This window comes from Triticum urartu, chromosome 6 (genome assembly GCF_003073215.2).
Source record: "Triticum urartu cultivar G1812 chromosome 6, Tu2.1, whole genome shotgun sequence".
Taxonomy (NCBI): Eukaryota; Viridiplantae; Streptophyta; class Magnoliopsida; order Poales; family Poaceae; genus Triticum; species Triticum urartu.
In genome coordinates this window covers 507,418,240-507,562,418 of record NC_053027.1, presented here as the reverse complement: position 1 = coordinate 507,562,418, position 144,179 = coordinate 507,418,240, and the positions used below count along the sequence as shown (strand labels likewise).

The 144,179-nt window shown below is 45.4% G+C and overlaps 1 protein-coding gene across 1 annotated transcript; it reads left to right on the top strand.

Moving 5' to 3' along the window:
• Window positions 1-59,557: 59,557 nt before the first annotated feature.
• On the top strand, window positions 59,558-60,771 carry LOC125514642 (photosynthetic NDH subunit of subcomplex B 4, chloroplastic). Its single transcript, XM_048679982.1, has 4 exons — window positions 59,558-59,897; window positions 60,017-60,072; window positions 60,173-60,244; window positions 60,385-60,771. The coding sequence occupies exons 1-4, from the start codon at window positions 59,642-59,644 to the stop codon at window positions 60,517-60,519; spliced, it is 519 nt and encodes a 172-aa protein (XP_048535939.1). The 5' UTR covers window positions 59,558-59,641; the 3' UTR covers window positions 60,520-60,771.
• Window positions 60,772-144,179: the final 83,408 nt, after the last annotated feature.

Sequence of the window (144,179 nt, the reverse complement as noted above, 5' to 3'; positions counted from 1 at the left end):
ACAAAACAAATAAATCCTCGCAACCAACGCAAATAGGGGTTGTCAATCCCTGTAGGGCCACTTACAAGAGTGAGATCTGATAGATATGATAAGATAATTTTTTTTGATATTTTTATGATAAAGATGCAAAGTAAAATAAAGGCAAAGTAAATGGCAAAGTATATAACTAAGTACTAGGAGATTGATATGATAAAGATAGACCCGGGGCCATAGGTTTCACTAGTGTCTTCTCTCGAGAGCATAAGTATTCTACGGTGGGAGAACAAATTACTGTTGAGCAATTGACAGAATTGAGCATAGTTATGAGAATATCTATGTATGATCATGTATATAGGCATCACGTCCAAGACAAGTAGACCAACTCCTGCCTGCATCTATTACTATTACTCCACTCATCGACCGCTATCCAGCATGCATCTAGAGTATTAAGTTAAAAATAAAGTAACGCCTTAAGCAAGATGACATGATGTAGAGGGATAGACTCATGCAATATGAAGAAAACCCCATCTTGTTATCCTCGATGGAAACAATACAATACGTGCCTTGCTGCCCTTACTGTCACCGGGAAAGGACACAGCAAGATTGAACCCAAAGCTAAGCACTTCTCCCATTGCAAGAAAGATCAATCTAGTAGGCCAAACCAAACTGATAATTCAAAGAGACTTGCAAAGATAACCAATCATACTTAAAAGAATTAAGAGAAGATTCAAATATTGTTCATAGATAGACTTGATCATAAACCCACAATTCATCGGTCTCAACAAACACACCGCAAAAAGAAGATTACATCGAATAGATCTCCACAAGAGAGGGGGAGAACATTGTATTGAGATCCAAAAAGGGAGAAGAAGCCATCTAGCTACTAACTATGGACCCATAGGTCTGAAGTAAACTACTCACACTTCATCGGAAGGGCTATGGTGTTGATGTAGAAGCCCTCCGTGATCGATGCCCCCTCCGGCGGAGGTCTGGAACAGGCCCCAAGATGGGATCTCATGGATACAGAAAGTTACGGCGGTGGAATTAGGGTTTTGGCTCCGTATCTGATCGTTTGGGGGTACGTGGATATATATAGGAGGAATTAGTACATCGATGGAGCAACAGGGGGCCCACGAGGGTGGAGGGCGTGCCTGGGGGGGTAGGCGCGCCCCCTACCTCGTGGCCTCCTGTTACATGTCTTGACGTAGGGTCCAAGACTCCTAAGATGTATTCGATGAGAAAATCACGTTCCCGAAGGTTTCATTCTGTTTGGACTCCGTTTGATATTCCTTTTCTTCGAAACCCTAAAACAGGCAAAAAAACATCAATTCTGGGTTGGGCCTCCGGTTAATAGGTTAGTCCCAAAAATAATATAAAAGTGGATAATAAAGCCCAATAATGTCCAAAACAGTAGATAATATAGCATGGAGCAATCAAAAATTATAGATACGTTGGAGACGTATCTGCGGCAGAGGCACAGCGGGCCCTGGTGGAGGAGGACCAGCAGCACGGCCAGCTGGCCGACGACAAGGGCCAGCTCCAGGCTGAGGTGGACCGCCTGCGGGAGCAGGTTGCCACGACTGAGGGGGCTCGTCAAGACGAGGCCCGTCACCGCGAGGCGGCCGAGGACAAGGGCACCGAGCTGAAGGCGGCCCTTGCCAAGGCGGCCGATCTGGAGAAGGCGCTCAAGGAGCACGATCACGCCATCGACCGGGAGCGGCGCGGTACATTGCCTGACGCGTAGCACCTGGAAGAGTCCTTCTCCAGTAAGTGTTTTTTTCTTGTTGTTCGCCGGGTCGAGATCCGGCCTTTCTTCCTTGTTGTTCTTTTTCTAACTTGCTTCTTCTTTTGCGGCAGGGGCCTTCCCGAAGACACAGCGGCTGGCGGAGGAAGCCGTCCTCCATCAGCGCGACCCGGCCGGCGTGGTTGGGTCCGGGACGGATCCGCGGGTGGCCTGGACCTTCCCGGAGATCATCGTCGCCGCCGAGGCCCACCTGGAGGCCCTAGGGACGCAGCTGAGGCCGCTGTCCCAGGCCGGCACTACGATGATGGCGGCCCTATGGCCGAGCAGCTTCTCGCGCCTAGCGCGTTGGGTGGAGATGGGGCCGGACCATCTTGGCGAGTGGCGCGTTTCCGCCGCTCACGCTGATGCTGAGATGGCGCTCTGGTTCGCACTGTCCTGGCATCCGGACCTGCAGCTGGATGCATCGATGGGCCAGCGGGCCGGTTTGGTGCAGCACTTGCAGGACCAAGCCGGCCGGATCGCCTCCCGGGCCAGCTACATCGCCGAGTTCGCCTTCCATGACGAGTTCCATCCGGAGCGGACGGAAGACGGCAGGGCCATGGACGACGACGACTACGGCTTGCTCCTCCACGATCCAGAGGGGAGCTCGGAGGAGACGGGCGTCTACCGCGACGCGGGTGCTGAGGAGGACACCGGCGCCACGACAGACCCGGAGGCCGCCATGGGAGAGCCGTCGACGTCGCGACGCGGCGCTGGAGATACCTGAGACACTTTGTAGAATTTGTTAAATAGCAGGTCCACCCACCGACTGAGGTTTTTTAGGGTGTAATGAACTCGGGCCGTGGGCCTTTATTTAAATATTTGTGTGGATGTCGTGGGTGCTTTTGCTTTTTGCCTTCCGTTTTTGGACCGATTTCATGCGTTTTTCCTTTCTCAAACCTCCCCCCCTCGATTCAGACGGCCGAGGCTCCGGTCCATGACAAGGAGCTTGGTTCTTTGAGACGAGCACGTAGGAATTGGGTCCCTCGAAACGTTTGGGCGCGAGCGAAACACCCACTGGGCTGGCTGGCGGCAATCCGGCGAAGCCGGTTGGCGTGGAGCCAGTCGTGCGGCTGTTCATTTGATGAATGGTGGGCCGGGTTGATCGACCCGGCAGCCTTTGACTTAGTGTATGAAGCGTAAAGGAGCTTTGGCCCATTGTGCTTGCCTACCGACAGCCAAAGCTGGATCTGTGGCTTTAGGGCGAAGTGGGGGACCGCGGCATCCTAACTTTATCAGGAATCACCAAGTAAGGCGGCTAGGTGGCGACCGAGCCGGCCAGCCCCCGAGCCCCCGGGTCGAGCTAGTCGGACCGGTGGTCGGGTTCAGTGGTATAGTGATGCAAGGAGACAGGAACACAATAAATTGGTCGGCAAAAGGCAGCCCCCGAGTCTTGTTCGGGAACCCCGTAGTTTCACGCGTTTACAAAAGGCGGTGATACATACGCTCATGCGGCTAACTGTAAAACAGGCGGAGGAGTTCCGCGTTCCACGGCCGAGTCGTTTCTTCACCGGCGGTGTCCTTCTTGCGCTTCCTTGACTTGCGCGCGTCGATAAGGTATTAGGCGTTGCGGTCGCGCAAGGCCTTGCTCACGATGAATGGGCCCTCCCATGGAGGGGACAACTTGTGCCGTCCTGCCTGCTCTTGGACGAGTCAGAGGACGAGGTCGCCCTCGTGGAACATGAGGGGCTTGATCTTCTTGCTGTGGTAGTGCGTCAGGCCTTGCTGATAGATGGCCAAGCGACTGAGCGCCAGGAGGCGTGCTTCATCGAGCAGGGCGACGCCGTCTTCGTGGGCTTCTCTGACTTCGGCTTCGGTGTACATCGCGACGCGCAGCGAGTCGAAATCGACATTGGTCGGGATGACAGCCTCGGCTCCTGTGACGCCCTCGATCCAATCGTACACTAATCATACACGCAAATGTGTACGATCAAGATCAAGGACTCACGGGAAGATATCACAACACAACTCTAGACACAAATGAAAATAATACAAGCTTTATATTACAAGCCAGGGGCCTCGAGGGCTCGAATACATAAGCTCGAAAACACAAGAGTCAGCGGAAGCAACAATATCTGAGTACAGACATGAGTTAAACAAGTTTGCCTTAAGAAGGCTAGCACAAAAGCAACATCGATCGAAAAGGCAAGGCCTCCTGCCTGGGAGCCTCCTAACTACTCCAAATCGCCAGCGGCCGTCACGTATTAGTTGGCACCCTCGGGGTAGTAGTAATCATCAGTGGTGTCGTCTGGCTCCTGGAATCCGTCATCTGGTCGCAACAATCGGGTATGGGGGAAAAGAAGTAGCAAAGCAACCGTGAGTACTCATCCAAAGTACTCGCAAGACTTACATCAGATCTAAACTAAGTATGCATCTGTATCAAACAAATGGGTTGTATCTATGGACTAAACTGCAAAATGCCAGAATAGAGAGAAGGCCTAGTCCTATCAAAGACTAGCATCTTCTGGAAACCACCATCTTGCAGCAACAGGAGGGAGTAGAGTAGCATAAAGTAAAGTAGTAGAAGTGTTATCAACCTCGGCCAGAGATCCTTTCTCGACTCCCTGCGAGAAAGCAATCCCAGAGCCATACTATCCAGTTATCATCTCATAACCAAGTCTCATCTCCATGTCTCATCTCAAGTATCCAGTTCTAGTTGTATCGATCGGGATACAACTCCAAGTGTCCGTTACCGTAGGACATACTATCGATAGATGTTTTCTTCCCTGCAGGGGTGCACCAACTTACCCACCACGCTCGATTAACTCCGGCCGGACACACTTTCCTGGGTCATGCCCGACCTCGGCCAAACAATACGCCGCAATCCGACCTAGGCTTAATAGAGAGGCCAGCATGCCGGACTAAACATATGCCCCCAGGGGTCATGGGCCATCTCCCCGGGAACTCCTGCACGTTGCGTGGGCGGCCGGTGAGCAGACCTAGCTACCTCCTTCAAAAAGGTAGGTGCTTACCAGTCCAACCCGGCGCGCGCCGCTCAGCCGCTGACATCTATTAAGCTTCGGCTGATGTATACGACGTAGAACGCCCATACAATGCCCACGTGATGGTTAGTGCTATCAGGCCAGAGGCCCCTCGGATTAAATATCCAAACCGTAGTGGATTAGGAGCATGCAATAACGAGCAGAGACTCACGATCGATGTGACCCCGCCGCCCCGTCTCGAGTACTTGCGGCAAGGGCTAAGAATGTCTGGCCACGCCTCGTAAGTATCTCGCGGGCACCTTCCAGGTCAACCCGACTCCATATCACTCACAATTAAGCTCGCGCGGGTACCCCTCAGGGCCGACCTGTCTTTAGTAGCATGGCTCAGTGCAAAGTCATAGTAACCATAGTAACTGTGTGTCTAACACCAAGGGGAAAACCCGAGGAATCACCCCCGGTGAATTCCACTCGATGTTGTCATCAAGGTGAACGTAAGAGGATCCACCCTCGAGGTTCACATTTAATGGTTTGCATGACAGAGCCCTATCGGAAGTGGTTAAGGAGGAAATCACCCTCGATAACCTCGACCGTATAGCTACACTACGAAGATCTCATCAGGAGTGATGTAAGAGGTTCCACCCTCGGCAATCGATGGTAAGTCTGCAGAGTCGTACAACTAGGGGGGTGATGTGAAGTGTCGGGCATGGACGTCGATCATGTTGATCGAGTCATCAAACATAAAGCGGGGCAACTGGGACAAGGTGGGGTCACTGATGGATCACTAACCAACCTATACTAAGCAGTTTAGGATAAGCAAGTAAGGTATGAAAGCAGGTAACAAAAACAGGCTATGCATCAGAGTAGGATCATATAGAAAGTAGTAGCAGTTCTACTGCAAGCATGAGAGGGAAAGAAATGGGTGATATCGGAATGCTCAAGGGGGGGTTGCTTGCCTGGTCACTCAGACAACAAGGAGGGGTCGTCGGTGATGTAGTCGATCACAGCGGCATCATCGGTCTCGGGGTCTACCGGAGAGAAGAGGGGGAAGAAATAGTAAATACAGAGCAAACAGATACAGGACAAGCAATAAGCAGTACTAGGGGGTGTTCTAACGCAGTACTACGTGATATAGGTGAAGGGGGAAATTTAACCGGGAATGTTTTCCCGGTTCCGGACCTGTGTTAGACAGATGACCGGAGGGGGAATTGTTCCATGTTCATATAGTTAGAGGCATCTGACCGGTAAGCAGATCGCGTATTCGGATTCGCCTCATCGTTCTGAGCAACTTTCATGTACAAAGTATTTTCATTCGAGCTACGAATTATTTTATATGAATTTACGAAGTTTTATTAATTTCCTAAAATTACTAGATTTAATTTAATTTGAATTATCCAAACAGTGCAAACCCTTTTACACACAACAGCAGCTAGCCTTAGAGTATGACAGGTGGGGCCAGGTCAACTGTTGACTGAGGAGTCAACAGTTGACTGGTCAAAGGTGAACAGTTCTGCGGGGCCTACATGTCATAGAGCCAGGTTTTAACTAGAGTTAAATTAAAACTTTTATATTACCCAGGGGGCCACATGTCATTGACACCGTTTTAGTAAACTTATTTAGCCATGTTTTATTAGCAGGAGGACCCACATGTAAGCGCTGGATTAGTAAAAGGTTAAGTTAAATGAGTTAATTAGGCCAACTAATCTAGTTGGGTTGGCCCACTAGCAGAGACACAACCGGCCTCCCAGTCAGGGCACACACGAACGCACAAGGCGTCGATGGCCAGAGGTCTTCTCGGGGCCATGGTAGGGCGGAGCCCGGCTCGGCGCAGCCGGCCAGCAGGGCCACGGTGGAGGAGTGGGGCGGCGGGCGCGCGCCGGAAACAGCGACGAGCAGCGGCGGCAAGGCAGCGCACAACAGCCGGCGGGAGCAGCGTAGCAGGGGGGCATGGTTAGGCGGCGACGGCCATGAAACCGGCGACGAGGGAAAGAGAGGAGGGCGGACGGGGCTCACAGGGGGGGTCACGTGCGAGCTCGAGGGGTGGTGCTAGGGCGGTCCGGCGAGGAGGGCTCCGCACGGCAGCGGGGTCGGGCGGTGAGGCGACGGCGGCGACGGCGGGCGGTGGCGTCATCGGGGCGCCACGGCCAGGCTGGAAGTGGTGGCGCAAGGGTGCGCGCGAGGGGCTGCGGGGTGAGGACGGCAGTGAGCGCGGGTGTGGTCGTCGGGGCGTCATTGGGGAGGAGGTCAATGACGGGGAGGCGTTTGGCGGGGAGGCGGTCCGGCGAGGGAGGGGGGTTCCGAGCGGCGGCGGGGCAGTCCGGTGCGTGGCGGCGTCACCAGGTCAGGGCAGCGCCGACGACGGGTGGTGTTGGGGCGCCGGCGTCGGGTGGTGGCGACGGTGGAGCCGCTCCCCTCCCGATCCACACAGGATCGAGCATAGGAGAGTCGGGGGAGAGGGGGGTCGGCGATGAGGGGAAATGGACGGGGCATCGTCATCGCAGCGTCGGAGAGGCAGGGACCCGATCCAGATCGGGATCGTGGGAGGAGTGGAGCGGGGATCGGGAGGAGTGGGGGGTAGGCACGGTAGGGCCCTAGGGTTCGGTGGAGTGGGGATAGATGTAGGAGGGATGGGCCGGCCTGGCGGTCCAGCTGGGCCGAGGCCAAGTGAGAGGGGAGGTCAGGGCCTATCCTTTCTCTCTTTGCCTTTTTCTTTTTTTAAACCCCTTTTTTTGTCTTCTTATAAATTGTAAAACTAAAAGAGTTTTGATATAAAAGAGACTTGTCAACTAAAACAAGCACATTAATTCTAAGAGTCACAAAAAGTTTAAGGCCGAAAGTAGTTGTCCAACTATTTTTAGAAATTTAAGAGGCCAATTTTAAATGCTACTGGATCACTAAATAATTTCCAGGGGCACTCTCGAAAACCAAAAGAGGTTGGTTCCAACATGACAAATATCACAGGATTATTTGCCACACTTTGAACATTTTAGTTTTCATGTTTGGCAAATTGGAATTTTTGACTTTAAATTTCGAGTTTGAATTTGAATCGGTTTTGAATAAAGTGAGATTAGCAACAGTAACAGTGATGACTTGGCATCATTAGTAGGGGATTACTGGAGCTTGATTAACCAGGCGTTACAAATCTCCTCCACTACAAGAAATCTCGTCCCGAGATTTAAGAGCTGGAGTAAGGGGGAAGCTATAAGGACGAATGTCTGAAAGGATGAGCATCCGATAGTTTCTCAAGGAAGGAGATTTTAGAAACACCAAGAAATGTATCGAGAGTGCTATAAGGAGGTTCAACAAGTTTCAACCAGGGGGGCATCCAGCAGATGCCTAAAACAAGTGATGATGGAGGGAAGGGTTCAGAGCAAAGAAGAATAATGTTGCCTCTGATACCGAAATGAAACATGGTGAGGAAAGTTAGTTCGTGTATTACATACGAAGCCGAGTGCCAAGAATATTTTGGAATCAAGGTTGTACAGAAGAGTCGTTCCGATCATGTGGAACTGTGGGTTAGGGGCCCACCATGTGGGTGAAGGGGTAGAAAGGGGGCATGGCATCTTGCATGGTCATGATAGTAGGGCATGTCAGAGAAAAATTTGTCAGTTATGTTGGCAACAACGTTGGTACCAAGGGCGAGGGACGAAGAGAACCATTTTCCTGCTCGTTGAAACGAGGCGGACCAATAGGCAAAGTTCTCGTCCATCGGTGGTTACCGGGATGTCATCAACTATAGTAACAGGGTCACTCTGACAGAGTTGTAAACCGAGGTGTTTCCATAAACAGGGAATTATTTCTACTTATAACATATATAGATCACAAGAAAGGTTAAGCAAACCAATGGAAAGGAAAAATATGTTTATACACAAGGATTTAGGAGTGTGTCTTTTCCCAAGGAAAAGTAGAGCATGATATACATGTTAGATCAACAAGTACATCACCATTTGGATAAGGGGCAAGGGAATTCATGATGTTATCCATACAACGGCGTTTGGATAATAGAGCAAGAAACATTTAGCATTGCGCCTCCAATGTTCTTAATGATGTTCGGAGTAACACAGTCATGCTTCGGGATAGCATCGATATGGTCAGTAGGTAAAGGTCAGATTTCAAAAACACAAGGATCCAACAGGAACTGCTAGAACATCTCATGCAATTCTATCAGGAAAAGATGAGGATATGGCCGATGGGTTCAGCAGCAATCCATTGACATGTCAAAAAGATGCATTTCCAAAATTTGTATGAACAAATTTGTGTTGGGGAGAAGACAAGAATGTTGTTGATGATAACATAAATCATTGAGGGGCAAGGATGGTATTGTTCATCACGAATTCAATTGATATACTGAAAGAGCTCAGAATGTTGGTGATGAGCACCACACAATTGTCTTGATCAGCGATGTCATCAAGTCAAAGGAATGATGAAACGAAAGGTTATTGGTACCATGGGTACGACACAAACTTTGGTTCATGCTTGTTGTTCCAGGTGGAATGACAAAATGAGGAAGATCGACGTAAGCTTCGCTCATCATCGAAAATTGTGCTCCGGGAAGAAGGGCCAGGTAGCACAGTTAAAATTTAGCACGGTAATGACATAGCCGGCCAGGCTAGGAATGACTTGAAGGATTATTAAACTCGTAAGCAATGAAAATTACTTAGAGTTATTGAATCAGAGTGCGGAATTGATTCACTTATCGGTGTTCTCGGTTGACAAACAACCCAGAACCCATGAAGTGAGAAAGACAGGGTAAGGTAGTACTCCATCGAAAGTTCATAAGATGTAGTGCAATGGCATGATATCCTTGAGATACCGGAGGGTAATAATCGAAGGAAGATCAAAATAGAGGTTGCGGAGATGTATTGATCTGCAGAAGGCAAGTACCTTAACTTGTCCGAGAAATGGGATCAAAGGTGAACACTCATGGTCAGAACCACAGTTGCAAAGGATCAAATCCCAGATATAAGATGATCTTATACCATGGGGATAATTAATTTTAAGAGAAGCTTCCATGATAAGATCTACATCGTGCCCATGGGTGTGAACAAAAAGTTCAAGGTCGACTCCCACTTCCTCAATGCATATCATTTCATTTACTTCTCGCTTTCGATGAAGTTGTAGTATTCAAAAGTTATCTGGCTAAACACCAGAAGAGTAAGACTCGTTAAAAAAACTCTCGGGTTCAAACAGATTATGGGAGGCATAGGTTCAACTCATAGGGGCATCTTAGGAACCTATTCCACGAACTTCCGAAGTAAGCAACACAAGATCGAAAGCAGAGCATGGTTGACAAAAGGAGAGGATAAAATTACCAAAGGCATTATGTATCTGGGAAAGAACTTCACGAGGTTCTTTTAATATGAAGGACACTGTCGGATGATAATCCAATAATGGATCTGGCGATCCACAACGGAGCTGATGTGAGTATCGATATTCAATCAGAAGAAGAAATAATGCAGAGGTATCGGATTTTGGGAATATCTGATAATTCCAAAGCTTGAACGCAAGGGAATTAAGATTTCGAATTCGGGGGATCAGGAGCAGATGCTCTAATCAAAAGATTAGCAAGTTGAAAGGACATAAACTGACAATCATTCAAGGTTTGATTTGCCAAGAACCAGCTCATGCCCGAAGTGGAGTCTGATCCAGAAGGATAAATAATTACCAGGGAATAACTAAGGAATGTGTGCATTCAAGCACATGCCGAATCAATAGGATATGAATGACAAACTCAAGGGAGTTTAATGAATATTGTTAGACATATGGAATTAACCATAATGCAATACGATAAGGAAGAAAAGGAGCAATAGGCTACTGAGGATTATCGGAAGATCGAATAGTAGTCGAAGAATTTTGTGAGACATAAGATCAACTGGGGGTGAATGAATCCCCGATAAGTGTGAGGAATTTTTCGTAGGGGTATTCAGGCGGAAAAAGAGCTGCAAGGCAGCAGGCGCAAAGGATTCTCGAAAAATCGCAAAGTATTTCAGGGTATCTTGTAGTAACAAGAGCAATTGGAAATGAAGGTATGGACGGCAAGTGTATGTAGCTATCCATGGGAATTTATCGGTGGTAGGGAATTGCAACGGCGAAGGTCACAAGGGTCTCGGGAAAAACATCGAAGAGTATCTTTGGAGTCTTCTGGTGCACCAAGCGATCATCTGGAATGAAGGGCTCTCCGGGAGGAAATGGTTACGAGAACCTAATGTTAGAGTTAATAAAATCATTTAACCCAAATAGAAGAGAGATTAGAATCCCAGAGTATAGGCGAGGAGTAAAAGATCCTAATACCACCCAATTGGCGGCATGGGCCCGTAAGCCACACAGCCAAGTTAGTAAAACAGTTTTCGGACGACTAGACTCAACTTCGGCCAAGGAGTTGGAAAGGGGGCTTCCTACAGGCAGTCGGCTCTGATACCAACTTGTGACGCCCTCGATTCAATCGTACACTAATCATAGACGCAAATGTGTACGATCAAGATCAAGGACTCACGGGAAGATATCACAACACAACTCTAGACACAAATGAAAATAATACAAGCTTTATATTACAAGCCGGCGGCCTCGAGGGCTCGAATACATAAGCTCGAAAACACAAGAGTCAGTGGAAGCAACAATATCTGAGTACAGACATGAGTTAAACAAGTTTTCCTTAAGAAGGCTAGCACAAAAGCAACATCGATCGAAAAGGCAAGGCCTCCTGCCTGGGAGCCTCCTAACTACTCCAAATCGTTAGCGGCCGTCACGTAGTAGTTGGTGTTGGAAATATGCCCTAGAGGCAATAATAAATTGGTTATTATTATATTTCCTTGTTCATGATAATCGTTTATTATCCATGCTAGAATTGTATTTATAGGAAACTCAGATACATGTGTGGATACATAGACAACAACATGTCCCTAGTAAGCCTCTAGTTGACTAGCTCGTTGATCAATAGATGGTTACGGTTTCCTGACCATGGACATTGGATGTCGTTGATAACGGGATCACATCATTAGGAGAATGATGTGATGGAAAAGACCCAATCCTAAGCCTAGCACAAGATCGTGTAGTTCGTATGCTAAAGCTTTTCTAATGTCAAGTATCATTTCCTTAGACCATGAGATTGTGCAACTCTCGGATACTGTAGGAGTGCTTTGGGTGTGCCAAACGTCACAACGTAACTGGGTGGCTATAAAGGTACACTATGGGTATCTCCGAAAGTGTCTGTTGGGTTGGCACGAATCGAGACTGGGATTTGTCACTCCGTGTAACAGAGAGGTATCTCTAGGCCCACTCGGTAGGACATCATCATAATGTGCACAATGTGATCAAGGAGTTGATCACGGGATGATGTGTTACGGAACGAGTAAAGAGACTTGCCGGTAACGAGATTGAACAAGGTATCGGGATACCGATGATCGAATCTCAGGCAAGTATCGTACCGATAGACAAAGGGAATTGTATACGGGATTGATTGAATCCTTGACATCGTGGTTCATCCGATGAGATCATCGTGGAGCATGTGGGAGCCAACAAGGTGGGCTGGGGCGCCTCCCCACCAAGGCCCATGTGCCTAGGGAGAAGAGGGGGCAAACCCTAAGGGCAGATGGGCCCTAAGGCCCATGCCTGGTGCGCCTCCCTCTCCCCCCACTTGGCCGCCACCCCAGATGGGGATTGGGGCTGCCGACACCCCTAGGGTGGAAACCCTAGGTGGGGGCGCAGCCCTCCCTCTCCCCCTATATATAGTGGAGGCAAAGGGGCAGCCCAACACACGAGGTTCTTCCCCTGTTGGCGCAGCCCTACCCCTCTCCCTCCTCGTCTCTCGTAGTGCTTGGCGAAGCCCTGCTGGAGTCCCGCGCTCCTCCACCACAACCACGCCGTCGTGCTACTGCTGGACGGAGTCTTCCCAACCTCTCTTTCTCCCCTTGTTGGATCAAGGTGTGGGAGATGTCACCGGGATGCACGTGTGTTGAACGCGGAGGCGCCGTTGTTCGGCGCTTAGATCGGAATCAACCGCGATCTGAATCGCTGCGAGTACGACTCCTTCATCCGTGTTCTTGCAACGCTTCCGCTTAGCGATCTACAAGGGTATGTAGATGCACTCTCCTTCCCCTTGTTGCTAGATTACTCCATAGATTGATCTTGGTGATGCGTAGAAAATTTTAAATTTCTGCTATGATCCCCAACAGTTGGCACCCTCGGGGTAGTAGTAATCATCAGTGGTGTCGTCTGGCTCCTGGAATCCATCATCTGGTCGCAACAATCGGGTATGGGGGAGAAGAAGTAGCAAAGCAACCGTGAGTACTCATCCAAAGTACTCGCAAGACTTACATCAGATCTAAACTAAGTATGCATTTGTATCAAACGAATGGGTTGTATCTGTGGACTAAACTGCAGAATGCCAGAATAGAGAGAAGGCCTAGTCCTATCGAAGACTAGCATCTTCTGGAAACCACCATCTTGCGGCAACAGGAGGGAGTAGAGTAGCATTAAGTAAAGTAGTAGAAGTGTTATCAACCTCGGCTAGAGATCCTTTCTCGACTCCTTGCAAGAAAGCAATCCCAGAGCAAAGTCATAGTAACCATAGTAACTGTGTCTCTAACACCAAGGGGAAAACCCGAGGAATCACCCCCGGTGAATTCCACTCGATGTTGTCATCAAGGTGAACGTAAGAGGATCCACCCTCGAGGTTCACATTTGATGGGTTGCACGACAGAGCCCTATTGGAAGTGGTTAAGGAGGAAATCACCCTCGATAACCTCAACTGTATAGCTACACTATGGAGATCTCATCAGGAGTGATGTAAGAGGTTCCACCCTCGGCACTCGATGGTAAGTCTGCAGAGTCAGACAACCAGGGGGGTGATGTGAAGTGTCGAGGCCTGGACGTCGATCATGTTGATTGAGTCATCAAACATAAAGCGGGGCAACTGGGACAAGGTGGGGTCACTGATGGATCACTAACCAACCTATACTAAACAGTTTAGGATAAGCAGGTAAGGTATGAAAGCAGGTAACAAAAACAGGCTATGCATCAGAGTAGGATCATACAGAAAGCAGTAGCAGTTCTACTTCAAGCATGAGAGGGAAAGAAATGGGTGATATCGTAATGCTCAAGGGGGGTTTGCTTGCCTGGTTGCTCAGACAAGAAGGAGGTGTCATCGGTGATGTAGTCAATCACAGCGGCATCGTCGGTCTCGGGGTCTACCGAAGAGAAGAGGGGGAAGAAACAGTAAATACAGAGCAAATAGATACAGGACAAGCAATAAGCAGTACTAGGGGGTGTTCTAATGCAGTACTACGTGATATAGGTGAAGGGGGAAATTTAACCGGGAATGTTTTCCCGATTCCGGACCTGTGTCAGACAGATGACCGGAGGGGGAATTGTTCCATGTTCAGATAGTTAGAGGCATCTGACAGGTAAACAGATCGCGTATTCGGATTCGCCTCGTCGTTCTGAGCAACTTTCATGTACAAAGTATTTTCATCCGAGCTACAGATTATTTTATATGAATTTACGAAGTTTTATTAATTCCCTAAAATTACTGGATTTAATTTAATTTGAATTATCCAAAACAGTGCAAACCCTTTTACACACAACAGCAGCTAGCCTTAGAGTATGACAGGTGGGGCCAGGTCAACTGTTGACTGAGGAGTCAGCAGTTGACTAGTCAAAGGTGAACAGTTCTGTGCGGCCTACATGTCATAGAGCCAGGTTTTAACTAGAGTTAAATTAAACCTTTTATATTACCCAGGGGGCCACATGTCATTGACACCGTTTTAGTAAACTTATTTAGCCACGTTTTATTAGCAGGTGGACCCACATGTAAGTGCTGGATTAGTAAAAGGTTAAGTTAAATGAGTTAATTAGGCCAACTAATCTAGTTGGGTTGGCCCACTAGCAGAGGCACAACCGGCCTCCCAGGCAGGGCACACACGAATGCACAAGGCGTCGGCGGCCAGAGGTCTGCTTGGGGCCATGGCAGGGCGGAGCCCGGCTCAGCGCAGCCGGCCAGCAGGGCCGCGGTGGAGGAGTGGGGCGGCCATGAAACCGGCAATGAGGGAAAGAGAGGAGGGCGGACGGGGCTCACAGGGGGGGTCACGTGCAAGCTCGAGGGGTGGTGCTAGGGCGGTCCGCCGAGGAGGGCTCCGCGCGGCAGCGGGGTCGGGCGGTGAGGCGACGGCGGCGACGTCGGGCGGTGGCGTCGTCGGGTCGCCGCGGCGAGGCTGGAGGTGGTGGCGCAAGGGCGCGCGCGAGGGCCTGCGGGTTGAGGACGGCGGTGAGCACGGGCGTGGTTGTCGGGGCGTCGTTGGGGAGGCGTTTGGCGGGGAGGCGGTCCGGCGAGGGAGGGGGGTTCCGAGCGGCGGCGGGGCAGTACGGTGAGTGGCGGCATCGCCAGGTCAGGGCAGCGCCGACAACGGGTGGTGTTGCGGCGTCGGCGTCGGGTGGTGTTGGGGCGCCGGCGTCGGGTGGTGGCGACGGCGGAGTCGCTCCCCTCCTGATCCACACAGGATCGAGCAAAGGAGAATCAGGGGAGAGGGGGTAGGCGATGAGGGGAAACGGACGGGCATCGTCGTCGCAGCGTCGGGGGGGCAGGGTCCCGATCCAGATCGGGATCGTGGGAGGAGTGGAGCGGGGGATCGGGAGGAGTGGGGGGTAGGCGTGGTAGGGCCCTAGGGTTCGGTGGAGTGGGGATAGATGTAGGAGGGATGGGCCGGCCTGGCGGTCCAGCTGGGCCGAGGCCAAGTGAGAGGGGGGGTCAGGACTTTTCCTTTCTCTCTTTGCCTTTTTCTTTTTTTAAACCCCTTTTTTGTCTTCTTATAAATTATAAAACTAAAAGAGTTTTGATAGAAAAGAGACTTGTCAACTAAAACAAGCACATTAATTCTAAGAGTCACAAAAAGTTTAAGGCCAAAAGTAGTTGTCCAACTATTTTTAGAAATTTAAGAGGCCAATTTTAAATGCTGCTGGATCACTAAATAATTTCCAGGGGCACTCTCGAAAACCAAAAGAGGTTGGTTCCAACATGACAAATATCATGGGATTATTTGCCACACTTTGAACATTTTAGTTTTCATGTTTGGCAAATTGGAATTTTTGACTTTAAATTTCGAGTTTGAATTTGAATCGGTTTTGAATCAAAGTGAGATTAGCAATAGTAACAGTGATGACTTGGCATCATTAGTAGGGGATTACTGGAGCTTGATTAACTGGGTGTTATAGCTCCGTAGACGAGGTAGAACGGGGTGAACCCGGTCGACCGATCGGCGTGGTGCGTAGACTCCAGAGAACGGCTCGCAACTTGTCGAGCCAGCTACCGGGTGAGCGGATAAGTGGCTCGACGAGTCGCGGCTTGATGCCGGACAGGATGAGTCCATTGGCCCGCTCGACCTGCCCGTTGGACTGCGGATGTGCAACGGAGGCCAGGTCGAGGCGGATGCCGGAGACGGAGCAGTATTGCTCGAGCGCGCCCTTGGCGAAGTTCGTGCCGTTGTCGATGATGATGTTGTTTGGCATGCCGTAGTGCACCGCTATGTCTTTGATGAACCAGACGGCTGTTGGCCCATCTAGTTTCTTGATTGGTCTTGCCCCGATCCACTTGGTAAATTTGTCCACTGCCATCAGCAAGTGCGTCATGCCGCCTCGAGCGGTTTTGAAGGGTCCCACCATGTCGAGTCCCCAGAACGTGAAGGGTCGGGCGATCGGTATGGTGCGGAGTGCTGACGCCGGCTGGTGGCTACGTTTGCTGAAGAGCTGGAATCCCTCGCACCTGAGGACGAGCAACTCGACATCTTCGAGGGCCGTGAGCCAGTAGAAACCGTGACAGAACGCCTTGGACACCAGGGATTGTGATGCGGCATGGTGCCCGCACTCGCCCTGATGTATGTCGCGGAGGATGTCGATGCCTCGTTCCTGCTCGACGCAGCACTAGAACACGCCGGTGGAGCTGCACTTGACGAGCTCGTTGTTGATGATGCTGTAGGCGGACGCCCGACGCTGCCCTTGCCGAGCTTCGGTCTCGTCCATGGGGAGAACCCCGTTCTCCAAAAATTCTGATATTGGGAGGGTCCAAGATGGAGCAGTAACCACGGCGAAGACGACCACCAGGGTGGGTTCCGAGTCGGCAGCCCCCGAGCCGGGTTGAGCAGTCCCCAGGTCGGGTATGGCGACGGCCGGGTTTGGGACGATGGTGGCCTGGTTGAGCTAGGCAGCCCCTGGGCCGGGTTCAGCAGTCCCCGGGCTGGGCTGAGCAGTCCCCGGGCCGGGTTGAGCAGTCTCCGGGCCGGGTTGAGGTGCGGTCGGGTTGTCTAGAACGTAGATAGACTCGGAGTCCAGTGATGGCTTGACGGACGGCTTGCGCAGGTGCTCGAGGGAGACGCCGGATGGGATGGATTGTCGTGACGAGGCGATCTTGGCGATCGTGTCGGCTGCTTTGTTCTCCACGCGCGGGACGTGGAGGAACTCGCAGCCCTCGAAGGATCCGGACAGCTTCTGGACGAGGAACCGGTAGCTTGCCATGTTGGAGTCGCGGGCGTCCCATTCGCCGGAACACTGTTGAACCACCAGGTCCAAGTCACTGTAGCACAGGATGCGCCGGATGCCGAGTTCCTTGGCAAGCCGAAGGCCGTGCACAAGGGCTTCGTACTCGGCGACATTGTTGGAGGCGGCGAAGTGAATCTGGAGCGTGTAGTGGAGCCGGTCGCCCTTCGGGGATGACAGTACGATGCCGGCCCCTAAGCCGACTCACATCTTGGACCCATCGAAGTGCATGCGCCAATGCATCGAGTCAGGAGGCGGTGGCAAGTACTGGGTCTTGGTCCAGTCGACGAGGAAGTCGGCCAGGGCCTGAGACTTGATCGAGGTGCGAGGTTCGTAGAGGATGGTGTGGCCGGCTAGCTGGATTGCCCACTTGGCAACCCGGCCAGAGGCGTCCCGGCACCTAATGATTTCTCCTATAGGCGCCGTGCTGACCACGGTGATAATGTGCTCTTGGAAATATTGCTTCAGCTTCTTGGCGGTGAGGTACACGCCGTAACACATCTTCTGGTAGTGCGGGTAGTTCTGCTTGGAGTTGGAGAGCACTTCGCTCAGGTAGTAGACTGGGCGCTGGACGGCTTGGATCTTGCCCTTCTCCGATTGCTCGACCTCCAGCACTGTGCTGACCGCCCGTGGTGTCACGGCTATGTAGAGCAATAGCGGGTCCTTGTCGGTCGGCGCGGCCAGGACTGGTGCGGTGGAGAGCATACGCTTGAGGTCTTGGAAGGCCTCGTCTACCATGCCGTTCCATTCGAACGGGCTCGTCTTCTTCAATAGCTGGTACAAGGGCAGCGCCCTCTCGCCCAGCCGGCTTAGGAACCGGCTGACCGAGGCCAAGCACCCGGTGAACTTCTAGACATCGCGCAGCTCAACCGGCTTGCGCATGCACTCGATGGCCTTGATCTTCTCCGGGTTCGCCTCAATGCCGCGTTCCGAGACGAGGAAGCCGAGTAGCTTTCCGGCTGGAACGCCGAAGACGCATTTTTCCAGGTTAAGCTTGACCTTGTATTCGCGGAGGTTGGCAAATATTTCCTTCAAATCGTCGAGGACCGTGAGGTGTTGCTTGGTCTTCACCACGATGTCGTCCACGTACACATGGATATTGCGTCCGAGTTGCGGCAGCAGGCATTTTTGCATGCAGCGCTGGAAGGTGGCGCCGGCGTTCTTCAAGCCGAACGACATGGTGACGTAGCAATATGCCCCAAAGGGCGTGATGAAGGACGTCTTCAGGGCGTCGGCCGGGTCTAGCTTGATCCGATGGTAGCCGGAGTAAGCGTCCAGGAAGGACAGGAGCTCACACCCTGCGGTCGAGTCGATGACTTGGTCGATCCGCGGGAGGGCGAACGGATCCTTGGGACAGGCCTTGTTGAGGCTGGTGTAGTCGATACACATGCGCCAGGTCTTGTTCTTCTTCAGGATGAGGACTGTGTTGGCCAGCCACTCGGGGTGAAATACTTCCATTATGAAGCCGGCCGCCAGAAGCTTGGCGACATCTTCACCAATGGTTCTTCGCTTCTCTTCAGAAAATCATCGTAGAGGTTGACCACGGGCTTGGCATCCTTGCGGACATGAAGTTTGTGCTCGGCGTACTTCCTCGGGATACCCGGCATGTCCTTGGGGGTCCATGCGAAGATATCCCGATTCTCACGGAGGAAGTCGACGAGCTCGCCTTCCTATTTGCTATCGAGGCGGGCGCCTACGACAACGTACTTGCTGCATCTGGGGTCTTCTGGGTTGAGCTTCACTTTCTTGATCTCCTTGGAGGGCTTGAAGGCGGCCTTGTCGGCCGGGTCCGAGGTCGGGATCGACGCGGTGGAGGCCTCGCCTGCCAGGGCGACGATCCGGTCGAGCTGGCACCGCTCCTTGGCAATGACCAGCGACTCGGCCAACTTGGCGCCGTCTCGGGCACACTCCAGGGACTTGCGGTAATCGCCGGTGATGGTGATGAGGCCCTTGGGACCCGGCATCTTCATATTCAGGTACGCGTAGTGGGGAACTGCCATGAATTTGGCGAGCGTGGGCCGGCCCAGCAACGCGTGATACACGCTGGACAGGTCCACCACTTCGAACTAGATCGGTTCGTGCCGGAAGTGGCTGCTGTCACCGAACAGGACGTCTAGCCGGACCCGGCCAATGGGGGAGCAGGAGAGGCCGGGCATGATGCCGTGAAAGATCGTCCGGGTCGGCTCAAGGTCCTCGGCCTTGAGGCCGAGCTTGGTCATCGTGTCGTGGTAGAGGATGTTAATGCTGCTACCGCCGTCGATGAGGACTCGGGAGAACTTGCATGTGCGCCGCGCGACGATGGTGGGGTTGAGGACGAGGGCGTAACCACCCGGACTTGGCATGACTGCCGGGAGATCCTCCCGGGTCCAGGTGATCGGGCGATCCGACCAATGCATGAACTCTGGCTTGGCCGGGACGACGGTGTTCACCTCCTGCCGAAGGAGGCATTCGCTGCGCTTGTCATCGCCGAGGCTGGTGAAGACGACGTAGGTCGCGTTCTGGTCCGGGTAGGCGTCGTCGCGCATCGCGCCGCCAGCTGGAGGCGGCGGTGGAGGAGGTGGCGACTGTCCAGCGCCCGGAGCCGGAGCCGGAGCCGGAGGGGGCGGGGCGTCGCCCCTCATGATGCGCTTGGTGATGGCGCACTACCGAAGTGTGTGTGTGGAGGGTCTTGCGCCGCTATGGTGCTTGCAGGAGGCATCGAGCATCTGCTCGAAGCTCATGGCGGGTTGCCATGCCGCCTTGCCGGTTTGCCGACGCTTCGCCGCCGGGTCCGCCGCGGGCTTGGTGGCCTCGATGAGCCGGTTGTCGCGAGTGGCGCTGGCTGGTCGGCCTTGCGCTTGTTGATCTGGTGATGCTGTTGTCGGCTGCTTTCGCCGACCGGTTTCGGAGGGAGAACCGGCTTAGCCTTGCCGGCTTCATCCAGCGCCACCTGGATCTTCATGGCGGAGTCGGCGTTGGCGTACTTGTCCGCCGTCACCATGAGCGCGGGCATGGTGGTCGGCTCGGAGCGTAAGAGCTTGTGCTTGAGGAGGGTGCCGTCTCGGCACCCATTGACGAAGTACTGGGTCGCCTGGACTTCATGGACGCCCTCACAGCTGTTTCAGAGCTCGGTCCAGTGTGCGAGGTACTCGCGGCCGGTCTCTGTAGGCCCTTGCACGCACATGGCGAGCTGGCTAGGGCGGCCGGGTCGCTTGTAGGTCCCCGAGAAGTTGCGGATGAAGGCTTCCTCTAAGTCCACCCACGTGTTGATGCTGCCCGTCGGCAGGCTGTTCAACCATGTGTCGGCCGACCCTTGGAGCATGAGCGGTGCGTAGCGCATGGCGAGACGACGATTGGCACCGATGATGCCAATGGTCGTGGTGTAATCGGTGAGCCAGTCTTCTGGCTTCACTGTCCCGTTGTACTTGGGGGTGTCGCGGGGGAGCATGAATCCTTTGGGAAAAGGCTCCTCCCGGATGCGGGGTCCGAAGCACGCCGGCCCGATAGCGCCGCTCTCCTCCATCTCCAGGGAGTGAGCGAGCCGATTGAGGCGGTGGTGAGCGTCGGCGTCATCGATGGTGCGCGGGCCGAGTCGACTTGAGGCCGGGCCACGGGGGCCGGGTCGGTTGGAGCCGGACGCCGGCCGTGCTGGCGGGGTCCATGCTGGATCTCTAGGACGGGCTTGTCGCCCAATCCATCAGCGGCTGTAGCGGCCGGGTCGCGCCGAGTCCGGGTTCGGCCAGAGTGCGCCTCGCCGGGTGGCGAGGAAGCGGTGTGCAGAAGTTCGCCGGACCCGCCAAGGCGGGCGGAGCAGGATCCCGTCGGCTTGGCGAGCTGGTTGAGGCGGTCCTGTTGGGCGTTGGCGGCGTGGAGGAGTTCGCGCATCCGCCCGATGCACTCTTTCAGCTCCTCACCCGCGAGCTGGTCCAGGCCGGCTGCGGCTGCCTGGGCAGCACGCATGTTCTTCACTGGGGTCTCGTAGACGATTGGGACGGCGCCGGCGGGCGTGAATCCGTAGGCGGCATTGTGCTCCAGTTGAGCGGCGTCCAGGCGACGCTGAGTGGCGGCAAGCGTCTCGGACAGGTCCAGCATCTGCTGGCGCCTTTCCTCGAGCTGGGTTCGGGCCTCGGCGACGTTGGTGGCGTCGACGTCGGTGCTGATGGGGATGCGGAGGCTCCGCATTGCAGCGCGCAACGGATCAGACGGCTCGATCCGTCCCGCCGCGGCCCTGGCTTCGGCAGCCTTCCTCGTCTCGCTCGACGAGGAGGAGACGCCTCCGCCGGTGGCGAAGACCTCCACATGAACCTCCGCTGCCCCGACGGGGACACCGTCGCCGAGGGAGAGGGGAGAGTCGGAGTAGCTGGGCACCTCGCTGGGGTACTCGTCGGTCACAAACGCATCGGAGATGCTCAGCGCAGCGAAGGAGGCGGTGAGCGCGCCGATGACGTCGTCCGCCAGCGCGACGGACTCATTGGTGTAGGAAAAGAGCCCCGTCTGAAGCATGATCCCGGCCAGCTCATCAAGCTTCCCCACGGTGGGCGCCAACTGTCGTGGTGGGCGCACGGCAGATGCCAAGGGATGGCTAAAGAGAGGAGGAGGCTCGAGGGAGCTACTGGGTTCCAAAGGCGAGGTTGGCATGAGCGGGCGCGGGACGCCGGACATACCCAGGTTCGGGGCTCTCCGGAGAGATAATACCCCTAGTCCTGCCGAGTGTTGTTGGATGATCGATAGTACAATGTCGCTCCTGGAGCTGTATGGAAGAGGAAGGAAACTGGCCAAGGCTTAGGCAGTTCCCTCTCCTTGGGTGTTACTAACTTGGCGAGTGTGATGGAACGAGTTCTCTGGTGTGTCTATCTCTCCTCCCCCTCTCTTTGCATGACGACTCCTGGGGGGTTTTATAGGTCAACCCCCCAGGGGTACAATGGTAATGTTACAAGTTGGTGGGTCCATGGTGTCTGCGTCTGGGGACCCGGGCTGGGTCCCGCTGAGGGCTTGTGGTTCGTCGGGTTCCCCTAGGTGCGGGCCCCGTGTGCCTAGGGGGAATGTGCGCCATCTTGTCGATCGTCAGGGCGCGGCCGAGTCGAGTCGTGTACAGTGCTCTCCGTCAAGTCGCCGCTTGTTGTTGTCAGCGGCGGGGGCGGGTGCACTGTAGCCACGCCGGCCTTGGTCAGCGGGTAGGTGAGGAGCACTGTTGCTACGTACCCGCTGACCAGAGGCATGGGCTGGGTACTGTCGCCTCGGTCATCATTGATTGAAGCCTTGTCCCATTGCACGGCCTGGATGGGATGGGTGCTGACCGGCGGCTGGATTGCGTTGCACGCCACGGGTGGTGATGTCTTGTTGAGGAAGCTTTGGTCGTGCCGGGTTCGGCTGTCTTGCGCTAGTTGTTGAGGCCGAGTCGATGTGTCTTGCTGGGTCGGCTAGTCTGGCCGTCTTGTGGGGCTTGGCCGGGTCGAGCGACCGGGCCAAGCGCGTGCCGGTATTGAGGGGTAGTGCTGACCCCGTTGTTTTTGAAGAAGATCCAGGTTCCGTTGCCTGCCCGGGGTCCATCCCCCGACAACATCGTACTGATGTGGATGGATTTATTAATAGATCTGCTGTAGGGGAAACGAGGAAAGTTTCCGATGCAAGAATTACTAGTATATATTTTTCCTGTTTCACGTTACTTTGCGATATTTGCTAGTAGATGCTTAATTGGTCGCGGGAACAGTGGAAAGCTTAGTGCTCCAGATCTTGTCATTTTGCGCCATGCTTTGTTTCGTGATACAACTTTCAGCTTAGGCGCTATTGTTGCTAAAGGATTAAGTCTGAACCGTACAAAGGGCCCCATCTTCGGAGGCATCTTTGCTTCATGCCTTGCTAAACACTTTGAGATACCTATTAGGCATTGCTACCTCTTTTAGCACTGCGTTGGTTTTCCCCGAAGAGGAAGGGATGATGCAGCAAAGTAGCGTAAGTATTTCCCTCAGTTTTTGACAACCAAGGTATCAATCCAGTAGGAGGCTATGCGCGAGTCCCTCGCACCTGCACAAAACAAATAAATCCTCGCAACCAACGCAAATAGGGGTTGTCAATCCCTATAGGGCCACTTACGAGAGTGAGATCTGATAGATATGATAAGATAATATTTTTGGTATTTTTATGATAAAGATGCAAATTAAAATAAAGGCAAAGTAAATGGCAAAGTAAATAACTAAGTAATAGGATATTGATATGATAAAGATAAACCCGGGGGGCATAGGTTTCACTAGTGGCTTCTCTCAAGAGCATAAGTATTGTACGGTGGGTGAACAAATTACTGTTGAGCAATTGACAGAATTGAGCATAGTAATGAGAATATCTAGGTATGATCATGTATATAGGCATCACGTCCGAGACAAGTAGACCGACTCCTGCCTGCATCTACTACTATTACTCCACTCATCGACCGCTATCCAGCATGCATCTAGAGTATTAAGTTAAAAACAGAGTAACGCCTTAAGCAAGATGACATGATGTAGAGGGATAGACTCATGCAATATGAAGAAAACCCCATCTTGTTATCCTCGATGGCAACAATACAATATGTGCTTTGCTGCCCTTACTGTCATCGGGAAAGGACACCGCAAGATTGAACCCAAAGCTAAGCACTTCTCCCATTGCAAGAAAGATCAATCTAGTAGGCCAAACCAAACTGATAATTCGAAGAGACTTGCAAAGATAACCAATCATACATAAAAGAATTTAGAGAAGATTTAAATATTATACATAGATAGACTTAATCATAAACCCACAATTCATCGGTCTCAACAAACACACCGCAACAAGAAGATTACATCGAATAGATCTCCACAAGAGAGGGGGAGAACATTGTATTGAGATCCAAAAAGAGAGAAGAAGCCATCTAGCTACTAACTATGGACCTGGTCTGAAGTACACTACTCACACTTCATCGGAGAGGCTATGGTGTTGATGTAGAAGCCCTCCGTGATCGATGCCCCCTCCGGCAGAGCTCCGGAATAGGCCCCAAGATGGGATCCCGTGGATACAGAAAGTTACGGTGGTGGAATTAGGGTTTTGGCTCCGTATCTGATCGTTTGGGGGTACGTGGGTATATATAGGAGGAAGAATTACGTCGGTGGAGCAACAGGGGGCCCACGAGGGTGGAGGACGCGCCCCCTACCTCGTGGCCTCCTGTTAGCTAGCTTGACGTAGGGTCCAAATCTCCTGAGTTGTATTCGATGAGAAAATCACGTTCTCGAAGGTTTCATTCCGTTTGGACTCCGTTTGATATTCCTTTTCTTCGAAACCCTAAAACAGGCAAAAACAGCAATTCTGGGCTGGGCCTCCGGTTAATAGGTTAGTCCCAAAAATAATATAAAAGTGGATAATAAAGCCCGATAATGTCCAAAACAGTAGATAATATAGCATGGAGCAATCAAAAATTATAGATACGTTGGAGACGTATCAAGCATCCCCAAGCTTAATTCCTGCTCGTCCTCGAGTAGGTAAATGATAAAAACAGAATTTTTGAGACGGAGTGCTACTTGGCATACTTTTAATGTAATTCTTCTTAATTGTGGTATGAATATTCAGATCCAAAAGATTCAAGACAAAAGTTTATGTTGACATAGAAAATAATAATACTTCAAGCATACTAACAAAGCAATTATGGCTTCTCAAAATAACATGGCTAAAGAAAGTTATCCCTACAAAATCATATAGTATGGCTATGCTCTATCTTCACCACACAAAATATTTAAATCATGCACAACCCCGATGACAAGCCAAGCAATTGTTTCATACTTTTGACATTCTCAAAACTTTTTCAATCTTCACGCAATACATGAGCATGATCCATGGATATAGCACTATAGGTGGAATAGAGTGGTGGTTGTGGAGAAGACAAAAAGGGGAAGATAGTCTCACATCAACTAGGCGTATCAACGGGCTATGGAGATGCCCATCAATAGATATCAATGTGAGTGAGTAGGGATTGCCATGCAACGGATGCACTAGAGCTATAAGTATATGAAAGCTAAAAAAAGAAACTGATACGTCTCCATCGTATCTACTTTTCCAAACACTTTTGCCCTTGTTTTGGACTCTAATTTGTATGATTTGAATGGAACTAACCCGGACTGACGTTGTTTTCAGCAGAATTACCATGATGTTGTTTTATGTGCAGAAAACAAATATTCTCGGAATGACATGAAACTCAACGGGAGGTCTTAGAAAAAACAATAAAAAATCCTCGCCAAATATGAAGACCAGGGGGCCCACACCCTTTCCACGAGGGTGGGGGGCGCCCCCCCTCCCGCGCGCCTAGGGCGCGCCCCCTACCTCGTGGGCCGCCTGTTGACCCTCCGACGCCAACTCCAACTCTATATATTTGCTTTCGGAGAGAAAAAAATCAGAGAGAAGAAATCATCGCGTTTTACGATACGGAGCCAACGCCAAGCCCTAAAACCTCTCGGGAGGGCTGATCTGGAGTCCGTTCGGGTCTCCGGAGAGGGGGGTTCGTCGCCGTCGTCATCATCAACCATCCTCCATCACCAATTTCATGATGCTCACCGCCGTGCGTGCGTAATTGCATCATAGGCTTGCTGGACGGTGATGGGTTGGATGAGATTTATCATGTAATCGAGTTAGTTTTGTTAGGGTTTGATCCCTAGTATCCATTATGTTCTAAGATCGATGTTGCTATGACTTTGCTATGCTTAATGCTTGTCACTAGGGCCCGAGTGCCATGATTTCAGATCTGAACCTATTATGTTTTCATGAATATATGTGAGTTCTTGATCCTATCTTGCAAGTCTATAGTCACCTATTATGTGTTATGATCCGGCAACCCCGAAGTGACAATAATCGGGACCACTCCTGCTGATGACCATAGTTTGAGGAGTTCATGTATTCACTATGTGCTAATGCTTTGTTCCAGTTCTCTATTAAAAGGAGGCCTTAATATCCCTAAGTTTCCAATAGGACCCCGCTACCATGGGAGGGTAGGACAAAAGATGTCATGCAAGTTCTTTTCCATAAGCACGTATGACTATATACGAAATACATGCCTACATTACATTGATGAATTGGAGCTAGTTGTGTGTCACCCTATGTTATGACTGTTACATGATGAACCGCATCCGGCATAATTATCCATCGCTGATCCGGTGCCTACGAGTTTTCCATATACTGGTTTACGCTTATTTACTTTCCCGTTGCTACTGTTACAATCACTACAAAATACCAAAAACATTACTTTTGATGTCTTTACTTTTGTTGGCGCTTCCACCACTATCATATTACTTTGCTACTAAACACTTTGATGCAGATACAAAGTTTCCAGGTGTGGTTGAATTGACAACTCAGCTGCTAATACTTGAGAATATTCTTTGGCTCCCCTTGTGTCGAATCAATAAATTTGGGTTGAATACTCTACCCTCGAAAGCTGTTGCGATCCCCTATACTTGTGGGTTATCAAGACCTTTTTCTGGCGGCGTTGTCGGGGAGCATAGCTCTATTCTTTGAGTCACTTGGGATTTATATCTGCTGGACACTATGAAGAACTTGAGAGATCCAAAAACCAAGATCTATCCCTCAACTACGAGGGGAGGTAAGGAACTGCCATCTAGCTCTGCACTTGATTCACCTTCTGTTATGAGTAAGTTTGCGACACCTACACCTACACCTGCTTCTCCTATTCGTTCTGATATGCCGCATGTTATTGATGATGCCACTTCTGCTATGCATGATACTTATGATGAAACTGCTTCTATGCGTGATACTACTGTGCCCCTTAGTGAATTTCTTGATGAACAAATTGCTAGGGCTAGGGAAAGAGAAATTATTGAATCTGAATACGATGATGATAGTGATGATGAAAATATGCCTGTTATTCCTAAAGGTTATCTTTTTGATAAAGATGCTTCTCTAGCTATTTTAGCTTGCAGAGATAGATATGAGCTTAAGAGGTTATTAATTAAATGGAACAAAGAATCACTTAGAGATAGAATGATACCTGACCCTGCTTTTGCTACTTCACCTATATGTGTTCCTGATAAAGATTATGAATTCTCTGTTGATCCTGATATAATTACTTTGGTTGAATCTGATCCATTTTATGGCTATGAATCTAAAACTGTTGTGGCACATCTTACTAAATTAAATCCTAAGTATAATTTGCCACGCACCGCGGAGATTCGGGCGTGTGAATGGCCTTCTGAAGATTTCTTGAGAGGAGCCGGTATCTATGAAGATTTTCATGAATTGGCTCACAATGCTGGCCTCACCGCTTTCCTCCACAACCAATGCGATCAGTATCTCTTACTCACAAATACCTTTGTGCAAAACTTCTATTTTCATCCTAGGAACTCACCACCTACGGTGGAATTTCATTTATATGATGAGCCTAAGGAGATGTCACTTTATGATTTTTGTCAGATTTGTTTAGTCCCTTTTGAGGGTAAGACAGAAGAACCACATCATGATGATGTGGTTGGGTTTATTGATAATATCACGGTAGGAGAAACCAGGAAGGTTTCCGATGCTCGAATCACTAGCATACATTTTCCTGTTTTGCGTTACTTTGCATTATTTTCTAGTCGTTGTTTAATTGGACGCGGAAATTCTGGAAACCTTAGTATCCCTGATTTAATTATTCTGCTCCAAGGTTTATATAGTGATAACACTTTTAGTTTGGGCGGTATTATTGCTAGACGGTTAAATATGAACCGTACTAAGGGCCCCATCTTTGGAGGCATCTATGCCACACGCCTAGCCGCACATTTTAACATACCTATTAGGCATGCTGAGAAGGAAGAAAAAGTGCTACCCCATGTTTATCTAGATTGTAAAAGTATGGTGGCACATGATTTTATTGTTAAGAATAGGGCAGGGGAGCTTAGATATCAACTGTTCTTTAATAAACATCATCCTGAGACTATTACCTTGCCTGCTCCTTCTTTGTTTGATTTGACTGCAGGCACGTACCTTGTTCCGTTGGCAGCTATTCACGCCTACCGGAACCCTGCACCAGCTGAGGAGCCAGAGCCAGAACCACAATTTGATCCTTCACGATAGTCTAACTATCAGTGGGATCCGGAGATGATTGCCAGCCAGTGGCAATCGGAGCCTTCTTCTTCATCACAGTACGACCGCAACAACTATTATTATGGATATCCGCCAGGCCAGCCGTGGCCATAGACCAATTTAGGCCAAAAGCCTAAGCTTGGGGGAGTACGTATTTCTCACCGACATTATATTTATGTTCACACACACTCATTGCTAGATGTCGGTGCTCATACTTTTTCATTGTAATATCCATGCTATTTTATTTTCCTTTTCCTGCTTTCTTCTTGTGTGTTTAATAAACCTTAAGAAAAACCAAAAAATTAGTAGTAGTTTACTTTTATGCTGTAGTAGTAATAATCAAAAAGAAAACCCAAAAATATTTCCCGTTCTTCTTTTGCTTGTTGGGAGCTTTCCCATGTAAATAGTTTTATTTCTTTTCTTTTCTTTGGGGGTCAGTAGGAGAAGACCATAATTAAATTGTTGAAGTGGCTCTTATATGCATTATTGTTAAATTAACCCAAGAGTCCGTATTGCCCTGTCTTCTCCTGTTTATTGAATGCTCGCAGATTCCAGCTTAGTCCAATGCACGAGCACTCTTATTATTATTCACACCATTCAGTCGTGCAAGTGAAAGGCGATTATGATGATATATGATGAACTGACTGAGAGGAGAAAAGCTGGTATGAACTCAACCTCTTTTGTTTTTGTAAATATGATGAGTCCCGCATTCTTGATTCGGCTTATTATGAATAAACATGTTTGTAGTGACAATTAGAGATCAGAGTTGCTTGTGCCATGCTTGATTAGCTATGAGTTATAATGATTTACCTTGTGTGCCAACATGCTATTGAGATGGTTATGATGTGGTATGATGGGGTGGTATCCTCCTTTGAATGATTTAAGTGACTTGACTTGGCACATGTTCACGCATGTAGTTGAAACAAATCAACATAGCCTTCACAATATTTATGTTCATGGTGGATTATATCCTACTCATGCTTGCATCCAATATTTATTAATTTTAATGCATGTACATGGCTGTTGTCGCTCTCTAGTTGGTCGCTTCCCAGTCTTTTGCTAGCCTTCACCTGTACTAAGCGGGAATACTGCTTGTGCATCCAATCCCTTAAACCCCAAAGTTATTCCAGATGTGTCCACTATACCTTCCTATATGCGGTATCTACCTGCCGTTCCAAGTAAATTTGTATGTGCCAAACTCTAAACCTTCAAATAAACATTCTTTTTTGTATGCTTGAATAGCTCATGTATCAACAAAGGCTGTCCTTATCTTCCGTGTTAGGCGGGTTATTCTCAAGAGGAGTGGACTCCTCTCCTCACTCACGAGAAAATGGCTGGTCACCGGGATGCCCAGTCCCATGCTTTATGCAAACTAAATCAAAATTAATTGCAAACAAAACTCCCCCTGGGACCTGATGTATGTTGGAGGCACTCGTTGTTTCGAGCAAGCCATGGATTGATGCGTGTTGGTGGAGGGGGAGTATAAACTTTACCATTCTGTTTGGGAACCTCCTATAATGTGTTTAGCATGGAAGATATCGCCATCTCTTAGTTGTTACGTTGACAATGAAAGTATACCGCTCAAAATACAATTTATCTCTATTTCAAAATCGAGCTCTGGCACCTCTACAAATCCATGCTTCCCTCTGCGAAGGGCCTATCCATCTACTTTTATGTTGAGTCATCACCCTCTTATTAAGAAGCACTAGCTGGAGAGCACAGCTGTCATTTGCATTCATCACTATTAATTTATGTTGGGTATGACTATGATTGGATCTCTTTTACCATGAATTACAATGTCTAGTCAGTCCTTGATCTTTAAAGGTGCTCTGCATTTATGTTTTGCGGTCTCAGAAAGGGCTAGCGAGATACCATCTTGTTATATCATATTATGATTGTTTTGAGAAAGTGTTGTCATCCGAGATTTATTATTATGACTTGCTAGTTGATTATGCTATTGATACGAGAAATTATGAGACCTGAGAGTTATTGCAAATGTGGTTAGTTATGATTTATGCTGAAAACTTGAATGCTAGCTTGACATAGTTACAACAACAAGAGCAAACAGAGTTTGTAAAAGTTTTTCTTTCTTTCTTTCAGTTTGTCAACTGAATTGCTTGAGGACAAGCAAGGGTTTAAGCTTGGGGGAGTTGATACGTCTCTGTCGTATCTACTTTTCCAAACACTTTTGCCCTTGTTTTGGACTCTAATTTGTATGATTTGAATGGAACTAACCCGGACTGACGCTGTTTTCAGCAGAATTACCATGATGTTGTTTTATGTGCAGAAAAAAAATATTCTCGGAATGACCTGAAACTCCACGGGAGGTCTTAGAAAAAACAATAAAAAATCCTCGCCAAATATGAAGACCAGGGGGCCCACATCCTTTCCACGAGGGTGGGGGGGCGCCCCCCGCCCCCCCCTCCCCTAGGGCGCGCCCCTCTACCTCGTGGGCCCCCTGTTGACCCTCCAACGCCAACTCCAACTCTATATATTTGCTTTCGGAGAGAAAAAATCAGAGAGAAGAAATCATCGCGTTTTACGATACGGAGCCACTGCCAAGCCCTAAAACCTCTCGGGAGGGCTGATCTGGAGTCCGTTCGGGTCTCCGGAGAGGGGGGTTCGTCGCCGTCGTCATCATCAACCATCCTCCATCACCAATTTCATGATGCTCACCGCCGTGCATGAGTAATTGCATCGTAGGCTTGCTGGATGGTGATGGGTTGGATGAGATTTATCATGTAATCGAGTTAGTTTTGTTAGGGTTTGATCCCTAGTATCCATTATGTTCTAAGATTGATGTTGCTATGACTTTGCTATGCTTAGTGCTTATCACTAGGGCCCGAGTGCCATGATTTCAGATCTGAACCTATTATGTGCATAGTTTGAGGAGTTCATGTATTCACTATGTGCTAATGCTTTGTTCCAGTTCTCTATTAAAAGGAGGCCTTAATATCCCTAAGTTTCCAATAGGACCCCGCTGCCACGGGAGGGTAGGACAAAAGATGTCATGCAAGTTCTTTTCCATAAGCACGTATGACTATATACGGAATACATGCCTACATTACATTGATGAATTGGAGCTAGTTATGTGTCACCCTATGTTATGACTATTACATGATGAACCGCATCCGGCATAATTATCCAACGCTGATCCGATGCCTATGAGCTTTCCATATACTGGTTTACGCTTATTTACTTTCCCGCTGCTACTGTTACAATCACTACAAAATACCGAAAACATTACTTTTGATGTCTTTACTTTTGTTTCCGCTTCCACCACTATCATATTACTTTGCTACTAAACACTTTGTTGCAGATACTAAGTTTCCAGGTGTGGTTGAATTGACAACTCAGCTGCTAATACTTGAGAATATTCTTTGGCTCCCCTTGTGTTGAATCAATAAATTTGGGTTGAATACTCTACCCTCGAAAGCTGTTGCGATCCCCTATACTTGTGGGTTATCAGAAACTAAGTGGGTGTGCATCCAACTTGCTTGCTCATGAAGACCTAGGGCAATTTTAGGAAGCCCATCATTGGAATATACAAGCCAAGTTCTATAATGAAAAATTCCCACTAGTATACGAAAGTGATAACATGAGAGACTCTCTAGTATGAAGATCATGGTGCTATTTTGAAGCACAAGTGTGGTAAAAGGATAGTAACATTGTCCCTTCTCTCTTTTTCTCTCATCATTTTTTTCTTTGGGCCTTTTTTATGGCCTCTTTTCTTTCTCCTTTTTTTATTTTTTTTCGTCCGGAGTCTCATCCCGACTTGTGGGGGAATCATAGTCTCCATCATCCTTTCCTCACTGGGACAATGTTCTAATAATGATGATCATCACACTTTTATTTTTCTTACAACTCAACAATTACAACTCGATACTTAGAACAAAATATGACTCTATATGAATGCCTCCGGCGGTGTACCGGGATATGCAATGACTCATGAGTGACATGTATGAAAGAATTATGAATGATGGCTTTGCCACAAATACGATGTCAACTACATGATCATGCTAAGCAATATGACAATGATGGAGTTTGTCATAAACGGAATGGTGGAAAGTTGCATGGCAATATATCTCGGAATGGCTATGGAAATGCCATAATACGTAGGTATGGTGGCTGTTTTGAGGAAAGTATATGGTGGGTGTATGATACCGGCGAAAGGTGTGCGGTATTAGAGAGGCTAGCAAGGGTGGAAGGGTGAGAGTGTGTATAATCCATGGACTCAACATTAGTCATAAAGAACTCATATACTTATTGCAAAAATCTACAAGTTATCAAAGCAAAGTATTACGCGCATGCTCCTAGGGGGATAGATTGGTAGGAAAAGACCATCGCTCGTCCCCGACCGCCACTCATAAGGAAGACAATCAATAAATAAATCATGCTCCGACTTCATCACATAACGGTTCACCATACGTGCATGCTACGGGAATCACAAGCTTCAACACAAGTATTTCTCAAATTCACAACTACTCAACTAGCATGACTTTAATATCACCATCTCCATATCTCAAAACAATTATCAAGTATCAAACTTATCATAGTATTCAACACACTCATAAGAAAGTTTTATTATTAATCTTGCATACCAAGCATATTAGGATTTTACGCAAATTACCATGCTATTAAGACTCTTAAAATAATCTAAGTGAAGCATGAGAGATCAATAGTTTCTATAAAACAAATCCACCACCGTGCTCTGAAAGATATAAGTGAAGCACTAGAGCAAAATTATATAACTCAAAAGATATAAGTGAAGCACATAGAGTATTCTAACAAATTGCAAATCATGTATGGCTCTCTCAAAAGGTGTGTACAGCAAGGATGATTGTGATAAACTAATAAGCAAAGACTCAAATCATACAAGATGCTCCAAGTAAAACACATATCATGTGGTAAATAAAAATATAGCTCCAAGTAAAGTTACCGATAGAAGTAGACGAAAGAGGGGATGCCTTCCGGGGCATCCCCAAGCTTTGGATTTTAGGTTTCCTTAGATTATATTGGGGGTGCCATGGGCATCCCCAAGCTTAGGCTCTTGCCACTCCTTGTTCCATAATCCATCAAATCTTTATCCAAAACTTGAAAACTTCACAGCACAAAACTTAAAGTAGAAAATCTCGTGAGCTCCGTTAGCGAAAGAAAACAAAAGACCACTTCAAGGTACTGTAATGAACTCATTATTTATTTATATGGGTGTTATACCTACTGTATTCCAACTTCTCTATGGTTTATAAACTAATTTACTAGCCATAGATTCATCAAAATAAGCAAACAACACACGCAAAACAGAATCTGTCAAAAACAGAATAGTCTGTAGTAATCTGTAGCTAGCGCAAGATCTGGAACCCCAAAAATTCTCAAATGCATTCTGGACGTGAGGAATTTATCTATTAATCATCTGAAAAAAGAATTAACTAAATATCACTTTCCAAATAAAAATGACAGCAGTTCTTGTGAGCGCTAAAGTTTCTGTTTTTACAGCAAGTTCAACAAGACTTTCCCCAAGTCTTCCCAACGGTTCTACTTGGAACAAACACTAATTAAACACAAAAAACAACAAAAACAGAGGCTAGATAATTTATTTATTACTAAGCAGGAGGAAAAGGCAAGGAATAAAAATAAAATTGGGTTGCCTCCCAACAAGCGCTATCGTTTAACGTCCCTAGCTAGGCATAACAAGCAAGAATAGATCTAGGTATTGCCATCTTTGGTATTAGGAAAGAAAAGAGCAAACTTGCTATATATAGAATTAATCCTTCTATTTTGATAAAACACATGGGTATTAATGGTAGAAGAAAGATTAAGCATGTTACGGAAGTTTGTATCTAGGCTAGCCTTCATCTCTTTAATAGATTCATTTTGGTAAGAGAGCAAAAGAGATGTATATTCAACTTTCTCGTTCATGGGGTGCCCAAATATAGTTTTTATTTTTTCATAAGTGTCTACGACATCCCCTTCAACGAAACCTTCTTCAAATATAGAATCTAAGACATGCTTAAAAGAAGAAGGAAGGGCAATATAAAAGCTTTTTAGGTAAACTTCAATTTGATATTGAGGAACATAGCTAGCCCTGATCCTTAATAGTCTATACCAAGCATCTTTCAAAGATTCATCAAGTAAATAATGAAAAATTCCAGAATCTTCTTCATCAAAATTATTAAGACTCTCATTGATAACTCCGGTAGGTTTTTCCATAGTATCCTTATTTACAAGTTTAGCGAGGATAGAGGGGTTGTCCAAAGTACTAAAACTCTAGAGAGAACCCCCAACCCTTTTTGATTCAGACATAGCGGGAGAAAGGCAAGCAGAAAGAGAGGGAGGATAGAGAGAGAGGGTGAATAAAACCGCAAGGGTGAATTGGGGGGAGAGGAAAACGAGAGGCAAATGGCAAATAATGTAATGCGGGAGATAAGGGTATGTGATGGGTACTTGGTATGTTGACTTTTGCATAGACCTCCCCGGCAACAGCGCCAGAAATCCATCTTGCTACCTCTTTTAGCACTACGTTGGTTTTCCCCGAAGAGGAAGGGATGATGCAGCAAAGTAGCATAAGTATTTCCCTCAGTTTTTGGGAACCAAGGTATCAATCTAGTAGGAGGATACGCGTGAGTCCCTCACACCTGCACAAAACAAATAAATCCTCACAACCAACGCAAATAGGGGTTGTCAATCCCTATAGGGCCACTTACAAGAGTGAGATCTGATAGATATGATACGATAATATTTTGGTATTTTGATGATAAAGATGCAAAGTAAAATAAAGGCAAAGTAAATGGCAAAGTAAATAACTAAGTAGTAGGAGATTGATATGATAAAGATAGACCCGGGGCCATAGGTTTCACAAGTGGCTTCTCTCAAGAGCATAAGTATTCTACGGTGGGTGAACAAATTATTGTTGAGCAATTGACATAATTGAGCATAGTTATGAGAATATCTAGGTATGATCATGTATATAGGCATCACGTCCGAGACAAGTAGACCGACTCCTGCCTGCATCTACTACTATTACTCCACTCATCGACCGCTATCCAGCATGCATCTAGAGTATTAAGTTAAAAACAGAGTAACGCCTTAAGCAAGATGACATGATGTAGAGGGATAGACTCATGCAATATGAAGAAAACCCCATCTTGTTATCCTCGATGGCAACAATACAATACGTGCCTTGCTGGCCTTACTGTCACTGGGAAAGGACACTGCAAGATTGAACCCAAAGCTAAGCACTTCTCCCATTGCAAGAAATATCAATCTAGTAGGCCAAACCAAACTGATAATTCGAAGAGACTTGCAAAGATAACCAATCATACATAAAAGAATTCAGAGAAGATTCAAATATTACTCATAGATAGACTTGATCATACCGCAAAAAGAAGATTACATCGAATAGATCTCCACAAGAGAGGGGGAGAACATTGTATTGAGATCCAAAAAGAGTGAAGAAGCCATCTAGCTACTAACTATGGACCCGTATGTCTGAAGTACACTACTCACACTTCATCGGAGAGGCTATGGTGTGGATGTAGAATCCCTCCGTGATCGATGCCCCCTCCGGCGGAGCTCCGAAACAGGCCCCAAGATGGGATCTCGTGGATACAGAAAGTTACGGTGGTGGAATTAGGGTTTTGGCTGTGTATCTGATCGTTTGGGGTACGTGGGTATATATAGGAGGAAGAAGTACGTCGGTGGAGCAACAGGGGGCCCACGAGGGTGGAGGGAGCGCCTGGGGGGGGACAGGCACGCCCCCCTACCTCGTGGCCTCCTGTTAGCTGGCTTGACGTAGGGTCCAAGTCTCCTGAATTGTATTTGGTGAGAAAATCATGTTCTCGAAGGTTTCATTCTGTTTGGAATCCGTTTGATATTCCTTTTCTTCGAAACCCTAAAATAGGCAAAAGAACAGCAATTCTGGGCTGGGCCTCCGGTTAATAGGTTAGTCCAAAAAATAATATAAAAGTGGATAATAAAGCCCAATAATGTCCAAAATAGTAGATAATATAGCATGGAGCAATCAAAAATTATAGATACGTTGGAGACGTATCAGGCATTATGAGAAAGAGGAAAAGTTGCTGCCCCCTATTTTTCTAGATTATAAGAGTATGGTAGCACATGAATTTATTGTTAAAAATAAGAAGATGCTTAAGTATAATTTGATATTTGATAAAACTCACTGTGACACTATTACCTTGCCTGCACCCTCTTTGTTTAACATACTTTCAGGCTCGTACCTCATCTTACCCGAGGCCTTTTATGCATACTGGAGGCTGACACAAGTCCGAGAGCCTGAGCCTGAGCCACCACTTGATCATTATCGATAGTTTGTTTATCAGTGGGATCCGGAGGAGATCGCCAACCAGTGGCACCCTGAGGACCCTCCTCAGTACACTGGAGAGAGTAGCTTCGATCCGTGGGCATAGACCAACTTAGGCCAAAAGCCTAAGCTTGGGGGAGTACGTATTCCTCACCGACATTACATCCATGTTCACACACTCATTCTAGTTGTCGGTGCTCATACTTATTCATTGTACTATCCATGCTAGTTTATTTTCTTTTCTAAGCCTTCTTCTTGTGTGTTTGAAAAACCTTAAGAAAAACAAAAAAATAGTTTTAGCTTTTAGCTAGTTTACTTTCCATGCCTGTAGTAGTAATTAAAATAAACCCCAAAAAGATTTCTCATTCTTTTTTTGCTTGTTGGGAGCTTTCCCATGTAAATAGTTTTTTTACCTTTCTTATTCTTTAGGGGCGAGAGGAGAAGACCATGATGAAAATGTTGAGTGGCTCTCATATGCATTATTGATGATTTAACCAAGAGCCCATATTACCTTGTCTTCTCCCATGTATAAAATGCTTGCAGATTCCATCTTAGTCCAATGCACGTGCACTAATATTATTATCCACACCGTTCGGTCGTGCGAGTGAAAGGAAATAATGACGATATATGATGGACTAAATGAGATGAGAGAAGCTGGTATGAACTCGACCTATCTTGTTTTTGTAAATATAATTAGTTCATCGTTCCTAATTCAACCTATTATGAATGAAACATGTTTGCAATGACAATTAGAGATTATAGTTGCCCATGCCATGCTTAATTAGCTAGGAGTTTATAATGGTTTACCTTGCATGCCAACATGCTATTAAAATGGTTGTGATGTGGTATGATAGGGTGGTATCCTCCTTTGAATGATTCGAGTGGCTTGACTTGGCACATGTTCACGCATGTAGTTGAAACAAAATCAACATAGCCTCCACGATATTTATGTTCACAGCGATTTATATCCTACTCATGCTTTCACTCATTGTTGATTAATCTTAATGCATGTTCATGACTGTTGTCGCTCTCTAGTTGGTCTCTTCCCAGTCTCTTTCTAGCCTTCACTTGTACTAAGCGGGAATACTGCTTGTGCATCCACTTCCATAAACCCCAAAGTTATTCCATGTGAGTCCATCATACCTTCCTATATGTTGTATTTACCTGCCGTTCCAAGTAAATTTTTATGTGCCAAACTCTAAACCTTTAAATGAAATTCCGTTTTGTATGCTCGAATAGCTCATATATCAACTAGGTCTGTCTATATCTTCCATGCTAGGTGGGATATTCTTACGATGAGTGGACTCCGCTCATCATTCATGAGAAAATGGCCGGTAACCGGGATGCCCAGTTCCATCCTCAAATCAAATCAAAATAATTGCAAACAAAACTCCCCCAGGATTGTTGTTACTTGGACGGCACCCGTTGTTTCGGACAAGCCATGGATTGATGTTTGTTGGTGGTGGGGGAGTATAAACTTTACCATTCTGTTTGGGAACCGCCTATAATGTGTGTAGCATGGAAGATACCGAGATATCTTGGTTGTTATGTTGACAATGAAAGTATGCCACTCAAAATACTATTTATCTCTGTTTCAATACTCGAGCTCTGGCACCTCTGCAAATCCCTACTTCCCACTGCGAAGGGCCTATCTATTTACTTTTATGTTGAGTCATCATCCTCTTATTAAAAAGCACCAGTTGGAGAGCACCGCTATCATTCGCACGCATTGCTATTAATTTACATTGAGTATGACTGGGAATGAATCTCTTTTACCATGAATTACAATGTCTAGTCAGTCCTTGATCTTCAGGGGTGCTCTGCATTTATGTTTTGCGGTCCCAGAAAGGGCTAGCGAGATACCATCTTGTTATATCATGTTATGATTGTTTTGAGGAAGTGTTTTCATCAGAGATTTATTATCATTGCTCGCTAGTTGATTATGCCATTGATATGAGTAAACATGAGACCTAAATGTTATTATGAATATGGTTAGTTCATAATCTTTGCTGAAAACTTGAATGCTGGTTTTACATATTTGCAACAACAAGATCAAACTGAGTTTGTAAAAGTTTTTCTTTATCACTTTCAGTTTGTCAACTGAATTGCTTGAGGACAAGCAAAGGTTTAAGCTTGGGGAGTTGATACGTCTCCAATGTATCTAATTTTCCAAACACTTATGCCCTTGTTTTGGACTCTAACTTGTATGATTTGAATGGAAATAACCCGGACTAACGCTGTTTTCAGCAGAACTGCCATGGTGTTATTTTTGTGCATAAATAAAAGTTCTCGAAATGACCTAAAAATCCACGGAGACACGTTTTGGAATTAATGAAAAATACTGATGAAAGAATCAGCATCAGGGTGCCCACACCATGTCCACGTGGGTGCGTGCCCCTGCCTTGTGGGCCCCCTCGGACTCCACCGACCTCAACCCCAACTCCATATATTCACTTTTGGGGACAAAAAACCAGAGAGAAGGATTCATCATGTTTTACGATACGGAGCCACCGCCAAGCCCTAATCTTCCTCGGGAGGGCCGATCTGGAGTCCGTTCGGGGCTCTAGAGAGGGGAATCCGTCGCCATCGTCATCATCAACCATCCCCCATCACCAATTTCATGATGCTCACCGCCGTGCGTGAGTAATCTCATCGTAGGCTTGCTGGACGGTGATGGGTTGGATGAGATTTACCATGTAATGGAGTTAGTTTTGTTAGGGTTTGATCCCTAGTATCCATTATGTTCTAAGATTGATGTTGCTATGACTTTGCTATGCTTAATGCTTGTCACTAGGGCCCGAGTGCCATGATTTCAGATCTGAACCTATTATGTTTTCATGAATATATGTGAGTTCTTGATCCTATCTTGCAAGTCAATAGTCACCTACTGTGTGCTATGATCCGGCAACCCCGAAGTGACAAAAAATCGGGACCACTCCCGATGATGACCGTAGTTTGAGGAGTTCATGTATTCACTAAGTGTTAATGCTTTGGTCCGGTACTCTATTAAAAGGAGGCCTTAATATCCCTTAGTTTCCTATAGGACCCCACTGCCACGGTAGGGTAGGACAAAAGATGCCATGCAAGTTCTTTTCCATAAGCACGTATGACTATATTCGGAATACATGCCTACATTACATTGATGAACTGGAGCTAGTTCTGTGTCACCCTATGTTATAACTGTTGCATGAGGAATCACATCCGACATAATTATCCATCATTGATCCATTGCCTATGAGCTTTTTACATATTGATCTTTGCTTAGTTACTTTTCCGTTGCCACTGTTACGATTGCTACAAAAACTACTACTGTTACTTCTGCCACCGTTACCGTTACTTCCATACTACTTAGCTACTAAATACTTAGCTGCAGATATTAAGTCTTTCAGGTGTGGTTGAATTAACAACTCAACTACTAATACTTGAGAATATTCTTTTGTCTCCCCTTGTGTCGAATCAATGAATTTGGGTTGAATACTCTACCCTCGAAAACTGTTGTGATCCCCTATACTTGTGGGTTATCAATAGACCACTCATCAAGGGTGCATGGCCATAAAAGATATTACTCATATAAATAGAACAACCGTTATTCTTTGATTTAAATGAATAACCGTCTCGCATCAAACAAGATCCAGATATAATGTTCATGCTCAACGCTGGCATCAAATAACAATTATTCAGGTCTAAAACTAATCCCGACGGTAGATGTAGAGGTAGTGTGCCGACGGCGATCACATCAACCTTGGAACCCTTTCCGACGCGCATCTTCACCTTGTCCTTAGCCAATCTTCGTTTAATCTGTAGCCCCTGTTTCGAGTTGCAAATATGGGCAACATAACCAGTATCAAATACCCAGGCGCTACTAGAGCATTAGTAAGGTACACACCAATAACATGTATATCAAATATACCTTTCACTTTGCCATCCTTCTTATCCGCCAAATACTTGGGGCAATTTCGCTTCCAATGACTAGTCCCTTTGCAGTAGAAGCACTCAGTTTTAGGCTTAGGTCCAGACTTGGGTTTCTTCCCTTGAGCAGCAACTTGCTTGCTATTCTTCTTGAAGTTCCCCTTCTTCCCTTTGCCTTTTTTCTTGAAACTAGCGGCCTTGTTAACCATCAACACTTGATGCTCCGTCTTGGTTTCTACCTCCACAGCCTTTAGCATCGCGAAGAGCTCGGGAATTGTCTTTTCCATCCCTTGCATATTATAGTTCATCATGAAGCCTTTATAGCTTGGTGGCAGTGATTGAAGAACTCTATCAATGACACTATCATCAGGAAGATTAACTCCCGGCTGAGTCAAGTGCTTATGGTACCCAGACATTGTGAGTATGTGTTCACTGACAGAACTATTGTCCTCCATCTTGCAGCTATAGAACTTGTTGGAGACTTCATATCTCTCAACTCGGGCATTTGCTTGAAATATTAACTTCCACTCCTGGAAATCTCATATGCTCCATGACGTTCAAAACGTCTTTGAAGTCCCGATTCTAAGCAGTAAAGCATGGCACACTGAACTATCGAGTAGTCATCAGCTTTGCTCTGCCAGACATTCATAACGTCCGGAGTTTCTCCTGCAGCAGGTCTTGCACCTAGCGGTGCTTCCAGGATGCAATTCTTCTATGCAGCAATGAGGATAATCCTCAAGTTACGGACCCAGTCCGTGTAGTTTCTACCATCTTTCAACCTATCTTTCTCTAGGAACGCATTAAAATTCAAGGGAACGGTAGCACGGGCCATTGATCTACAACAACATAGATAAGCAAAAACTATCAGGTACTAAGCTCATGATAAATTAAAGTTCAATTAATCATATTACTTAAGAACTCCCACTTAGATAGACATCCCTCTAGTCATCTAAATGATCATGTGATCCATATCAACTAAACCATGTCCGATCATCACGTGAGATGTGTCGGTTCAATACCCGGTATATCTCGTAGTAGGGGTCCTAAGCTAGGCATCTTGGAGCGATGGTAACATGGGCACAGCGGTATTTTACCCAGGTTTGGGCCCTCTTAATGGAGGTAAAACCCTACCTCCTGCTTTTGATTGTATTCATATGGAGTGTAGTATAGAGTACATGTATCTACCACGATATTGCTCTAATGAATATTAGATTCTCTATTGACTAGCCTGGCCTCGGTTTATATATGCATCGTAGGCCTAGGGTTTAGGGGAGTCCTTATCTTGTGCACTAAGTCTTGTGGAATCCTCCTTGTATGCGGCATGGGCTGCCCGAAGTGGCCCATAAGTGAACCGCCATGGGGGTCCTCGTCCCAATCCAGCTGGTCAGGAGACGATGTGGTGAGTACCCCCTAGTCTAGGACACCGTCAGTAGCCCCCTGAACCGGTCTTCAAGTTGGGGATGCTCCTTGATTCTTTTGAACTATTCTTCATCTTCGGTCGTCGATCTTGAAAACTGGTTCAACAAATCTTCTCATCTTCGATCTTGAGGATCGCCGAAGTGAATCCGAAGAGTTTACACGTCGGGTATCCGAGGAGCCCCTTTAAGTTTTCGGCCTTTAGCAATGCCTTGTTATTTTTTACGCCACACCTCGGGTTTGAAGTTGTTCCCGTGCGGCGATGTCCTCTTGCGTCTGAGCCCCAAGGCCGGACTGCACCCGAGGTATCTTTTGCAGCCGAACACCAACGCCGGACCGCTTCCGAGCTCCAACGCCGGAATGTATCCGAGCTCCAATGCCGGACTGTATACGAAGTGTCATAGATTACCTCGTGTTTAAAAAAGTTTGAAGGAGGTTACCCGAGCTTGACGCTGAAAAAGTTCTCTATGGGGCCAGCCGCTCGTAGCCGAGTTTTATGCCGGACTACTTCCGACGTGATGTACCACCTCGGGCTTGGGCTGATTGTTTGCGGATTTTATTTCCAATTGATGCAATTTATTTACTGACGAGATATATAGCCACTAGCCCTCAAGGTGTGTGTCGGCCTAAAATCCGAGATGCACATTAGAAGAGATAGTGATCGGCAGACGGGCCCTTGAGAGAGGGTTTTGAAAAGTCACCGTAATATATTAGCTTGATGTCGGGTAAGTCCTAGATGGTACCTATTTTTGTTCGAAGACGCGTTTGCCCATAGTTCGGTCAAGCCAAACACTGAGCACTTTAAATTTTCTATATTGAATAGGCAATGCAGTAGCCCCCGAGACACTGGTCGGGTGGCAACACCATATCAGGGGATCAATGTGCCCCTTTAATATTAGTAAATGATAAGCCCGAAGCCCAGTAGCCCCCGAGCCTTGATGTGGGCACGGGTGGCCTAATTAAGGATCGATATTCGGAGTAAAATCACAAATTTTGTGTAATGATTCAACGTATCCAAGTACTCTACATTATTAATGCTCAGATCCTCATTGTACAAAACTTTGATGACCGACCATTGGCTTCAACCTCCTCGGCCAGTAGCCGGGGAGTGTTTGTCCTACTTTATAAAGCCTTTATAAGGGCAACGATTTATGACAAACAAAGGTACACAGAGAGATATGTTATATTACTTTCTAACATTAGAAACATCTTCCGAAGAAAATAGTCTCGCTATCGGTTCCTTTCTTTAGGTTGTCATGTTGATCATGATCATGAAACCTCACCTCCGATCAATGTGGGAGGAAACTATCGAGGATTTAGTGTGGGGGAAGTTCCTGTACTCTATGGTCTTAATGAACCAAAATTTTCACTTACATCGTTGCCGACCAATTATATTCTTAAGATAGGTTGCTTTCGGCTTCACCCAGTCTGAGGTACTAATCCGGATGACCCGGTAGTAACAATCACAAAGGTGCTCCCTTTACCCCCTAGCCGAACAATCAAGAACGTAGGGAGCCAGGCAACCCAGCTTGGCCAAAATCTTAAGTCAAATTTGATGCACATTTATGGCTTTATAACGATAATTACGGAAGGCGGCGCTTGTATACTGAATACAAACACTAAGCATATATGTTTATTTTGACTCTGTTGCGATCGTTTATCAGTTGAAAGTGGTCCTTCATCGGCTTCTACCCCTTTGTAGATACTACGCAGGGTGTGTCTGCTGTAACAAAACAATCCTTAGCCAACGTCTCGATGCCCGGAGGCGATTGTGTTAGCGAAAACAAGGCAATCAGATATGCGGGCTTTATAACTTTCACTTAGTCAGAGGAGCTTTAAACTGGGGAAGCTAGCTACGAGCCCCCGGTTAGTGTTCCTCACCGACCGAAGTCTAGACATTAACACTTTGGCCAATGTTACGAAAGGCCCATCGTTTAACACGGAGTAATCGGTATCGGTCTATAGTTTTACACCATCATCGGATCGCTGACCAGTTTATGCCCATTGTGACGGTCAGTTTTCGGCTTTCTCCACTAAGGTGCTTAACCATTCGAGCTGGAAGCACAATCACAGTGGTTCTCCCTTTGCACACCTAGCCGAACAAAGCGAAATGTAGGAGGCAAGCACATGAGCCGGTCAACCCAATTATTGACCAAAGACACAATTCGAAACCGATGTATATAGCAATATCCGAGAATGTTTTTGCCGAATCTCTAAAGGTGTCCGGCGTTGCACTGCGAGACTTATGCTGGAAACATACAAATAGTTTAAAAGTGCCATAGGCTTGGAAAACCAAAAACTTTAGTAAAAACTTTATGCCCAAACTAAATCAAGTCATTTGGTGCCAATCCGAAAATTGGTATTATGTTTGTGCTTCTGTCGTGCATTAATATGACACATCCGATCTCAAGACTTCAAGCGGGTCAGCCTACGACTGCAGCCTCCTATCCCGAAGGTGGAGTACTGCTTGTTAGGCCAGCTTAGAGAACTAAACTCGAGCGACATTAGAGAGAAAACAGGCTATCCGGCTATTGACCACACACTCGAGTCGAGAAAGGAGTGGTAGAAAAAGACTTTGCAACAACTAGGAAGAAAACAATTATTATAGGATGGAAAATACAAATTTAAGAGCCCCCAATTAACTTGGGTAAAGGAAGTGTTTTTAACAAATAACATTTTTAACAAGCTAAGTTTTTTGTTTAACATAAATATAAAGTTTGGTCGAACCAAACGAGAATTGAAAAAAACTGGGCATGGAAGCGACTTAGCTGGTTAATGAGCTCGGTGTCGATGCGCAGCCCGAGCTTACGCCGGGACGAGGTCCCAGCCCCCAAGCCGGTCCCGAGGTGGCAGAAAAAAGAGTTCGGCATTCCGAAGTGGTGACATAGCACGGCCAATGTGGCGAGGTGGAACCCCCAGTCCGACCGAGGCGACGGAGCAGGCCGGTTGTATGACACCGAAGTCCGCGGCGTGGTTTAATGAAGTGATGACGAAGCCACCGGTCCAGCCGAGGTGGCGTGGTACGTCGGTACGACGAGGTGACAGCGTTGCCCAACCAGGATCATTTACCTGTGCATAGAAAATAGTGCAAGCCGAAGATAATAGTAATAAATTAAGAAAAATCGCTGCATAATTAATAATTTATGCAAAGCGAGTAATAAAAGAAATATGGCATGTGTGCTAAACACTCGATGAGGTAGAGCTCTCTCAGTGATGCCAAAATCCCCGAGGCAGCTGAACATGTCGGTATGGCAATTCAACCAGATCACGCGAGCCGATTTATGCCAATTGGGACGACGACGTCGGCTTGCCGAAGTGACCGCGTGACGCAGTTGAAGTCGATTACCTACACGTGTAAAATAGTGCAGTACAAAATAATAATAATATAAATATATCAAAAATACTCGCAAAATTAATTTATGCAAATTAATTTTTAAAGAGATGTGGCCTGGCGTCGAAGCCAATGCCGATGCGGGGCGTCGGCATGGCAAAGCCTGAATTCGCAGGGCGGTCCTAGTTCCCGATGTGGCGTTCGCCGAACTGCGGATGGGAAATTGACCGAACCATCATCCAACCATCATTAATGCGGCTAGCATTTGACAGTCCTGTGTACAGAGGATGAAACAAATCAGAGTAATATTCCTCGGGAAAAATAAGCCCATGCAAGCAAAAAAATTAGTAGGAATAATAGCACCTAGTTTATTTGTTGTAGCAATCCAAAGAGACACACACGGGCGTTCATGGATTTGCATCTAGTAATAGTACTAGTGACAACGCTAGCTTGATGTTGTGTGCGCGTGCTCGGTCGAGACGCGGCGAAGCGAAGCCCCCGGTCCAGCTAACATGACGAACCTGGTCGGCTGGTGACGCCGAAGTCTCCGGAGTAGGTTGATGAAGAGATGGCGAAGCTCCTGGTCCAGCCGGGGTGACAGAGCAGGTCGGTAAGGTGATGTTGCAGCCGTTGTGCCAACTGAGGTGTTGAAGCGGTTTGGTGTGGGAGACATCGGTTTAAAGAAGCTACGGCTCGGCCATGCCGACGCTGGTCATAACTTGTGAAGCGGTCAATGCCGGATTGATGAAGTGATCGAGCGGCGATGTCGGCATGCCTGACCCGTGCAACCCGTTGGACGATGGTGTTGGTGATGATTTAGCATTCGCGATGCCGAACTCTTGTTCGTCTTGCCGAGCTGATGATCCGATAAGGTTAGGTTCGGCTCAATGAAGCGATGATCTATCTAGCGTAGGTCGACAGACGTGGAGCAAGGGCTGGTTTGACACCGGCCCGACAGTGACGGTTACCTCCGAAAAGGAAAATTTGTGAGCATGTGTTCGAAAACAAAACACAATACCCTAAAAAGAGATTCTTCCAAAAAGGTTGTCCAATATCCCGTTCATGAAAAAAGATAAACTCTGGTCGGATTCGTATTCGCGTAGAAAATAGATATGAAAAGTGATGCACTAATCGGAAGGTTTACGGAGTTTGAACGGTCGGATCGAGCTGAAATTTTTAGAGGTGGTAGATATGGAAATTCCTCAGAAGATGAACGGTTGGATCTTCCAAATAACCTTAGAGCTAGGCTCTGGAAACCACGCTCTAAACTTGTCCAGATTCCCGTCCAGACTCGACAGGCCTCCGGTATATCATAGATCGCCAGAGATTCCTTCATTGGAAGGCAACGGAATTTTACAGGGTTGTTGTATACTCAATTACGCATAATTCCACCAAAGGGTTCGTCAAATCGACTCCCGAAGAAACACTGGCAGTGAAAACAAGTATGTTGTACAGAAAAAAAACTGTGCGATCGCCCGAGGGCACTGTTGACGATGAGCCCCCAGGCTCCATGGACGACTTTTCCATAGTCTTGGTTGAGATTTCAGCTGATGATGACGAAAATATCTGTCTAATCTTGATGATCTGACGTGGAGCGCGGTCCTCAGTCTAGCCGAGGTGACTAGTCGAGCCGACGACAAAGATGCCGACATCGACCATAAAGCTCGGATCCAATGCGTAGATCGCGTCGGAGACGATCTGAATTCCCATCGCACTGTGGTGACTGCCAGCAGGCTCTCAATGAAAACACCAATGTCGGTTCTATATCTGACATATCTCGTAGTATGGGTCCTAAGCTAGGCGTCTTGGAGCGATGGTAACATGGACACGGGATTTTACCCATGTTCGGGCCCTATTGATGGAGGTAAAACTCTACGTCCTGCTTTTGCTTGTATTCATATGAGGTGTAGTATAGAGTACATGTATCTACCACGAGATTGTTCTAATGAATATTAGATTGTCTATTGACTAGCCTAGCCTCGGTTTATATATGCACCATAGGCCTAGTGTTGAGAGGAGTCCTTGTCTTGTACGCCAAGTTTTGTGGAATCCTCCTTGTATGCGGCATGGGCTACCCGAAGTGGCCCATAAGTGAACCGCCATGGGGGTCCTCGGCCCGATCCAACTGGTCGGGAGACGATGTGGTGAGTACCCCCTAGTCTAGGATACCATCAAGATGGAGTAGCTTTCAATGGTGAACATCACTATGTTGATCATATCTACTATATGATTCACGTTCGACCTTTCGGTCTCAGTGTTCCGAGACCATATCTGCATATGCTAGCCTCGTCAAGATTAACCCAAGTATTCTGCACGTGCAAAAATGGCTTGCACCCATTGTATGTGAACGTAGAGTTTATCACATCCGATCATCATGTGGTGTCTCGGCACGAGGAACTGTAGCAACGGTGCCTACTCTGGGAGAACACTTATACATTGAAATTTAGTGAGGGATCATCTTATAATGCTACTGCCGTACTAAGCAAAATAAGATGCATAAAAGATAAACATCACATGCAATCAAAATATGTGACATGATATTTCCATTATCATGTTGCGCCTTTGATCTCCATCTCCAAAGCACCGTCATGATCTCCATCGTCACCGACTTGACACCTTGATCCCCATCGTAGCATCATTGTTGTCTCGCCAACTATTGTGTCTACGACTATCGCTACCACTTAGAGATGAAGTAAAGCAATTACATGGTGATTGCATTTCATACAATAAAGCGACAACCATAAGGCTCCTGCCAGTTGCCAATAACTTTTACAAAACATGACCATCTCATACAACAATTTATATCTCATCATGTCTTGACCATATCACATCACAACATGCCTTGAAAAAACAAGTTAGGCATCCTCTACTTTGTTGTTGAAAGTTTTACGTGGCTGCTACGGGCTTCTAGCAAGAACCGTTCTTACCTACGCATCAAAACCACAACGATTTTTTCGTCAAGTGTGTTGTTTTAACCTTCACCAAGGACCGCTCGTAGTCAAACTCAATTCAACTAAAGTTGGAGAAACATACACCCACCAGCCACCTGTGTGCAAAGCACGTCGGTAGAACCAGTCTCATGAACGCGGTCATGTAATGTCGGTCTGGTCCGCTTCATCCAACAATACCGTCGAATCAAAGTAAGACGTTGGTGGTAAGCAGTGTTGGGGAACGTAGCAATAATTCAAAATTTTCCTACGTGTCACCAAGATCAATCTATGGAGTCATCTAGCAATGAGGGAGGAGTGGATCTACATACCCTTGTAGATCGCGCACGGAAGCGTTCAAGAGAACGGGGTTGATGGAGTCGTACTCGTCGTGATCCAAATCACCGATGATCCTAGCACCGAACGGACGGCACCTCCGCGTTCAACACACGTATGGAGCAGCAACGTCTCCTCCTTCTTGAGCCAGCAAGGGGGAAGGAGAGGTTGATGGAGATCCAGCAGCACGACGGCGTGGTGGTGGAAGTAGCGGGATTCCAACAGGGCTTCGCCAAGCGCTGCGGGAGGAGGGAGATGTGTCATGGGAGGGAGAGGGAGGCGCCAGGGCTTAGGTTCTGTTTCCCTCCTTTCCCCCACTATATATAGGGCCAAGGGAGAGGGGGGGCGCAGCCTTGGCCCTTCCTCCAAGGAAGGGTGCGGCCAGGGAGGAGTCCATCCTCCCCAAGGCACCTAGGAGGTGCCTTCCCCTTTTAGGACTCTTCCTTTCCCTTATCTCTTGGAGCATGGGCCTCTTGGGGCGGGTGCCCTTGGCCCATATAGGCCAAGGGCGCACACCCCTACAGCCCATGTGGCCCCCCGGGGCAGGTGGACCCCCTTGGTGGACCCCCGGACCCCTTTCGGCACTCCCGGTACAATACCGATAATGCGCGAAACTTTTCCGGCGACCAAAACAAGACTTCCCATATATAAATCTTTACCTCCGGACCATTCCGGAACTCCTCGTGACGTCCGGGATATCATCCGGGACTCCGAACAACTTTCGGGTTACCGCATACTAATATCTCTATAACCCTAGCGTCACCGAACCTTAAGTGTGTAGACCCTACGGGTTCGGGAAACATGTAGACATGACCGAGACGACTCTCCGGCCAATAACCAACAGCGGGATCTGGATACCCATGTTGGCTCCCACATGGTCCTCGATGATCTCATCGGATGAACCACGATGTCGAGGATTCAATCAATCCCGCATATAATTCCCTTTGTCTATCGGTATGTTACTTGCCCGAGATTCGATCGTCGGTATCCCAATACCTTGTTCAATCTCGTTACCGGCAAGTCTCTTTACTCATTCCGTAACACATCATCCCGTGATCAACTCCTTGATCACATTGTGCACATTATGGTGATGTCCTACCGAGTGGGCCCAGAGATACCTCTCCGTCACACGGAGTGACAAATCCCAGTCTCGATTCGTGCCAACCCAACAGACACTTTCGGAGATACCCGTAGTGCACCTTTATAGTCACCCAGTTATGTTGTGACGTTTGGCACACCCAAAGTATTCCTACGGTATCCGGGAGTTGCACAATTTCATGGTCTAAGGAAATGATACTTGACATTAGAAAAGCTTTAGCATACGAACTACACGATCTTGTGCTAGGCTTAGGATTGGGTCTTGTCCATCACATCATTCTCCCAATGATGTGATCCCGTTATAAACTACATCTAATGTCCATGGTCAGGAAACCATAACCATCCATTGATCAACGAGCTAGTCGACTAGAGGCTTACTAGGGACATGGTGTTGTCTATGTATCCACACATGTATCTGAGTTTCCTATCAATACAATTCTAGCATGGGTAATAAACGATTATCATGAACAAGGAAATATAATAATAACCAATTTATTATTGCCTCTAGGGAATATTTCCAACAAGCAGTATGACTATTATCGCCCATAACTCTTTGTGTTCTACTTGTGCATATCATCTACGCATAGACCTGGCTCGGATGCCACTGTTGGGGAACGTAGCATGCAATTTCAAAAAAATTCCTACGATCACGCACGATCTATCTAGGAGATGCATAGCAACAAGAGGGGGAGAGTGTGTCCACGTACCCTCATAGACCGAAAGCGGAAGCATTATGTTAACGCGGTTGATGTAGTCGAACGTCTTCATGATCTAATCAATCCAAGCACCGAACGTACGGCACTTCCGTGTTCAGCACACGTTCATCTCGATGACGTCCCTCGAACTCTTGATCTAGTAGAGGGTCAAAGGAGTGTTCCGTCAGCATGACGGTGTGGTGATGGTGATGGTGATGTGATCCATGCAGGGCTTCGCCTAAGCACTACGGCGCTATGACCGGAGGAGTAAACTGTGGAGGGGGGCACCACACACGGCTAAGAGAATTCTTGGTGTACCTTTGGGATGCCCTCCGCCCCTGTATATAAAGGGGGGAGGAGGAGGCTGATGGCCAGGAGGGGCGCGCCAAGGGGGGGAGTCCTACTTGGACTCCCAGTCCAAGTAGGATTCGCCCCCCCCCCTTTCCTTTCTCTACCAGAGGAAAAAGGAAGGAGAGGGAAAGGGGGCCGCCACCCCCTCCCCCTATTCCAATTCGGACTGCCATGGGGAGGCGGCCACCCCTCGCAGCCCTCCTCTCTCTCCACTAAGGCCCATTATTTCCCTACAGGGGGGAGGGGGTTTCGGCAACCCCTCGGTACTCCGGTAAAATATTCGAATCACTCGGAACCATTCTGATGTCCGAATATAACCTTCCAATATATGAATATTTACCTCTCGACCATTTCGAGACTCCTTGTCATGCCCGTGATCTCATCCGAGACTCCGAACAAGTTCCGGTCACCAAAACACATGACTCATAATACAAATCATCATCAAACGTTAAGCGTGCGGACCCTACAGGTTCGAGAACTATGTAGACATGAACGAGACACATCTCCGGTCAATAACCAATAGCGAAACATGTATGCTTAGATTGGTTCCTAGATATTCTACGAAGATCTTTCTCGGTCGAACCGCATAACAACATACGTCATTCCCTTTGTCATCGGTATGTTACTAGCCCGAGATTCAATCGTCAGTATCATCATACCTAGTTCAATCTCATTACTGGCAAGTCTCTTTACTCGTTCCATAATGCATCATCCCGCAACTAACTCATTAGTCACATTGCTTGCAAGGCTTATAGTGATGTGCATTACCGAGAGGGCCCAGAGATACCTTTCCAATACCCGGAGTGACAAACCCTAATCTCGATCTATGCCAACTCAACAAACACCTTCGGATACACCTGTAGAGCATCTTTATAATTACCCAGTTATGTTGTGATGTTTGATAGCACACAAGGTGTTCCTCCGATATTCTGGAGTTGCATAATCTCATAGTCAGAGGAATATGTATAACTCATGAAGAAAACAATAGCAATAAAACTAAATGATCATAATGTTAAGCTAACGGATGGGTCTTGTCCATCACATCATTCTCTAATGATGTGACCCCGCTCATCAAATGACAACACATGTCTATGGTCAGGAAACTTAACCATCTTTGATTAACGAGCTAGTCAAGTAGAGGCATACTAGGGACACTCTGTTTGTCTATGTATTCACACATGTACTAAGTTTCCGGTTAATACAATTCTAGCATGAATAATAAACATTTATCATGATATAAGAAAATATAAATAACAACTTCATTATTTCCTCTAGGGCATATTTCCTTTAGAATGTGTATCTATTGCATGTGATTCTTTGTGGTGGTGATAGATTTTCTTTGGTAGGGTATCTATATTTTGGGGGGGGGGGGGCATTTTGGGCGTGACGTAATGATGCATGATTTCAGCGCAAAGTGCTCAAGTCCCCTATGAAGTTATAGTTAACTCCTACTTATTTAGTAGCCTAATGAATGCGACTACTATAATAGGAGGTTAAGATGGGTAATTGCATAGGAGCACCCAGCTACTCCATCCCTTGAATCTGACCCGACGCTGTGTCTAGGGATCCATGCTTGGGTTGTATACTTCATTTGTATTCACGATGTTTATTTAATTCCAATTATTTTTTAATTCTACAATAAATGCACACTAACATGTGCAACCTCCAACATCTAACAACCGATCAGGATGCACACTAGTGTGTGGAAGACTTTCTGCTTCAGATTTTAAATCCCACATCAATTGTACTTAAGTTTCAGTTACTAAGACGAATATGTTCATATATTCAACCTACTTAGTTCAAAGATTCAAAATTTTAACCCAAGTTCCCAACCTAAACCCAAACTTGAAATCTGCATATAATCATAAATATACTTTAGGATGTAGAAAATTCAAACTACTTAGTTCATAGCTTCCATTTTTCCCCATAGAAGTTCCAAACTTTAAACTGCATGCGACATACATGTTCATATTACAAGCAAAAAATGACTGAAGTTCCTAACTTAAATTAGAACTTAAAATATGCATACAAGCAAAATGGAATACGCAATTTCTCCGCTAATCCAGAATCCTAATGGCAACACCAAATGCCCATATTATTTAAAGTTAGAGACCTTGGCCTCACCAATGCAATTCATAATCACGAAGTAAACATAATTAAGAAAGTGGATGCCATAAAATCCTCTTAAAATAGATGAAAAGGCTCAAGAAATGTGTTCAAAGGAGTAACTTCTTTCCACTCAATATCTTGGACCAAAACTTCAACGGGACTGTGTTCCAAGGAGTAACTTCCACACAATAAATGTGTTCAGTGGAGTTTTTAGCTGATTCGACAGAGTTATTACAAACGTGTATCGCAAACGTGTCTTCTCAGGTGTATTGCAAACGTGTCTTATCAGGTGTATTGCAAACGTGTCTTCTCATGATTATCAATTTGATCCATTAATGCTATGGTCTAGACACAATAACATAAGGGCTTCATTTGGTGGGTGGAGCACGGAGGTGCTACAAATCCGTGTCTGTTAAGATGATGCTAAAGTTTATTAATTTCATTCAAACTACGCTATGCATATGACAGTATCACATCCAATTTGTGTATGATGGTACAATGAAATGTGACGATACTGGATCAATTTCTAATCAGCACTCCTTATCCTGAGTCATATAGGAACCAGACAGTTTTAATCATGAAGCACTGCTTCTGTTTCATGGATATAGGCAAGTGAAATATGTTCTCGGCTATTCATACTAAACTTTTTTAGTTCATTATACCTCAACCTATCATTAAATATATGTTGCTTTATTGATACATCCTTCGATATAATATATGGATGTTACTCCAGGTATCACTAGTAGAAAACGGAGCTTTATTACCGATTCGTAAGGGCCTTTAGTGCTAGTTCTGCAACCGGCACTAAAGGGTGGAGACTAAAGCCCCCCCTTTAGAACCGGTTCAGCACGAACCGCCACTAAAGGCCCACCACGTGGCGTGAGCTCGCGCCGTGGTATGGGGGACCTTTAGTACCGGTTGGTGTTACCAACCGGTACTAAAGGTATTTTTTTGAAATTTTTGGAAAAAAATGATTTTTTTTTATTTTTGATTTTCTGAATTATTTGATGATTTAGTCTCTAATCACCCCTCTTAACTGCTCAAGTGTGGATCTCTCATTCCAAATCTTCTAACTTCCCAGCCGGTCACCCATCCTCTCACTCCCCCAGCCTGAGCACGCTTAACTTCGGAGTTCTATTCCCCCTACTTTCCAAGTCTGCACTTGTTGTTTTTCTAACAAATGTAAGCTGTCAATCCTATTAACCCTCAGCAGTTTAGCTTGAGCATTAGGTCACACGTTTCACCGTTTGAGTTTGAAACTATTATACTAAAAAACAGTAATTATTTAGTAACACTAATATTTCTTGAATAAGTTTGACCATAGTTTGACCGCAGTTTGACCAGATTTGACCAAAATTCGAAAAATTGAAATAATTATTTAGTAACACTAATATTCTCGAATAATTATGTAGTAACATTAATACTTCTTGAATAAGTAGCTTGACCATAGTTTGACCAGATTTAACCAAAAATAAAAAAACTGAAATTTGAGCATATCTTTTTTCCTTTTGGTATTTGAGGATTCTAAAAAATTGCAAATAGGCCGTAGGCCATCAAAATGATATGCAGATTTCGTGCTAAATATTTTGATATATTATACGTTTTTTTTCGACATCGTATGCAAAAGTTATAGCCGTTTTACTTTTTCATAACACTTTTTGCAAAACATGTCCAAATTTAAGTTTTTAAATTTTCCTAACTAGTAGATGTAGTAATATAACTACATCTCAAAGAATTTTAATTTTTGAATTTTTTATCATTTTCTTTTGTTTTTTTCAAAACTGAAATGGCGATACACGGGGGGGGGGGGGGGGGGGGGGGGGGGGGGGTAGAGTTTGAAAATTTCCCTATAATCCCGGTTTGTGTCTCGAACCAGGACTATAGGTCAGACCCCTTTAGTCCTGGTTTGTGGCATGAACCGGTACTAAAGGTTAGCCCTTTAGTACCAGTTTGTGCCACGAACCGGGACTAAAGGTGATCATGGGGCCCCGGCCTGACGCCACCCTGCCATCACCCCTTTAGTACCGATTCGTGGAACGAACCGGTACTAAAGGTTCAACACGAACCGACATTAATGCATAGCCGTTCGAACCGGCACTAATTGTACCATTAGTACCGGGCCAAAATTGAATCGGGACTAATGTGTCCCACATTAGGTCGTTTTTCTACTAGTGTATAAGCAGAAGCATTTATAATGCAAGGTAAACATGCTAATATATATGTTATGGTGAAAAAACTCATACATTTCTAATATTTGTCACTACAATAAATTTCTAGTGCTAAAGTGACACTATGTTTTGTTGTATAAAAGTTTGTTACTCTGGTTTGTTCAGTAAAATCTTTTCTATAATGGATTTCACCATAGATCTAACCAAACTAAGATCACATTACTCGACCAATTAATATATGCCCATTTATTATGCCATCGTGCGTTTGTATGCATCATTATTCAAAATATCCTTAAATAGCTATGACGCTTAGTGAAGTTTTTTAGAGATTACAAATTTAGCAAATAGCCAGGCATATGTTTTTGCATCACAAAATGACCAAGTGCACATGTTGCTAAATAGATAACTCTAGAGTGCATGTAGGGTCCACTATCCCAGTTTTGCTTGTTAGTGTGCTTGTTTCTTGGTCAAAATTTCCCTTCTCGTTCTTGCAGGTAAGTGGTCAGGCATTGGCACATTGATGTTCAGTAGGTTGTGACATGCATGCGTGTTTGTAATACAAAGTTTATGAATTGCATTGTTGTCTATTTGATTTTCACATTATTTTTCCCTACAAAACTTTGTAGCCATTACAAATACACATTCAATTTAGGCTCTCTCCAACTTGCTTGAAACAATTCCTATCCTTATTTTATATTCATGTACTAATTTCAAAAACCACATATAATGAATATATAACCTTTTCTCTTTTTGATACAAATGTATTGTGGCCCAGAATAGATAAGGTGCCCTAGTTGACAACAAGGAAGGTGTTATCTTTTGTTCAATGTGGCAATGAGGAGTCTTTGAGCACTAGAAGTCACATAATCAGACTTTGTGCTCTGTGTTGTAGTGTTTCTGATACCATGCTTTGCTGGGGTGGCCTATCCTAAACCTAGACTTGAGCAACACATCTCAACGACCTGACCAGAAATTTGTGGGTTCAAGCTAGCTTGTCAAAGCTTGGACATTTTCAAGCTCCTACTGAAATTTGACGGGTTCCCATAAGTGCATCGAGCTCGTTTTTTGACTTTCATTCCTTGTTACGCTCTCGAGGACTTTATATTTTATCAAAGTAATGAAAGTTGTGAGAAAACTAATTCGGAAGAAATAAAGGCCCTAGAATGGTCAACACTAAACTTCAAGATGGGCCGATTTAAGCCCAAGAAGCCCAAGCCTCTTGAACTAGGCCCAGTGTTTCTACCAAACATCTGTCCATAGATTGTTTGAAAATATGTTGGAGGAAAAATGGGAGCTCCTCTGTAGCGCTTATGTCACTGGTTGGCACACTAGCGATAACAACACGCTCATTTTTGGGGCGGCCAAGTTTATTGCTCATGCTCGACTGCTTCGTTTGCTATTGTATGCTGGCCCACCTCTTTTTTTCTCGTTCTTCTGAAAAAACACCTCCTCATTTAAAAGAAACAAGCTATCGAATTTTTAATATATTTAAAATTTTCTATGAAATATAAAATTCTTCACAAATTTGAAAAAAATTAAAAAAACTATGATTTTTAAAAATCATGAATTTGTAAAAGTTCAAAAATTGTTTTAAAAAACAAAATTTGGTATATTTTGTTAATTTTAAAAAAACACGACTTTGAAAAAAATCATGAATTTTTAAAAGTTCATAGATTTGAAACTTGTTCGTGATTTTCAAAATTGTTCATGAGTTTTAGAAAAAACACAGATTTATACAAGTTGTTTGCATTTTTCAAAAAGGTTCACGAATTTGATTTTTTATGAAATTTAAAATGAAAAAATAAAGATAAGAAAAAACAAACAAAAAACCAACGAGTAGCTTCACAAAGCCACAAAAAGTTATAGCATATATGGGCCGGTCCCTTACCTAAATATCGTATGATGGGGTGTGCGGTAACTAGCGAGTTAAGAGTTAAATAGGATCTGGGAGGAACACATAGATGGTCGCCCAAAGCACTACAAATCAAATCCACCAAAAAAATGTTCCACCCTACAAGCAGGCTCCCGTCAGCTCGTTGCCTACTGTATATATTATCGGTGTAGCGAGGACAACAACTGATTAGAGGCTTTTAAAAATAACTTGGGAAAATATATTAGTGGGTGTATGGCCTTATGGCAAAAGTCTCCATACATGAATGAACTTAACACTTCAATGTTTATTTGAAAAGGTTATGTCGCCTCAATGAAGCATGACTTAGTCCTATGTTATCCTCGGTGGCGTCTCCAAGTTCCTTCCCTCAATGTGGGTTCGAGTGAAATGCCTCTCCTTGGACTTGACCCTGTAGCTTCCCGAACATGCCTTGGAGCTCTAGTTTCCTACTATTGAGTTTACTCAAGTGAGAGTGAAGTTTGAACATGCTCATGTGGAAGGGGGCTTTTACAAGTTAGGGGCTATCTGGTGGAGCATATGTGATCAAATCCCCTACAAAATTAAACTTAACTGCTACTTCTTTTGCCAACTAATGAATTCAGCTAGTTGGATAGGAGGTTAAGATGATGCTCCAGTTTGGGATTTGCCGGGTTATGAAGAAGCTGGGCTGAATGTTAGCAAGTTAAAAATGGTCTCTCATATTTATACTAAACTTTTTTAGTCCATTATAACTCAGCTGACAAATTTATGTTGGGTTTATTGATACATCCCTCGATATACTATATAATATTATATTATATTTCTGATATAAGTAGAAATATTAATAGTGACACTATGTTTTTTGTAAAAGAATGTTGTGTTGCAAATTTTCCATGCATTTCTAATATTTTTCATTACAATAAATTTCTACTCCTATAGTGACACTATGTTTTGTTGTAAAAGAATGTTACTCTTGGTTATTGAAGATTTTTTCTATGGAGTATTTTACCATACGTCTAAGAAACAAAGATAATTTTACTCCAGAAATTAAGGTATGCCCCTTTAATATGCTATAGTGTGTACATATGCATCATTCCGGATAATATCCTTAAATAACTATAGCACTTGGTATAATGTTTTAAGGTTTACAAATCTAGCAAATAACCCTACAGAGGTTTGCGGATCAAAAAGCTATCAAGTCATATGTAACAAAATAGATAACTCTAAAGTGTATTAAGATCCCCTCTCCCACTCTCGGTTGTTGGTGCTGCTTGTTTCTTAGTGAAATTTTCCTTTCTTATTCTTGCGGGGTGAATTGTTAGCCATTACCACATTCACGCTATGTAGTTTAACATGTATTTGGAATGCAAAGTTCTATAAATTTTATTGTTGTCCATTGATTTTCACATCGTTTCTCTACACAAAACTATTGTGATCCACCTAAACTTTGTAACCATTTCAAGGACACGTGCAATTGGCCTCTCTCCAACTTGCTCGAAACCATTCATGTTCTTTATTTTGTATTAATGGACTAATTTCACAATATATGGCACCAAAAATATGAATGTACAAACCATAATAGCTTTTCGATACATATCTATTGTGGCCCAATAAATAATGTGCCTAGGTTATCACTGAGAAAGGTGTTATCTTACACAATTGATATAACACATCGCTCCTCGCAAGTGTTTACGTAGCAATCACCTAAAAAGGGATCTAAGTGGGTCGATCCAGTAGGGTATTCTGGTTTTGGGGAGCTTGCATCATTCTTGGAAGCTTCTCGCCCCCCCACCTATTTATGTTGGCTAATTTCCCTGTTTTTTCTTTGGTTTTAAAGTTTCCTTTTCCCATTTTCTTTTCTTTTTTTCTTTTTTCTTCCTTTCTGCCCCCCCCCCAAAAAAGTTCATTGAATTTAAAAACACGTTCATCAATTTTTAGAAAAAAGTTCCCAAAAATTGAAAAAGGTTCACTTCCAAAAAGTTCACATTAGAAAAAACGTTCAAATTTGAAAAACCACAACCTTGTGAAAATTACACGAATTTGATAAAAAATAAAAAAGGTAAAACAAAACGAAATTGAAAAAAAAATAAAAGGAAAAGGAAAGGAAAACTAGAAAACCCGCAAAACCCGTGTTGGGAAGAAAACAGAAGAAAAAGCCGCCCAGAAAAAACATGGAAGGTTGGAAGGTTTGCCCTAATGGGCTGGCCCACTTAGAAACTGTGCACGCAGGGGGTGTGCGCCATATACTATTTACCCTTTAAGTGGTGCAGAAGGCGCTAAATAGGTCTCGGGAACAACAATACATAGCCGTTCCCGTTATATTTTGCTCAAGGTGGCGATGAGGAGTCTTCGATCGTTGCAGGTCACCACACCAGACTTTGTTTTCTTTGTGTTGATGCACTTGTTGAAGCTTGGGCGTTTTCAAGCCTGTACTGGAACTTAATGGGTTTCCATAAGTGCATCAAACTCGTTTTTCACCATTCATTCCTTGGTCATTTCTCAGACTTTGTATTTCGGTTATCAAAGTAATGAAAAGGGGGAGATACCTAATTCCGGAAAAGGGATTAAAGGCCGAACAACCATGGTCAGCACTAAACTCAAGATGGGCCGTTCTAAGCCCACGATACCCAAGCCTACTTGAATCCATTGAACCAGGCCCAGCGTTTCTGGGCAAACGACGTTTGTCCCCCAAAATGTTTGTGAATACGCTGGAGGAAAAATACCTGGCCGCCCAAAGCACCGCAAACCTTATCCACCCAAAAAAACCGTTCCACCCTACAAGCGGCTCCCCTGCGCTCGTCCCAGCGACAAAACTCACTCGCTACCTAGCAACCTAGCAGCAATGGCGTCGTCGTTGCTGAAGCCACACTCCCACTGCTCCGCTCTGCCGTCCGGGAGAAGCAGCGGCAGCTGCCCCGCGACGGTGCACCTAGTGCAGAGGCCAGCCGGGAGGAGGGGCGACGCTCTGAAGGCGAGGGCGTTCCCGCTGGACGTGGTGCCGCTGATGGTGACGATGGTGGAGCACGTCGACAACCAGAGGGACTGGGTGGTCACCAAGTCCATCTGGCATCTCAGCGACACGGCCATCAAGAGCTTCTGTGAGACTTCTACGAACTCTTCTTCTCGTCACTCACTCGTGCGTGTGCTTCTTGCCCGGATGCAACTTCAGTTATGTCTGAAACTTACGTCGTTTTTGTTCATCTTTTTGCTCGGGTAGATACGTTCTACGCCATGTTCACGGTCTGGGGCGTCTGCTTCTTCGCGTCCATGAAGGCAAGCACGGCAATCCCCACCAGTGATCTCCAGAGTTGTTGAAATTAATCATCTTCTTAGATCGTCCTCGTGACGCGGCACTTGTTGTATGAATTGACAGGATCCGTTCTACGACAGCGAGCATTACAGGGGGCAGGGGGGTGATGGCACAGTGCACTGGTACTACGATCGGGTATGCATGCAGCCTCTTCCCTCTATTTTGCCATTCAGTTGAAAGAACATTCAGACAAATCGAACGGTCGACACAAAATTAATCTATTCTTGTGCTGAAGACATGTGTGGCTATGTTGCAATGCTGAATTTAATTTGCAGCAAGAGGACATCGAGGCGACCGCGAGGGGGGATCTGCTGAGGGAGGAGCTGCTTGAGGAGATCGAGCAGAGGGTCGGAGGGCTGAGGGAGCTCGAGGACGCGGGAATGGAGGGGGAGCTTGAGGAAGCCAAGTAACCGTGAGACCCAAGCGTATATATGCATGGATTGGCAAAACACCTTGCCTTCCTCCGCTGAAGTTGAGTGAAAAGCTTGGACTCTTCAGTCTTCAGTGTAGTACAGTAGAAACTACACAAGTACACATAGCAAGATCATGTGGCAAGTTGTGCAATATACATTTGTACAAGGCAAGATATACATTCTCCACTAGAATTGGAGGCACGCTATTCCTTGCTATGCCAATCGAAATCACAGATTGATTAACACCAATATTCGAGCAACACGCAGTCAGACTTACTTACGTGCTTTCAATTCGAGGGCCTCTTCGGCTTGACGGTCTCAGTTGACAGGACTTATATGCATTCCGGAAGATTGGAATATGTTGCGGAAGTTATCCGATATTCATATGAAATGGAACAATCCATAATCTTCTTGGAGATAATATGAGGAACCTCTTGGGGAAAAAAATGTCTTGCTTAAACCTTCTATGTCACTAAATTCTTGTAAAATTCTCGTGGAGCATTTATAAATCCAATTCCTAAATTCTTGTGTTGTTGGCCATGACATCAAAATATTGCACGTGTCTATTTTTAGAGTCCAAAAAGGTGCATAGCGAGTAGATTTAACATTAAGTTATTCTGTTTCGGTTTAGTCAAACATATTTGAAAGAACGGATCCAAATCTAACAACGCTTATGCCACCCATAATCATCAACACCTTCCTCCCTATCATAATGTTCCACCTCCCTTGTGAGGTTTGTTGGTTGCATCATACACTAATGTGTTTCATTCCTCAGCTATCAACCATTGTTGTTGTCACCACTCTTCTTCAATTTATCTTGTGGCTACAATACCATGTTCGTCGCAAGTGTATGTTATGCTGCCATCACTTCAAGTGGGAGTGATCATTGAAAGGATTCTTGCAGAATTCTCGGTCCACAAAATTCCTTGCGGAACTCCATAGAAAGTTTTTGTTATCACCCCACCCGATAATGGTTGTCGTTTTACTTTAGCCTCATTCACGGTGTCAAGTATAAGAGGTTTCAACATTGCTTATGCCCTTGAGGCATTGACAATGGGGGGGGTCACATGGACAAACAAGCAGCTCGACCACTCGGCGCGTCTTGGATAGGGTTTTGGTCTCGAGTAGTGGATGTTGCAGTTCGTGATTCGCTCGCCCCCGTGTGGAGCTTCATCTTGGTTTCGATCACTCACCGCTATTGTTAGACTCTATGGAGGCATCCTATCATAAGAATAATTGTTTCTTATGTAAGGAACAATGGCTTCAGCAAACGAGCTTCGATCATCATGTTGCGACCTGATCAACTTGTGGCAACATTGGTGAAAGGATCATTATGGTCGACTAGAGGGGGTGAATGGGCGACTAACAATTTTTAACTTCTTTTTTGAATTTTTAAGAGATACAACAAGAATATAGGTTATCTAGATATGCAACTAGATAGATAACTTACATGTCAAGCTCAAGAACAACAACAAGCTAGAAAGATTAACACTTAAAATAAGCTTGCGACAAGTAAGTGAAGTAAATAATAAACCGCACGTGGAGACGACGATATAGTTCCCGAAGTTCCCTCCTTTGGGGGAGGTGCGTCTTCGTTGGAGAGGTGTGGCATGATACATCTCCAACGCATCTATAATTTAAGAAGTATTCATGCCATGTTTACAACAATTTCATATGGTTTTGGTGCACTTTTATATGATTTTCATGAACTAACCTATTAACCTAGTGCCCAGTGCCAGTTGTTGTTTTCTACATGTTTTTGGTTTTTTTAGAAAAATCCATACCAAATGAGTCCAAATGCCACGAAAATTTATGATGATTTTTTATGGAAAATAAGAGATCCGGGAAGCTTCAGGAGGGAGCCACAAGGTGTCTAGGGGGGCACAAGCCTGGGTGGGCCCCACCTAGGGCGCGCCACCTGAGCTTGTGGGACCCTCGGGAACCCCCTGGTGTGAATCCAATGCTAAAAAATTCCTATATATTGGGAAACCTCCGTAAAGAAACCTAGATGATATAGCTCCGAATGATATAGCTCCGTTCATCATCCCCGGAGTAGGGAAGTCATCACCAGAGGCCGTCTTCATCATCCTCGTTGCTTCCATGATGAGGCGGGTGTAGTTCAGCCCCGGGGCTAAGGGTATGTACCAGTAGCTATGTGTTTGATCTCTCTCTCTCTCCTCCCCTCTCTCTCTCGTGATCTTGATAGGGCCCGATCTTAATGTACCATGAGCTTTGTTAATATAGTTGGATCATATGGTGTTCTTCCCCCTCTATCTTTGTTGTGATGAATTGAGTCTTGCCCTTTGAGGTTTCATTATTATCGGATTGAATATTGGATTCGAGATCACTTGATGTATGTCTTGCATGTGGATACCCGTGGTGACAATGGGGTATTCTATTGAGTCACTTGATATATGTTTTAGTAATGAACTTGCGGATTCCCGTGGTGACATTGGGGTAATCTAGGCATAGAGGTTGATACACATTTTCGTCCTACTTTCTCTGGTAGAAACTTTGGGGTACTCTTTGAAGTTCTTTGTGTTGGATTGAATATTATGAATCTCAAATTGTTTGATCTGTATCGAATAATCATCTCACGCATACTTGTGGTGACATTGGAGTATCTAGGTGACATTAGAGTTGGTTGATGTGTATCATATGGTGTTATTTTAGTACGAACTCTGGGGCTATTTGTGACACTTGCAGGGATGGCTCAATAGATTGATCGGAAAAGATAACTTTGAAGTGGTTTCGTACCGTACAACAATTTCATCTTATGTTCTCTGCTATTGATAAGAACTTTGAAGTGATTCTTTGTCGCACGTTGAGGGAATGTTATATGATTCAGTTATGTTAGCACTGTTGAGAGATTGCACTACTGAAAATATGAACCCTAGGCCTTGTTTCTAAGCGTTGCAATACCTTTTGTGCTCGCTCTTGTTACTTGCTACCTTGCTATTTTATTATTTCAGATTGCAAAAATATATATCTACTGTCCATACTACACTCGTATCACCATCTTTTCATCGAACTAGTGCACCTATACAATTTAACATTATATTGGGTGTGTTGGGGACACAAGATATTTCTTGTATTTGATTGTAGGGTTGTTTGAGGGAGACCATCTTCATCCTACACCTCCCATGAATTGTTAAACCTTAGGATGCACTTGACAGAAATTTGCTGATGTCCTACAAAACTCGGCGCTTGGAGGCCCAACAGAGTCTACAAGAAGAAAAGTTGCATAGTAGACATCATGGCGGCACCATGCCCACCAAGCAGCACAATGGATCACTTTATTCCTCTCGCGCCCTGATACGTCCATTTTGCATCATGATTTCTTACTGTTATTTATAATGTTTTTATCCATAATAATGCTTTTTGGAGTAATTCCAATGCCTTTTCTCTCATAATTTGCAAGGTACACACCAAGAGGGAGAATTCTGGCAGCTGGAAATCTGGACCTGGAAAAGCTACGCCAGGCCACCTATTCTGCACAACTCCAAACACTACAAAAAAAGACACATCCGTGACATTTTGGGCCGAACGAATTTTTTTTGTCATACATATGACACTTCTATGACGATAATTGTGACAAAACCCGGTATCATCATAGATGTGGTGGGCTCCTACTTCTATGACAAAAAATCATGACAGAAAATGGGCTTTTCATCCTGGACGGGCCGGAGACGCAGCTGCATGACATTCTTTGGGCCGTCCATGACGGAAAAAACCGTGGTAGAAGCGAGGGGGAGGAAAATTTCGGGGAGTTCCCGGTTACGGTGGGAGGTTGGGGGCCGAGCGATGCGCGTTTCTCTCATACACGTATGCGCGTGTGTGCGAGGCGTTGGCTCTAATTGAACCCGAACAAGACGTTGGGCTCTAACTGAACCCGAGCGATTGCACTGTAGGCTACGCGTTACTGAACCCGAGCAATCGATCGATGGCTGTTAACTGAACCCGATCGAGCGATTCCTTCGCTACTGCTGCTAACTGAAGCCGATCGATGCTGCCTCTGGATGAACAGTGAGCGTTGCGGGGGGGGGGGGGGGATGAATAGTTCCCGGTGGGGGTGGATGAACAGGACCCCGTGGTGTTGCCTCTGGATGAACAGGATCCCGATCGATCGAGCCCGTTGGGGCTGGATGAACAGGACCCCGTGGAGGGCTGGATGAACAGGACCACCCCATGGAGGGCAGGATGAATAGTAGACGGTGGAGGGCAGGATGAACAGTAGCCCGTGGAGGGGTGGTTGAACAGGAGCCCGTGGAGAGGGCTGATTGAACAGTAGCCGGTGGAGTAGCGCGCGGTGGAGGCTGGATGAACAGGAGCCCGTGGATGAACAGTCGCAGGTGGAGGCTGGAGGAGGTCGACGGTGGATGAACAGTAGCTCGTGGAGGCTAGAGGGGGTCGACGGTGGAGACGACCAGTATCTCGTGGAGTCCCGTTTTGTGGTACGCCACACCCCTCCCGATGAACAGGACCCTCGTTTCAACCGTAGCGCTCCAACACAAATCCGTTTCATCCGTTTTGCGGTACGCCACACCCCTCCCGATCAATAGGACCCCCATTTCAACCGTATGAGGTCCGTTTCCTCTGTTTTGCGGTACGTCAGACCCTTCCCGATCAACAGGACCCCGTTCCGAACGTAGGAGGTCCGTTTCCTCCGTTGTGCGGTACGCCAGGCCTCGTTTCCATCGCCTATTCCGTCCAAGCCCTCCCGATGAACACGACCACGCATTCCGTTCCGATCCAGCCGGTTGGCTCCCACGCGTTTCGTTGCCTCCCAATGAACACGACGCATTCCGTTGCCTCCCCATGAACATGACGCATTCCGTTGCCTCCCCATGAACACGACGCATTCCGTTGCCTTCCCATGAACACGACGACGGCGCTGTTTCTCTGTTCCGACCCAGCCATGTACACGAGTCCTCGCCGTACGTATGCGCGAGTAGGCGTTCGAGACCCCGCCCGTATGTATACATACGTGGTCGTATTTTCTTTCTTGCACCCTGACCGCTGTACATACGTGTACATGCTACGTGCGCGCCTCTACTACGGCACGTGCGCGCCTCTACTACGACACGTGCGCGCCTCTACATCGACCAGTATGGACGTACACGTTCGCGACCAGAATGACAACGCTACGTACGCTTCGACCAGGTGGGTCCCGACTGTCAGGCACTTCCTTGCCTGCGAAGATGTAGCTGGTGGGTCCCAGCAGTCAGGGGGCGAATCGTTTTTTTTGCCCGGACGCACTTCCTTGCGTGCGAAGATGTAGCTGGTGGGTCCCAACAGTCAGGGGGAAGCGTCTTTTTCGCGAAATACAGTGACCCGTCCGATGGGTCCCAGTTGTCAGGTGGAGGAATCATTATTTTTCGCGTAATAAGGAGGCACTTCCTTGCTGCGGCCATGCACCCAGCTGTCAGCCTCTCCACGTACAGTCCACGTCCGATGGAAGTCGTTCCTTGATCATGTTGACCACGCCGCACCGAGAGCACCAGGGCGGTGGACGACGGCGAGGCCTAGGAAGGGGACGAGATGGAGGCAGGGAAGACTCGGCAGTTGTTTCCCACACGGAGGGGAGTACGACTGTACGAGGGTTTACTGGTTCGTCTGCCGTCGCCGGAGAATAACAGCAGGTGTGGGTGAGTAGAGGGATGGCTAGGCTAGCGATGGGAGTACGGTCAGGCGGTGAGGCCTGCGCGGCAGCACAGCCGGCCGCGAGGAGGAGGGAGCAGGCAGTCCCGTCGGCGCTTTTTTGAGCGGCTGGAGCAGGAAGAGCAGAGATTGAAGAAGCACGACGGCCGTTGGATGAACATCCAACAGTCGGTGCTTGTGCGTCAACCTTTTTTTAGGAAAGCCTCAAATCTGTGGAAAACAGCATACAACCCATCTGCCATTATTTCTAATAATTTACAGCCCATTTGCTAATTCTTAAGGTTTTTTTTGGAGCCCATATTATTTTTGTTAGCATTACAGCCCATATTGTGGCAATGGTTAAAACAATTATACGAAATTTTACATATTTCGGTGCGATCCGAACTGTTTTTAATCCTGAAATTTCGACTCACATTCAAACTGATTTTAAAAGTAAATTTATATCAATATAATATCCAACAAATTCTCCACACATAAAAATTAATGTAATTTAAAATCTTGATATGAAAAAAAGATATTTGAAACTAATTGCCGGTTTGATGTTTTTTAAAAATGTACAACCCATTTCTCATTACTGATGGGCCATTTTCTCGGCTAGCCGAATGAAGGCTCTCCTCGTCTTGAAAGATTTGTAGCCCAATAGGCCTGACAAAGCGACTTACTTGGCAAATCACAAAAAAACTGGGATGTGGCCGTGGACTCAGCTGTCAGCCTCTCCACGTACAGTACTCTTCCGATGGAAGTCGTTCCTTGACCACGTTGACCACGCCATGCGGAGAGCACCACGACGGTGGACGACGGCGAGGCCTAGGAAGGGGACGATGCGGCAGTGGAAGCCCACGCGGAGAGGACTACGAGGGTTCACTGGTTCGGCTGCGGTGTGAGGCTACCGTCGCCGCAGCGCCTGGCTAGCGGTGGGAATAGTAGGGGCGGTGAGGCCTCTTGTGCCACCCCGAGACCGATGTGCCAGGTATCATCCAGTTATTCGCTGTTGTTGCCTCGTCATTTGCTTGCGTGTCATGCATTTCATATCTTTGCATCATGTGCATTGCATCATGTCATAAATCTTTTGCATCTCAACTAAATAATTTGTATGGATCTTTGATCCATTTAAACTGAGGGAATTCACGTGGTGATTCTCTTTATAACATATCCTCCCAATATTAGGGAGCTATAATAAAATATTCCAATAACTTGGAATTACCTTTAACACACATGCAACATAAATTCCCAATGCCTTTGTTATCTCATCTCTTTTGGTCTCCATTTAAATTGCTTCCAAATTCAAATAGTTTGAGGGTTATCAAAACTTATTTGAATTTGTATATTCTAAACTCTCTCTGACCTTTTTTTTCATTAATTCTCTATATTTTTCTGTCTCGAGAAAAATATGTCACGTGTGGGTATTCCACTCCTACCCTTCCATCCTTTTCTTCTAAGTTTTTCCCTATTCTATTAAAATTATGAAGGAAAGAATTTGTGGGGAGAAAGAGCAGCATAGAAAGTTCCCCTGCTCCCCTCGTCCCCCAGGCCGGCCCAGTCTTTTCCATCCTAAGGCCCAAGGCCCATCCAGCATCCAGCACCGGCCCACTCCCTAACCTAACCCTACCGAGCCTTAGCCCGATTCCCTCGCGCTCATCCCCCTCTCGATCCGCTCCCTCGCGCTGCCAGGAGAGGGGCACCGCGCTCGACCCCTTCTCTACCCGATCCCCATCTCCCCCAATCTACCCCCTCGATTCCCATCTCTCTCTTGTCGATCCCCTAGCGCTCCCACGCAGCACCTTCTCTCCCTCGACCACCTCGAAGCTGGCGCAGCCGCCATCGCCCGGGCGAGCGCCGCCCCTGAGCTCCTCGCCATGGATTCCCTTGCGCCTCCTCCGAACCCCCCCCCCATTTTCCCAGCACTGTTGCATCCCGCAACCCAGCCGCCTTCTCATCCAGCGCCGCATCGAGCTCGTCGGCTTCGGCCTCCTCTGCATCGCTCCTCCCGACGCCCCCCACCTCCATCGCCCTACTGCAGATGCCCTTCCCGGCTCCGCCCGTCACCGCCACCTAGCCACCTCGTTGCCTCGCCGCCATGGCTGCTGCATGTATGTCGCCCGGCTGCCGGATCAGACAAGCTTCACCCTCGCCGGACCTGCTCCATCCTCCGCTGCTGCCGCGAGCCACCATGGCGCTTTTGTTGTGCTTGCTGCCGCACCTCCCGCTGGCCCCTGCTTTGCCATGACTTGTGCCCACGCTTGCTGCCTCCAGCCAGGCTACTTGTCTGCTTCCGGCCAGGGGCTCTTTGGTTTTGCGTTGTTTTGGGTCAGCAGGAGAGACGCCAAGACCTGTAACCGGGACCGTCAGGCATCTTCTTTGAGATTTTTGCCAAGTACCACGACGACGCGTCTTGTTCATCTACCGCCGTTTTCGGAACCGCTAAGAACGGCAAGTACCTTGACGCCCGATGCACAGAACAACTACCGTCGCCGACGACCCGAGTACCACTACCGTCGTCCCTCGAAGACTCTGTGGACGTCAAGATCCTCGCCGTGACCTTGAGCCAAGAGGGATCAGAAAATACAATTGCAAGCATGTGAACATGGCAAAAACATAAACAGATTCAGACAGTGAAAAACTAGAGCATGCAAAACAGTTAACGAGTAGGCATGTTTACGAGCTCGATGCACTCACTGCAGAGCATTGAATGACAAACTAAGCATACAACCATCAATAAGACATGGCATAGGAGCTAGACATGGCAAGAACAACAACATAGCATGCATGGATCAATAGCAACATCCTCGGCAAAATCGCTAAACATGTCAACAATCTGCCAGAATTCACTTTATAGCAAAAGTAGAGATCGATTGTCTCAAGCTAGGTTGCTCCATAAATGCAAACAAAGACATGGATGGATAGAGCACCACAATGTTAACAAAACATCCTTACTGGTCATCCTCAAAAGAGGCACGGATCACTAGGAAACAACATGAATATATGGCATAACAACAAAACAGAACAAGGACTTAGTGAAATTCCACGTCCCTGAAATCAGCATCAACGATTACGCTACTTTGCAAGCTTGTGCTAGTCACCACAAATATCACAAAAATACATGGCAAGAACCTCTGTAAAGATGGCATGGCATATAACAAAACACATGTGCAGCTCAGGATCATAGCATGCACACATTAATCATGGCAAAAATGACAAAAAGCCATTTGCTAAAACAGATCTGACAAATTCATCACATAACCCTCTTCCAACAGCATTTTGGGCATCAAGATGAGCTCAAATAAAAATGATGCAATGAGATGAAATGATGTACTCGTCGAGACGAACATTTTAATATGCTACACGCACGAATAGGAGCTACGGATGCAGAGTTATGGCATGTCAAAGATTGCAAATAATTAGGGTTTTGGAGGGGGAAAAGTCAACCGCGGATCTCAGATCCAGATCTGCACGCTTCCCGAGGAGATCGCCAGAACAGTAACTCGTCGCCGGACTTGAGGGAGGCCGCTGGACTTGACGAGGTCGCCGGAGATGGGGTCGCCGGCGTGGAGGACGAAGGTGGGGCGTGCGGCGGCCAGAGAGACGAGGGGCGGTGCGGCGTTCGAGGAAGCGGCGAGGCGGCGGACTGGGGCGGCGCCAGGGCGCGCGGCTGGACGGCGGCGATGGCGGCGGGGAGGCGAAGGGCATCGGCGGCGAGCGGAAGCCCAGCGCGGGCTGCGCGGTCCCGCGGGCGAGGAGGCAGACGGGCGCGGGCGGCGCGATGGGCTCGAGAGGGCCCGAATCGGGCTCCTCCAGGCCGCCGGTGGGAGGAGGCGGCGGTGACACTTGGCGGTGCATGGTTGGGTGGCGGTGGCGGCGGACGTCGTCCGGCGCGGGCCGGACACGTCCGGTGCGCGGAGGAGGGAAAATTAGGGTTTAGGGTAGGGGAAGATCCAAAATTTTCGGGAGTGATCTATTTATAGAGGTAGAGGGAGCTCAGAAGCTCCAAATGGAGTGCGGTTTTCGGCCACGCGATCGTGATCGAACGCTCTAGAAGATAGAAGAGGTTTAGGTGGGTTTTGGGCCAAAATGGAAGGGTGTTGGGCTGCAACACACACGATGTCTTTTCGGTCCCTCGGTTAACCGTTGGAGTATCAAACGAAGTCCAAATGACACGAAACTTGACAGGCGGTCTACCGGTAGTAAACCAAGGCCGCATGGCAAGTCTCGGTCCAATCCGGAAATGTTTAACCCCCACACACGAAAAGAGGTAGAAAGGACCACCGGAGGACATAGGAGCACCGAAATGCAAAACGGATAACAGGGAAAATACTCGGATGCATGAGACGAACACGTATGCGAATGCAATGCACATGATGACATGATATGAGATGCATGACAAAGACAACAACACACGGAGACAAAAACCCGACAACGACGAAATGAAATAACTTAGTACCGGAAACGGCAAGAGTTGGAGTACAGATAAGGTAAATTACATCTGGGGTGTTACAACACTCCACCACTACGAAAGGATCTCGTCCCGAGATCTAAGACTGGAAAAACTCCGGGCACTCAGAACGGAGGTGATCCTCGTGTTCCCAGGTGGCTTCGCGGTTGGAATGGTGTGACCACTTGACTTTGAGGAATTTGATTGACTTGTTGCGAGTCTTGAGCTCAGTTTCTTCAAGAATAGCAACTGGGTGCTCACGATAAGAAAGGTCTTCTTGGAGATCAATGTCTTCGAAGTTGACGGTACGGTCAGGGGTCTTGAAGCACTTGCGGAGCTGAGAGACATGGAACACGTCGTGCACATTTGCAAAGTTGGAAGGAAGCTCGAGTTGATAGGCGAGATCGCCTCTCTTGCTGATGATCTTGAAAGGACCCACGTATCTAGGGGCAAGCTTCCCTTTGATACCTAAGCGACGGGTAACTTTCATTGGAGAGACGCGGAGGTAAACATGGTCTCCGATCTCGAAAGCCAAATCACGATGCTTACTATCATAGTAGCTCTTCTGGCGCGATTGCGCTGCTTTGAGGTTATCACGAATGACTTTGCACATCTCTTCTGCCTCTGTGATTAAGTCATTTCCAAGAAGTTGACGTTCACCAGTCTCTAACCAGTTAAGAGGAGTATGGCACTTCCTGCCATAGAGAATTTCAAATGGGGCCTTGCCCGAACTCACTTGAAAGCTGTTGTTGTAGGAGAACTCGGCATATGGAAGACAATCTTCCCACTTCATACCGAAAGAGATAACGCAAGCCCTGACATATCTTCAAGAATCTGATTAACACGCTCGACTTGGCCACTAGTTTGAGGATGAAAAGCTGTGCTGAAATGGATGTTGGTGCCCATGGACTTCTGAAAAGAATCCCAAAACTTCGAGGTGAAGATGCTGCCACGATCTGAAGAAATCAACTGTGGAATACCGTGCAGAGAGACAATCTGAGAGGTATAAAGCTCCGCCAATTGAGCTGCTGTGATGGATTCTTTGATAGGAAGGAAATGAGCCACTTTAGTGAGTTTGTCGATGACAACGAATATAGCATCATTGCCACGCTTAGACTTTGGAAATCCCGTCACGAAGTCCATCTCAATGTGGTCAAACTTCCATTCTGGAATGGCAAGAGGTTGGAGGAGACCAGCTGGTCATTGGTGTTCTGCCTTCACTCTTCTGCAGACATCACATTCATTCACGAACTGAGCAATCTCATGCTTCATTCGAGTCCACCAATACGCCTGCTTGAGGTCCTGGTACATCTTTGTACTTCCAGGGTGGATAGAGAGGAGTGATCGTATGTTTTGCCATGGCCCGTGCCCGCGCTTGCTGCCTCCAGCCCGGCCACTTGTCTCCTTCCGGCCAGGGGCTCTTTGGTTTTGCGTTGTTTTGGGTCAGCAGGAGAAACGCCTAGACCTGTAACTGGGACCGTCAGGCATCTTCTTTGAGATTTTTGCCAAGTTCCACGATGACGCGTCTTGTTCATCTACCACCTTTTTCGGAACCGCTAAGAACAGCAAGTACCTCGGCAAGTACCTTGACGCCCGATGCATAGAACAACTACCATCGCCGACGACCCGAGTACCACTACCGTCGTCCCTCGAAGACTCTGTGGACGTCAAGATCCTCGCCATGACCTCGAACATCTATGGAATGTGCACGGCTACAAAATGGGTACCACTACCGTTGCCGAAGACCCGTGTAATGGTATCGTAAAGTTCGACTACCGTCGCGTGAACAACTACTTCCTCTACCGTCGTCATGTACCCCTACTTCCACTACCGAACGTCTCGAGAACGTCTACTTCCCCTACACCGCATCGAACTTGAACCCCTCCGATAACGCATGCTTCAAAGGTATAACCCTGAGACGACCGCCCGTGAACGAATGCATGTGTGATGTATGAGATGCATGTTTAGTTGTTGTTTTCGCCCGTGAACGTTAGTGGTTCCTCCTCGTTGCCATGCCGTCGTTGACTCGTGGGAACCCGGTAACCGGGATCACCCCACCATCTTTTGCACGCCCCCGTCACTTTTCCTTTGGCACCGGCATCTCAATCGAGTTACCGGAAACCGGGACGTTGCCGTGGCACCGTTTCATTATCGTTGTCATGGCTCCCCTTTTCATTTCCGCCACGATGACAAATGCTCCTTAATATGCTCTTGTCAACTTTTCTTAAAATTGCATAAAACTTGAGCATGTCATCTGCATCATGTTAACAACATTAAGATGGCTTAAATTGTTGTTGCACCAAATTACTAATGCATGTGGGGATTTACCGGATTCGTTGTTTGTTATATCCGGCCCCATTTAAATTGCTTAGATTGTGTAGTTTACTCATGTTTCACCTCTTGTCATGTTAACCAACCTTTAATATTGTTGAGTACATAACCCGGAAAGAACTAAATAAGTCATGTGGTGTTTTCTTCAATATGCAACTCCGTTGCATATTGAGCTCCACTTAATTTGTAGGATTGCTTGTGCACTTTGCCATGCCATGCATATTAAACCGGATGTGACGCCCCAAGACCGATGTGCCAGGTGTCGTCCAGTTATTCGTTGTCGTTGCCATGTCTTTTGCTTGCATGTTGCATCTTACCATGTCATCATGTGCATTGCATCATCATGTTTTCAAAACTTGCATCCGTCCGAGTTCCCCCAGTTCTGTCCGTTGTCCGTTCTGAGTCCAGACACACTTGCACGCGCCCGCGGCACGTCTGAATATTATTTTAGAAGTGGCCGGAAAATGTTCTCAGAATGGGATGAAAGTTGGCGTGTGGTGTTGTTTTGTTGTTAGTAGGCCGCCTGCCAAGTTTCATCGCATGAGGAGTCCGTTTGACGCCCCAACGGATAACTATAGCGACAATATAGCCGGTCTAACGTCGGACGTTTTCGGTCTCCGAAAACAGTCGCCGGGCCTCCCTCTCTTCTCTTCTCTCAGCTCGAGACCGTCTACATAGCCCACGGCCTACCGCCAGGCCCAACCTAACCTCTCTCGTCAGCCCGCGGCCCTCCTCGCGCGCGCGTCCGAAAATTGTCCCGGACCCGACCCGAGCAGTCGTGACCGATGGGTCCGGAACATCCCCAAACATCTGCAAAACGTCACCATTTTCTTATTTGGACTCCCTAACTATTTTTTTCGCGATCGTCTGTTTGCGATCGGAGGGTCCTAATAGCCCCTAACCAAAATCCAGTGCTATATATATAGACCAATCCCTAGGCACCAACCCTAAAATCTAGGTCTTTTGTCCCCCCTCAGCCGCCGCCACACTCCACCGAATCCACATCGGGATCCTCCCTGATCCCCTCGTCCACCTCCTCCAATCCCGCAGCCTCCTTCCGATCCACCAGCCAGTCACCTCCAAATCCTCCTCCCTGCCTTGATCTGGACCGAGAGCCCGAGCCCCTACAGCCACCCGAGGCCTCCGCGGCTTGCCCCTCCTGCCTCCTCGCCGGAGCCGCACCCGCATCACCGTCGGCGACCATCTCCATCAGGCCGGACCCCGCATCCCTCGTTGCTTCTCCTTCCACCGTTCCATCTAGTTCTCTCTCTCACTTTCTCTCTGTCTTCTCCATGGAGACCCGCAGGAACGTCGCTACCAGGGTCGACCTCGGTTTTGCCTCCCCGCCTCCTTCGATGCACCACCAGGAGCCCTTGAAGCCGTCGCCAACGACCATGAGTCCAGCACCGCGCCCCGCTGGATCATCGCCCGCGCCAGCCCTCCTTTGTTTTGCCATCGCGTGGGCCGTTCCTCTGCTTCGTCGCCGTCCAGGACCACCGCGAGCCGCCGCGGATCCGCTCCGTAGCCAAGCCCGTGCGCCCTAGCCGTCCGGAGTTCCTGCTGTCGCCGTCGTCGTTCACGGCCAGCGCCTCGCCTCTTCGAACCAGGACGAACGCCTCGCCCGAGCGCCCGTGTTGACTCTCGCTGACCCGCTGCGTCGGCCTGCCTCCTTTCCCACGTCCCGCTCGTTCCGGAGCTCCACCGCCGTCAAGTTCCTGGAGCCACCGCCGCCTCGCCAGTTCCGCTCGTCCGAGCCTTCCTCACTGCCTGATGCCAGCGCCAACGACCATGACGAGCCGTGCTTGCCCGCCGTGCCTCCAGATAACCCCCGAGCGAGGGCCTCGAGCCATGGAACCTCTCTGCCGCCTCTACCTCGACCCCCGCCCAGATTTGCGCCGCTCCGCCGCCACGACTCCGGCCCCTGCCCGCCGGAGCTGCGTCTCCCTGTGCCCGCAACCGCGCCGCGCCTCTGCTTCATTCGAGCAAAGGAGCTCATCTGACCCCGATCCCAATGGTCATCGTTGACCCGGGTCCAGCGGTCGCCAGATCACAACCAGATCCAGCCGGCCCACTGCTCCATCGTCCTGGGCCGAAGCCCATGGGTGAGGCCACCCCAAGCGCCCCCTCCTTTTTTTTCTTACCGCTGGGCCAGTTTAGTTTCGGCCCAGTGGATGTTTTTTTTGGTTCTGCGAATTTAGCTAAATTCTGGGGATTTGCAGATTTACAGAAAACCCCCTAGCCTTCATGCATTTAATATCTCACAAACTAAGCATCACATGTAAAAACTTTGTATATGAAACTTGCTTAGTTTTTCATCTAGTTTCATAATATGTCTTTTCATCCATGTTTAAAATGTTTAATATGTTGTTTGATTAAATTTTCTTAAATAACTTGCTAAAATGCTTTATTTCATAACTTAATAACCGTAGCTCCAAACCTAACAAACTTTATATGTAAATGGGGTAGAATTTTGCATAGTTTAACTTGGTGGCATCACTTTGCATGTTTAACAACTACAAAATATGGTTTAGGGCAGAACAGTACCAAACCAAATATATGCATATGAGAGTTTTTCGGACTTGTTGTTTGTTGTTCCGACCTCATTTAAACTTGCCTAGATAGGTAGTTTTCATTTGCTTCACCCTCTTGCCATGTTTAACAACATTTAATATTGTTAGGTACATAAACGAGATCGAACTAAATAACTTGAATGTGGTGTTTCGTCAATATGCAACGGAGTTGCATATTGTGCTCCACTTAATTTGTAGGGTTGCTTGTGCACTTTGCCATGCCATGCTTCATTAAACCGGACATGCATCATACTTGATTGTGCATCATGCCATGATTATGTGATGGTTGTTTACTATGTTGTTTGCTCCTTTCTGGTGTTGCTTCTTCGGGTTGGTTCCGGTAACGTTGCGTTTGTGAGGATCCGTTGACTACGTCCGTTTGTCTTCTTCGTGGACTCGTTCTTCTTCCTTGCGGGATTTCAGGCAAGATGACCATACCCTCGAAATCACTTCTATCTTTGCTTGCTAGTTGCTCTCTCTTTTGCTATGCCTATGCTGCGATACCTACCACTTGCTTATCATGCCTCCTATATTGTTGAACCAAGCCTCTAACCCACATTGTCCTAGCAAACTGTTGTTTGGCTATGTTACCACTTTGCTCAGCCCCTCTTATAGCGTTGTTAGTTGCAGGTGAAGATTGAAGTTTGTTCCTTGTTGGAACATGGAGATGTTGTTCCTTGTTGGAACATGTTTACTTGTTGGGATATCACAATATATCTTATTTAATTAATGCATCTATATACTTGGTAAAGGGGGGAAGGCTCGGCCTTATGCCTGGTGTTTTGTTCCACTCTTGCCGCCCTAGTTTCCGTCATATCGGTGTTATGTTCCCGGATTTTGCGTTCCTTACGCGGTTGGGTTATAATGGGAACCCCTTGACAGTTCGCCTTGAATAAAACTCCTCCAGCAAGGCCCAACATTGGTTTTACCATTCGCCACCTAGCCTTTTCTTTCCCTTGAGTCGGCCGGCTCAAGGGTCATCTTTATTTTAAACCCCCGGGCCAGTGCTTCTCTAAGTGTTGGTCCAACCCAGAGCACCGTGCGGGGCCGTCCCTTGGCAACTTGGGTTACGTTGGCTCCCGTACGCTTAGCTTATCCGGTGTGCCCTGAGAACGAGATATGTGCAGCTCCTATCGGGATTTGTCGGCACAGCGGGTGGTCTTGCTGGACTTGTTTTACCATTGTCGAGGATGTCTTGTAATCGGGATTCCGAGTCTGATCGGGTCTTCCCACTAGAAGGAATATCCTTCGTTGACCATGAGAGCTTGTGATGGGCTAAGTTGGGACACCCCTGCAGGGTTATGAACTTTCGAAAGACGTGCCTGCGGTTATGGGCAGATGGGTGTAACATCCCAAATTTACAATTTGGAATGTTATACATTAGATCATCATGCATATCATATTTTATTTTGCTTTTGGTTTTGATCCTAGAAAATCCTAAGCAACTCAAGGACCCACGGAGAGAGTTGGGGATTTCATTATTTACATATTTGAGTTTTCTCAAATTTTGTAAACAGGATCATTTGATTTTATTTATTTTATCATCAATTATTTCTATTACAAAAATATGAGAGAGGGAATAAAATGACTTTCCCAAAATATAGAAATATTGAGGATTTAATAAAAAAATCAAATAAGTTTTATTTCGGAGTTTTTCGGTATTTTTATTTGAATTTAGGAAAAATGCGCGTTTTTCAAAATTTCATTGAGGGCCCAAATAAATGTTCAATTTATTGGGCTTGATTTTAGAAGCCCGGGAAAATTTATTTCGGGATTTTTGGAGTCCGTTTAGTATTTCTTTTTATTTTTCTTCCGAGTGTAATTATAAAAAAAACGAAACCGACTATGGGCCGTACCCGAGCGGGACTCCGCCCGGGGCGCCTTTATATAGCGCCGCACCCGAGCCCCAGCCCATAGCCCACGCCGCGCCTGAAACCCTAGCCGCCGCCGCCCTAGCCGCCGCCGCCGTCGCCGGACCCGCCGTTCGTCGTTTTTTTTTCGTCGGATTTTCCGCGGTTATTTTCTGATCGCGATTTCTGATCCGATTTTCATTTTAGTATAACTTTTCGCTCGTTTGTCGGAATCAGGCGATTCAAGCGCCTGGAGTTTCTTCTCGAAACCCTCTTTCCAAATAATCAACTTAAACAAGTATTTGCTACTGTAAAATTTGCCCTAGATCCAGATTACTAGAACGAAGTTGTTTCGTTTCGCCGTTTGATTTCTTTTGCTTCGTTCAATTTGTTTCTTTTTGCAAACCAGGGTTCTTAAGTTGAACTTTCTGGTTAGATCTTCTATTTGAGTTTTACCTGTGCATTAGATGAGTACTTATTGTATGCTTGTTGTTTGTCTGCGATAGAATACCCGGAGTGCGCCGCCTGTTACTTTGAATCTCTAGGTTTCGCGGATCATCAGCAAGGCAAGTAACACTTTGATCATACCTTTTCTACAACCCAGTTTTATTGCATTAGATCAATCCTCACACATTGCATGATTAGGATCTAATTAAATTGTGGGATGGGAAGTAGATGAGGTAGTGCCTATTACCTGTTTATTATCAAACCTTTGGGAGTTACTTCTACGTTTGCTTATTATGCCATGCTATGCTAGTAGACGTGGATTGGGTGAGTGAAATCCATGACAGATGTGAGATTGATAATTAATGGTTTATCTAAGGTGACAACTTAAACACACAGCTGGGTGGATTGAGGCACCTGGGTATTCCAGGACTTGCCTGTTTTTCTTTTGGACCACCACCCAGGCTCAAAGGGATCATGAGATTATTCATACTAGAAACTTCCGTGTGCAGCCACAAGCCATTATGGGCTCTGGCATAGTTGAGTAAGTCGCGCGAACTCTTACAGGGTAGACTAGCAGATGTAGGGGGAGATAGGTGTACCGGTCTATCCATCGTAAGGTGCTAGTGCTTCTGAAAGACTGTGTCTCGGTCATCCGTTTCTCAAACACCATGTAGTGCGAGAAATCAAACGGAGGCGATCGAGTCTTGTGGGGAGAAGTGCACAAACCTCTGCAGAGTGTAATAAACTAATCATGGTTAGCCGTGTCCCCGGTTATGGACATCTTGAGTATCTAGTACCTGGATTTTCATGTGAATCTCAACATGTTACTCTAAAGTTAATTTTGTTGGGTTAAATGATGTTTAATTGGGATTGAGAATGCTGTCAACCATTCTCAATGTTTAACAACCACCATGATAGTAATTAAATTTATTCCTTTAAAGTAGGGAAAATTGGCTTTACGCAAAAACTGTAACCATAGAGCTTTCCACCAGCCAAATATGCATATAGTATAGCTGTTGCATTCCATTACTCTCTATGTGTTACCTTGCCAGCATATTCCATGTGCTGACTCGTTTTCGGGCTGCAACGTTAATGTTGCAGACTTTTCAGGCGACGATTAAGGAGTTTTTAGGTCGTGGTTCTATACTCAGTGATGCCGTTGGAGTTGATGGACTCACTTATCTTCCAAGCCTTCCGCTGTTATCGTCACTAGATGGCCTTAAGCCATATTTATTGTAATAAGTTCTCTTTTGAGACACTCGATGTAATAAGTGTGTGATTGCTACTCTTCTATAAATCCTTCGAGTACTGTGTGGTGTCAGCATTACTGATCCAGGGATGACACAGGAGCACAGAGATCAGACTGTTTGAGGTCTGGTCGCTACAGAGATGGTATCAGAGCACACGCTGACTGTAGGACAGGACCACTAAGCTAAGAGACCTAGATCACTACCCACTCTCTTCTCTTCTGACTTCTCATATTTTCTACTCTTTAGGATGGCGGATTCAAGGAATAAGTTCACACAGCCGGATAAAGATACACCCTTTGGACGCCACTTGAAGGAAGTCACTAGATACCTGAACATAGGAGTACCAAGCTTCACGGGAACCTACAATGCCACTTTACCTGAAGAAGAGCGCTGGATGATTCAAGTCCAAGTTCCAGGAAGGACGTTCATGCCAGTCACTGAGCCCATAGAGTTTTCTTTTGATGCACGAACTTGGAGTCTAGGAAAGAGTATGGCAGCTCACATCGCCATGGGACGCATTGGAGAAGTCTACCGCAAGGATCTCAAGGATACTATCTACCAGATTTGTGGGCGCCGAGATGAACACTAGAAGATGATTAGCACCAGGAAAGATAGATCAATTGCAGCTTTTATCCAGGAGTTAAACCAGCACATTCGACGACAGGAGAATCAGATGTGCGCCGACATGATAGATCTGAAGAAGGCTAAGACTAGAATCAAGGAACTAGAGGAAGAACTCAAGTCTACACGTGAAGATTATGAAGAAGAAATTGAAGTATTGGTGGAGAAGAATGACGACTTGATCAAGAAGATTGGAATATTTATGGGAGGCCCGACACCAGTAGATGAAGACGAAGAACCCAAGGAGATTAGCCCGGAAGACTACATCATCATCGACGGCACCGACTCGGAAGCAGATAGTAGCGATGATGACTATGTTGATGAAGCAGGAGCAGATATCATGGAGTCTACAACCGTAGAATATTTCTAGTAGACCACCTCACCAGTAGTAGTAGTCCACCATGTAAATATAGTAGTCCAAGCACTTGTTGCGATAGATAGATCGATTGTATGCCTTGTTTGTTTGAATGAAGTGAATTGTGTGCTTTTGCCTCATGTGCATATGGGTAGTGTTTTCTCTTTAGACCCCCTCTATTCTTATATCTCGTCTTTTCTAAAACCTCAGATGCCTCCGAGACGTGACCCCGGATTTGCCTTTCCGCTGGAGCTCACCCAGTTGATCCAGCAGCAGAACACCTTGATGCAGTTGCTAGTTCAGAATCAGAATCAGGGAAACAACAACAACAACAACAACAACAACAACCCACCACCACCACCACATGTTGACCACTTAGCCAGTTTTCTTAGGCTGAATCCGCCGGTGTTTTCCAGCAGCACCGAGCCGATAGTAGCAGATGATTGGCTCCGCAAGATAGCTAGGGAGTTGACCACAGTAGGATGCACAGATGCGGAGAAGGTTAAGTTTGCCGCACATCAGTTAGAAGGACCCGCAGCATCCTGGTGGGAGAATTTCACAGCCACCTTCCCAGTCGACACTGTCACATGGGACCAGTTTCAGCAGGCTTTTCGTACTGCCCATGTTTCAGCAGGAGCAATGGCCATGAAGAAGCATGAGTTTCGTAACTTGCGCCAAGGAGGACGGACAGTTGGCAAGTATGTGGAGGAGTTTAGTAAGCTAGCACGTTATGCCCCAGATGACGTTGCTACGGATGCAGCTAAGCAGGAGAAATTCCTGGAAGGACTGAATGATGAGTTGAGTATGCAGTTGATGGTAGCCACCTTCAACAACTACCAGGAGTTGGTAGATCGTGCTCTTATGATTGAAGGGAAGCAGCAGCAAATTGAGAACCGCAAGAGGAAGTATGGACAAGGAAAGTATAATTTAGGAGCTCAGCAGAAGCCACGTTTTACCCCTAGGCCAAGAGGACATTTTCAGCATACCCATGGAGTAGGTAGCTCGCACAATCACAATGGCACCAAGAATAGTAACAGGAATGGAGGAAGCAATGGACAGAACCGCAGCACCCCATCAACCCCAGCCAAGAGAGATCTGAGTCAAGTCACCTGTTTCAAGTGCTCCAAGACCGGACATTATGCCAATGAATGTCCTGAAGGCCAAAATGGCAATGGAAGCTCTGGAAAGAAACCGAACCCTTTCAACAGGGGATAGGTGAACCACGTTAATGTGGAGGAGGTTGAAGCTCAGCCCGATGTAGTAATAGGTAAGTTTTTGGTTAAGTCATATACTGCACTCGTTCTTTTTGATACTGGTGCTTCGCATTCATACATATCAAGGGGATTTGTGGAAAAGTATAGCCTACCCACTAGGCTTCTCAAAACACCTATGCTAGTAAGCTCGCCAGGAGCAGAGTACATGACCGGACAAGGATGTTTTCAAGTGCCATTAAGTATAGGAAGGCATGTTTTCCCAACGGATTTAATTATCCCGGAATCCCAAGGTTTGGATGTAATTCTCGGTATGGATTGGCTGTCGATGTATGGAGGAAACATCGATTGCGCCAGTAAGTCAATTTTGCTTACCACACCAGAAGGGAGAAGGATCAAGTATGTATCCCGGCACGTGCCAAAGAGGACCCAATTAAATTGCCTAACAGGAGTTGTGCAGGAGGAAGTATCAGTGGTAAAGGATTTCCCTGATGTATTTCCCGAAGAATTGCCAGGCATGCCACCAGATAGAGATATTGAATTTTTGATTGAGCTATTGCCAGGCACTGGGCCAATATCAAAGAGATCATATAGGATGCCAGCAAAAGATTTGGTGGAAATTAAGAAGCAGATTAAGGAGTTACTGGATAAAGGTTACATCCGCCCAAGTTCTTCGCCTTGGGGATCGCCAGTACTTCTAGTGGAGAAGAAGTATGGATCGTTAAGGATGGTTGTTGACTATCGAGGATTGAACGAAGTAATGATCAAGAACAAGTACCCACTACCAATGATCAACGATCTGTTTGATCGATTGCAAGGAGCTAAAGTGTTTTCCAAGATCGATTTGCGATCAGGATACCACCAGTTGAAGATTCGAGAACAGGATATCCCGAAGACAGCTTTTACCACCAGGTATGGGCTGTATGAGTATACCGTTATGTCATTTGGTCTGACTAACGCGCCTGCCTATTTTATGAACATGATGAACAAAGTGTTTATGGAGTTTTTGGATAAGTTCGCCATAGTGTTCATTGATGATATCCTGGTTTATTCGAAGAATGAAGAGGAGCATATGGAGCATTTGCATTTGGTACTTGGAAAGCTCAGAGAACACCAATTATATGCCAAGTTCAGCAAATGTGAGTTTTGGTTGAAGGAAGTAGGATTCCTCGGACACGTTATATCCGGAGAAGGTATAGCAGTAGATCCCGCTAAAGTTGAAACCGTGACCAAGTAGGAAGCCCCAACAACAGTTGGAGAGATCCGGAGTTTTCTTGGACTCGCAGGATACTACCGGAGATTTATTGAGAACTTCTCAAAGATTGTGAAGCCTATGACGGAGTTGCTGAAGAAGGATACTAAGTTCAAATGGACTGAGGAGTGTGAGGCTAGTTTTCAGGAATTGAAGAACCGTTTGGTTACCTCACCAGTGTTGATTCTGGCGGATCAGACCAAGGATTATGAGGTGTATTGCGACGCTTCATGTCGAGGACTTGGAGCAGTGCTTATGTAGGATGGAAGAGTTGTTTCATATGCTTCACGACAACTGAAGCCTCACGAATTGAATTATGCCACGCATGATTTGGAGTTAGCAGCCGTAGTGCATGCATTGAAGACATGGAGACATTTCCTCATTGGAAACCATTGTGAGGTGTACACGGATCACAAGAGTTTGAAGTACATTTTCACGCAGAAGGAGTTGAACCTCAGACAAAGGAGATGGTTGGAGCTCATCAAGGATTATGATATGAAATTGCATTATCATCCCGGGAAGGCTAATGTAGTAGCTGATGCATTAAGCCGCAAGAGCCATGTCAATACGTTAATGACGGGAGAAATACCCAAGGAGTTAGCAGAAAATCTTCGTGAACTATGTTTGGAAATAGTTCCGAGAGGCTATGTAGCCGCATTGAAAATTCAGTCAACTTTGATGGATAGAATCAGAGAAGCTCAAAAAGCTGACAAAGAGATTGCCGCTATAAAGGAGAAACTGAGCAAAGGAAAAGCTTAAGGATTTCGTGAGGATGAGCACGACACCCTATGGTTTGAAGACCGTGTTTATGTACCCAATGACCCGGAGATCAGAAAGTTGATTCTGCAAGAGGCACATGATTCACCGTATTCGATTCACCCAGGAAATACCAAGATGTATTTGGATTTGAAGGATATTTTCTGGTGGATCAGAATGAAGAAGGATATTGTGGAGTATGTAGCAGTTTGGGACGTATGTCAGAGAGTAAAGGCAGAGCATCAGAAGCCAGCAGGATTGTTGCAACCATTGCCGATACCCGAATGGAAGTGGGATAAGCTAGGCATGGATTTTATCACGGGATTACCAAGGACTCGTTCAGGCTATGACTCGATTTGGGTTGTAGTCGATCGATTGACGAAGGTAGCTCATTTCATCCCAGTAAAGAGCACTTACACCAGTGCTAAGTTGGCAAAGATATACATGACCAGGATCGTATGTTTGCATGGAGTTCCGAGGAGCATCGTATCAGATAGAGGAACCCAGTTTACCTCAAAGTTCTGGAAGCAGTTGCATGAGACTTTAGGTACTAGGCTAGAATTTAGTACAGCTTTTCATCCACAGACAGATGGACAAACCGAGAGAGTCAATCAAATTTTGGAGGATATGCTGAGAGCTTGTGCGCTGGATTATGGATCTAGTCGGGACGATAATTTGCCATATGCAGAGTTCTCTTACAATAATAGCTATCAGACCAGTTTGAAGATGGCCCCTTTCGAAGCTTTGTACGGAAGGAGGTGCAGGACACCGTTGTCATGGGACGAAGTTGGAGACCGCCAGTTGTTTGGACCAGATCTGATTAAAGAGTCTGAACAGAAGGTGAAGTTGATTCGCGATAGGCTCAAGGTAGCCCAGTCCAGGCAGAAGAGCTACGCAGATTCTAAATGCAAGGAGACAGTTTACGAAGTCGGAGATAGAGCTTATCTTCGAGTATCCCCACTTCGAGGGATTAAGCGCTTTGGAGTTAAGGGGAAGTTAGCACCACGATTTTTAGGGCCATATCGAGTTTTGGAGCGTATGGGAGAAGTGGCCTACAAGTTGGAATTGCCACAAGGATTGACAGGAGTTCATGATGTGTTCCACGTTTCTCAGTTGAAGAAGTGTCACGCGGAGATGGCTGACATACCTTTGAGAGACACAGTGCCATTAGAAGCAATTCAGTTGGATAACAATTTGACCTATGAGGAGAAACCAGTCAAGATTCTCGAGTTTGCCAGCCGAGTCACTCGCAGCAAGGTTATCAAGTTTTGCAAAGTTCAGTGGAGCCACCACACGGAGGATGAAGCCACCTGGGAGCGAGAGGAAATTTGCTCAAGAACCACCCTCACCTATTTTCTAGCCAACCCGAATCTCGAGGGCGAGATTCATCTTAAGGGGGGTAGGTTTGTAACATCCCAAATTTTCAATTTGGAATGTTATACATTAGATCATCATGCATATCATATTTTATTTTGCTTTTGGTTTTGATCCTAGAAAATCCTAAGCAACTCAAGGACCCACGGAGAGAGTTGGGGATTTCGTTATTTACATATTTGAGTTTTCTCAAATTTTGTAAACAGGATCATTTGATTTTATTTATTTTATCATCAATTATTTCTATTACAAAAATATGAGAGAGGGAATAAAATGACTTTCCCAAAATATAGAAATATTGAGGATTTTAATAAAAAATCAAATAAGTTTTATTTCGAAGTTTTTCGATATTTTTATTTGAATTTAGGAAAAATGCGCGTTTTTCAAAATTGCATTTAGGGCCCAAATAAATGTTCACTTTATCGGGCTTGATTTTAGAAGCCCGGGAAAATTTATTTCGGGATTTTTGGAGTCCGTTTAGTATTTCTTTTTATTTTTCTTCCGAGCGTAATTATAAAAAAACGAAACCGACTATGGGCCGTACCCGAGCGGGACTCCGCCCGGGGCGCCTTTATATAGCGCCGCACCCGAGCCCCAGCCCATAGCCCACGCCGCGCCTGAAACCCTAGCCGCCCGCCCTAGCCGCCGCCGCCGTCGCCGGACCCGCCGTTCGTCGTTTTTTTTTCGTCGGATTTTCCGCGGTTATTTTCTGATCGCGATTTCTGATCCGATTTTCGTTTTAGTATAACTTTTCGCTCGTTTGTCGGAATCAGGCGATTCAAGCGCCTGGAGTTTCGTCTCGAAACCCTCTTTCCGAATAATCAACTTAAACAAGTTTTTGCTACTGTAAAATTTGCCCTAGATCCAGATTACTAGAACGAAGTTGTTTTCTTTCCGTTTGATTTCTTTTGCTTCGTTCGATTTGATTCTTTTTGCAAACCAGGGTTCTTAAGTTGAACTTCTGGTTAGATCTTCTATTTGAGTTTTACCTGTGCATTAGATGAGTACTTATTGTATGCTTGTTGTTTGTCTGCGATAGAATACCCGGAGTGCGCCGCCTGTTACTTGAATCTCTAGGTTTCGCGGATCATCAGCAAGGCAAGTAACACTTTGATCATACCTTTTCTACAACCCAGTTTTATTGCATTAGATCAATCCTCACACATTGCATGATTAGGATCTAATTAAATTGTGGGATGGGAAGTAGATGAGGTAGTACCTATTACCTGTTTATTATCAAACCTTTGGGAGTTACTTCTACGTTTGCTTATTATGCCATGCTATGCTAGTAGACGTGGATTGGGTGAGTGAAATCCATGACAGATGTGAGATTGATAATTAATGGTTTATCTAAGGTGGCAACTTAAACACACATCTGGGTGGATTGAGGCACCTGGGTATTCCAGGACTTGCCTGTTTTTCTTTTGGACCGCCACCCAGGCTCAAAGGGATCATGAGATTATTCATACTAGAAACTTCCGTGTGCAGCCACAAGCCATTATGGGCTCTGGCATAGTTGAGTAAGTCGTGCGAACTCTTACAGGGTAGACTAGCAGATGTAGGGGAAAGTAGGTGTACCGGTCTATCCATCGTAAGGTGCTAGCGCTTCTGAAAGACTGTGTCTCGGTCATCCGTTTCTCAAACACCATGTAGTGCGAGAAATCCAAACGGAGGCGATCGAGTCTTGTGGGGAAAAGTGCGCAAACCTCTGCAGAGTGTAATAAACTAATCATGGTTAGCCGTGTCCCCGGTTATGGACATCTTGAGTATCTAGTACCTGGATTTTCATGTGAATCTCAACATGTTACTCTAAAGTTAATTTTGTTGGGTTAAATGATGTTTAATTGGGATTGAGAATGCTGTCAACCATTCTCAATGTTTAACAACCACCATGATAGTAATTAAATTTATTCCTTTGAAGTAGGGAAAAATTGGCTTTACGCAAAAACTGTAACCATAGAGCTTTCCACCAGCCAAATATGCATATAGTATAGCTGTTGCATTCCATTACTCTCTATGTGTTACTTGCCAGCATATTCCATGTGCTGACCCGTTTTCGGGCTGCAACGTTAATGTTGCAGACTTTTCAGACGACGATTAAGGAGTTTAGGTCGTGGTTCTATACTCAGTGATGCCGTTGGAGTTGATGGACTCACTTATCTTCCAAGCCTTCCGCTGTTATCGTTATTAGATGGCCTTAAGCCATATTTATTGTAATAAGTTCTCTTTTGAGACACTCGATGTAATAAGTGTGTGATTGCTACTCTGCTATAAATCCTTCGAGTACTGTGTGGTGTCAGCATTACTGATCCAGGGATGACACCGGAGCACAGAGATCAGACTGTCTGAGGTCTGGTCGCTACAATGGGAATTTGTTAATGTCCGGTTGTAGAAAACCTGAAGATGACCTTAATTAAAATACATCAACCGCGTGTGTAACCGTGATGGTCTCTTCTCGGCGGAGTTCGGGAAGTGAACACGGTGTTGGAGTTATGCTTGACGTAGGTTGTTCTAGGATCACTTCTTGATCATAGTTTTATCGACCGTGCCTTGCCTTCTCTTCTCGCTCTCATTTGCGTATGTTTAGCCACCATATATGCTAGCCGCTTGCTGCAGCTCCACCTCATACTTTTCCTTACCCATAAGCTTAAATAGTCTTGATCGCGAGGGTGCAAGATTGCTGAGTCCCCGTGAATCACAGATACTTCCAAAACCAGTTTGCAGGTGCCGATGTTACCGAGCAGGTGACGCAACCAAGCTCAAGGAGGAGCTCGATGAAGATCTTATCCTTTGTGTTGTTCCGTTCTAGTTGATCAGTAGTGGAGCCCAGTTGGGGTCGATCGGGGATCTATGTAGCATTTGGGTTAGTCTTCTTTTATTTTGGTTCCGTAGTCGGACCTTGATTATATTTGAATGATGTAATGCTTTATTCATGTATTGTGTGAAGTGGCGATTGTAAGCCAACTATGTATCTCTGTCCCTTATGTATTACATGGGTTGTGTGAAGATTACCTCACTTGCGACATTGCTTTCAATGCGATTAGGCCTCTAAGTCATGCTTCGACACGTGGGAGATATAGCCGCATCGAGGGTGTTACACCGGACATGCATCATACTTGGTTGTGCATCGTGCCATGCTTATGTGGTGGTTGTTTACTATGTTGTTTTCTTCTTTCCGGTGTTGCTTCTTCGGGTTAGTTCCGATAACGTCGCGTTTGTGAGGATCCGTTCGGCTACGTCCGTTTGTCTTTTTCATGGACTCATTCTTCTTCCTTGCGGGATTTCAGGCAAGATGACCATACCCTCGAAATCACTTCTATCTTTGCTTGTTAGATGCTCGCTCTTTTGCTATGGCTATGCTACGATACCTACCACTTGCTTATCATGTCTCCCATATTGCCATGTCAAACCTCTAACCCACCTTGTCCTAGCAAACCATTGTTTGGCTATGTTACCGGTTTGCTCAGCCCCTCTTATAGTGTTGTTAGTTGCAGGTGAAGATTGGAGCTTGTTCCATGTTTGGAACATGGTTATTTTGCTAGGATATCACAATATGTCTTATTATATTAATGCATCTATATACTTGGTAAAGGGTGGAAGGCTCGGCCTTATGCCTGGTGTTTTGTTCCACTCTTACTGCCCTAGTTGCCGTCATATCGGTGTTATGTTCCCGGATTTTGCGTTCCTTACACGGTTGGGTTATAATGGGAACCCCTTGACAGTTTGCTTTGAATAAAACTCCTCCCGCAAGGCCCAACCTTGGTTTTACCATTTGCCTCACCACACCTACTTTTCCCTTGGGAGTCGCTCTCTCGAGGGTCATCTTATTTTAACCCCCCCGGGCCAGTGCTTCTCTAAGTGTTGGTCCGAACCGAGTAGACTGCGGGGCCACCTCGGGGCAACTTGAGGGTTGGTTTTACTCGTAGGATGTCTCATCTGAGTGTGCCCTGAGAACGAGATATGTGCAGCTCCTATCGGGATTTGTCGGCACATTTGGGCGGCTTTGTTAGACTTGTTTTACCATTATCGAGGATGTCTTGTAACCGGGATGCCGAGTCTGATCGAATTGTCTTGGGAGAAGGAATATCCTTCGTTGACCATGAGAGCTTGTGATGGGCTAAGTTGGGACACCCCTGCAGGGATTTGAACTTTCAAAAGTCATGCCCGCGGTTATGGGCAGATGGGAATTTGTTAATGTCCGATTGTAGAAAACCTGAAGTTGACCTTAATTAAAATACATCAACCGCGTGTGTAACCGTGATGGTCTCTTTCCGGCGGAGTCCGGGAAATGAACACGGTGTTGGAGTAATGCTTGACGTAAGTTGTTCTAGGATCACTTCTTGGTCATAGTTGTTCGACCGTGCTTTTGCCTTCTCTTCTCGCTCTCTTTTGCGTATATGTTAGCCACCAAATATTCTAGTCGCTTGCTGCAGCACCACTTCATACCCTTACCCTACCTATAAGCTTAAATAGTCTTGATCATGAGGGTGTGAGATTGCTGAGTCCCCGTGACTCACAGATACTTCCAAAACCAGTTTGCAGGTGCCGATGAAACTATACAGGTGACGCAACTAAGCTCAAGGAGGAGCTTGATGAAGATCTTGTCCTTGGTGTTGATTCGTTCTAGTTGATCAGTAGTGGAGCCCAGTTGGGGCCGATCGGGGATCTGTGTAGCTTTTGGGGTAGTCTTCTTTCATTTTGGGTTCCATAGTCGGACCTTGTGTGTATCTGGATGATGTAATGCTTTATTCATGTAATTGTGTGAAGTGGCGATTGTAAGCCAACTATGTTTCTCTTTCCCTTATGTATTACATGGGTTGTGTGAATATTACCTCATTTGCGACATTGCTTTCAATGCGGTTATGTATCTAAGTCGTGCTTCGACACGTGGGAGATATAGCCGCATCGAGGGCGTTACAAGTTGGTAATCAGAGCCTTCCCCGACTTAGGAGCCCCCTGCTTGATCGAATCGCTGGCGTTGTTGAGTCTAGAAAAATGTTTTGAGTTATTTAGGATTATATATATATCAGAGAGTAGGATTCTTTTTACTCCTCAGTCCCTTCGTCGATCTGGTGAGGCATCATGACGTAGAGTTTTGACTATGCTCTTCTCAAATTTCACTAAAAAAAATTTAGGATCACGCGGGTATCTTGGAATCGTTCCGATGGTTTTGTGACGAGAACATTGTTCTTGGTGCCTCCTGTCATTTAGGGGTTGTGGCAGTGTCCCGGGGAGTTGAGCTCCGAGGTGTTGTCTTCACAATTATATCGTTGCAGTTCTGGAGTACCTGAGTTTGCCGACATCGAAAATCTCTTTTATGCAGTTGTTGGTGAGATAACCTCGACGCCACCCAGTGCTGGGGTGGGAGTTCGGGAGTATTGCCATAACTCATATAACGGATGCTTTTCGAAGGTTGAGGTAAACGATTTCCGAAGGTTTCTTGGTTATGTGTTGAAGGATGGATACAACTGGATGTAGGATTTGTTAGTTTTGGGTGAGATATTATGCTTCCCCTGTATCCCCAACACCTGATTGCATAACTGGAAAGTTTCGGGAGTTTATAAGTGGGAATTCAAGTAGCTCTTAGGATATCTTTCCGACAAATGTATGATATGAAATTGGGGTTCGACGTCTAGTGGTCCGCCTATCCACGGTTGGTTTTACAGTGGTCTTGTTGTGTCTTAAAGAGTCCTTCACTATGCCGACTCGGGGATGCTTCGTATGTCATGTGCACTGCCTTGTACATGATGGTGCTGTACGATCGATCCCGTGTAGGCCCCACCACGAAAACTTCGGACGAAATCTCTATCATATGTTTGTTCCGGCTTATTTTGCAAGCCAATCCTTTGTTTTGTTTTGAGTTGTGGTATTTGAGTTGCTTCAATGTCAAGTGTTGATTCCATACCTTCCCCAAATGGTGTTCTCATACTCTGATGTGAATACCAATCCTTCATGATAATCGAGATTGTCATATCAATCCTTTTCAACCGGCGTGTTTCCCTTCAAGTGGATCCGATCATTTAAACACCTCCAAGTTCAATTCTAAGTTCTCTCATAGGGTGCTAGTTTCATCCGCCCCCAAGTTGTCTTTGGTTTCCCACCCTCCCACCTTTTTTTTCTTCGAGGACTCGGATTTCTTAATCAAGCATCCTTTTATTCATGTGAAGTCTCTTCTTTCTTTTCAATCAATGTTCTTATCCAGTGTTTCTCATGAAGATTTTAACGGAGCTTCAAGATCATCATTCTTCATTCTTTTCTTCTCCGGTGGATACAATTCAAGTTTTCTGTGTTGATCATATTCTTTTCCTTGTTTCAAATACCTTCTCATACCGGTGCACCTCATAATCATTCACTTCTCGCTATTCATTTGTTCTGGAGTGCTCAAGATATCTCGAAGATTCGTGTTTCCACTCTGCATTCGTTCAAACTCTTTCGAGGATGTTATCTAATTCAAGCCTTTTATCCAACAGGTGCAATCTCTCCTTCAAATCTTTCAACGGTGTCTCTTTTGAGTGGGCCCTAACCCACAGGTCTTTTCCCAGGATCTTACCTGACTCTTCTAATTCTTCCCGGAGTTATTCTCAAATTATTTTCAAAGTTTGACGTAAGAATGAATTATCATCAGTCATATGTATTTCTCCAAGATCTTTCAAATTCTTTCATTGTTGGTTCAACCTTTCTAATTTTCATTCCGGAGCGCCTCAACAAATCATGGTGGTGTTTCTCGTCGTCATTCTCAGATTTTGAAGACCGAAGAAGAGTTTCTCCTCAGTCTTATCCGTCTCTCAAGATTCATGGTTCTAGTTTGTTTACCATCCTCTCATAATTGTTTTCAATTGTGAGATATTCTTTTCACCCATCCGGAGTAATTCAGAGTATTTTCAGTTTGATTCTCCGGAGCCCATCATCTCATAAATATTCATTCCCAGCTTTCAGTTATCGTTCTCCTACTCTTATCGGTGCATCATTCAAGTGATCTCTAATCAGTTCGTGATCCCTTCGTTCTCATGTATCTAATTCTCTCAAGTTTCTTCGTTCATTTCATAATTCTTCCCGGTGTTTCTTTATCTTTTCTTCAATCATTTTTCAATTCATACGGTGATTCATTCAAGATTTCTCTTCCTTCGTTATCATATCAATTCATTCGTTCTTTCCAAATTCTACCGGCGGATCGTTGAAGACCCTCTCAAGTTGCGCTATATCTCTCTTAATCCTTTTCAACGAGAATAAGTAGTATGCCAAATCCGTTTGCTCATCATCAATTAAATTGGTGAAGGATACGCAGAACATAATTCTTATTTTTGTTCATCCAAGTGAATAATTCCTGCTTTCCGGAGTGGTTCATCATACCAATTCTCGGTTTCAATTGCCTCATCTTTTCTTTTCCGGAGTGCCAAGTTTTCCGCATTATCTCGTCACGAAGATCCATCTAAATCATAACAAGGCTTCACCATGTGTTTTCAACTTCTCTTTCTTTTTATCATCATTTGGTCACCAGAGTTCTTCATGGAGGCTCTACATCGTGGTTCGTCAAGGATTCCTTTCATTCTTCATTTGTCCTCAAGATTTCTCTTGAAATTATGATCCGCCAAGCTTTACCCTAAAATGAACGTGGTGCTCAACACATGTTTGTTTTGAGGAGTTCAAGTATTCTTCATCGTGCATTCCAAAGTGCACTTCTTCCTACCTTATCTCTTGAGATGGTGTTATGTCATTGGTGATAATTTCCCTTCGTGTTTCATGATTCACAAGTTTTCAAGAGTGACATATCTAAATCCATCTTTTTCTCTTCGCTCAAGACATCTTTTCAACCAATCAATCTCTTCATTGGAGTTATATTGGGTTATATTTCACATAAAGCTTTCCCTAAGGATTGTTGCTATATATGGTGCCTATAAATGACCCAAGCTCTTCATTTATCCTCCCGGTGAAATAGTTTCTCGTCTCCTTGTCATATAAATCCAATCTAATCTTTTCCGTGAATGGCAGGTTGTCACCTCATAATTTTGAGATGTTCTCCATAAGCCCACCACAAGCTTTCTCTTTTCGTTGTTGTTAATACAACAACTCTGTTCTAGCATATGTTGTAAGCGTGCTCTCTCAAGATCTTGTTCTATTCCTTCCATTTACAGTCGAAGTGTTGTCCAAATTATATCAGTCTTATTCCTTCACTATCTTGTTTAACCGGAGTGTTGTGTCTATACATAGTTGGCTTACGCTCGCCACATCACACAAAAAATGAATAACATTATAATCAACCAATACACTCATGGTCCGACTACGGTACCAAAATAAAGATCAACCCCCACATGCGACACGGTCCCCGATCGCCCCAACTGGGCACCACTACTGATCATCTGGGAAAGACACATAGTAACGACGAGAGTCTTCATCGAACTCCCACTTGTGCTCAAGCGCATCGTCTGGAACGGTATCATCGGTCCCTGCATCTGGTTTGGAAGTAATCTGTGAGTCACGGGGACTCAGCAATCTTGCACCCTCGCGATCAAGACTATTTAAGCTTATAGGTAAGACAAGGTATGATGTGGAGCTGCAGCAAGCGACTAGCATATATGGTGGCTAACCTATTCGCAAAAGAGAGCGAGAAGAGAAGGAAAAAGCACGGTCGAACAACTATGATCAAGAAGTGATCGTAGAACAACCTACGTCAAGCATTACTCCAACACCGTGTTCACTTCCCGGACTCCGCCGAGAAGAGACCATCACGGTTACACACGCGGTTGGTGCATTTTAAGTTAAGTTAAGTTTCATGTTATCTACAACCGGACATTAACAAATTCCCATCTACCCATAACCATGGGCACGGCTTTCGAAAGTTCAAATCCCTGCAGGGCAGTCCCAACTTAGCCCATCACAAGCTCTCACGGTCAACGAAGGATATTCCTTCTCCCAAGACAAACCGATCAGACTCGGCATCCCGGTTACAAGACATCCTCGACAATGGTAAAACAAGTCCAGCAACACCGCCAGAATGTGCCGAAAAATCCCGATAGGAGCTGCACATATCTCGTTCTCAGGGCACACTCAGATTGTCCAAACTTCCGGTAGGCCAGCCCAGAGTTGCCCCTGGTGGCCACCGGCGGCTGACGAGGTGGACCAACACTCAGAGGAGCACTGACCCAGAGGGGTTTAAATAAAGATGACCCTAGGGCTCCGGAAACCCAAGGGAAAAAGGGGCTAGGTGGCAAATGGTAAAACCAAGGTTGGGCATTGCTAGAGGAGTTTCATTCAAGACGAACTGTCAAGGGGTTCCCATTATAACCCAACCGTGTAAGGAACGCAAAATCCGGGAACATAACACCGATATGACGGAAACTAGGGCGGCAAGGGTGGAACAAAACACTAGGCAAAAGGCTAAGTCTTCCACCCTTTACCAAGTATATAGGTGCATTAAGATAAACAAGATAATATGGTGATATCCCAACAATGAACAATGTTCCAACAAGGAACGATCTCCAATCTTCACCTACAACTAGCAACGCTATAAGAGGGGCTGAGCAAAGCGGTAACATAGCCAAACAATGGTTTGCTAGAACATGGTGGGTTAGAGTTTTGACATGGCAATTTGGGAGGCATGAAAAGCAAGTGGTAGGTATCGTATCATAGGCATAGCAAAAGAGCGAGCATCTAGCAAGCAAAGATAGAAGTGATTTCGAGGGTATGGTCATCTTGCCTGCAAAGTTGTCAGAGTTGACTTGATCCTCGTAAGCGAACTCAACGGGCTCCTTGTTCACGAACTCGTCTCCCGGCTCTACCCAAACAAGAACAACAAGCAAACGGAACACAATCAACCACGTGCAATGCTCAAACAACATGATGCAAACATGATATGATATGCGAGATGCGGTATGTGATGCATATGCAAGATTTGACAAGGAATGATAGAACCTGGCCTCAACTTGGAAATCCAAGAGTGCCACTAGAAAGGTGAGGTGATTTCGGTTGAAATCGATAATAAGATCACTGAAATCGGATGCACGCTTTGGAAATGGCAAGCAAAACAAATATAGCACCGGTCTGCGATAATCAGCAAGTGACCAACTAAATGCATCAAGATAAATATGCTACAGCACTCAAACATGACAACAAAATACATGGCAGGGATCCACTCATGATGCTTGACAACATATGAACACTGAGCTACGGCTAGTTCATCCATTAACAGGTTCAAACAAGCATGGCAAAAGTGTAAATGATAACAGGTTTCAGACTTAGTGAAATTAACACAAGTCTGGAATTTATCATCAGGAAGCGCACTTTAGAGCATGAAAACTACAAGCTACAGGAACTTAACATGGCAAGGCAAGGCATGGCATGAAGCTACTCAAAGCACTTAACAAAAGTCCCTTAGTGACCTTGAGCCAAAAGGGATCAGAAAATATAATTGCAAGCATGTGAACATGGCAAAAACATAAACAGATTCAGACTTAGTGAAAAACTGGAGCATGCAAAACAGTTAACGAGTAGGCATGTTTACGAGCTCGATGCACTCACTACAGAGCATTGCATGACAAACTAAGCATACACCCATCAAGAAGACATGGCATAGGAGCCAGACATGGCAAGAACAACAACATAGCATGCACGGATCAATAGCAACATCCTTGGCAAAATCGCTAAACATGTCAACAATCTGTCAGGATTCACTTTATAGCAAAAGTAGAGCTCGATTGACTCAAGTTAGGTTGCTCCATAAATGCAAACAAAGACATGGATGGATAGAGCACCACAATGTTAACAAAACATCCTTAATGATCATTCTCAAAAGAGGCACGGATCACTAGGAAACAACATGAACATATGGCATAACAACAAATACAGAACAAGGACTTAGTGAAATTCTAAGTCCCTGAAATCAGCATCAACGATTATGCTACTTTGCAAGCTTGTGCTAGTCACCACAAATATCACAAAAATACATGGCAAGCACCTCTATAAAGATGGCATGGCATGTAACAAAACACATGTAGAGCTCAGGATCATAGCATGCACACATTAATCATGGCAAAAATGACAAAAAGCCACTTGCTGAAACAAATCTGACAAATTCATCACATAGCCCTCTTCCAACAGCATTTCGGGCATCAAGATGAGCTCAAATGAAAATGATGCAATGAGATAAAATGAATAGGCGCTACGGATGCAGAGTTATGGCATGTCAAAGATTGCAAATAATTAGGGTTTTGGAGGGGGGAAAGTCAACCGCGGATCTCAGATCCAGATCTGCACGCTTCTCGAGGAGATCGCCGGAACAATAACTCGTCGCCGGACTTGAGGGAGGCTGCCGGACTTGACGAGGTCGCCGGAGATGGGGTCCCCGGCATGTAGGAGGAAGGCGGGGCGCTCGGCGGCCGGAGAGACGAGGGGCGACGCGTGGCGTTCGAGGAAGCGGCGAGGCGGCGGACTGGGGCGGCGCCGGGGCGCGCGGCTGGACGGCGGCGATGGCGGCGGGGCGGCGTAGGGCGTCAGCGGCGAGCGGAAGGCCGGCGCGGGCGGCGCGGTCCCGCGGGCGAGGAGGCAGACGGGCGCGGGCGGCGCGATGGGCTCGGGAGGTCCCAAATCGGGCTCCTCCGGGCCGGCGGCGGTGACACTTGGCGGCGCATGGTTGGGCGGCGGTGGTGGCGGACATCGTCCGGCGCGGGTCGGACACGTCCGGTGCGTGGAGGAGGGAAAATTAGGGTTTAGGGTAGGGGAAGATCCGAAATTTTCGGGAACGATCTATTTATAGAGGTAGAGGGAGCTAGGAAGCTCCAAATGGAGTGCGGTTTTCGGCCACGCGATCGTGATCGTACGCTCTAGACGATAGAAGAGGTTTTGGTGGGTTTTGGGCCAAAATGGAAGGGTGTTGGGCTGCAACACACACGAGGCCTTTTCGGTCCCTCAGTTAACCGTTGGAGTATCAAACGAAGTCCAAATGACACGAAACTTGACAGGCGGTCTACCGGTAGTAAACCAAGGCCGCATGGCAAGTCTCGGTCCAATCCGGAAATGTTTAACCCCCACACACGAAAAGAGGTAGAAAGGACCACCGGAGGACATAGGAGTGTCGGAATGCAAAACGGACAATGGGGAAAATGCTCGGATGCATGAGAATAACATGTATGCGAATGCAATGCACATGATGACATGATATGAGATGCATGACAAAGACAACAACACACGGAGACAAAAACTCGACAACGACGAAATGAAATAACTTAGTGCCGGAAACGGCAAGAGTTGGAGTACAGATAAGATAAATTACATCCGGGGTGTTACAACACTCCACCACTACGAAAGGATCTCGTCCCGAGATCTAAGACATGAAAACTCCGGGCACTCAGAACGGAGGTGATCCTCGCGTTCCCAGGTGGCTTCGCGGTCGGAATGGTGTGACCACTTGACTTTGAGGAATTTGATTGACTTGTTGCGAGTCTTGCGCTCAGTTTCTTCAAGAATAGCAACTGGGTGCTCACGATAAGAAAGGTCTTCATGGAGATCAATGTCTTCAAAGTTGACGGTACGGTCAGGGGTCTTGAAGCACTTGCGGAGGTGAGAGACATGGAACACGTCGTGCACATTTGCAAAGTTGGAAGGAAGCTCGAGTTGATAGGCGAGATCGCCTCTCTTGCTGACGATCTTGAAAGGACCCACATATCTAGGGGCAAGCTTCCCTTTGATACCGAAGCAACGAGTACCTTTCATTGGAGAGACGCGGAGGTAAACATGGTCTCCGATCTCGAAATCCAAATCACGATGCTTACTATCATAGTAGCTCTTCTGGCGCGATTGTGCTGCTTTGAGGTTATCACGAATGACTTTGCACATCTCTTCTGCCTCTGTGATCAAGTCATTTCCAAGAAATTGACGTTCACCAGTCTCTGACCAGTTAACAGGAGTACCGCACTTCCTGCCATAGAGAATTTCAAATGGGGCCTTGCCCGAACTCGCTTGAAAGCTGTTGTTGTAGGAGAACTCGGCATATGGAAGACAATCTTCCCACTTCATACCGAAAGAGATAACGCAAGGCCTGAGCATATCTTCAAGAATCTGATTGACATGCTCGACTTGGCCACTAGTTTGAGGATGAAAAGTTGTGCTGAAACGGATGTTGGTGCCCATGGCCTTCTAAAAAGAATCCCAAAACTTCGAGGTGAAGATGCTGCCACGATCTGAAGAAATCAACTGTGGAATACCATGCAGAGAGACAATCCGAGAGCTATAAAGCTCCACCAATTGAGCTTCTGTGATGGATTCTTTGATTGGAAGGAAATGAGCCACTTTAGTGAGTTTGTCGATGACAACAAATATAGCATCATTGCCACGCTTAGACTTTGGAAATCCCGTCACGAAGTCCATCTCAATGTGGTCAAACTTCCATTTTGGAATGGCAAGAGGTTGGAGGAGACTAGCTGGTCGTTGGTGTTCTACCTTCACTCTTCTGCAGACATCACATTCATTCACGAACTGAGCAATCTCACGCTTCATTCGAGTCCACCAATACGCCTGCTTGAGGTCCTGGTACATCTTTGTACTTCCAGGGTGGATAGAGAGGAGTGATCATATGTTTTGCCATGGCCTGTGCCCGCGCTTGCTGCCTCCAGCCCGGCCACTTGTCTCCTTCCGGCCAGGGGCTCTTTGGTTTTGCATTGTTTTGGGTCAGCAGGAGAGACGCCAAGACCTGTAACCGGGACCGTCAGGCATCTTCTTTGAGATTTTTGCCAAGTACCACGACGACGCGTCTTGTTCATCTACCGCCGTTTTCGGAACCACTAAGAATGGCAAGTACCTCGGCGAGTACCTTGACGCCCGATGAATAGAACAACTACCGCCGCCGACGACCCGAGTACCACTACCGTCATCCCTTGTATACTCTGTGGACGTCAAGATCCTCGCCGTGACCTCGAACATCTACGGAATGTGCACGGCTACAAAATGGGTACCACTACCGTTGCCGAAGACCCGTGTAATGGTATCGTCAAGTTCAACTACCATCGCGTGAACAACTACTTCCTCTACCGTCGTCATGTACCCCTACTTCCACTACCGAACATCTCGAGAACGTCTACTTCCCCTACACCGCATCGAACTTGAACCCCTCCGATAACGCACGCTTCAAAGGTATAGCCCCGAGACGACCGCCCGTGAACGAATGCATGTGTGATGTATGAGATGCATGTTTAGTTGTTGTTTTCGCCCGTGAACGTTAGTGGTTCCTCCTCGTTGCCATGCCGTCGTTGACTCGTGGGAACCCGGTAACCGGGATCACCCCACCATCTTTTGCACGCCCCCGTCACTTTTCCTTTGGCACCGGCATCTCAATCGAGTTACCGGAAACCGGGACGTTGCCGTGGCACCGTTTCATTATCGTTGTCATGGCTCCCCTTTTCATTTCCGCCACGATGACAAATGCTCCTTAATATGCTCTTGTCAACTTTTCTTAAAATTGCATAAAACTTGAGCATGTCATCTGCATCATGTTAACAACATTAAGATGGCTTAAATTGTTGTTGCACCAAATTACTAATGCATGTGGGGATTTACCGGATTCGTTGTTTGTTATATCCGGCCCCATTTAAATTGCTTAGATTGTGTAGTTTACTCATGTTTCACCTCTTGTCATGTTAACCAACCTTTAATATTGTTGAGTACATAACCCGAAAAGAACTAAATAAGTCATGTGGTGTTTTCTTCAATATGCAACTCTGTTGCATATTGAGCTCCACTTAATTTGTAGGATTGCTTGTGCACTTTGCCATGCCATGCATATTAAACCGAACATGCAGCATACTTGGTTGTGCATCGTGCCATGCTTATGTGGTGGTTGTTTACTATGTTGTTTGCTTCTTTTCGGTGTTGCTTCTTCGAGTTAGTTCTGATAACGATGCGTTTGTGAGGATCCGTTCGACTACGTCTGTTTGTCTTTTTCATGGACTCATTCTTCTTCCTTGCGGGATTTCAGGCAAGATGACCATACCCTCGAAATCACTTCTATCTTTGCTTGCTAGATGCTCGCTCTTTTGCTATGCCTATACTACGATACCTACCACTTGCTTATCATGTCTCCCATATTGCCATGTCAAACCTCTAACCCACCTTGTCATAGCAAACCATTGTTTGGCTATGTTACCGGTTTGCTCAGCCCCTCTTATAGCGTTGTTAGTTGCAGGTGAAGATTGGAGCTTATTCCATGTTTGGAACATGGTTATTTTGCTGGGATATCACAATATCTCTTGTTATATTAATGCATCTATATACTTGGTAAAGGGTGGAAGGCTCGGCCTTATGCCTGGTGTTTTGTTCCACTCTTGCCGCCCTAGTTTCCGTCGTATCGGTGTTATGTTCCCGGATTTTGCGTTCCTTACACGGTTGGGTTATAATGGGAACCCCTTGACAGTTCGCTTTGAATAAAACTCCTCCAGCAAGGCCCAACCTTGGTTTGACCATTTGCCTCACCACCACCTACTTTTCCCTTGGGAGTCGCTCTCTCGAGGGTCATCTTATTTTAACCCCCCCCCCCGTGCCAGTGCTTCTCTAAGTGTTGGTCCGAACCGATTAGACTGCGGGGCCACCTCGGGTCAACTTGAGGGTTGGTTTTACTCGTAGGATGTCTCATCTGAGTGTGCCCTGAGAACGAGATATGTGCAGCTCCTATCAGGATTTATCGGCACATTCGGGCGGCTTTGCTGGACTTGTTTTACCATTGTCGAGGATGTCTTGTAACCGGGATGACGAGTCTGATCGGATTGTCTTGGGAGAAGGAATATCCTTCGTTGACCGTGAGAGCTTGTGATGGGCTAAGTTGGGACACCCCTGCAGGGATTTGAACTTTCGAAAGTCATGCCCGCAATTATGGGCAGATGGGAATTTGTTAATGTCCGGTTGTAGAAAACCTGAAGTTGACCTTAATTAAAATACATCAACCGTGTGTGTAACCGTGACGGTCTCTTTCCGGCCGAGTCTGCGAAATGAACACGGTGTTGGAGTAATGCTTGACGTAGGTTGTTCTAGGATCACTTCTTGATCATAGTTGTTCGACCGTGCTTTTGCCTTCTCTTCTCGCTCTCTTTTGCGTATATGTTAGCCACCAAATATGCTAGTCGCTTGCTGCAGCTCCACTTCATACCCTTACCCTACCTATAAGCTTAAATAGTCTTGATCGCGAGGGTGTGAGATTGCTGAGTCCCCATGACTCACAGATACTTCCAAAACCAGTTTGCAGGTGCCGATGAAACCATACAGGTGACGCAACTGAGCTCAAGGAGGAGCTCGATGAAGATCTTGTCCTTGGTGTTGATTCCTTCTAGTTGATCAGTAGTGGAGCCCAGTTGGGGCCGATCGGGGATCTGTGTAGCTTTTGGGGTAGTCTTCTTTCATTTTGGGTTCCGTAGTCGGACCTTGTGTGTATCTGGATGATGTACTTTATTCATGTAATTGTGTGAAGTGGCGATTGTAAGCCAACTATGTTTCTCTTTCCCTTATGTATTACATGGGTTGTGTGAATATTACCTCACTTGTGACATTGTTTTCAATGCGGTTATGTCTCTAAGTCATGCTTTGACATGTGGGAGATATAGCCGCATCGAGGGCGTTACAAGTTGGTAATCAGGGCCTTCCCCGACTTAGGAGCCCCCTGCTTGATCGAATCGCTGGCGTGTTTGAGTCTAGAAAAATGTTTTGAGTTATTTAGGATTGTATATATCGGAGAGTAGGATTATTTTTACTCCTCAGTCCCTTTGTCGCTCTGGTGAGGCATCATGGCGTAGAGTTTTGACTATTCTCTTCTCAAATTTCACAAAAAAATTAGGATCACGCGGGTATCTTGGAATCGTTCCGATGGTTTTGTGACGAGAACATTGTTCTTGGTGCCTCATGTCATTTAGGGGTTGTGGCAGTGTCCCGGGGAGTTGAGCTCTGAGGTGTTGTCGTCACAATTTTATCATTGCAGTTCTGGAATACCTGAGTTCACCGACATCGAAAATCTCTTTTATGCAGTTGTTGGTGAGATAACCTCGACGCCACCCAGTACTGGGGCGGGAGTTCGGGAGTATTGCCATAACTCGTATCGTAGGAAGGGGACGACACGGAGCCGGGGAAGACGCGGCAGTGGATGCCCACGCATAGAGGAGTACGAGGGTTCACTGGTTCGCTGCGGTGTGAGGCTGCCGTCGCCGCAGAATAACAGGGGGTGTGGGTGAGTAGAGGGATGGCCTGGCCAGCGGTGGGAGTAGTAGGGGGCGTGAGGCCTCCGCCGCATCGCAGCCGGCCACGGGAGGCTGGAGCACGAGGCACGACCGATGCTGGTTTGGGCGGCTGGAGAAAGAAGACCAGAGGTTGAAGAAGCACTACGGCCATTGGATGGACATCGTACGGTCACTGGAGCTAGAATCGTGCGTATTGACTAAGTTGACAAATCCCTCCATCCCCATCAATTTAGTAGGCCCACAAGCCAGCCTACCACTAAGGTGGGTCCCAGCTAGCAGTGGGTATTCATTTTTTGTGCGTAATAAGGAGGCACTTCCGGTGGGTCCGAGCTGACAGCAGGGGGAACGTTTTTTTCGCAAAATACGATGGCCCGTCGGGTGGGTCCCAGCAGTCAGGGGCAAACATTTTTTCGTGATATACTGGTGGGCATCCAGTGGGTCCCTGCTGTGAGGTGGAGGAATAATTATTTTCTGCGTAATAAGGAGGCACTTCCTTGCGGCTGCCGTGGACCCAGCTGTCAGCCTCTCCACGTACAGTATTCTTCCGATGGAATTCGGTCGTTGACCACATTGACCACGCCACACCGACAGCACCATGGCGGTGGACGACGGCGAGGCCTAGGAAGGGGACGACGCGGAGCCGGGGAAGACACGGTAGTGGATATTGACTACGGCCGTCGGATGGACATCGTACGGTCAGTCGAGCTAGAATCGTGCATATTGACTAAGTTGACAAAGCCCTTCGTCCCCGTCAACTTAGTAGGCCCACTACACTGGGTCCCAGCTAGCAGGGGGAGTATTCATTTTTTTGTGCGTAATAAGGAGGCACTTCCTTGCGTGCGAAGATATAGCTGGTGGGTCCGAGCTGTCAGCGGCGATAATGTTTTTTTCACGAAAGACAGAGGCTGTTTCGGTGGGTGCCAGATGTCAGGTGGAGGAAATCATTATTTTGCGCATAATAAGGAGGCATTTCCTTGCATGCGGCCATGAACCCAGCTGTCAGCCTCTTCACGTATAGTCCACTTCAGATGCACGTCGGTCGTTGACCACGCTGTCCACGCCACGCCGAGAGCACCAGGGTGGTGGACAACGGCGAGGCCTAGCAAGGGAACGACACGGAGGCAGGGAAGACTCGGCTGTTATTTCAAATCTGTGGAAAACAGCATACAACCTATCTGCCATTATTTCAAATAATTTACAGCTCATTTGCTAATTCTTTATGTTAGCATTACAGCCCATATTCTTTATGTTAGCATTACAGCCCATATTGTGGCCACGGTTAAAAAATTATACGAAATTTTGCATATGTCGGTGCGGTCTGAACTGTTTTTAATCCCGAAATTTCGGGTCACATTCAGACTGATTTTAAAAATAAATGTATATCAATATAAAATCAAATAAATTGTCCACGCATAAAAATCAATGCAATTTAAAATCTCGAAATGAAAAAAAGATATTTGAAAATAATTGCCGGTTTGATGTGTTTTAAAAATGTACAACCCATTTCTCATTACTGATAGGCCATTTTCTCGGCCAGCCGAATGAAGCTCTCATCGTCTTGAAAGATTTGCAGCCCAGCAGGCCTGATAAAGCGACTTACTTGACAAATCAAAAAAAAACTGGGCTAGCCATTTTCAGAAAAAAAAAACTACTGGGTTGGTGTGTGGTAAACATAAAAGAAAAGGTTGTCTAGACAGGCCAGAGTGTCCCGCACAGCCCAGTATTTCCGAATGGACGTGTAGGCCGGGGCGCCTCTTTGTGAACCATGGCAAACTCGCAACCGTCCACCGACTCTTCGCCTTTCCCTCTCGATTTGGAACTGCTGTCGCACGCTCTTCCTCTCCCTCCTCCATTTTCCTTCAGCCCTTCACCCTTTCTTCTGCCATTGTTCGATCGTCTTCTCCATGGAGGGAACAGGCCGGAAACGACCCCGTTATTCTTGCCCCGATCTGAAAGATGACGTGGTGGAGGAACTCATTGATCGGTGCGACGTCATCACCTCGGCTAGCATGGCAGGATCGTTCAAGCCCATTCTCGACTCAACTAATAACATCATTACAAAGAACCCAAGAGTCAAGGAGCGGTTTGATCTCCCCTATCTTCTTTGCTGTGACCCTGATGACTGGCGCCGGCACGACGGAGGCCTCTCCCTGTGCCAGTTGACGTCGCTTGATAATGATACGTATGATGTTAAGATGCCATCGCTCGAGGGCAAGGCTTGGGCGGGCGCAAATGGAGATTGGGTTGTTTACATTGGGTCCAACTGCGAGTGGGAACTTGTGAATGTGTACACTCGTCACCGGGTTCCACTTCCAAAAATCTCAGCACACTGCCCAGAGGTTGAGCACACCGGTAATGTACGCACGTTCAAATACGATCATGGTGACAGTCTTCTATGGAAGATAGCAATTTGTCGAGTTCCCAACCGCTCTTGGAATTACAACAACTATCAAGTTGTTGCTATCTTTGACAAGCTTGTTGCCGTCCTTCGTGGTTCGACTCGATGGATATTGCTCAAAAATCAGTTTCTGTACACGGATGAGTACTGTGATGCAATTCAATACGAGGGCCTTGTGTTTGCTGCCACCACTCGTGGCACTATTTTTGCATGGCATCCTAGTAGTTTCGGTACGTTTGTCTTCCATCGTAATTATAATTGTTTCATCCACATGCATGCGGGTTAGCAAGTTTCCCTTTACTAAATAACCTTCTTCTTGTGTTTCCATGGTCCTGTGAACATCCCACCACCTATACTTGAAAAATTTTATAACCAAGGGGGAGATGACGATGGTGATGATCATGAGCATGAGGACGAGCAGCGCCGATATACTCTTTGGCACCTGGCAACTAATTCCGATGGATCACCTCTTCTTGTGTGTATACAACCCACTGATGATGTTACTGGTAAGGAAGCAGGTGTCTCCCATGGCCACACTCTCCGGACCTATTCCAACACCCGTTGCATGGTATTCGGGATGGATACTAGTGTGCTAGCGCCAACTCCTTCTCCCTGGCACAGAATTGATAGTCTTGGAGAAAACTCGCTCTTCCTTGGACAAAACTATCCGATGATGGTGAAAGGCGATCCAACTGCTGCTGACACATTTATGAGAAGCAACTGTGTCTATACCTCGGACATTTGGGTGGTTCCCTACCCTCGTACTGATATAGTAGGCCGCTTCAGCCTGGATGATCGGTCCTGCGTTGGTCTCCAGATCGACAACAGATGGCCCGTCCCAGAGAATCAGTTGTGGTTCAAAGCAAACGTTTCCAACGCCGCCGAATGGTTGAGTTGAAGTTCATTTCATGGCTTGTTATTTGTTGTGTGGTGAAAACTTTAGTATTTATAATGTATCCTCGTTGTCGATGTGGGTTGATGACCTGTTGTATGTAATAAAATGATATGTCTGTGATAAACTTACTAAATTTATGAATGGCTTTCGAGTCGCTTCTCTAAATTTGTACTAGCTTCACATGCTTCGCGCGTCGGGCGGGTGTTTTTACTGTAGCCATTTGTTAATGTGTTCGTTGTACGTAACCAGCACCTCGAATCCTCAATACTAGTATACTATATACTAGTAGGAGTAAGTAGTAGGAGTAGTAGGGTGGCATGGGCCAGAACAAGCATTCACGTCCAAGAGTACGGCACACGCCACCACCACGACATCCATCTGACACCATATTATTTCTTGGAGTCCATGCTAGAGCAATCTCTTCAACCTCGTCGTTTCTCTAAGGCTGGTTATAGTGGGGAGTAACTTAGACTAGTGTCATGCATATGACACTAGTCTTTGTTACTACCTTCATAGTGCAAAGTAACATACAAGTAGTATCATAGATGATTGCATTTATTACATTATAGACTCATTTTGCTTTGGTTTGCGTTATGTTATAGTAACATATTATGTTACTCCAAACATTTCTCTCCTCATTAACTATATGCCACATAAGCAAACTTTTCTTGAAATGCGCTATGTTACTTGCTAAGTTACTCCCACTATGACCAGCCTAACTTCAGCCATCGCGCGGTGGGCGAGGTGGGGGTTTGCCGATAGTCGGTTTCCTTAACTGCGGTCCCACTTGTAAGGCCAACTCCAACGCACGACCCTGATGTCTACTACACAACCTTCTTCTTGTAGACGTTGTTGGGCCTCCAAGTACAGAGGTTTGTAGGACAGTAGCAAATTTCCCTCAAGTGGATGACCTAAGGTTTATCAATCCGTAGGAGGCGTAGGATGAAGATGGTCTCTCTCAAGCAACCCTGCAACCAAATAACAAAGAGTCTCTTGTGTCCCCAACACATCCAATACAATGGTAAATTGTATACGTGCACTAGTTCGGCGAAGAGATGGTGATACAAGTGGTATATGGATAGTAGATAATAGTTTTTGTAATCTGAAATAATAAAAACAGCAAGGTAGCAAGTGATAAAAGTGAGCGCAAACAGTATTGCAATGTGTTGAAACAAGGCTTAGGGTTCATACTTTCGCTAGTGTAAGTTCCCTCAACAATACTAACATAATTGGATCACATAACTATCCCTCAACATGCAACAAAGAGTCACTCCAAAGTCACTAATAGCGGAGAACGAACGAAGAGATTATGGTAGGGTACGAAACCACCTCAAAGTTATTCTTTCCAATCAATCCGTTGGGCTATTCCTATAAGTGTCACAAACAGCCCTAGAGTCCGTACTAGAATAACACCTTAATACACAAATCAACCAAAACCCTAATGTCACCTAGATACTCCAATGTCACCTCAAGTATCCGTGGGTATGATTATACGATATGCATCACACAATCTCAGATTCATCTATTCAACCAACACAAAGGACCTCAAAGAGTGCCCCAAAGTTTCTACCGGAGAATCACGACGAAAACATGTGCTAATCCCTATTCATAGGTTCATGAACCCGCAAGTTGGTCACCAAAACATACATCAAGTGGCACGCGGTATCCCATTGTCACCACAGATATCCACGGCAAGACATACATCAAGTGTTCTCAAATCTTTAAAGACTCAATCCGATAAGATTACTTCAAAGAGGAAACTCGATTCATTACAGAGAGAAGAGGGGGGAAGAAACATCATAGGATCCAAATATAATAGCAAAGCTCGTGATACATCAAGATCGTATCATCTCAAGAACACGAGAGAGAGAGATTAAACACATAGCTACTGGTACATACCCTCAGCCCAGAGGGAGAACTACTCCCTCCTCGTCATGGAGAGCACCGGGATGATGAAGATGGCCACCGGAGAAGGATTGCCCCCTCCAGCAGGGTGTCGGAATGGGTCTAGATTGGTTTTTGGTGGCTACGGAGCCTTCTGGCGGCGGAACTCCCGATCTATGTTGCGTTCTGGAAGTTTTAGGTCACGTGGGTATATATGGGTGCAGGGAGGACATCGGAGGAACCACGGGGGCCCCACAAGACAGGGGGTGTGCCCTAGGGGGCGGGGCGCCCCCACCCTCGTGAGCACCTCGTGTCTCCCCTAACATGGGGTCCAAGTCCATCAAGTGTGTTTCCTTCCAAAAATAACTTCTCCAGTTGATTTCGTTCTGTTTCGACTCCGTCTGATATTCATTTTCTTCGAAACACTGACATAGGCATAAAACAGCAAATCTGGGCTGGGCCTCCGGTTAATAGGTTAGTCCCAAAAGTAATATAAAAGTGGAAAATAAAGCCCAATATTGCCCAAAACAGTAGATAATATAGCATGGAGCAATCAAAAATTATAGATACGTTGGAGACGTATCAAGCATCCCCAAGCTTAATTCCTGCTCGTCCTCGAGTAGGTAAATGATAAAAAAGATAATTTTTGATGTGGAATGCTAGTTGGCATAATTTCAATGTAATTCTTCTTACTTGTGATATGAATATTCAGATCCGAAAGATTCAAGACAAAAGTTTAATATTGACATAGAAAATAATAATACTTCAAGCATACCAACTAAGCAATTATGTCTTCTCAAAATATCATGGCCAAAGAAAGCTATCCCTACAAAATCATATAGTCTGGCTATGCTCCATCTTCACCACACAAAGTATTTAAATCATGCACAACCCCGATGACAATCCAAGCAATTGTTCCATACTTTTGATGTTCTCAAACTTTTTCAATCTTCACGCAATACATGAGCGTGAGCCATGGATATAGCACTATAGGTGGAATAGAGTGGTGGTTGTAGAGAAGACAAAAAGGGGGAAGATAGTATCACATCAACTAGGCGTATCAACGGGCTATGGAGATGCCCATCAATAGATATCAATGTGAGTGAGTAGGGATTGCCATGCAACGGATGCACTAGAGCTATAAATGTATGAAAGCTCAACAAAAGAAACTAGTGGGTGTGCATCCAACTTGCTTGCTCACGAAGACCTAGGGCATTTTGAGGAAGCCCATCTTTGGAATATACAAGCCAAGTTCTATAATGAAAGATTCCCACTAGTTTATGAAAGTGACAACATATGAGACTCTCTATATGAAGAACATGGTGCTACTTTGAAGCACAATATATGAGACTTGCTATATCATGGTGCTACTTTGAAGCACAAGTGTGGAAAAAGGATAATAGCATTGCCCCTTTTTATTTATTTTTTTATTTGGCCTTTCTTTTTTTGTCCTTTCTTTTTTTTGGCCTTTCTTTTTTTTGGCTTTTCTTTTTTTTGGCCTTTCTCTTTTTTTTGGGACAATGCTCTATTGAATGATGATCATCGCATATCTATTTATTTACAACTCAATGATACAACTCGATACTAGAACAAAGTATGACTCTATATGAATGCCTCCGGCGGTGTGCCGGGATATGCAATGAATCAAGAGTGACAAGTATGGAAAAAAATTATGAACGGTGGCTTTGCCACAAATACTATGTCAACTACATGATCATGCTAAGCAATATGACAATGATGGAGTGTGTCATAATAACCGGAATGATGGAAAGTTTCATGGAAATATATCTCGGAATGGCTATGGAAATGCCATAATAGGTAGGTATGGTGGCTGTTTTGAGGAAGGTATATGGTGGGTTTATGGTACCGGCGAAAGTTGCGCGGTACTAGAGAGGCTAGCAATGGTGGAAGGGTGAGAGTGCGTATAATCCATGGACTCAACATTAGTCATAAAGAACTCACATACTTATTGCAAAAATCTATTAGTTATCGAAACAAAGTACTATGTGCATGCTTCTAGGGGGATAGATTGGTAGGAAAAGACCATTGCTCGTCCCCGACCGCCACTCATAAGGAAGACAATCAATAAATAAATCATGCTCCGACTTTGTTACATAACGGTTCACCATACGTGCATGCTACGGGAATCAGAAACTTCAACACAAGTATTTCTCAAATTCATAACCACTCAACTAGCATGACTCTAATATCCATCTCCATATCTCAAAACAATTATCAAGTATCAAACTTCTCTTAGTATTCAACACACTCATAAGAGAATTTTATTATTAATTCTTTGAATACCTAGCATATTAGGATTTTAAGCAAATTACCATGCTATTTAAGACTCTCAAAATAATCTAAGTGAAGCATGAGAGTTCATCTATTTCTTCAAAATAAAACTACGACCATGCTCTAAAATATATAAGTGAAGCACTAGAGCAAATGACAAACTATTCCGAAAGATATAAGTGAAGATCAATGAGTAGTTGAATAATTATGCAACTATGTGAAGACTCTCTAACATTTAATAATTTCAGATCTTGGTATTTTATTCAAACAGCAAGCAAAGCAAAATAAAATGACATCTAAAAATGGCAAACATCATGTGAAGAAGCAAAAACTTAGGATCAACCGATACTAACCGAGTTGTTGAAGAAGAAAGGTGGGATGCCAACCGGGGCATCCCCAAGCTTAGATGCTTGAGACTTCTTGAAATATTATCTTGGGGTGCCTTGGGCATCCCCAAGCTTGAGCTTTTGTGTCTCCTTAATTCCTCTCATATCACGGTCTCCCTAAATCTCAAAAGCTTCATCCACACAAAACTCAACAAGGACTCGTGAGATAAGTTAGTATAAACCATTGCAAAACCTTATCATACTCTACTGTAGCAAAACTAAAATTATTATTCAACATTGCATACTAAATGCCTCTGCATATTTAATAGTCCTATCCTCAAATAGAATCATTAAAGAAGCAAACATATGCAAACAATGCAAACATAACAGCAATCTGCCTAAACAGGACAGTCTGTAAAGAATGCTGCAATCCATACTTCCCTAACTCCAAAAATTATGAAATAAAATTCCCACTGTAGTAAATTTATCATCAGATATATGCAAAAGGTTTCAACATTTTATCACATTCTGACTTTTCTAGGGAATTATTGCAACGGCGGTAAACTTTCTGTTTTCAAACAGCAACATGTAATGACTTGTAACATAGGCATAGTAAAGGCTATCAATGCCACTTTTATTGGAATAAAAGATGCAAAACATTATTATAAATAACATAAAGCAAATCCTAACAAAATAAATTGACGCTCCAAGCAAAACACATATCATGTGACGAATAAAAATAAAGCTCCAAGTAAAGTTACCGATGAACGAAGACGAAACAGGGGATGCCTTCCGGGGCATCCCCAAGCTTAGGCTCTTGGGTATCCTTGAATATTACCTTGGGGTGCCTTTGGCATCCCCAAGCTTAGGCTCTTGCCACTCCTTATTCCAAAGTCAATCGAATCCTTACCCAAAACTTGAAAACTTCACAACACAAAACTTAAAGTAGAAAACTCGTAAGCTCCGTTAGCGAAAGAAAACAAAACACTACTTCAAGGTACTATGATGAACTCATTCTTTATTTATATTGGTGTTATATATACTGTATTCCAACTTCTCTATGGTTTATAAACTATTTTACTAGCCATAGATTCATCAAAATAAGCAAACAACACATGAAAAACAGAATTTGTCAAAAACAGAACAGTCTGTAGTAATCTGGATCAAACGTATACTTCTGGAACTCATAAAATTCTCAAATAAATTTCTGGACCTGAGGAATTTATCTTTTAATCATCTGCAAAAAGAATTAACTAAAATAGCACTCTCCAAATAAAAATGGCAGCAGTTCTCGTGAGCGCTAAAGTTTCTGTTTTTTACAGCATGATCAACAAGACTTCTCTCAAGTCTTCCCAAAGGTTCTACTTGGCACAAACACTAATTAAACACATAAAACCACATCTAAACAGAGTCTAGATGGATTATTTATTATTAAACAGGAATAAAAATCAAGGATCTAAAATAAAATTGGGTTGCCTCCCAACAAGCGCTATCGTTTAACGCCCCTAGCAAGGCACGGTGATTTCAACGATGCTCACATAAAAGATAGGAATTGTAACATAAAGAGAGCATCTTGAAGAATATGACTAGAACATTTAAGTCTAACATGCTTCCTATGCACAGGGATTTTGTGAGCAAACAACTTGTGGGAACAAGGATCAACTTGCATAGGAAGGTAAAACAAGCATAACTTCAAAATTTTAAGCACATAGAGAGGAAACTTGATATTATTGCAATTCCTACAAGCATATATTCATCCCTCATAATAATTTTCAGTAGCATCATGAATGAATTCAAAAATATAACCAGCACCTAAAGCATTCTTTTCATGATCTACAAACATAGAAAATTTACTACTCTCCACACAAGCAAATTTCTTCTCATGAATAGTAGTGGGAGCAAGCTCAACAAAATAATTATCATGTGAGGCATAATCCAATTGAAAACTAAAATCATGATGACAAGTTTCATGGATATCATTATTCTTTATAGGATACAAGTCACCACAATAATCATCATAGATAGCAACTTTGTTCTCATAATCAATTGGAACCTCTTTCAAAATAGTGGATTCATCACAAAATAAAGTCATGACCTCTCCAAATCCACTTTCATCAATATAATCATCATAAATAGGATGCATGCTTTCATCATAATAAATTTGCTCATCAAAGCTTGGGGGACAAAAAATATCATCTTCATCAAACATAGCTTCCCCAAGCTTGTGGCTTTGCATATCATTAGCATCATGGATATTCAAGGAGTTCATATTAACAACACAACAATCATGATCATCATTCACATATTTTATGCCAAGCATTCTATGTAATTCTTCTTCTAGCATTTGAGCACAATTTTCCTTTCCATCATACTTACGAAAGATATTAAAAAGGTGAAGCGTATGAGACAAACTCAATTCCATTTTTTTATAGTTTTCTTTTATAAACTAAACTAGTGATAAAACCAGAAACTAAAAGACTCGATTGCAAGATCTAAAGATATACCTTCAAGCACTCACCTCCCTGGCAACGGCACCAGAAAAGAGCTTGATGTCTACTACACAACCTTCTTCTTGTAGACGTTGTTGGGCCTCCAAGTGCAGAAGTTTGTAGGACAGTAGCAAATTTCCCTCAAGTGGATGACCTAAGGTTTATCAATCCGTAGGAGGCGTAGGATGAAGATGGTCTCTCTCAAGCAACCCTGCAACCAAATAACAAAGATTCTCTTGTGTCCCCAACACACCCAATACAATGGTAAATTGTATAGGTGCACTAGTTCGGCGAAGAGATGGTGATACAAGTGGTATATGGATAGTATATAATAGTTTTTGTAATCTGAAATAATAAAAACAGCAAGGTAGCAAGTGATAAAAGTGAGCGCAAACAGTATTGCAATGTGTTGAAACAAGGCCTAGGGTTCATACTTTCGCTAGTGTAAGTTCCCTCAACAATACTAACATAATTGAATCACATAACTATCCCTCAACATGCAACAAAGAGTCACTCCAAAGTCACTAATAGCAGAGAACGAACGAAGATATTATGGTAGGGTACGAAACCACCTCAAAGTTATTCTTTCCAATCAATCCGTTGGGCTATTCCTATAAGTGTCACAAACAGCCCTAGAGTTCGTACTAGAATAAAACCTTAAGACACAAATCAACCAAAACCCTAATGTCACCTAGATACTCCAATGTCACCTCAAGTATCCGTGGGTATGATTATACGATATGCATCACACAATCTCAGATTCATCTATTCAACCAACACAAAGGACCTCAAAGAGTGCCCCAAAGTTTCTACCGGAGAATCACGACGAAAACGTGTGCCAACCCCTATGCATAGATTCATGAACCCGCAAGTTGGTCACCAAAACATACATCAAGTGGAATCACGTGATATCCCATTATCACCACAGATATCCATGGACATACATCAAGTGTTCTCAAATCTTTAAAGACTCAATCCGATAAGATAACTTCTAAGGGGAAACTCAATCCATTACAAGAGAGTAGAGGGGGAAGAAACATCATAGGATCCAAATATAATAGCAAAGCTCGCGATACATCAAGATCGTATCACCTCAAGAACACCAGAGAGAGAGAGAGATCAAACACATAGCTACTGGTACATACCCTCAGCCCCGAGGGAGAACTACTCCCTCCTCGTCATGGAGAGGATGACTTGTTCGTTGCACTTCAACGGTTTACCAAGATCCATCTAGGAGTTCATCTAGCAACGAGTGATTGGATTGCATCTACATACCTTTGTAGATCACGCGCGGAAGCGTTCAAAGAACGGGGATGAGGAAGTCGTACTCGACGTGATCCAAATCACCGGAGATCCTAGCGCCGAACGGACGGCACCTCCGCGTTCAACACACGTACGGTCAGCGTAACGTCTCCTCCTTCTTGATCCAGCAAGGGGGAAGGAGAGGTTGAGGAAGATGGCTCCAGCAGCAGCACGACGGCGTGGTGGTGATGGAGCTGCAGTACTCCGGCAGGGCTTCGCCAAGCTCTATGGAGGAGGAGGATGTGTTGGAGAGGGAGAGGGAGGCACCAAAGGCAAAGGTAAGAGGTCCTCCATCCCCCCCACTATATATAGGGGGGCCTAGGGGGCCGGCCCTAGGAGATGCAATCTCCTAGGGGGCGGCGGCCAAGGGGTGGGGGGCTTGCCCCCCAAGCAAGGGGGCGCCCCCCCTTTAGGGTTTCCCCCACCCTAGGCGCATGGGCCCTAGGGGAAGTGGCGCCCCAGCCCACTTTGGGCTGGATCCCTTCCCACTTCAGCCCATGGGGCCCTCCGGGATAGGTGGCCCCACCCGGTGGACCCCCGGGACCCTTCCGGTGGTCCCGGTACAATACCGGTGACCCCGAAACTTGTCCCGATGGCCGAAATAGCACTTCCTATATATAATTCTTTACCTCCGGACCATTCCGGAACTCCTCGTGACGTCCGGATCTCATCCGGGACTCCGAACAACATTCGGGTTACTGCATATACATATCCCTACAACCCTAGCGTCACCGAACCTTAAGTGTGTAGACCCTACGGGTTCGGGAGACATGTAGACATGACCGAGATCGCTCTCCGGTCAATAACCAACAGCGGGATCTGGATACCCATGTTGGCTCCCACATGCTCCATCGATGATCTCATCGGATGAACCACGATGTTGAGGATTCAAGCAACCCCGTATACAATTCCCTTCGTCAATCGGTATGCTACTTGCTCGAGATTCGATCGTTGGTATCCCAATACCTTGTTCAATCTCGTTTACCGGCAAGTCACTTTACTCGTACTGTAATGCATGATCCCGTGACCAGACACTTGGTCACTTTGATCTCATTATGATGATGCATTATCGAGTGGGCCCTGTGATACCTCTCCGTCATACGGAGTGACAAATCCCAGTCTTGATCCGTGTCAACCCAACAGACACTTTCGGAGATACCCGTAGTATACCTTTATAGTCACCCAGTTACGTTGTGACGTTTGGTACACCCAAAGCACTCCTACGGTATCCGGGAGTTACACGATCTCATGGTCTAAGGAAAAGATACTTGACATTGGAAAACCTCTAGCAAACGAACTATACGATCTTGTCCTATGTTTAGGATTGGGTCTTGTCCATCACATCATTCTCCTAATGATGTGATCTCGTTATCAATGACATCCAATGTCCATAGTCAGGAAACCATGACTATCTGTTGATCAACGAGCTAGTCAACTAGAGGCTTACTAGGGAAATGTTGGTGTCTAAGTATTCACACATGTATTACGATTTCCGGATAACACAATTATAGCATGAATAAAGACAATTATCATGAACAAGGAAATATAATAATAATGCTTTTATTATTGCCTCTAGGGCATATTTCCAACAGTCTCCCACTTGCACTAGAGTCAATAATCTAGTTACATTATGATGAATCGAACACCCATGGAATTCTGGTGTTGATCATGTTTTGCTCTAGGGAGAGGTTTAGTCAACGGATCTGCTACATTCAGGTCCGTATGTACTTTACAAATATCTATGTCTCCATCTTGAACATTTTCACGAATGGAGTTGAAGCGACGCTTGATGTGCTTGGTCTTCTTGTGAAACCTGGGCTCCTTGGCAAGTGCAATAGCTCCAGTGTTGTCACAGAAGAGTTTGATTGGCCCCGACGCATTGGGTATGACTCCTAGGTCGGTGATGAACTCCTTCACCCAAATTGCTTCATGTGCTGCCTCCGAGGCTGCCATGTACTCCGCTTCACATGTAGATCCCGCCATGACGCTCTGCTTGCAACTGCACCAGCTTACTGCCCCACCATTCAAAATATGCACGTATCCGGTTTGTGACTTAGAGTCATCCAGATCTGTGTCGAAGCTAGCGTCGACGTAACATTTTACGACGAGCTCTTCGTCACCTCCATAAACGAGAAACATTTCCTTAGTCCTTTTCAGGTACTTCAGGATATTCTTGACCGCTGTCCGGTGTTCCTTGCCGGGATTACTTTGGTACCTTCCTACCAAACTTACGGCAAGGTTTACATCAGGTCTGGTACACAGCATGGCATACATAATAGAACCTATGGCTGAGGCATAGGGGATGACACTCATCTCTTCTATATCTTCTGCCGTGGTCGGACATTGAGCTGAGCTCAATTTCACACCTTGCAACGCAGGCAAGAACCCCTTCTTAGACTGGTCCATATTGAACTTCTTCAATATCTTATCAAGGTATGTGCTTTGTGAAAGACCTATGAGGCGTCTTGATCTATCTCTGTAGATCTTGATGCCTAATATATATGCAGCTTCTCCAAGGTCCTTCATTGAAAAACTCTTATTCAAGTAGGCCTTAATGCTGTCCAAAAGCTCTATATCATTTCCCATCAAAAGTATGTCATCTACATATAATATGAGAAATGCTACAGAGCTCCCACTCACTTTCTTGTAAATGCAGGCTTCTCCATAAGTCTGCGTAAACCCAAACGCTTTGATCATCTCATCAAAGCGAATGTTCCAACTCCGAGATGCTTGCACCAGCCCATAAATCAAGCGTTGGAGCTTGCACACCTTGTCAGCATTCTTAGGATCGACAAAACCTTCCGGCTGCATCATATACAATTCTTCCTTAAGGAAACCATTAAGGAATGCCGTTTTGACGTCCATTTGCCATATCTCATAATCATAGAATGCGGCAATTGCTAACATGATTCGGACGGACTTTAGCTTCGCTACCGGTGAGAAAGTCTCATCGTAGTCAACCCCTTGAACTTGTCGATAACCCTTAGCGACAAGCCGAGCTTTATAGATGGTCACATTACCATCCGCGTCTGTCTTCTTCTTAAAGATCCATTTATTTTCTATGGCTCGCCGCTCAACAGGCAAGTCAGTCAAAGTCCATACTTCGTTTTCATACATGGATCCTATCTCGGATTTCATGGCTTCTAGCCATTTGTCGGAATCCGGGCCCGCCATCGCTTCTTCATAGTTCGAAGGTTCACCGTTGTCTAACAACATGATTTCCAAGACAGGGTTGCCGTACCACTCTGGTGCGGAACGTGTCCTTGTGGACCTACGAAGTTCTGTAGCAACTTGATCTGAAGTTTCATGATCATCATCATTAACTTCCTCTCTAGTCGGTGCAGGCACCTCAGGAACATTTTCTTGAGTTGCGCCATTTTCCGGTTCAAGAGGTAATACTTCATCAAGTTCTACTTTCCTCCCACTTACTTCTTTCGAGAGAAACTCTTTCTCTAGAAAGGATCTATTCTTGGCAACAAAGATCTTGCCTTCGGATCTGAGGTAGAAGGTATACCCAATAGTTTCTTTAGGGTATCCTATGAAGACGCATTTTTCCGACTTGGGTTCGAGCTTTTCAGGTTGAAGTTTCTTGACATAAGCATCGCATCCCCAAACTTTTAGAAATGACAGCTTAGGTTTCTTCCCAAACCATAATTCATACGGTGTCGTCTCAACGGATTTCGACGGAGCCCTATTTAAAGTGAATGCGGCAGTCTCTAAAGCATAGCCCCAAAAAGATAGCGGTAAATCGGTAAGAGACATCATAGATCGCACCATATCTAATAGAGTGCGATTACGACGTTCGGACACACCATTACGCTGAGGTGTTCCAGGCGGCGTGAGTTGTGAAACTATTCCACATTTTCTTAAGTGTGTGCCAAAATCGTGACTCAAGTATTCTCCTCCACGATCTGATCGCAGGAACTTGATTTTCCTGTCACGTTGATTCTCAACCTCACTCTGAAATTCCTTTAACTTTTCAAAGGTCTCAGACTTGTGTTTCATTAAGTAGACATACCCATATCTACTCAAGTCATCAATGAGGGTGAGAACATAACGATAGCCACAGCGAGCCTCAACACTCATTGGACCGCACACATCAGTATGTATGATTTCCAATAAGTTGGTTGCTCGCTCCATTGTTCCTGAGAACGGAGTCTTGGTCATATTACCCATGAGGCATGGTTCGCATGTGTCAAATGATTCGTAATCAAGAGACTCTAAAAGTCCATCAGCATGGAGCTTCTTCATGCGTTTGACACCTATGTGACCAAGGCGGCAGTGCCACAAGTATGTGGGACTATCATTATCAATCTTACATCTTTTGGTACTCACACTATGAACATCTGTAGCATTACGCTCGAGATTCATTAAGAATAAACCATTCACCATCGGAGCATGACCATAAAAAATATCTCTCATATAAATAGAACAACCATTATTCTCGGATTTAAATGAGTAGCCATCTCGAATTAAACGAGATCCTGATACAATGTTCATGCTCAAAGCTGGCACTAAATAACAATTATTAAGGTTTAAAACTAATCCCGAAGGTAAATGTAGAGGTAGCGTGCCGACGGCGATCACATTGACCTTGGAACCATTCCCGACGCGCATCGTCACCTCGTCCTTCGCCAGTCTCCGCTTATTCCGCAGCTCCTGTTTTGAGTTACAAATGTGAGCAACCGCACCGGTATCAAATACCCAGGAGCTACTACGAGTACTGTTAAGGTACACATCAATTACATGTATATCACATATACCTTTCGTGATGCCGGCTTTCTTGTCCGCTAAGTATTTGGGGCAGTTCCGCTTCCAGTGACCACTTCCCTTGCAATAAAAGCACTCAGTCTCGGGCTTGGGTCCATTCTTTGGCTTCTTCCCGGCAGCTTGCTTGCCGGGCGCGGCAACTCCCTTGCCGTCCTTCTTGAAGGCTTTCTTACCCTTGCCCTTTTTGAACTTAGTGGTTTTATTCACCATCAACACTTGATGTTCCTTTTTGACTTCTACCTCTGCTGATTTCAGCATTGCAAATACTTCAGGAATGGTCTTTTCCATCCCCTGCATATTGAAGTTCATCACAAAGCTCTTGTAGCTCGGTGGAAGCGACTGAAGGATTCTGTCAATGACCACATCATCCGGGAGATTGACTCCCAGCTGAGTCAAGTGGTTATGCAACCCAAACATAGTGAGTATGTGCTCACTGACAGAACTGTTTTCCTCCATCTTACAGCTGAAGAACTTGTCGGATACTTGATATCTCTTGACCCGAGCATGAGCTTGGAAAACCATTTTCAGCTCTTCGAACATCTCATATGCTCCGTGTCTCTCAAAACGCTTTTGGAGCCCCGGCTCTAAGCTGTAAAGCATGCCGCACTGAACGAGGGAGTAGTCATCGGTACGTGCCTGCCAAGCATTCATAACGTCTTGTTCTGCAGGGAGAACAGGTGCGTCACCTAGCGGTGCTTGTAGGAAATAATCTTTCTTGTCAGCTATGAGGATGATCCTCAGGTTTCGGACCCAGTCCGTGTAGTTGCTGCCATCGTCTTTCAGCTTGGTTTTCACTAGGAATGCGTTGAAGTTGAGGACTACGTTGGCCATTTGATCTACAAGACGTATTGTAAAAAATTTAGACTAAGTTCATGATAATTAAGTTCATCTAATCAAATTATTCAATGAACTCCCACTTAGATAGACATCCCTCCAGTAATCTAAGTATAACATGATCCGAGTTAACTAGGTTGTGTCCGATATCACGTGAGACGGACTAGTCAACATCGGTGAACATCTTCATGTTGATCGTATCTTCTATACGACTCATGCTCGACCTTTCGGTCTTCTGTGTTCCGAGGCCATGTCTGTACATGCTAGGCTCGTCAAGTCAACCTAAGTGTTTGCATGTGTAAATCTGTCTTACACCCGTTGTATGTGAACGTTGGAATCTAACACCCGATCATCACGTGGTGCTTCGAAACAACGAACTGTCGCAATGGTGCACAGTTAGGGGGAACACTTTCTTGAAATTATTATGAGGGATCATCTTATTTACTACCGTCGTTCTAAGTAAACAAGATGCAGAAACATGATAAACATCACATGCAATCAAATAATAATAGTGACATGATATGGCCAATATCACATAGCTCCTTTGATCTCCATCTTGGGGCTCCATGATCATCTTGTCACCGGCATGACACCATGATCTCCATCATCATGATCTCCATCATCGTGTCTCCATGAAGTTTCTCGCCAACTATTACTTCTACTACTACGGCTAACGCGTTTAGCAATAAAGTAAAGTAATTTACATGGCGTTTCTCAATGACACGCAGGTCATACAAAAAATAAAGACAACTCCTATGGCTCCTGCCGGTTGTCATACTCATCGACATGCAAGTCGTGATTCCTATTACAACAGCATGAACATCTCATACATCACATATATATCATTCATCATTCATCACAACTTTGGCCATATCACATCACAGAACACTTGCTGCAAAAACAAGTTAGACGTCCTCTAATTGTTGTTGCAAGTTTTATGTGGCTGCAATAGGGTTCTAGCAAGAACGTTTTCTTACCTATGTGAAAGCCACAACGTGATTTGTCAACTTCTATTTATCCTTCATAAGGACCCTTTTCATCAAATCCGCTCCAAGTAAAGTGGGAGAGACAGACACCCGCCAGCCACCTTATGCAACTTGTGCATGTTAGTCGGTGGAACCGGTCTCACGTAAGCGTACGTGTAAGGTTGGTCCGGGTCGCTTCATCCCACAATACCGCTGAAGCAAGATAAGACTAGTAGCGGCAAGAAAGTTGACAACATCTACGCCCACAACAAATTGTGTTCTACTCGTGCAAAGAGAACTACGCATAGACCAAGCTCATGATGCCACTGTTGGTTAACGTTGCAGAAAAACAAAAAAATTCCTACGGTTTCACCAAGATCCATCTAGGAGTTCATCTAGCAACGAGTGATTGGATTGCATCTACATACCTTTGTAGATCACGCGTGGAAGCGTTCAAAGAACGGGGATGAGGAAGTCGTACTCGGCGTGATCCAAATCACCGGAGATCCTAGCGCCGAACGGACGGCACCTCCGCGTTCAACACACGTACGGTCAGCATAACGTCTCCTCCTTCTTGATCCAGTAAGGGGAAGGAGAGGTTTGAGGAAGATGGCTCCAGCAGCAGCACGACGGCGTGGTGGTGATGGAGCTGCAGTACTCCGGCAGGGCTTCGCCAAGCTCTATGGAGGAGGAGGATGTGTTGGAGACGGAGAGGGAGGCACCAAAGGCAAAGGTAAGAGGTCCTCCATCCCCCCCACTATATATAGGGGGGCCTAGGGGGGCGCCGGCCCTAGGAGATGCAATCTCCTAGGGGGCGGCGGACAAGGGGTGGGGGGCTTGCCCCCCAAGCAAGGGGGCGCCCCCCCCTTTAGGGTTTCCCCCACCCTAGGCGCATGGGCCCTAGGGGAAGTGGTGCCCCAGCCCACCTTGGGCTGGATCCCTTCCCACTTCAGCCCATGGGGCCCTCCGGGTTAGGTGGCCCCACCCGGTGGACCCCCGGGACCCTTCCGGTGGTCTTCGTACAATACCGGTGACCCCGAAACTTGTCCCGACGGCCGAAATAGCACTTCCTATATATAATTCTTTACCTCCGGACCATTCCGGAACTCCTCGTGACGTCCGGGATCTCATCCGGGACTCCAAACAACATTCGGGTTACTGCATATACATATCCCTACAACCCTAGCGTCACCGAACCTTAAGTGTGTAGACCCTACGGGTTCGGGAGACATGTAGACATGACCGAGATCGCTCTCCGGTCAATAACCAACAGCGGGATCTGGATACCCATGTTGGCTCCCACATGCTCCTCGATGATCTCATCGGATGAACCACGATGTTGAGGATTCAAGCAACCCCGTATACAATTCCCTTCGTCAATCGGTATGCTACTTGCTCGAGATTCGATCGTTGGTATCCCAATACCTTGTTCAATCTCGTTACCGGCAAGTCACTTTACTCGTACCGTAATGCATGATCCCGTGACCAGACACTTGGTCACTTTGAGCTCATAATGATGATGCATTACCGAGTGGTCCCAGTGATACCTCTCCGTCATACGGAGTGACAAATCCCAGTCTTGATCCGTGTCAACCCAACAGACACTTTCGGAGATACCCGTAGTATACCTTTATAGTCACCCAGTTACGTTGTGACGTTTGGTACACCCAAAGCACTCCTACGGTATCCGGGAGTTACACGATCTCATGGTCTAAGGAAAAAATACTTGACATTGGAAAACTCTAGCAAACGAACTATACGATCTTGTCCTATGTTTAGGATTGGGTCTTGTCCATCACATCATTCTCCTAATGATGTGATCTCGTTATCAATGACATCCAATGTCCATAGTCAGGAAACCATGACTATCTGTTGATCAACGAGCTAGTCAACTAGAGGCTTACTAGGGACATGTTGGTGTCTAAGTATTCACACATGTATTACGATTTCCGGATAACACAATTATAGCATGAATAAAGACAATTATCATGAACAAGGAAATATAATAATAATGCTTTTATTATTGCCTCTAGGGCATATTTCCAACAGAAGATGGCCACCGGAGAAGGATTGCCCCCTCCAGCAGGGTGCCGGAACGGGTCTAGATTGGTTTTTGGTGGCTACGGAGCCTTCTGGCGGCGGAACTCCTGATCTATGTTGCGTTCTGGAAGTTTTAGGTCACGTGGGTATATATGGGTGCAGGGAGGACATCGGAGGAGCCACAGGGGCCCCACGAGACAGGGGGCGCTCCCTAGGGGGGGCACCACCCTCGTGAGCACCTCGTGTCTCCCCTAACGTGGGGTCCAAGTCCATCAGGTGTGTTTCCTTCCAAAAATAACTTCTCCAGTTGATTTCGTTCCGTTTTGACTCCGTCTGAAATTCCTTTTCTTCGAAACACTGAAATAGGCATAAAACAGCAAATCTGGGCTGGGCCTCCGGTTAATAGGTTAGTCCCAAAAGTAATATAAAAGTGGAAAATAAAGCCCAATATTGCCCAAAACAGTAGATAATATAGCATGGAGCAATCAAAAATTATAGATACGTTGGAGGCGTATCAGACCCCAAACGGACCTCCGTTTTGCATGAACTCCAACGATAATTTTGACTAGAAAAGCAAGACCAAAGAAAACAAGAAGCACAAGAATACATTTTACTACTCCTGTAAGTTGGATTAGTGCCTTCTCGATGCATTCATTGTTGATCTACGGAGGCTCGATCTTGCATGCTTCTTTCTTCTTCGAGTGTAAAGAAGTAGACGTTGCTTCCTCGCATCTAGTCTCATGTCTAGCCTCTATTCTAGTAGGAGTATCAACAAGTGCACTAATCTCATCCGATAGTAGAACCGAAGATTTGGTCGGGTTCTTCCTCCTTTTGCCGACACGTGGGACATCCAGCATCCAGGTCGTGTCATGAAAGAAAATAGAGTGGTAGTTGAAGCCACAAGATGTGCATCTTGGGTTAAACTGTAAATAGAATCTTAATGCTCTTCAGTAACTCCAAAAGCGGCCACCGAAGATCTTTATTGGATTTGTTTTTCATCACCAGCACGTCGAGGTGAAAGATGTGCAGGTTCAGTGGGTCCTCTTGCGTTTTCACTGACATGTGGGGCCGCATGTGAGCAAACAGACGATGGGCTCCGCGCGTCCGCTGGCTGGCTGAGAAGAGAGATAGAGGAGGGCTGAGCACGGACTGCAGGAAATTTGTTCTACTTACACATCTAGCAGTACGGCACACGCCACCCACACAAGTCCCATCCGACACCAATTTTCTTGGAGTCCGTGCAACAGCCATCTCTTCTCCCTCCTATTTTCTCAGCCATCCGACAAGATAATTACTGTAGTATCATATACTACTACATGGATTTGACGGAAAGATAAAAATACATACGGATCCATCAACGTTCAACGACATCCTCACGCCCTAGTGCGCCGGGTCACCAACCGACGTGTGAGGAGCAGCGGCGTTGGCGGCGAGCTCAACGTGCTTCTGAACAGTGTCGTCCAAGGTTGCCCTGCGCTCCAAGAAGGCCAGCATCCTATCGTCCTCCTCTTGCATGTAGTAGTCCTTGTGGACGATTTGCGCATAGACGTGGGTGATTATGTCGATGGTGTCTTGCTACGCCAGGCGCTACGCAGCGAGCGCGACCTCGAGGTGGACATTCTCCGGCGTGACGGCGGGCAGTCGCAGGGCCACCAGTGCGTCGAAGAGGTTGTTACCATAGTGGCCGTTGAGGGTGGCGGGCATCGCAGAGCCTGGGAGCGTCGACTGGAGGCTTATGTCAAAGTCGTTCGCAAGCTTCTTGACGACGGTGAACTTGTCGAGGAAACCGACGAGGACCTTGTCGAACATGGAGACGAAGCTGTCGTCCAAGCGGCCCCTCGCCCTGGCGGCCTCAAGCAATACTACCTGGAGACGTTCCTCCGTGTCGGGCCGCAGGCCGGCGTCTTGGACCATCTGGCACAACCGGCTGATGCTCGCGCTCATCGCCTCCATGGGTCTAGCATAGCTTCTAGTCAACTGATCTTGCGATTCGAGTGATCACTCAGCCCTTGGTTAGCGTGCATAGGTGCGTAGGATTTCGTACTACTCCTCGGCCCTCTACTGTACCTTCCTTTGGCTGTATGATAGGTGTGCCAGCCACCCCCTGGGGCCACATGTCATTCACCCAAAGGCAGTTGCCGTAAGTCAATGAAGCTGCGTCCCCCTCCGTGCCGGTGCAATATAGTCATCTCACCAGACCTCTAGTTGGGGCCAAACGAGAGAAGTTTGATGTTTACTGGTTTATTGGTCCCCGTTGCGTTTTGCGCCAAGTTTTGACCTTTGATTTAACTATTAAATGTTAATGCATGTAAACAAAAATGTTGTGTAAGTCACCTTACGAAAACCAAATAATCCCAAAATACTAAGGCAAGGTGCATTAACTCCCTCCTTGTTTCTTATTTCGTGACATATCAACCAATGAGAGATGTGGGCCGTGCATGCTTTCAATGACTTGAGACTACCAAACATGACATGCAGTGTTTAGTTCATTGCATGTAATCCTATTAGTACTCTAGTTAGGAGTAGCAAAAAAAATAAGTTCTCTCGCCGATAGGAATAAAACACCATGTATTTATTTACAGAGGGAGTAGTACATTTTTGGTGACATGCATTACTAGATATTGCGAGTCAAATACTAAAATCCAGATGGACGTGGTAGTACTCCTAAATCCAGACGATGGTGCTACTAGTACTAGCAGTAGTACTACCAATGTAGTAGTAGGAGTACTAGCACTGTACTATCCGTTGGTCAAATTATTACGTGTTGCTCCTCACAGTGAAGTGACAAGACCCTGCGCCGGAGATGACACCTGAGTATAGGCGCCGTGTTCGGCATACCATGGTCAGCCTCACCGTCTGCAGTCACTATCATCATGGCTGTAGAGCTAGCCTGCTTACAACTAGCCCTGTTCGACATAATTTCCCGTGCGTAGATGCCCGTGCATTGCACGGAACACCAAGATTGGGGGTGGACGGCTCCGGCAGCCATCGCGCCAGATTTTTCCGCGGCCTTCTACTCCTAGATGTGGTGGGGAGGAGATGAGGCTGATTGTGAGAGACAAGGAGTTGTTTGTAGATAGGGAACAAGTGCGGGCATCTTTTTGCAAAAATGGAGAAGCTTGGTTTGTATGCGTCAGATCTAGATCCGACGGCTATTGGTGAAAGATGGGAGGCACAACATCATCACCAACTCAGGACCTGTTTGATTCGCAGGATTTTGAAAACGCAGGAATAGGTCACCCTCTGCGTTCGGTTTATTCGGTTTACCTGGTTCGATCTATACGGTTTTTTAGTTTGTATGGTATTAATACTTCGGTAAATATGGTATGAAATTAAAATACGGTTCGGTTTCGGTATATACCAAATTATTTCGGTATGGTTTCGGTATATACCATAAAAACCAAAGTTGATGCAAATTTGGAAATGATGTAAAAATAATTAGCAAATTTATGACTCAAAACACATACTATTCTACACAAATAGTATATGACTATATATATAAGTATATATGCATGCATTGATTCATCTGTTGATGGTTATGGACGTGCTTAGAATTTTAAAAATAGAAAAATGACTATGTTACAAGAAAAAATTACGTGCTTAGTAGTGCATTTGACTCATGTACAAGAAAAATGACAACTTGTATGGTTGTTCATCTCAAGAAATATAAATTTATTTTTTACTTCGGTTTATTCAGTTAACCGTTCGGTTTTCCGGTATATACCATAAAAACCAAGTTCAAATCGGTATGAAAAGTTCATACCATACCGAAACCAGAAACCATAGAAACCATAAAATTGGTTCGGTTCAGTTTATTTTCGGTATGGTTTTTCGGTTCGGTTTTTAAATGCATAGAGTGAGGAATAGGACACGGCAATATTACAAGTTTCAAACTAATATTACAAATGTTAGGAGTAATGCTGCACCTACGAAGAGGGAATTACTAGGAAGTTTACGTAAGAACTTTTGTTACTTTAGGTGGATGCAGCATTATCGTACATACTAAAATCCACCGCCCTGACAAGTCACTAATGGACAAATAAGTTTTCGAGTCTCTGGCCACTTGATGTTTCAAAAACAAATTCAGCTTCTGCGGAGAAATGAGCTCCACCGTGTACCCGCGCGGGTGTGGCTGGGCACGAAGCGTGAGTACGTGCACGGTGCACCTATTCTCTTCTTGTATACGTACACCACCTACGTGGGCTTGTGTGAGAGAGATACAAACCTAGAGAGATATAGTGTGTGGGTTCTTGAGAGTTTTTTTTGTGGGGGGGGGGGTCAATCAAAAAAATTTAACATATGCAATGTGTGTGAAATAGAGTCCTGGATATAACATATATATAGAGGGGGCGATCCACGAGAAGAGAGTGGAGGTATCATTGGCTTGAGGTGTCCATAGAATCGAAGAGAGGGATGATGTGTGTGTGTGCGCGCGCGATCGATAAAGAGTGCCATCGAATTTGTGTGTGCCCACGTCAAAGATATAGAGTGGCTGGCCTACTGGAACGTGAGATGGGACATGTGCAGTTTGTCTCTGTGGCCTGGATACCTACCTGCAGCGCTCGACTATCGGTGTGTGGTGGGGGAAGAGGGAGGCCCAATTAACTATAGAGGTACAATGGCTGGTATATGTGTGGAGGAGGAGAGAGGCCTACCTCATGTATTAAGGAGATCGATCTGCCTCATGTATTAAGGGAGATCGATCGGCATCCATGCATATGTGCAGGAGATGAATAAGGTTGGGAGAGAGACAGAGCTAGAGTGTTGGAGGGGGTGGTTGTGGAGTTGCTTCTAACAAATGGTGGGATAGGCTTGCTAGACAAACGGAGGGCACGCCCGCAATATCAATAAGAGAGGAGATGGCTGCTTGTTGTCTGTGCATGTGCGTGTGAGAGACGGGTCAGGAGGCATGCACAAATGATGAGGGGGGGACGATGTGGTTGTGGTAAGCAGACGTAACTACATAGGAAGATCAATCGCCCTTTGTAAGAGAAAGGAGAGACATAACTTGTGAGGTACGTCAATCGATGGGGGGTAGTTAAAGTCGATCTAGGTATATGTGGGGAGATCGATCGGTATACATGCATGTGTGTGTTAGAAGCAAATGAGGCACGAGGAGAAGGATAGAGACAGAGGGATGCATGTAGGAGGTGGTACGATAGGCATATTATATCGAGGGGGAGGAGTGTGCGAGTACGAGAACGATGAAAAGAGTGGTGGGAGTGAGGCATGGACGATGACAAGAGAAGAGGGGAAGCTTGTGTTTGTGCTAGGCACACCTGGCTAGAGAGGCATATCGATCGATGTGTGCCGTAAAGAAGGAGCTGGGGGGCCTACACACACCGTGGGTGAACGACCTAAAGTGAAAAGACGAATTTGCACGATGGAGCTAGAGAATGCTGAGGGAGGGTGAGAGGGATGCAGGCGTGTGCATGCACAAGAGGAAGTTAGCGCTAGCTACAAAGATAAGAGGGTTGTGTGGGTGTAAAAGACGAATAGAGATCATATATACTTCATTATAAAAAGCGAATTAGGATATTTGAAGAATTTATCATAGTGTTTCAAACCGACGGATGTGTGAATATATATAACGGTGATACACATGGTGTGGTTATGAACATGGTATACTACATTTAATATGTTTTATCTCTACTCTTATAAAAAAATGGAGTTGTTGATGATGGTGTGCCTGCCATCCTGCATTATAGGCCGTCTGATTTATATCTGGCGGATAGCAAGGAAACTATGATGGTTGAAGTTGGCAACAATCATGATTGTAGATTCTTATTGAAATAGAGAAACGAATTCAAATTTACTTCGAATTGTAGCGGTAGTATAGACATTTGGAATGCACTAAAATGTTGGTATGCGTAGGTTACATGCATTATACAGCAAGCGAAAAAATTTAATCGGACATAACATGGATACATACTCCCTCCTTCCATCTATATAGGGTGTAATGAGATTTTTAAGACCGCCTTTGACTATTGACAAGATTAATAGTACATGACATGCATAATGTGAAAATTATATCATTGAAAGAACCTTTCAGAGACGAATTTAACGGTGTGCTTTGTGTAAGTTGCATGTCATATATCATTGCTTTAATATTTGGTCAAAGTTAGCATCGAAAAACGCATTAGGCCCTATATAGATGGAAGGAGGGAGTAGCTTTGAATAGCATTTGTATAGTAAAATGGGGCAAGACTCTCTCTTTGTGTGGTGTGAATAGTTTTATTTTTTTTCATTTTCTTTTTGGTTGAGGGAAGTGCGAATTGATTTGGTACGTACAAGTACAATATTACTACACGTTAGGCTTGTCCCTAAAATTCAACCCGCGTCTTGTTATATCCCGAAAATTCAGATATCGTGCTCCCAAAACTGGCGCCTTCACAACCCGCGCCTTGCTATCCCGAAATTACAACGCGCGTGAAAACTCCCACCAGCTGCCAAATCCCGACATGCGAAATCCCCCTTCTAACCCTGAGACGAAAGGGCCGCTAGTTCAAATCGGTGGGGGTTACTTTTGTAACACACCCTACATTTTGGACAAGCGCGTTCCTAAGTCATGATTCACCCCCTCCCATCGCCCCCTTTTCGCCATTCAAAATCCCAGGCCGCCATAACCTCTCTGCTCCAGCCGCGAAACCCCACCCTCCTCCGTCCGCCACATCATCGTTGCCCAGCCGGAGCCTCTTCCCCGATGACGTCGTCCAGTGCAACAGCTCGACGTCCCTCGTCCACCTCCCCGGATAAGGATCCGTCGTCCATCTCACCATCCCGCCGGTTCAGCCGCCCCGTCCACCACCTCCAAGGAGCTGCTCCGACGATCACCTCGTCTATCGCGGCTGCTCCATCCCCACAGCGCCGCCTTAACCTACTCCACCGGAACCGCAGCATCCTCACCGACTCCTCGGACGAAGCCAAGGCCTACTCGGCGCCACCAAAGAGGTTGTACACTCATCGCATCGCACCTTCTCCTTAACTCGACCTCCCGGCGCCGACGGTGCTCCATCCCGCACCCCCATGGAGCGTCTACCTTGAAGCCGGTGCCGCGGGCGACATCTCCACGGCGGCTCTCCCCCAGTGCGAGGCCCCAGCTTCTCCGGCTCTCGCTCGATCGCTCACTCGCCCAGCTGCTGCTGCTGCTCTCCCCCTCGCTCGTGCTGCTACTCTGCTCCGATTAAGCCACACTTCAGTCGAATGAATCGACTTTTGGGTCAGTCGATTTTCAGGGGTTGGGGGGGCTCGCCGGAGTTAAGGAAGAACCACCTGCAACAGGGACAGGGGCTCGCCGGAGAGGTACCCCACTATCTATCGTAGGGTTCAGGGTGGGGCGGGGGGCCTAGAGGGCTGGCCGGGGCGGCGGTGGCGAGTTGTTTCGGGGCGGCGAGGCGACGCTGGGGCCGGCGGTTCGGCCGGTGGTGGCTGGCGGCTCAGGGGGGTGTAGGTTGAAGATGAACTGTAGGCCCTCCCTAAACTACATGTCAAGTGCCTCTCTGCTACCATTGCGTTCGGTTTCGACAGTAGCATTCAGATTCCACAGTAAATTTCAGTTTCGACAATTAAGTTCAGAGTCAACAGTTTTTACCTCATCTGTTGTAGTTAGGTGGTTTTTGGTGATGTTAATTTTGCATCCATTTTACATCATCTATTGGAGATGCTATTAGAATCCCACTTGAGATTGACAATGTCTGTCTTGTGCTGCTTCAGCCTTGACGTCTTACGGCTCACCGGAGCTGCTCCAAAGACAGAACGATCTGTCACAACAGAGCAGTGCCCTGGGCGCCGTCTACAGATTCCTCAGATCTTCCTCCACACCTCCGACAGCCACCTCTGCCTCAACTGCTTCAGCGACCAACCCAATGATGTTGAGGTCGACACGGCTACGGAAAAGAGGTTGTACACTTGTTGCATCACTTATTACTATACATTCACGTCGATCCATTAGGGCTATTTTGGTTCAACGGAAAAACATTGATCCACTGGTTGTTACCATCACTCTAAATTTCTGCATGCTCTCCTTACATAATCTCACCATATTTTTTTCGTATGCATGTCAGATATTGTACACAGTCATGCTGAACATGTAGAGAAAAAGAGAAGAGTTTTGCGCGGCAATACAATGTCATGCAGACATCGCTCCATGGTGGGTTCAATGGCAAACCCTCCCCACCCCTCTCCAGATTGTAATCCAGAGGAAGATATCTGTTCTGAGGCGGATTCGGATGCCGCTGACCACTCCTATTTACCCCCCCCCCCCCAAGGTGTTTGCTCTACCTTGGCATGATGATGTTAGTCATATCATGCATATGTTGCCTTGCAGTGCCTACTTTTAACATCATATATGTCATCTGCTTAGTTTAGACATGTTCTGTAATGCCACTTGTTTAGTTTCTATATCATATATGGGAATTATGTTGTCACATGTCTTTTAGCCAGCCATAATATATGTGAAATGTGCAATGCCATCCTGTTTAACCAGGCATCATATATTTGAATGATATCTTGCCCATCCTTTTCTTCATTACATTTCCATTTGTCGACAATGTTTGTACATTAAACTACTCTTCCCGTGAATCAGCCATTTGGGTGGGAGATGGAAAAAATCTGGAGTGAAAACAAGGCCTTCAGAGCAGACAGTGCTACCTGTCGAAGCGGATCTCTTGTTGGGTCCCGATAGCTCCTCAGAGATGGATTCAGAGACAGATGACCGGTCCTATTCCCCCACTGAGGTGTATGCTCTAACTTGGCACGGTTATACTGCTCATATCATGCATACGGTGTCTTGCATTACATAGTTTAGACATCATATACACAATATTCAACACCATGTTCTTAGTTCAGACATCATATCGAATGCCCTTTGTTTAGCATATAAATCACATATGTGAATTAAATGATGCGATCCTGATTACTTAGATAACATGTACGTGAATTATGGCATGCGATCATGTTTAGTTATTCATCATATCTTTGAATTATGTTATGCTATGCTATCCAGTTTAGATAGACATCATATATGTGAAATTATGTCATGCTATCCGTTTTAGTTAAACAATATACATGTCAACTATTTCATGCCCTCTTTTTTCCACACTATCTATTGCATCTGTCTCTCATACAATGTCTGTACATCTAACTATGTTTCATGTTTATCAGCCATTTGAATTGGAGCGGGTGATGCCAGTATCTAGCGGACTAAAAACACGGTCTTCAAATAAAACAGTGCTACCTCTTGGTGGAGATTGCATCCCGGTTGTACATGCACAAGAACCAGCCCTACCACACATAACCCAAACTCTCGCAGATTGTACCCCTACTACGATAGACAGAGAACCAGCTTCACCCAATCTAACCCCAACCCCAGTCGATAGTAACCCAGTTCCTGTTGACACAGCACCATCTCCACCACAGAGCTCCCAAACAAGAGCAGTTAGTAAGGCAGCTCCAGTGCCCATAGGGCCAGTACTATCACGGCGAACACCAACTCCGCCAGTTAGTACGCCTATTCCTGTGGTGGAAGCACAACCAGCTAGTCGTAGTTTAGCATCTATCGCATTTGATGTTGTTAAATCGTATGTGCGTATCTTCCCATCTTGGAAATATTATACTGAAGATGAAGGAAAATGCCAGTTACAGGTGTTTGTCCAGGAGTTATGTGTAAGTAATGTTATTCATGGCAATTACTTTGCTTCGTCCCATACATCCTACCTCCATGATGGTAATAATATAGCAAATTTTCCCATTTTTCTTTATAGAGAAGGACCGATTTGGAAACTCAGGATGAGGTAACCTGTGCTAATACCTCTGCTATCTTCAAGAATGCTTGATGGAAGTATCGGAATTACTTGAAGAAAACGTACTTCACCGGCAAAGAAACTCATCAAATTCCCTTACGTTCTCCTGAGACACATTTACTGGACGATGACTGGGAACGCCTTGTTCTGTACTGGTCCCGAACCAAGAATGTGGTAAGGTCTATGAGCTCATTTTCTATTTTTAAGTATTATATTCTTGCGTCTTACTGTACTCTGTTCATGTAGAACAAGTGCCTAAACCTGAAGAACAACTGTTCTAATTTAAGATTCCATTGCTACCATAGGACATAGATATATGTTTGTTTGATGCTTTTATTATGTACTAGTACTTGGCAATAGAAGACTTGGTAGTTTAATCATGTCCACCTTACTAATGAACTCGTTCACCGAAATGAGTTTCATATACTAGTACATGATAAACTTGTTATCTGTGTGCTTGTTTCTTCTTTTAGAATGGCAGAATATTGGGGAAGAGTGCCTTATTAAGCAACGATAAAGGAAGTAATGCAGATAAGGTTCAGGATAGTGACACATCCTGTCTTGGTTTAGTGTTGGATTTACTGGCCACTACCGCTTGCACAAGCTATTCAAACTCACTGTCTGAATCAGTTCGGTTTCTTGAGTCTCAACTACAAGCTGAAAGACATCGATCAGCTGTGCTGCGACAAGAAGCGGAAGGACTGCGGAAGTCCCTGGAGCATTCAGATGCATACTTTCTGGTGCAACAGCAAGCGTTGGAGGATTTTAGCGCCAAACAGGACAAAGCTAATCAGCTTGCTAAGCTTATTGCCAGCATGGTGGATACCCAGGATAACGTTTCTTGAGCTCTTCTAAAGTTGTTTCAGCTATGCTCTTGTTTTGCTGCCGCGTTTATTTGCACTGGTGGCCAATTTTGACGGCAGTGTATATGATATGCTGCTTTGTTCCCTATATTTGCACTGGTGGCAAACTTTGATGCCCAGTGGATGTAATATGTGTAATAGCCGTGATAGCCTAGCGTTAGTTGCTTGCTTATTTATTTCCTTGTTGTCTTGTTTATTTGTTTTCTTGTAGTCATTGCAGTTCTTTTTCCGCGGTTAACTAGTGGCTGCAATAACCTAGGCCACAATAACCATGGGCTAATATTTACTGTAGTGACATTGGGCCTCCTACGGGCCGTAGAAACAGTGGGCCTTCTACGGGCCGTAGAAACAGTAGGCCTTCTACGGGCCGTAGAAACAGTGGGCCTTCTACGGGCCGTATCATCAATGGGCCTTATACGGGCCGTATGATCGATTGGCCAAACATGGGCCAATAACAGGCCGCATTATGGCCGTAAACGGGCTAGAGATGGAATCGTCCGTTCATGGGCCGACCATAACGGGCCATCGTTAATAGGCCGTATTTGATGACACTATGAAAATGGCCCAATGTATTAACGGACCACAAACGGGCCGACTGTAACCACGGGCTAAATTTGGCCCACAAGCAGAAAATGACAGTAACGGGCCATAAGTAAATGAATGCTAGAAATGAGCCCAAGAATAAATGGGCTCTGAGAAGGCCGAAAGATAACATGGGCTGGAAACGGCCCAACGGAATAACGGGTTGTTAATGGGTATAAAGTGATACACTATTCATTACGGGCCAGTTTCACCACGGGCGTTAATGGGTGTAAAGTGATACACTGTTCATTACGGGCCAGTTTCACCACGGGTCGTTAATAGGCCAAGAGTTACATAGGGCTTCATACGGGCCGAAAGACGTCATGGGACATACATGGGCCAGAAGTGAAAACGGGCTGGAATCATATTGGATGGCCCAGATGACGCTACTGGGCCTAATTCGGATAGGGCGTAACGGGCCTTGGGTTAGCGGGCTGTAAATGGGCTATATGCGAATAGGCCGTTAACAGGCTTTCCATGGGCCGGCCCGCCACCTTTTGACCAAGTCAAACGGGCTGGCCTTTTCACGGGAATGGGCCTCTATTGGGTCGTGCCACGTGTTGACGTATCATAGGTGCCTTCCGTCCAATGAGTGGTTGACATCTGTCCCAACGATGAGCCGACACGTGTTTCCTCTAGCCAATGATGATTTTACACGTGGAAAATCCCCATTGGTCGGGGCTGTTAACGGGTTATCGGATCCAAAACCCGACCCGATAGCTTAACGGTGTTCCGTTACGGTGGATGCCACGTGTCGGTCACCCTTGATGAAAGCACTTCTGTGACGCGCGATTTATCGTCATGGAAGTGGACACTTCCGTGATGATAATTTTGGTAATGTCATGGAACACTTCTACGACAGCACAGGTATGACTATCTTGATTCTGTCATAAATTTGTCATGGATGTACATGCATGACAAAAAAAGCGACCTACTATGACAAACACGTATCATCACGGAAGTGTATTTTTTGTAGTGAAACAAGCTGAAACTTCATGGAGATTTTTTATGGATTATTTAAGAATTATTGGAGCAGATAACCCCCAGAGGGGGCCCACCGGGTGGGCACAACCCACCAAGGCGTGCCAAGGAACCTAGGCGCGCCCTCCTCGGCCCACCTCCGGTGCCCATCTTTTGGTATATAAGTCATTTTGACCTAGAAAAAATAAGGGGGGGACTTTCGGGACGAAGCACCGCCGCCTCGAGGCGGAACTTGGGCAGGAGCACTTTTGCGCTCTGGCGGAGTGATTCCGCCAGGGGAACTTCCCTCCCGGAGGGGAAAATCATCGTCATCATCATCACCAACAACTCTCCCATCTTGGGAAGGGCAATCTCCATCAACATCTTCAACATCACCATTTCCTCTCAAACCCTAGTTCATCTCTTGTGTTCAATCTTGTTACCGGAACTATAGATTGGTGCTTGTGTGTGACTAGTAGTGTTGATTACATCTTGTAGTTGATTACTATATGGTCTATTTGGTGGAATATTATATGTTCAGATCCAATATTCTATTTAATAACCCTCCGATCATGAGCATGTTTATCATTTGTGAGTAGTTACCTTTGTTCTTGAGGTCACGAGAGAAATCATGTTGCAAGTAATCATGTGAATTTGGTATGTGTTTGATATTTTGATAGTATGTATGTTGTGATTCCCTTAGTGGTGTCATGTGAACGTCGACTACATGACACTTCACCATATTTCGGCCTAAGGGAATGAATTGTGGACTAGAAATTCGATGATGGGTTGCGAGAGTGACAGAAGCTTAAACCCTAGTTTATGCGCTATTCTGTAAGGGACCGCTTGGATCCAAAAGTTTAATGATACGGTTAGAATTTATTCTTAATATTTTTCTCGTAGTTGCGGAATCTTGCGGGAGGGTTAATCATAAGTAGGAGGTTTGTTCAAGTAAGAACAACACCTAAGCACTGGTCCACCCACATATCAAATTATCAAAGTAGTGAACACAAATTAAACCAACATGACAAAAGTGACTAGATGAAATTCCCGTGTACCCTCAAGAACGCTTTGCTTATCATAAGAGACCGTTTTGGCTTGTCCTTTGCCTCAAAAGGATTGGGCTACCTTGCTGCACGTTACTACTATCGTTACTTGCTCGTTACAAATTATCTTGCTATCAAACTACTCTGCTACTTACAATTTTAGCACTTGCAGACATTACCTTACTGAAAACTACTTGTCATTTCCTTTTGCGCCTCGTTGGGTTCGACACTCTTACTTATCAAAAAAAGCTACAATTGATCCTCTATACTTGTGGGTCATCAAGGCTATTGTTTGGCGTCGTTGCCGGGGAGTGAAGTGCCTTTGGTAAGTGGAATTTTGTAAGGAAACATTTATATAGTGTGCTAAAACTTATTGTCACTTGTTACTATGGAAAACAATCCTTTGAGGGGTTTGTTCGGGGTATCTTCACCTCTTCCGGAACCACAACTAGTTATCCCTCAACCGACTGCACATACTGAAAATATTGAATATGAAATTCCTTTAGGTATGATAGAACAACTTCTAGCTAATCCATATGCAGGAGATGGAACCGAACATCCTGATATGCACTTGATATATGTAGAACAAATTTGTGGATGGTTTAAGGTTGCAGGTTTACCCGGAGATAAAGTTATGAAGAAGGTTTTCCCTTTATCTTTGAAGGGAAAATCATTGGCATGGTATAGACTATGTGATGATATTGGATCTTGAATTGGAATCATTTGAAATTGGAGTTCCACCAAAAAAATTATCCTATGCATCTAGTTCATCGTGATCAGAATTATATATATAATTTTTGGCCTTGTGAAGGAGAAAGTATCGCTCTAGCTTGGGGGAGGCTTAAGTCAATGTTATATTCTTGACCCAATCATGAGCTCTCAAGAGAAATTATTATCCATAATTTTTATGCTCGGCTTTCTCGTAATGATCAAACCATGCTTGATACTTCTTGTGCTGGTTCTTTTATGAAGAAGACTATTGAATTCCGGTGGAATCTTTTGGAAATAATTAAACGCAACTCTGAAGATTGGGAACTCGACAAAGGTAAAGAGTCAGGTATTAAATTCAAGTATGATTATGTTAAATATTTTATGGATACCGATGCTTTTCAAAAGTTTAGCACTAAATATGGACTTGACTCTGAGATAGTAGCCTCTTTTTGTGAATCATTTGCTACTCATGTTGATCTCCCTAAATAGAAGTGGTTTAAATATCATCCACCTATTAAAGAAGAAACTAAAGAACCGGTACCAGTTAAAGAAGAAACTATACTTTATAATGTTGATCTAGTCGTTCATTCTGCTTATATTGAGAAACCACCTTCCCCTGTTAGGATAAAGGAACATGCTAAAGTTTCAACTGTGGTTAACAAAAGCTATATTAGAACACCTAAACCTGATGAACAAATTAAAGTGGAACCTAGTATTGCTATGGTTAAAGATCTCTTGGAAGAATATATGGATGGGCATGTTATTTACTTTTGTGAAGAAGCTGCTAGAATTGCCAAACCTGATAAGAAAGATAAACATAGACCTGTTGTTGGCATGCCTGTCATCTCAGTTAAAATAGGAGATCATTGTTATCAGGGTTTATGTGACATATTGATACGTCTCCGTCGTATCTATAATTTTTGATTGTTCCATGCCAATATTATACAACTTTCATATACTTTTGGCAACTTTTTATACTATTTTTGGGACTAACATATTGATCCAGTGCCCAGTGCCAGTTCCTGTTTGTTGCATGTTTTTTGTTTCGCAGTAAATCCATATCAAACAGAGTCCAAATGGGATAAAAACTGACGGAGATTTTTTTGGAATATAGGTGAATTTTGGGAAGTGAAATCAACACGAGACGATGCCCGAGGGGGCCACGAGGCAGGGGGCGCACCCCAGTGGGTCAGGCGTGCCCTGGGCCCTCGTGGCCACCCCGTAAGGCGGTTGATGCCCTTCTCTCTCCGCAAGAAAGCCAATATCCGGATAGAGATCGTGTTAAAATTTCAGCCCAATCGGAGTTACGGATCTCCGGAAATATATGAAACGGTGAAAGGGCAGAATCCCAGAACGCGGAAACAGAGAGAGACAAAGAGACGGATCCAATCTCGGAGGGGCTCTCGCCCCTCCCATTCCATGGAGGCCATGGACTAGAGGAAAAACCTTCTCCCACCTAGGGAGAAGGTCAAGGAAGAAGAAGAAGAAGGAGGGGGGCTCTCTCCCCCTCGCTTCCGGTGGCGCCGGAACGCCGCCGGGGGCATCATCATCACCGCAATCTACACCAACACCTCCGCCATCTTCACCAACATCTCCATCACCTTCCCCCCTCTATCTACAGCGGTCCACTCTCTCGCAACCCGCTGTACCCTCTACTTGAACATGGTGCTTTATGCTTCATGTTATTATCCAATGATGTGTTGCCATCCTATGATGTCTGAGTAGATTTTCGTTGTCCTATCGGTGGTTGATGAATTGCTATGATTGATTTAATTTGCTTGTGGTTATGTTGTTGTCCTTTGGTGCCCATCATATGAGCGCGCGCGTGGATCACACCATAGGGTTAGTTGTATGTTGATAGGACTATGTATTGGAGGGCAAGAGTGACAGAAACTTCAGCTTAGCATAGAAATTGATGCATACTGGATTGAAGGGGGACCAATATATCTTAATGCTATGGTTGGCTTTTACCTTAATGAACATTAGTAGTTGCGGATGCTTGCTAATAGTTCCAATCATAAGTGCATAAAATTCCAAGTCAGGGATGACATGCTAGCAGTGGCCTCTCCCACATAAAACTTGTTATCGGTCTAGTAAAGTAGTCAATTGCTTATGGGCAATTTCACAACACCTACCAGCACTTTTCCACACTCGCTTTACTAACTTTATTGCTTCTTTATCTAAACAGCCCCTAGTTTTTATTTACGCACTCTTTATTATCTTACAAACCTATCCAACAACACCTACAAAGTACTTCTAGTTTCACACTTGTTCTAGGTAAAGCGAACGTCAACCATGCGTAGAGTTGTATCGGTGGTCGATAGAACTTGAGGGAATATTTGTTCTACCTTTAGCTCCTCGCTGGGTTCGACACTCTTACCTATCGAAAGAGGCTACAATTGATCCCCTATACTTGTGGGTTATCACATAGGTGCTAGTGTGAGTGCTATTCCTTACACCTTATATCAAGAAATCATGAACGACATAGCACCCGTAGAAATAGAAGAAATAGATGTTACTATTAAACTTGTTAATAGAGACACAATCACCAATTGGGGTTGTTAGAGATGTTGAAGTCTTGTGTGGGAAAATAAAATACCCTACTGATTTTTTTGTTCTTGGTTCCCCACAAGATGACTTTTGTCCCATTATATTTGGTAGACCTTTCTTGAACACTGTTAATGCTAAGATAGATTGTGAGAAACAAACTGTCGGTGTTAGTTTTGGTAATGAGTCTCATGAGTTTAATTTTTCCAAGTTTAGTAGAAATCTTCATGAAAAAGAATTGCCTAGTAAAGATGAATTAATTGGTCTTGCTTCTATTGTTGTACCACCTACTGATCCTTTAAAACAATATTTGCTCGACCATGAGAATGATTTTCATATGCATGAAAGAAATGAAATAGATAAAAAAATTCTTTGAACAACGTATTCTACTTAAACACAATTTGCCTATTGAAACTCTAGGAGGTCCTCCTCCACCTAAAGGTGATCCTATGTTTGAATTAAAACAATTGCCACACACTTTGAAATATGCTTATCTTGATGAAAAGAAGATATATCCTGTTATTATTAGTGCTAACCATTCAGAACATGAAGAAGAATGATTATTGAAAGTTCTAAGGAAGCACCGAGCTGCTATTGGATATACTCTTGATGATTTAAAGGGCATTAGTCCCACTCTATGTCAGCACAAAATTAATCTGGAACCTGATGCTAAACCCGTTGTCGATCACCAATGTCGGTTAAATCTGAAGATGAAAGAAGTAGTAAGAGCGGAAATATTAAAACTTCTAGAAGCATGTATAATCTATCCCATAGCTGATAGTAGATGGGTAAGTCCTGTTCATTGTGTTCCTATGAAAGGAGGTATAACTGTTGTTCCTAATGATAAGAATGAACTTATTCCACAAAGAATTGTTATAGGCTATAGAATGGTAATTGATTTTAGAAAATTAAACAAAGCAACTAGAAAAGGTCATTACCCTTTGCCTTTTATTGATCAAATTCTTGAAAGATTATCTAAGAACACACACTTTTGCTTCCTTGATGGATATTCTGGCTTTTCACAAATACATGTTTCTCAACCTGATCAAGAAAGTACCACTTTTACTTGTCCCTTTGGAACTTATGCTTATAGGTGTATGCCTTTTGGTTTATGTAATGCACCTGCTACCTTTCAAAGATGTATGACTGCTATATTCTCTGACTTTTGTGGAAAGATTGTTGAGGTTTTCATGGATGACTTTTCTGTTTATGGGAAGTCTTTTGATGATTGTTTAAGCAATCTTGATCGAGTTTTGCAGAGATGTGAACAAAAAATTCTTGTCTTAAATTGGGAGAAGTGCCACTTTATGGTTCATGAAGGCATTGTCTTGGGTCATAAATTTTTTGAAAGGGGTATTGAAGTGGACAAAGATAAGGTTGATGCAATTGAGAAAATGACATGTCCTAAAGATATAAAAGGTATTCATAGTTTCTTAGGTCATGCTGGTTTCTATAGGAGATTTATCAAAGACTTCTCAAAAATTTCTAGGCCTCTTGCTAGTCTCTTGCAGAAGGATATTCCTTTTGTTTTTGATGATACTTGTTTAGAAGCCTTTGAAACACTTAAGAAAGCTTTAATTTCTGCACCTATTGTTCAACCACCTGATTGGAACTTGCCTTTTGAAATTATGTGTGATGCTAGTGATTATGTTGTTGGTGTTGTTCTAGGACAAAGAGTTGATAAGAAATTGAATGTTATTCATTATGCTAGTAAAACTCTAGACGGTGCTCAAAGAAATTATGCTACTACTGAGAAAGAATTCTTAGTAGTGGTGTTTGCTTGTGATAAATTTAGACCTTATATTGTTGATTCCAAAGTAACTGTTCACTCACACCATGCTACTATTAAATATCTTATGGAAAAGAAAGATGCTAAACCTAGACTTATTCGATGGGTTCTCTTGTTACAAGAATTTGATTTACATATCATCGATAGAAAAGGAGCTGAGAACCCAGTAGTTGATAATTTATCTAGGCTTGAAAATGTGCTTGATGACCCACTACCTATTGATGATAGTTTTCCTGATGAGCGCTTAGCTGCAATAAATGTTTCTCATGGTACGCCTTGGTATGCTGATTATGCTAATTACATTGTTGCTAAATATTTACCACCTATCTTTACATACCAACAAAAGAAAAAATTCTTCTATGATTTAAGACATTACTTTGGGATGACCCACATCTTTATAAAGAAGGAGTAGATGGTATTATAAGACGTTGTGTACCTGAGCATGAACAGGGATAAATCTTACGAAAATGTCACTCCGAAGCTTATGGAGGGCATCATGCTGGAGATAGAACTGCTCATAAGGTATTGGAATCTGGATTTTATTGGCCTACTCTCTTCAAGGATGCCCGTAAGTTCGTCTTATCTTGTGATGAATGTCAAAGAATAGGTAATATCGGTAAGCGCCAAGAAATGCCTATGAATTATTCACTTGTTGTTGAACCATTTGATGTTTGGGGATTTGATTACATGGGACCTTTTCCTTCCTCTAATGGGTATACACACATTTTGGTTGTTGTTGATTATGTTACTAAATGGGTAGAAGCTATTACAACCAGTAGTGCTGATCACAACACCTCTATTAAAATGCTTAAGGAAGTTGTTTTCCCAAGGTTTGGAGTCCCTAGATATTTAATGAATGATGGTGGTTCACACATTATTCATGGTGCTTTCCGTAAGATGCTTGCCAAGTATGATGTTAATCATAGAATTGCATCACCCTATCATCCTCATTCTAGTGGTCAAGTTGAACTTAGCAATAGAGAAATAAAATTAATTTTGCAAAAGATTGTTAATAGGTCCAAGAAGAATTGGTCTAAGAAATTAGATGATGCACTTTGGGCTTATAGAACAGCATATAAAAATCCTATGGGTATGTCTCCATATAAAATGGTTTATGGAAAAGCATGTCATTTGCCTCTTGAGTTAGAACATAAAGCATATTGGGAAATCAAAGAACTCAATTATGACTTCAAACTTGCTGGTGAAAAGAGGTTATTTGATATTAGCTCTCTAGATGAATGGAGAACCCAAGCTTATGAAGATGCAAAATTATTCAAAGAAAAATTTAAAGGTGGCATGACAAAATAATTCAAAAGTGTGAGTTTAAAGTTGGAGAATATGTTCTTTTGTACAACTCTCATTTCAGATTCTTTGCAGGAAAACTCCTCTCAAAATGGGAAGGCCCATATGTCATCGAGGAGGTTTACCAGTCTGGAGCCATTAAAATAAAGTATTCCAAAGGTACTAACCCGAAGGTTGTTAATGGGCAACGAATAAAGCATTATATCTCAGATAAGCCTATTAATGTTGAAAGTAATATTATCCAAACTATGACATCAGAAGAACACATAAAAGAGTCCTTCCGAAACACTCCAGAATCATGAAAATAAGGAGGTACGTGATACAGTAAGTAAACGGACTTTGGAAAATCTGCAAAAATATTTTTTATCAGTTTTGGAATATTTAAAAAATTTGGAAATAAAGAAATTTCCAGGAAGCGTCCCCTGGTGGGTTGTGCCCACCTGGGACACCTTTCATACTCCATTTTTCTACCATATACTTGTCCTCCAAGATAAAAAAGAATCTATATATACTTCCCGAACATGTTGATCACCGTATCGCGGAGAAATCCTCTGCTCTCTTTTCGTGTTGTTTTCTGACATATTCAACTGGTCCAATGTCATGTCTTCCTCACTCTTCGACAACGGAGAAGGAGACGTAAGGTCAGTCCAGGAAGATCTAAGGAGGGATGAAGCTGAAGAGGTTGCTATGGAGGAAGAATAGGAAAGTCCCTTTGGGATTCATCCTCCGGCCTCCGAGAGGGGTACACTGGCTGGCATCTCTACTCCCCCTGATCCTCATCAAGCCATGGGATCACCGAACAATCAAGCAAGCTTGGAAGTGCAAGAAGAGCTCCCACCGAGGAGGCCCTTACATAGGTTACATCATAATAATTTTTATAATTTGATTCACAATTATGGGTTCAAGAACACTCCTCGTAGGCACTTGTCATCCAACTGGGACATATCCCGGCCAAGAGAAAATAGTGCAGGAACAAAACCGTGGGGCCCTGAGAATAAACACATAATGGTTGAGGTGAAGAAAAACAGTGAACTAATTCATCAAGCCCTTCGGGAGATTCAAGGTTTGAAGGATCTATCCATGGTTATATTGGAGAATACTACTTCATCACCACCATCACCTTCTTCACCACCAAAAGAAAATTGAGTATCGGGTATGGGCACTCCCCTTGGCTTCTGCCAAGCTTTCGGGAGGTGCCCCGGTATCGTATCATCCCACTATCTTTTTGCTTTTACTTATTTTAGTTCGATCTTTTTGCTTTAGATGAATAAAAGTTTAGTTCGATCCTTTCTTCTTTGAGAGTTTGCTTAGTGATCTATCCTTGTAATCATGTGCAAGTTATATAATAAAGTTTAGTATGAGTTTTTGCTTTCTTTACTTTCATGTTGCAAATAAAAGAAAAGAAATAAGAAAGGAAACAAACAAAAGAAAGGAAATAAATAAATAAAAGATTATATACTGATCTATGGTAGGTGATGGCACCACATAAGGAAAAGTATAAGTAGAAAAAATTATTAGAGATTGACAAACATAGCATTAGTCAATGATGCAACTCATGAAAGAACTAATAAGGGAAGAGAAGATTCACATATAAATATACTATCCTAGAAATATTTTGTGATTGTGAGCCCTCATCAAAATATTATATGCCAAAATTGTTGACGTTGGACAAGGAAGACAACTTAATGATTTATGTTTGTTCATATTCACACAGAAGTCATATTGTCATAGATCCTTTAACATGTGGTGCTTGCCCCCTATCTTTGCTGGCCAAAAATTCCGCACTAAGTAGAGATACTACTTGTGCATCCAAAAACCCTTAAACCCAAATCTTATTTTCAAGTGTCCACCATACCTACATAGGGATTGAGCAAGATCCCTCAAGTAAGTTTTCATCGGTGCAAAAAGGCAATAAAATTTGCTTCTAAAAGTGTGAGATCATTTAGTGTAAGAGAAAATTGAGTGTTGCACGAACTTGTGATGGTGAAGAATAAAAGTGATAGACTACGTAATAAAGGTCGCTATCACAAGGGGCAATACAATGTGACGTTCTTTTGCACTAAGGGATTGAGCATACAAACAAATAAGCGCATGGCAACCTCTGCTTCCCTCTGCGAATGGCCTATCTTTTACTTCTATGTATTTACTTTTATGCAAAGAGTCAAAGTTTTTCTCTCTATTCCTTGTATTTTTCTCCTTTGGCAAGCATCATGTGGTGAGGAAAGATCTACGCACATATGTCCAGTTGAATATGGGTGGCATGAGTTATTATTGTTGACATCACCCTTGAGGTGAGTATGTTGGGAGGCGAAACCATAAGCCCTTATATTTCTATGTGTCCGGTTGAAACGTTTTTCTCATATGTATGTGGTGAATGTTAGCAATCATATAAGACTATATGATGGTTGAGTATGTGGACTTGCCTAAAGGCTCCGACACGTGACCCTTCCCGAAAAGATGATGAATTATAGTTGCAAAGTTGACTGAGAACATAGTTTGTTGGTTTCTAATAGAGTTTTTGCTTTATACTTCAATTGTGTGATGAACTATT

Bases quoted from the DNA above. Each gene is read 5' to 3' on its own strand.
- LOC125514642 (XM_048679982.1), top strand. From the start codon at position 59,642: ATGGCGTCGTCGTTGCTGAAGCCACACTCCCACTGCTCCGCTCTGCCG. The intron at 59,898-60,016 runs GTGAGACTTCTA...TTGCTCGGGTAG, and splicing joins CACGGCCATCAAGAGCTTCT to ATACGTTCTACGCCATGTTC. The intron at 60,073-60,172 runs GCAAGCACGGCA...ATGAATTGACAG, and splicing joins GCTTCTTCGCGTCCATGAAG to GATCCGTTCTACGACAGCGA.